Below are 129687 nucleotides of genomic sequence, written 5' to 3' on the forward strand. Positions count from 1 at the left end.
CCTGATAATCTATTATTGTTTAATTGCAGTATCATGATCTCAGTTGCATTGCCGACATTATTTGGGATTGAACCTGTGAAATTGTTCCATCCAAGGTCAAATTCTCTTAAATGTTCAAGCTCAAAGAAGGCCACAGGTATTTCTCCTAACAAACTATTAGAGCTTAAATACAGTACCGTGATCTCAGTTGCATTGCCGACGTTATTTGGGATCGAACCTGTGAAATCATTACTGCTAAGATAAAGATCTCTCGAATGTTTGAGCCCAAACAAAGAATTAGGTATTTCTCCTGATAATCTATTATTGTTTAATTGCAGGATCGTGATCTCAGTTGCATTGCCGACATTATTTGGGATTGAACCTGTAAAATTATTTTGTCCAAGGTCAAATTCTCTCAAATGTTTAAGCTCAAAGAAGGCCATAGGTATTTCTCCTGATAAACTATTAGAGCTTAAATACATCAACGTGATTTCAGTTGCATTGCCAACATTACTTGGGATCGGACCTGTGAAATTATTGTTACTAAGATAAAGATCTCTCAAATGTTTGAGCTCAAACAAGGAACTAGGTATTTCTCCAGATAATTTATTCTCACTAAAACTCACTCTCTCGAGCTCTGTTGCATTGCCAATGTTGTTTGGGATCAAACCTGTGAAATTATTCGATTTGAGATAAACTTCTTTCAAATGTTTGAGCTCAAATACGGCTTTCGGTATTTCACCTGATAAATTATTTTTGCTCAAACTCAGTTTCATGATCTTTGTTGCCTTGCCGATGTTATTAGGGATCAAACCTGTGAACCTATTTGATCTAAGATAAAGTTCTTCCAAATATTTGAGTTCAAACAAAGCTTTAGGTATTGCTCCAGATAATTTGTTTAAGCTCAGACACAATATCGTGAGTTTTGTTGCATTGCCAACGTTATCTGGTATCAAACCTTTGATATTGTTTCCTGTAAGATTAAGTTCTTTCAAATGTTTGAGCTCAAATAACGCTTTCGGTATTTCACCTGACAATTTGTTTTCGCTAAGGCTCAGTATCGTGAGCTTTTTTGCGTTGCCGACATTATTTGAGATCAAACCCGTCAAATTATTTCCAGTAAGATTAAGTAGTTTCAAATGTTTGAGCTCAAATAAAGCTTCAGGTATTTCTCCAGTCACGTTATTATACGAAATGGAGAAATAACTAAGTAGCCGCAAATTCTTTAAGCTATTTGCAGGTAACTCACCGGTTAGATGGTTCCATGAAAGATCAAAGTATCCAAGATGGCTACAATTTCCCAACTCTTGAGGGATTGAACCAGATAATTGATTATTACTTAGATCAATTGTCTCAATGTATCTTAACGATCCAATTTCAGATCCTAATTGACCAGAAATCCCATAATGACTCAGATTCAAAGAAACGACGTTGTGTTTAAGATCACATTTGATACCTACCCAGTGGCATGGAGTTGGATTGGATGAGTTCCAACTCCAAAATAGATCTTCAGGTGAGGAAAATCTGTTGAAAAGAGAGAGAAGAACGTTCCCATCGGAACTCAGAGCAGAGGTTGTAGAGAGAAAAACATTAACAAAACAAGAAAAGAAGAAGGGATAGAGAAGTTGAGATGAAGCCATGAATAATGATCTTGTAAAAGGGATTGTAGTAGTTTGTAATGAATTTGGCATGATTGAAGAATATAATACCATAGTATATATGTCAGTTCATCTCTACTCAATAGTCAAAGTCTGGAGTCAGTCAATAGACTTGACAAACCCGGTACTTACTCTCTCTCTCTCTCTCTCTCTCTCTGTCTCCCTCTCTCTATACAAATATACCGTCTATGTTGAGTCAGAAGAGCAAAGAGCAAAGATCAAAGGTGGGAGATGGGGCAGTGTATGGACTTTACGAATATAGATTTTCTTTGGAAGTTTTTGGACTGTGGGTGCTAAGGGTTGAATTGTCTCTACATAGATTCCGTGTTGTTTGCTCTGTAACTTAGGGGTCGGTAAGGGTACAGATTAAGATGACCGTTGGGGAAGTCGAACATGAATGGCGGGTAAAACGACACAATTTTGGTCAACCAAGTTGAGTATGGGGCACAGTTGGAGCTAGGGACAACAACATGAAAACAGTAATCCTTTTATCAGATAGATTCACGAAACACTTTGAGGGCCCTGGGCAAAATTGTTTTGATATGGTTTCTTTTGCATCATGATTGTCACATACCTATTTACGTATTGTCGGGATTTTTGTACAAAACACTTAGATTCCTATTTCTTAAAAACACCACAAAAAATGAAAAAATGCACCCAAAATAACAAAATTGTTAAGAAAACGTATAAGTGAGCAGAAATAAGGATTCATTTAGCAATTAACATCTCAGTTTTAGAAAAGAAAAAAATGAACAGAAAAATGAGGGGAATGGGATTTGAACCCGAGTCATTAGTTTGGAAGCTCAAAATTTAGACCAAGAAGGCTAACAGGGCTTTAACATTACTTACTATGCTGCAATCTATATGTTACTTAATAACCCTCGGACAAAATGGGCCTCTTGGTGGTGGGGGGCCCAGGGCGGATGCCCTGCCCGCCCCCCCTCAGCCACGGCTCTGTAAGATCGTCAAAAGATAAAGACTACAAGATTTTAATTCCTAACCTCGTGAACAATAGATGATAAAAAAAAGTTATAAGATCATCACTCGACAAGATCTTATGGACATAGCTGCCTAATTAAATAATCCTATTGCTGCCAAAACTTAAATCAACCCCAATAAGGAAGATGTGTTATTGATTTGAACGATAGCCCTTGCGTTAAAAGCTATTTAGCTCACCTAAAAGTTTTGGCCCAAAGACTAGCTCCCATTACACGATCAGAGGACCATCACAGTAATCACACCATAACATGTCCAATGTTGTCTTATCTCTTTATCACTAAGTTTCTAGTGGCACATACGATAAAAGTGTTGTCTATGTGGAAATCACTCATCTGCTTTTCATGAAGATCACAGTATATATTAGCACCATACATCTTGCAATTATGTCATTATCTGATAAAAGAAAAACTTATTTTGGTTGAAGGAAAATAAAAAAAGTTATCATAGTAGGCGTATCGTATAGCACAAATACACCGATGTGGTTTTAAAAATAGTTAATTTCAATTTGGCATTTTGGCCCCAAATTTGTCGCCAATTGCAAATTTGGACCCCAAAACTATTTTCGTTTTTTTCTTTGTAATATTGAATATAATAGTCATTATATGTAACATTGAATATAATAGTCATTATAAAGACATTGATACATCAATGCGATGTGATAAACATGATAACTGTCAAAATCTACTAGTCTAAAGTAGCTTAAAGCCTGACGAAATTAAATGCCCCAAACCTGACAGAAACTAATTTATTTAGTTTAAACCTTTCGAAAATATGTTCGAAAATTGTATAACCCAAAATAGTTTTCGTAAATATAAAAACAACTTAATTTCATGTATATAAACAATTCAAAGAAGTGACTGAATTTGGACAGAGTCTCCTCTATAAATCGAACAAATCAAACCTGAAAAACCTGTCAAACATTCATACATTTTTCATAAACTTCAACATACCAATAGAATCAAATATAAAGTGACAGTGTGCATACTGTTTAGATGTCTACAATCACCAGCAAGTGAGAAAACGATCCTAACTATTCTAGATAGATGATACGTGTATAATATTAACGTGTGATAATATTGTAAGTTAAAAATATAATAGAAATTCTATCAACCTTACATAATGTGAGCCAACGAAGTAAACTATGTCACTCCGGGTCACCAGCATCTGCAACTGAACGAAAACAAATAGGAATGAGATAACCCGAAAGTCAGCTCAGTAGGATACCTAGACATCCTACCCGCACCACATACATCAACAGTTTCATATATCAGTAGTTATAGGCGATATGTATATACACAGAAATATCATTATGCACACGAAGCAAAGCAATATAACAAGATAATTCTTCTAGCTTACCAATATCACGACTGAATATGCCCTCAGTCGGGGTCACCAACTATTCGTTTCTAGTTCACACACCCAGAGATATATCTGGGCCATAGCTGATTCTTTCATCCCTCGTGGATCTTTAATTCTTCTTCTAAAAAGGATGTTAAAAGAATCAAGCTTTATCAATTTCTTCATTCTTCATCTTCCTTTCTCCTCTCTAGCTAAAATGTTATTTTTCATCTTCCCTAATAATCTAAACTTTTTTGCAAGCCTTCATCTTCGTGTTTGGAACAGACATGTTGAACTGTTTTAGTCCAAGTGTGTGCCCTAATTCGATGAGATTGATTTAACGTTTATCAAATAGTTTACTTTTTGAGTTTGATTTTGGTTTCAAATGTTTTTTTGGTTTTAAATGTTTTTTTGAAGTTAATAACATAGTTTTTGTTGTTACAGGCTATGTGGAATATGGAGTTCATAGGGTTAGATAAGCGTACACTGTCGGGATATAAGCTTATATCCTTTCTTCTCTTCATCTACGCTTAATCAGGTATATGGTTCTGCATCTTTCCTACCTTTCAAGTTAGGATTAGCAATACATTTGTAATACTTGATTATTTGACTGGTTCCTCATCTTGAGTCGCAAGGAGGGGTTGGTTTTATCGATTTAGTATTTGAGTAGTGAATTCCTCGTGATGTTAAACTTGGATATGTTTGGCTTTGCTGGTAAGAATGATATCCCTGAAATGGGAGTCTATATGTAACCTGTTAATACATAATCGTGGTTTACAAGCACTAATTAGATGAATTTATATGAATTAAATCCTATTTTAATCACGAGTACGACAGAGTTGTGTTGATAGAATCTGAAAAAAAAAATTAGTAAACAAACCCACCGTAAAGAGAATTGATGAATATCATCCCTCTAACGTCAAAATGTGAATATAAATTATCATTGGATGTATAAAGCTCCTAAAATAGATGAAATTAAACTATTGATTTTTTTAACAATCTATGTCATTTTAGTTTTTTAGTGAGTTGAGCAAATGAGCAAAATGGTCATCTTGATATAGTATATCAGAGCTTTGCTAATCATATTTCTTTTGTATGAAGGTAAATTGAGGAACATTTTGAAGCTTCGTATAAAAGAGATGGTCAATGTTCTAGGGAAACAAAAATTGTTTATTTCCTCCAAACCCCCACTTCTTCTTTTCACGCCGACAAGGGTTGGCGACAGACTTCCATCGTTGGCGATCTAAAAAATAAATTTAGATCTTCTTATTCCCCTCCTCCATTCGTACCACCACCTCCGACGACCCCTATTTATTTCCCTTTCTCTCCTCTTTCCTCTTCCCCGTTTCTTTTGTTCGTCTACGTGGGTTTGCAATAGGCCGTTTTTTGCAATGTACTATTTTAAGTTGTTTGCTAAAAATTTTCTTTTCTTTTGTTCATTGTAAGTTTATGGTACAAAGTACTTTGTAATGTTTCTATTTAACTTTTCCGGAGTACAATATTAGCTGTATAATTCTCGAAGTAGGAAAAGTCAAAGATTTTGGGGGCTATGACACCTATGACCTCATTATGTGAAAAAAATAAGTGGAAGTTCCGTTTCAATTTTTATTGTAATGTAATTAGTGGAAAATTTTAAATATAAATGTCATTATAATCTTTATGGTCTATAATGTGCATTTGGAGAACTTGAGTTTGTTTTAGGTTGCAGAACTTTTTTCTTTGTTGAAAGATAGGTTGTGGAACTTACTTATTTTTCTTTTCATCCTCGCTTGATTTCTCTTATAAAATAGGAACAGTAGATCATGAAGTATTCAATTTCTTATAATTTATTTTAGTTGCTTTTGTCAGTCATAATTTGATTGTTTTATTTTTCATTGGAAAAGATGGTTTTTCTCCAGGTGATTGATCCGAGTTTTTTGTAAAAAATTCCTCGCTTGGCAAAGTTTCTACTTTAAATCGGTTTTATTTTGTTCATTCGTAAATATTGTTCTTCCTGCGAAGGTTTTGCTTCACGTTATAGTTTGATTTCATGATACATGTATGTAGTTAATTTTGTTTTGAGTTAATATTGGTTAATACCCTATAATTAATTTGTTTTCAGTTCATATTGGCTAATTATAGTTAGCGTGTCCAGTTAAATACTTTGTTTTTATTTTTCAGGTTTGTAAGAGTTTCACAAGAATGGAATTAAAAAATTTCGTAGTGCAAAATATACAACTATGTTAAGTGTTCAATGAATTCCGTGTCGGAGGCACGGGCTATACCTAGTATTCTTAAATTTAGAATAAGTCAAATAATTGCTTCACTTTTATAGTAATATTTCTTACTTAATAGAATAGAAAAGATCCAAACACTACTAGGTTTTTAGCCAATTTAGCCAATTAATAATATGCTTATGGTCTAGAGTTTTCACAAGAAATGTCATTCCCCAAATATTGCGAGTTTCGTAATTTATAAATAAGATCTTTATTTTATAAGTAAATCAATGGGGGCGACTAATAAATTAATTAATTTCGTAATAGATCGTGGCTTAAGTTGACATCCTGTTTTTTTTTTTTTAAATATATATTGAAGGTGATAATAAAGGGAAAGAGGGAAAAGGACAGTTTACCAAAAGGACTAATCAAAAGGTCAAAATTGTTTTCCTTCTCTAGCTTTACAAAAATAAAATTTGAGGTTGTCTTTTCCATTTAATACCCATTTCAGACTTAGATCAATCTCCATTAAACAGAGAAAAAAAATTGAATCAACCTCACTTTATCCCAAGGGGTCAGAGTGATTATGTGGTTTCATAAACTAAATTGAAAATCAATAATGAGAATGTGGTATGCATCATTTTTTTGGTTGTAAGTCTTTTTTTTATATGCAGAACGATTCTGATATGTTCTTTACATGCGACATTTTTTTGGTTATACACGTGTTTTTTATTGTAGGCCCATGATGCACATGTGATCATGAGGTTTATCACGTGGCAGCAAACTTCTGTCCGGGGGCATCCCTGGCCCAAAGCATTTGAAGCGGCTGCTTTGGACCCCGACGTACTTGAGGGGCTTCCTGTTTGGAGTTTAATAAATGAATGCCCTATCCACATAGATAAAACGAGAACTAGATTTCACATATATCGACTGTCGACATGCAGCTCATTGGTCAAGGACTTGGTTGGGTAATGATGGGCAAAGGTTCGAATTTGCCCTCAACCAAGGTGATATGATTTATTTGTACTCTCCCTTTGTACCCAAAATGGCCTCTATTTTAACTTGGCTTGGGGCCTTGGAATTGTTTGGGCCGGCTCTGCTTCTGTCACATTATTCAAATGTGAATCCGGCATACTGAAAACCAAACAATGAATAGAGAAAACTAACATATACTAAATTTGGCATTGCAAGACTTCAATTCGTCTATGTAGAACTTAATAATCTTCCACGTAGAACTTATTCACTGCACAAGTCCGATATCTGAGAGTTGAATAACCTCGAGACATTGTTGAAAAGCGGCACAACAAGGGCCAAAGGTTCCATCAGTTTGAATTCTTATGAAAAAACTTGTATTCAATGAAGGGCTAAAGGTTACGCCAATTTGAATTCGTATAAAAAAACTTGTATTCAATGCGTCTCTTTTATTTGAAAATACCACTGTGTCATATATCAAAACCAAAACAGTGAAGTTGTTAATGTATTCACATTTCTTGGATAGTATGGTCCTTGTCTCCTCCCAGTCGCTTCCTTACGGAAAAAGTCCTCTTCTTTTCGGGACAAAAACTCCTGCCACCTTCTACCACTGTAAGGACGAAAACTCCACATCTTGGCTTAAGGTGTCAATTACTTTTATTAATAGAGTTTTTGGTTTACAAATTTAATAATGAGTCACTGTTTCGCTATCTGTAAGTATAGATTACTTGGGGAAATCATGGATTTTTAGGGTGATTTGGCGAAAGAATCAATGGGGGGTATGGGGTTGGGTAGAATTACCACTGTGAGTTTGAAACTTTGAGTTGCAGCGCCCTCAAGAGAGGCGTCTTGGGAAAGGGTGAGGTTCTCTTAAGGACGTCATAATAAGGGAGAGCTAGGCACGGAGGGGTGCCTATCGTAAGTCCATGTGGTGGGTTGTTTAACGCCAATGGCGCCTCCAGTTGTAGGTGGCTCGTCTTCGAGTTTGTGACTGAAATTCGTGTCGAAATATTTTTTTGACAAATTAAACCTTAATTGACTTCCCATGAGGCTTCAATTCCTCTAGGCTTGCTGCTAGGGTTCCGTTTAGTGTTCCATTAACACGAGCCTCATGGTTTGGGTTTTTATTAGGAATATTTTGGTTTTGGGTTGAAATTTTATATATGAAGAGGTTGTCTTGGACAAGTTTACCCTGGGACCTCAGTGTTCAAGAGTGCTACTGTACCATCTTTATTGTAGGATTTGTAGCCATGTCGTGGTTTGTCATCGGACCATGGTCATTCATCATCCACTGGAACTACGCTATCATGAACACAAATTGTTGGGTCTTCTCGTTGATTCATACCAACTTATTATTACTAGTTTCGTAAATGTAACGCGCATTCTAAGATTTAAAATAACTCAAACTAAGAAAACTACTTTAATACGGAAATAAATGACAACAAAATTTATAAGAAAGAAGAGATAAAATAAAACGCCGGGTAGTGAAACTGCTTTATTATTCCAACGTGAATCTTTAACTGGATTCAAATCATCCATCCAATTACTGAAATGGAAACAGTTAGAGAGTCAACCATAATCAAACAACTCTAGAAAAAACAGAACAAATTTGTAACTGAAACAATCGAGTGAATTCGATTATAAAACAAGTAGCATTAACAAGATACTAAACAATTTGGTTGTACAAATAGACTTTCTCTTCCTCAAAACGTAAACCAAACTCTATAGTGGAGACTGGAGAAGAATCATTTGAAGAATCCAATAGACCATTATGCCCTTCCCAAACAAACAAGGCTAGAACTGAAAAGATGGAAAATAGGAATTTTGATTTTAGGGCTATTATGGGAAACCAAAACAAAGGGCCTTTTAAAGAGAAAAGTTGTAAAGTTTTTAGAGGTCTAGCAAAGAGAGAGCATCAGCGATTCAGCACACAGTAGATATACAAGCGAGAGAGAGAGAGAGAGACGAACTCTGATTGTGTAAACCCTAATTTTCTCTCTCTAAAATCTACCCAAAGCTGAAATATTATCTGGGAATCAGTTGTTATCTTCACAAAACTCAAGATGGTTAGTGAGATTACGATAACTTCCTATTACTTATTCATCTAATCAGAATACTAGTTTAAGGGTTTATCGATTTTGAACAAAAATTGAACACTTCTCTTCACTTGAATCTCTTAATTGTTTGATTGTCTTAGTATATTATATTGCTTAATTTGATTTGATTTATGTGTGTTAATGAAGTTTGTAGATCAAGGGTTTTTCGTTCTTGATTGTTTTAATTTGTATGATTTAGTTTAAGGGTTTATACAATTAAAGAAGCTCTTGAATTCTTGATCGTTTACAAGCTAGGGTTTTGATGGTTCTGAAAACTAGATAATTTAGGAATTGGCATTGCTTATGTGGGATACCATAGGCTACTATAATAGATGATCTGACCACAGGGTAATTAGTATAATTGTATAAAACTGAGAACATTTGGACCATTAGGCTCATCTAAGGGGAACAATTGCTAGGCTAGACTGGCTACCAATTGGTTCTGCCCTTTTTTTGACGCGGACTCCACGACTTGTTTCGTTGTTATATCACTATATGACTTCGATACATAATTGGGATATAACATTCGGATACAACACGAGGACTGAATGAACAGATACACCGCCATAACATTGACAGTTGGAACCTTAAAGGGCATAGAAAGACCCATAAAGGCCATCTAACTACTAGATACGGGCCTTTAAAGGCCAACTAGACTACCATTACTTTATCTACACCATAAATTACATGGGATAATTCAAGACGGTAAACTGTATCCCCTAGGAATCGAACCCTTGACTCTTGATTTGTAGATGGGTATCCAAACAATTGAGCTATCAGTGGATTTGTAATGTTTTTCTCTCTTGGAAATGGGGAATTTGTTTTGAATTGGAATTTATTTTCATACAATTCTGTGGTAAGAATTTTTGAAAATTCTGTGGTAAGAATATATTTTTTTGGTCTATATTGATGGTATCACAAGTATCATGATATATTTTTTTTTATTAAAATTAAGCTTGTTGGTTTGCAGCATAAACTAGGAAGAGCGAACCGCGACAAAGTTCAGCAATTCATTGCAATAACTGGGGCGAGGTTTGTATCATATTCAGACAATACACTCTTAATAAATCCGACTTACAATATTATAAGCAATTAAGCATTATTAAGAACTTCACACAAAACAGAATAAAGAAGTAAGTTAAATGTGTAAAGAAATCTTAATTGAGTAACAGAGCTTGTGATATTCGTTTGTTGTGCGGGCAAGTCTCTTCCAATCCAGTCGTCTAGAAATGCTCATATCATGATGTTGATCATGATTGGCTGTTGTGACGGTTGTAACAACTAATGGTTGTGATCGTTTTACTGTATGAGTTCTTGTCAATAGGTGTGTAGATCATGGCATCCAAGAGGCTGATAAGATTCTAGGGCTTAACCATCTCTCTGATTCTGTAATCTTTGAGACATTAGACACTATTTACTTGATCCATACTGATACTACTTTCCTTGCTCCATTTTCACATTATCAAGTTTAAGCCCAATGGGCGTAAGTCATGTGTCCCAAAAAAGCAATTGTGTGTACTTGAGAGTGTTCTCTTTGACACCGTTCTTGCAAACATCCCAAATTATCATCGCGAAACTGAAATTCTTGCTCCATAACATTTTTATTTTGTGGGTTTTAAGTTAAGATTGTGTCCCAAGTTCTTAACTTTTGTATTCTTTCACCTTATTTTTATTTTACTATTTCATTTGAACTAGCTGATGATCTACCACTCTATGTACATACCTTCTCGTCATAAAATATTGTTTTAAACTATGAAGCAAACTGGTAAGGGTTCGATATTTGCACTAATATCCTGCAAAAGTCTCCCTAAAAGTATCTGAGTGTTTGGGTGCACATATCCAAGTACTGGGGTATCCAGTACAGCAAAAACTTCTAAAAAGGAGAATCCATGTTATATAGGTTTATAAAGGTACTGCCATTTTCTGGTTCTCGCTAACTTAGTAGCCAACACCTTTTATTGGGAGTTTATCTTCAGAGAAATTATTGGCTTATTGCAATAAATTTGATGGTAAGAAAATGGAAATGTATAGTATTAGCATATCAAAATTCAAATTTACGAATATTATTCTCGTTTACTGGATTATCGTTTTCAGCTAGCTTGTTGTCTATGCCGCAACCTACTTTTCATCTTAAACTTAAACACAAAGATAGTTTGAGCTTTTGATTTTTTTGCTATGAGCCGACGTGCCTTCGGCTTAGTAGCACTTACTTTTCTGTGAGAGAATTATTTTCGACAATGAATCATTGAGAAGAATTTTGATAGCAGGAACTGGAAAGATATACTATCGGCATATCGTAATGTAACGCAGTAACGGAACTGATATTTTTTCATTCTTCACCACTTGCCTTTCACACTGTTGGATGTTTCAAATTAGCTGTGTATGAAATAACTTCCATAAAGTCTCATAAATATTTACCTATGTAATTTCATAACTATCATTTGTCTTAGTCATCTTTATCTTCTGCCTTAATCATCTTTTTTTTTTATCGTCTGGCTAACTTGATGCTACTAACATATATTCATTCCTTACGTTGCTACTTCATATTCTGGTGCAGCGAAAAGATCGCTCTTCAGGCTCTGAAATCTAGTGACTGGCAACTTGAAGGTGCTTTTGATGTATTCTACAGCCATCCTCAAATGAGAACAGCCACCGATTCTAGAGTTCTTGAGGAGCTTTATAACAGATATAAAGGCATGTTGTATCTATTGAAAGTTTTGGTCATTGTTCGTATTTCTCAGTTAAAGTTTTTAGTTCACAATACGATACCAGTATGACGAGGTCCTACTGCAGTCATATGTCAATAGTATATACATTAATATAGCTTGCTTTATGTCCCAAGTTTGGAATAGTTATAGTTTCAATCTTCAGCTGGCAATACTGCAAATTGTGTAAGAAAAACCTAGAATTTGTAGATGCAGAATACTCAGTAAGCTTGTTATCCTGATTTTAAGGTTTTTATATGTATAATCTATCTTATGGTGCATGACATGAACATTCATAAATAAATTTAGATATGGAATTCTCAGATCTAGTATATAATTCACTTAACAAGGATGTACTTCTATAATGAAATTTATTTAAAATTTCATGCCTTCAGTACATTCTTTTACTCTTTCATAAACTATTTAAGGGTGAATGTAAGACTCCTAGTTTATTCACGAAATCTTGTAATTTTGTAATGAACATATAGAACAAAACTGTAAATCATATCATATTGCAAGGAGATATGATACTTTTTCTGTAATCTATAAGAATCTACTATCTTCATACTGTTTTCCCTCTTTTGTGAAGATGCTTAAATCTCAATCAAAGTCTTTGCATTTCTTAAGCTTATAAGTGCAACTACTACTATGCTTTTAGGCTTAATGCGCTTCTTAATTTGTGCAGATCCGTATCTTGATATGATAATGGCTGATGGGATCAGTCTCTTTTGCACTGACCTTCAGGTAGTATACTTGGTCATTAGTTACACAATACCTCTATTGATAAAATAATTTTTGCTATAATTAAGGCTATTAGGCGATTATAGTGTAAAGTACTTCATTTTACTTTCTTATGGTGCTTTTACTTCATTCTAACAATGGCCGGCATGCTTATGTGTTGCTTTGGCAGGTGGATCCTCAAGATATTGTAATGGTATGTACTTAAACATGTTTGTACTTTTTCTACGGCAACAAGTACATTTCCTGAGTTCAAAGATTGATTGCTCAGCGAACATTTAGTTCGTGATGGTTGCTTGTCTTGGTTCTTTATAGTCGATAGGCTTGATCCTTAAAAATATACTCATTGGCGTATGAATTGCTATCATGTACTGTTGAACGTTGAATGGTTGCTTACTGTCTTCTGCAAATGAGTTGCTTCGTGAGGGAACTATCAAATAGTGTAGCTGCTCTAGCGTACTAATTCTATTGGATGTTGAAGCTAGCTATTAAATATCATCATGGTGAACACAATTTATCATCCAGGATAGATGTTTTCATACACATTGCTACTGCCTGGAAGTATATTAAGTATGACTTTGTAGGTAGGATGAATCGTCAAATAAATTGGATATGCGCTGATTAACTTATTCTGATAGAGGTTGGATTGGGGTTGTAGGGTAGGCAGAAGGAAAGAGCTACTTTTTAAAACTACACAATGGTCTCATAGAGGACCATCATCCTTGACGACCGAGAGTCGGAACCCTGCTCTCCATAGTGGAGAGACAAACATATTACCACCCAACCAAAGTGAGCTGCACCAAAATGAACAATTAAGAGTTCTGAGAATGAAAAAAAAGGCATCATTAGACTTGAGTCTTCGGGAGTTAACATGGTAAAATATCATCTCAATGACGCGAAGTAGGATAAACCATATTTTCGTTTATTATTTACTTCATTGGCAGGAGTAAACACCTTATGTGTATCAAGTTGTGATAAAATTCATTCTATTCAGTATATATCAGTAACATCAGTTAGATGCGTGCACTAAAAATTTGTGGAGCAGTATCCTGTCATCTCTTAATTGGTTTACAACCAGGACTTGTGAAAAACTATCAATAGAAAACCGCATGAATGTCTTACATTTTGCTTTGAGTTGAAACATGAATTCCTTCCAAATTTTGGATACTTGTACTCACCGTTTGCTGTGATTTACCTGCCATTACAAAGTAGGCAGCCATGTTTACTTTACGAGCAATGAATATAGTTTCCTCTACTCTTTATATTGGGGTAGATAGCCATGAAAATTTGAAGCAATAAACAATATGATTCAACTGTTATTATGGCAATACACAATCTGGGCTTGTTTTAAATTTCTTTGAAGTTTTTACTACTAAAAGTAAAATAATATGGTTTGTCTGATGTTTCTCAATTACCTGAAACTTTCTTTCTTGAACACTCTACAGTTGGTTGTGTCCTGGCATATGAAGGCTGCTACAATGTGTGAATTTTCAAAGCAGGAATTTATTGGAGGGTTGCAGTCACTGGGGTAAGATTTGTTATAGTTCAGAAAAATTATCTCTACTAGCCCGTAAATAGGGATTTTACCTCTCGTGCAATTAGAATAAGGAAATCTATTATCTATGTAACACATGTTTTTTTTTTAGATTTTTTCCCTATACTGGATACTGCAAAAGTCGGATGGCGAATTGATTCTTTTCTCGGATACTTCAGTTACTTCACTAGTATCATATGAGACTTCGAATGTATATATATATGTAAAATTGCAAACAATTGTGTTAGGATCATAAAATACAACTCTAGGTTAAAGTCTTTTGTGTATAATGGAACACTTGTTGGTCGAGAAGTAAAATATCGTACTAAAAGAGTAAAAGACCTATGAATACAAGGAAAAGTATGTGTACAAGCTTATCCCCGTACTGGCCTTTCCTCATCATGTCCTTTTAATGGTGTTAGTCTGTTAGATAATGATACCCATGCCAGTGTCGATGTTACATATGGAACAAAATTCAGCCGTGTAGTTTCTCTGTTTCAAGCTTATCTATCCTTAAATTTGAAATTCAACCATTTAATGGCGATGTTCCTATTACTTATTCCTCATAAACCTTGCTGGACCATTTAGAGTGGTTCACTTTGTTTTTCTGCCATTGGACTCTCTTTATCTCTTTCCATTTTTAATTGTTTTTTCTTTTGTCATGCTTCTATTATTTTTATTGCTCTTTCTATGTGAATTATGAATTCCACTTAAAGCTTTATTCGAACGATTCAGGGTGGATTCCCTGGAGAAGTTACGCGAAAGGATACAATATATGCGTTCTGAACTAAAAGACGACCGTAAGTTTCTACTGTTCTTTAGAAGTTAATAATCACTATGTAATGAAAAAAGGGTTCGGATGTTGTCCCATATTTAGTTGGGATACATCTACATATCTTGCGATTTTTGTCAATCTTGGAGTTCCACTATGGAAAAGTGAATCAACAATTCGGGTACGAAATTGGAGCTCGGTCTATTCTTATTTTTATCACTTAATCAATATTATGTGTCATTATGCAGAGAAGTTCCGCGAGATATACAACTTTGCCTTCACCTGGGCTAAAGAAAAGGTATAACTAGATATTATAGACTGTTACTTTAATCTATGATTTTTTTCTGTTTCAATTTTTCTTCTAATTAATTAGCAGAGCTTATATTATCAATGGTTTCTACCTAATTCAAAGTGTAATATTTTGATACCCGTAATAGTTTAACTTGGGGTTGCTTTTCAATAATCTAGAGTACCACGGCGCTAAAATCTGATTGCGTGCAGTTTGGGACCGGAACATTCTACTTCTGGTTGACTGGAATATTTCATCTTATTTGATGCTTGCTGAGGCTAGAGTCCCGAATCCTTTTCAAACTTAAAAAAAAAAAAAAAAATCAATATCCATGAAATGGATCTAAATAATATGGTATTTATGCACAAATTTTACCCAATATTCGCATTTTTTGAAGGAATATGCTGTTCGGGTTTTAAGCTGTGTCATGTTCGTCTTAATTTTCAAGAGAACTCAGTACAAAGTAACCTGTAGATGCTAATGTTATTTTGTTAAATGCAGGGCCAAAAGTCATTAGCATTGGATACAGCTATAGGGATGTGGCAGTTACTATTTGCTGAAAAGCAGTGGCCTTTGGTTGATCACTGGTGCCAATTCTTGCAGGTAACCCACATATCTTTTTAATCTTATTTCCAAACTTTCATGTGAACTGATCAGTTTCCGTTATACTAAATTTAGACAAAGCACAACAAGGCAATATCAAGGGACACATGGGCTCAACTATTGGAATTTGCCCGGGTAAGATTTTAATTTTTAACACCCACATAACTGTTCTATTTATGCAACGTACTGCGTATTTTCGGTGAGCTATGCTCTTGTTCAACTATAGTATGTTCTTCGTTTGCAAAAAATGTACTCACCCGTTTACCAAGAGCTCCAGATTTTTAGGTTTACAACATGACTATTTGGAGACTTAGAATTGTATATAGACTGTCTATGGTGCTAAGTTGTTTTTTGGTTGTCTGAGTCTGACGTGTTTTTGTCAGGGAACAATTGTCCTTTCAGGTTATTTTAGAGATGTTATTTTATGCCCAACTCAAATTGACCAAAGATATTAGCCCTAGTCAGCTATTCATAAGAGTGAGACACATGGGTTGTTAAAAACTAAACACGACCCACTTATAGTACTTATGATTTTTTGTTGTTTGTACTCTGAAAACTAACTCGAGTCAATTCATATCTTGATTCAGGATTTCAAATTTGAAATTGAAAAGATCAAACAAACATGACCAAGTCTCATCTTTTGTGATTTCGACTATTATTGTTCTCTTTCGATGAACCGATGCTAGTTCTAAAACTTTTTCATGTTTGTGGTGTATTGCTTTATTCAGAGTGTCGATCCAACTCTAGCAAACTACGATGCAGAAGGTGCTTGGCCTTACTTGATCGATGAATTTGTTGAATACTTGGCCGAGAACGGTGTTATCCAAAAGAGCAGTTGATAGTAAGGAGCAAAAGAATTGTGCAGACTATCAAAGCTATCATGGACTATGTCTCCTTTATCTACAGTGTGATTTTAAGTTCTGCAACTTCATTGTTACTATCGAAACTCTGTCGAAAATTTGACATAAACTTCATTATGAGGAACAATAGGGTAAAGACTAAACTTTCTAAAATTTCATAATCCCCATTGTTAGAGCAAAAGAGTGATGTTTGATCTATAATATTTTGACTCTTCTCAAATTTGATGTTTTTATACTTCAAAATGAAACTTCGTGACTTTTTTAATTCGTTTGTATACCATATCTTCCTTCATTCTTTGGGATGTATTCTGTACTATCTTTGAGGAATTCGTGACAAGACATGGAGTGCTTTATGGACTAAGTTTTGATTTCATACACGTCGTGACAATGTTGCCAAAATGAAAAGGACTTGGGAGGACATTCAAAACTTGCTCGAAATAAAGGAATGGATAGTGCTAATTCATTTTCTTCACTTGATTTTGATTTTTTGTTTATCTAGGAAGGGAAGTTCTTTTTCTCCTTATATCCATTTCTCTTCGATCCTCTAGGATTGTTCTCTTCCCATTAAGAAAAAAAAGAGGAAAGTCCTACATTCTTCATGGAAAAGTATGTGTGGACATCGAAAACTAGTCTAAATTTTAATATATATTAGACTGAATAAGGCACAAGCAACTCGCATGCAAAATTAAACAAAATCTCTATAGACTGAGTAAGACACAAACAACTCGCATACAAAATTAAACAAACGTAAGAAGAAAATAAGATTAAAAGTCAGAAGAATGCCTCTTAAAGTTCGACATCATTGTAATGCCATTTTCAAACATTTTATTCCAAAATTACACTCTACAATATTCTGAATAATCAAAATTTGAATTGGAAACATATAAAACACTTACCTTTAAAAAATAAGATGGGATAATAGAGAAGGCAAAGAAAATCGGCTTCACCGACTCAGTGAGGTAAGAAAAAAAAATCCCATCTCATTCAAGTCACATTTTCTCTCTCTAACTTTATTTTCTTCTCACCTTATATATCTCTTTCCCTTTCTCGCTCCTCTACCTTCAGATTCTTTAATCCTGAGTCTGATCTCTTCATCCCCTTCGTCGGGGTTAGGGTTTTCTCTTAACACCCTTCATCGATTTTGTTCTAAGTTCCTGATTCTGATTTGGGTCTTTATTAAAGTTTACTTTTTTATTTTTGATGATCACAGGAAGATTTCTGGTGCGGCTTCAATTTTCTAAAGATCTTTACAAGTAACGTGAAGAGAGACCTTTTTTCCATGGCGAATAGGTGAGAGGGTTTTATGTTTTGTTTTAAAGTATGAAGATTTATGTGATTAGGGTTTCAAAATATTTATGTTTGTTTAATAAGTTGATTTGGGTACTAGGGTATTTGGGTTAGGGCTTATTTTAATTGTTTCAAAATTTAATTTTGTATGTACAAACTGGTCATGGGTGGTTATTGGGTAGGATTTTAGGTTAAAATTTTGGGGTTTTGTTAGCTAATTAGGTTTAAGAAGTGTTGATTTGTGTTTGGGGAGAGTTCATCAATTTGCTTTGATGATTTGTTTGAAATTTTTTAATTTTTGTTGGTTTGATTCAATCCTTGGTATGAAAGTTCATGTCTTTTGGTTCCTTGATTGAATTATGGGTATTCATGAAATTTTTGAAGTTTGTTGTTTTCGAACGTTGCGATCTCAGCCTTGGCAGTTTTCGATATTGTCCTTCTTCGAACACCCAGCCCAAGTTCAAAGGTTACAGGGTTTATGTCCCTGGTGAAGGCTCTGTGAGCTCACCCAAGAAGCATCGACACTTAGTAAGCTTGAGCAGACACGTAAAGCCCAAACTTCGGTCACTCTCCCAAGCATTGTAGGACTACTGCAATGTCCAATTGTTATGCTACAGAATTTGAAAGCGTAAAGTTTACTAAAAGTGTTTCATATGCGTAATCTCCTAGCTTAGGTTTTATGTATATTCATGAGAAGCTTTCAGCTCTATATTTAGAGTTCCTTTCGATTTGCAGCAGAAGAGCTGAAAAAATGGAGCAAGAAGAGACTGGATGCCAAGCACCTGAGGGACCTATTCTCTGCGTTAACAACTGCGGTTTCTTCGGAAGTGCAGCTACCATGAATATGTGCTCAAAGTGTCACAGAGAATTGGTTTTGAATGAAGAACAAGCCAAACTTGCAGCTTCATCCATTGGGAACATTGTCAATGGAAAAACTACTAACAATGACAAGGAACCAGTTGTCACTGGACTTGTAGATGTGCAAGTTAGCTCCGTAGAACCGAAGGTCCTTTCGACAGAGGCGGCCCATCCTTCAGCCTCGACTGAATCTAGTGAGCCGAAGGCGAAAGAGGGCCCAACTAGGTGCAACTCTTGCAGGAAACGTGTTGGATTGACAGGCTTCAATTGTCGCTGTGGACATACTTTTTGCGCGGTACATCGTTACTCTGATAAGCACGAATGCGCTTTTGATTATCGGACTGCTGCTCAAGATGCTATAGCGAAAGCCAATCCAGTGGTCAAAGCTGAAAAGCTAGACAAGATATAACAGTCTGTCATGGGTAAAAGGTTAATGTTCTCTGCAGTATGATGCTCTTATTACTATCCTTGTGTCTTCCTTTATGTCCGAGTCATTGTCTGCTTATCTTGGGTAATAGGTGTCCTTTATTGATATAAATCATCGAAAAATCGAGTGTTAGGGCATCTTTGCAGTTTGAATACTTGTTTCCTTGTTGTGGTTGGCGAGGATTTCTTTGTTTGCTCTAAGTCTTAGTTGTGTGCTTGTTTGCTGGACATCTATCTTTGTGGGAATATAATATGGCTAGCTTTCTGATTTAGTTTCTTGTCAAACATCCTTTTATTGTTTCATGTGATGTGCTGATTTCATATATCTTATACCTAATTTCGCCTTGTTTTTGCGCAGTTCAAGTGAGCTTTATTTTGTGATGGATAGTAATGCACATAAAGATTGTGATTCTTATTTTTTACTCTGTTATCAGATAGCGATATAGCGATCGTGATTCATGTTTTCCAATGTAAGTTTAGTTGATTGTGACTTGTTTTATAGTATGTTTTTTTTTATTATCATTATTATGATTTTATAACACTAGTAGAAATATTAAAAGTTCGGTTTTCTTCTTAAGAGCTTGTTTGAGCAAATGTTGTCTTGGAAGTGAGGATCGTTGTGCTTCCCTAGTTGGTTTTTCTGCTATGCCTGTTCGAGTCATCCTTTGGGACGCGACGCTTCAGAGTTTTTTTTTGTGGGATAAATTATAACACTTAAGGGGTTGCTTTTCCAACACTTTTCGTACTATTTATTATGCTTTTCAAGCTGCTTTTGAGTCCACCAGTGGCAACACTGCGGGGTTATTCAAGCGAATACAAATTCTAACCCTTGAAGGAGACTAACGCTTCCGCTTATTATTGCCAACACTTTCACGTGCTGCTCGAGCTAATACAATAGCCTACACGAAGGAACTACTTGAGTGAGACTCAGTAATTAAGGTTATACTTAAAGAGAGGCTTCTGCCAATGCTTATGCCAACATTTTCAGAATCAGTTCTCTCTAGAACTTTTGCAATGCTAGTAGAGTGGCCACGAATCTATTTCCTAGTGGCCAACAACTCTTAGTTGGAGTTGTTGGAGGTTTAGTCTTCTATTTTAGAGGTAAGGGTTTGAGGCACACTGACAATTTTAACTCAGGTAAAAATTTTGTGGGCTACTTTGGGTACACTTTTGAGGCACCCCCTTCCGAAAGGAACACAAAAATACATCACTTTTTTTTATTGCTGAGAGAAAAATACTTCACTTATGATGCACCATTCCATAAGTAGCCCAAAAATATACATTGCGCTTGGTATAATTTTATTGAACTAAGAGTACAAACAAACTAAAAGTCGGAATAATGAGTTATCAAAACGCGTAAGATGACATTAAAGGATTTATGTATGGCCCTTAAGGCCCAAAATGACTTTATGATAGGAAGTAGGAAGACCCAGGACAAGAAAACATACCCGTTTACCCATCTACACCATTTTCATCCAGAACCCATTAGCTTCATCCGAAGGATCAAAGTGTGACAAATTAAAATTAATGCAGTCGAAATATTTCTCAATATCTAAGTTTAATTGTCAATCTCACTTCTTTTTACTCAGTTATCTAGAAACTATAAGTTCAGAGTCAATGATTTTGTCTATTTTTGACTAAAACACCTTGTTTAATAGAAATAAGGGAGCACCGGAAGGCCAACTTCCTCTAGAATTTTTTTTTTTTATGTCAGGTCGACCCCAGATATGTTTATATGGACAAAATTTTGTGTTAAGTCAACTTTTAAGATGTTCAAATTTCCACGATATTATGTTACAAGGAATTGATGTTGACCACTCTGTACAAAAGATATCAAGGATTCAATTTTACCCTTCGAGATATTCGTGGACGGCCACTATAATACAATGTAGTTTTATTTGTTTTAGTAATAAGTATGTAATTGGTATCTTTAAAAGAAATCTTGAATATTAAGTTTCTTTTACGACCTCTTAAAATCAAATGTTGCTCTGCCATTTTAAAACTCAAATTAAATATTGTATTAGAGAGAATTTTTCTGTAAATAACTCAGAAATCCTGAATGACACTTCAAGTTTTTCAGTTTGACTCAATCATATTGGAGATGCTCTAACTACCTTCGTCATCCTCAACTGATAACAAAAACAACTCAATTGTCCATTTCGTACAAAACTAGCTATATGCCATACCATTAAAATAGACCTATCACAACTTTCCCACATTAAAATTCAAAAGTGTTTAGGACTAACGATCGACCGTTGTTCCATAAAATCGAGACATAAATATTACTACCCAACTAAAGTGGGTATTGCCAACACCTTCATATTGTCATTCTCTCATTATGTAAGTTCAAATCTAGAAATGAAGTTTGTAAGTTGAGAAATCAAAAGCATTAATTAGTTGGAGAATACATCAAGTTAACATTAATTAGGTATATCAGCCCTAATCAACTATAATTAAAATAGTTGAAATCAGAATAGACCAAATCCGACATTAAACTAAAACAAAAGCAAAGTTCATAATAAATAGTTCAACAATTACCCACTATAGACCCATAACTCTCCCCTTTCTTGCAGATAATCTTCTCATCAATTATCATTCCACATTGTGAATGAACCAGCATTTGCCCCATTATCATGAACAGATTCCGGTGCCGGCCAGCCATACCCATTGGAGTTCATGTCATAATCAACCTTAACAAGCCCAAGATCCGTCATCGACCCCATTCCACCTGCACTAGTGCTACCCGGCGAATTCACAGCCATGGAGATTCCACTACCAAAGTATGATTCATCGTAACCAGTGCTAGAGCTCCCATTGCTTCCCATTATAGATGAAGATGTTCCCATACTCATTAGTCCATGAAGCATTGTGGGTTGGTTTTGATAAAACCCTTGATGAAACTGGGTAGATCCTTGGTTTAGTATACTGTTAGAGTTCTGGTGAAGGTGAGTGTGCATATAATTTTGATGAATTTGAGGGTCTTGAGTGAAATGATAACTTTGTTGGTTTTGTAAAGCTAGTAATGGTTGAGCTTGCTCAAATGGTGGAACCATTGGATAACCTTGAAACCCACTTGAATTTCCATCGTAGAAGCTCGAACCGATAGCTTTTATCTCCTCTCTCTTTCGCAATGTTTCTGCATCTTGAGTCTCCTTTAATCGCTTCGAAGCTCCCCCAATCGGCAATGTGTTGCTTTCAAGAATGCTTTTAACGTCGTATCGGTTCATATCGAAGTTAGTTACTGCACTCAGTCCTCTGAACTTTATTGCTGCAATATCATAAGCTTCTGCTGCTTCCTCTTCAGTACCTATACATATGATCAAGATATTAACCATAAACTAGTCCAGTCGAAGATTTTTGTTTTTTTCCAGAATGCTTCTTTCACTTTGAGCCATACTTAGAGTTTGACTTGGAAGCTGATGTAACATCACCCGGACCACGTAATTTCATCAACTTATTTTTTTTTAACTCAATAATATAAAATCAGACATACGATGACAGCTTGTTCGCGATTCCTCTTTCTTTTATGTAGATTTCTGACTACCTCACTTATTCAATATAAACTTAGTCGTTTTATTAATCAAAAGGTACAAATTATGTTATATCAATGCATTGAGCGAAACATTGAGTCACACTAGAGTGATCTCTAGCATTCCCTTGTTTTTATGAAATGACAGACTACAATGCTACTTTGCTGACAAACATGGAGCCCGACCAAGCAAAATGTCAGCAAGCCGTCAAAAAGTTTTGCTTGGTCGAACCATTTCTTGTCGGGACAAGTAGCATTTCCCAAAAGCAAATATTGTTCTGGAATAGCTAATGAGAAAGTCAAACGAAAACTATATATAGATTTCAGAATTGAAGCAGCGTTTTTGTGAGATTTCAGAAAAAGCAAATAGTGTTTTTGTGAAGTTAGTCTTCTCATCTAACTTCTGTAAGCTTTTTTTAATCAATGAAACTATTCTATTTCTTCCAAAAAAAGAATTGAAGCAGCGTAAGATTTCAGATCGAAAGTGCTTTAATTATCTATGTATTTCCCCTGCCATAATCTGATCGATATGGCTCGAAAGGAAGAACGTAATTTTGAAGACAAATTATGAGAAAGAACAATCGTTGGAGAATGTCATTATATCAGTTAAAAGTCTCATTTACTACCGGCTTCTTCCCAAAACTGGTTTAGAAACACTCTTTTTAGTCAAATAATTAGAGATCGGGATGCAATATGTAGGCTTTGAGCCATTTGAAAGATATTTGTTTTTGTATTGTTTTTACAGGGTCTGGATGGCGCCATCTTGGGTTTCACAGTTGCACCCTTGCTTTGAGTTTCTTAACGAATGATACTATTTTGCCTCTTAAAAAAAAAGCTATAGATACCTAGAGTTAGAAGCATAATGTGAGAACTTACTGAATGTTCCCAAATATAGGTCTTTGTTTCCAGCTACCCTCCCAATTCTTGCTTGCCATCTACCATGTTGATGGTGCCTGTTCAAATAACTTACATGAGAAAGAGAAAGAGAAAGAGAGACATAGGAACTAGGAAAATGCTATCTGGCTCGACCAAGAAAATGGCCCGAACAAGACAAAAAGTTGACGTCTTGTACAAAATTTGTTTTGTCGGACTAGTTCGAGCCAATTTTGTCAGGCAAAGTAGCATTGTTGTAAGAATTAACCTCGTTACTCCACGATACATAGAAGCACCCCTAGAGAACCCACTGCTTTTCCTGTAATTTATATTTGACAAAAAAATGAGAAGACTCTAAGTCAGCAATATTAAACCCTAAATTTGTTTCAACATAAAACTAATAGTGATAATACAAGTTGAAGCATAGGTTTCAAAGAATAATTAATGGTCATTAAGTGTTCTTCAAAATATTTCACTAAGTACTAGATAAGAATCATTTGTAATTAATATTGTTGTCATGAAGAGAAAAACATCTAAAGATGCAAATATTAACCCTAAATTTCAACATGTAATCAATGTTACTGTCAAAAAGAATCTGTTGATACAAGACAAACACTCTTCCTAATAATTAACAACACAAAAACCTATTAGTTCATATTGTCATGTTTGACCAAATAAATCCTCTTTTAGGTTTTTTTTTTAAGGAGTAATGATAGAGAATAAGAAAAACTAAACGACTCTAGGTAGAAATTTTATGTGGCTTCTCTTGATTCATTGTTTAGTAGATCAGAATCATCGAAAACACGAATCACAGCAAGTCACATAAGATTTTTTCTCAGAGTTTGTCTAGTTTTTATTTTTTTTTCCTAACATTTTTGTTTTCTAAGGCTTCTTCAGTGGTAACATGTGTGTTTCTCTACTATGCTGACCAGAGTTTGAATCTTACTGTAACAATTAAAAAAAAATCGGCTTACCTTCTGAGAGATGCCACAAATTCTTGCCTTGTCATATGCTTCATCTCTTCTAATTCTTTCTCGTAGATAGTTATCTGAAACGAAACATTAGAAAATGAAATGAAACAAGAAACAAACAACAAGAAAGATTGATATAACAAGAAAAAGAAAGTAACATACAGGAAAATTTGTTGTTGTTGAGGTTCCCCAGTACTTAAGAGCAGCTAAATCATAAGCCCTAGCTGCCTTTTCTTCCCTATCATACCCACCTGTTTGAAAACATTTGAAATGAGGATTTTATGAATCTTGACAAGATAAAATCATTTTTTTTTTCTTTACTTAGATCCTCTACCATTATATCTACTTGATTCAAATATAATCTTGTGTTCCTACCCTTCCATCTCATTTTTCGAATTCTAATTCGAAATGAAAAAAAAATCATATCTTGTACATTTTGTGTCAACCCTTTTCGATCTTTAAATAGTAAAGTTCGAACTCTGGTCTCTCCTTCGTTTTCAATATAAATGTAGAATTGCATGCCCAAATTACAGAATCAAAGGGAGCAGATAGAGATTAATAGGTTGCTAATGAAAATTGTGGAATTCATATAAAAGCTTAACTCACCAAGATAGACTGCATGGATGAAAGAAGCAAGCATAAACCATGATCATTAAGAAGCAACACAAAGTTAGTAAGTCATCAAAAGATTTATGATATTAAAAATCATAAAGATAGACTAAAACTAGAATAGTTTTACCTTGTCGACCCTTTCTCGACTGACCTTCCCTCCTACAACTATTATCCCACAGGTGAGCTTCATATCTCCCGGTCCATCTATGCCTGCGGTAAAATATACGAAGAACTTGAATCTAGCTAGAACAATTTGATTGATAGATGAAGATACTTGGGAAACAAGTACTAGTTGATACCTACTTCGTTACACCTCGATATATCGATGTTCGTTGCCCAAATGTATCAATAGCTCTCCTTGGTGCTTCTTCAACTGCATTAGTAGTTCCACCAACACTAGTACTACCTTCACCATTGGAACCCTTACCAGTACCCATAGACAATGTCAAAGATTGCAGATTTCCAACAGTTCCTTGAGATTCATAGTCTTTGTTGCCACAATCGTCGGGAGTGAGCTCAGATACTTGAGAATTATTGCAGTTAGATAAGAGGTAGTCAGGTTGAGCCACTGTCATTTGGTTGAATGGCGAAGGGTCTGTTTGGTTGTCGATTTTCTCAACACCGAGAAAATCCGCAATCTTTGGTACTTCGCTTCCACCGCCATGAGATGAGTTCATCAAATTCCAATCTGTGAAGTCTTAAAAATGATCAAAAACAATAATGTTATATAAGACTAGTTTAAGTACAAGAAGATCACTTTTTTTTTTTTGAGAAGATAAAATAGTATCATTAATGAAAAATCAATGCAATGGCAGAAGCCTAGATGGCTAACCATCCAATACACAGACAAAAGACAAGAAGATCACTAGCTACTAGGAATTAATCGAAAGCAATTAGTACCTGGGTTTTGGAAAGAGTGGTCCATGTTATCATTAACCAAGCCAAGAGAGAACTGATTAGGTTGATGAGATTGAAGATGACCAGACAAAGAAGTATCAACTGGAGAAAGAGGAAAAGATAGCCAGTTGTTGTTCATGGATCCCATAGTTCTTGATAGTTGATTAGGGTTTAGAGAATAGTTAGTATGTATCAGAATTATAGTATTCTACAAAGATGACAAATATCAACAAGTATCAAGCCAGGGTATGAAAAACAAGACTAGTTAGAGATAGAGAACAGAAGAAGAAGGTTCTAGGTGAATTGTGTTTAAGAGAGAGTTACCAACTAAATCATACTTTCTAACATATGTACCTCTCCACACTCAGCTCTCTCTCTCTCTCTCTCTTTCTCTCTCTCTAAATCCACAGTTTGGATTTCTAAAAAGGAAATGTCTCACAGCTCTCACTCTCCTCATATACTAAGTGTAGAGAGAGAGAGAGAGTGAGAGAGAGGTGAAGGTAGGGACAAAGGATAAATGTATACATATTAGAGCAAGAGTGATGCCAGGGAATAAAAAAAGACTCTGAGCAGAATTCCTATGTGGCTAGTCGTGATTCGTAATTCGGTCGATTAAAATCACTGGAAGCACGAATCACAACAAGCCAGATAAAATTTCTGCCTAATTTTTCTGGTTCCCTAGCATCATTCTTGTTTTTTTTTTTTGTTCCCTAACATTTTTCTGAGAGCAATGATACTTTGCACGACCCTTAAGGCCCGGCCCAACTGACTTAGGTGGACGGATAGAATATAAAGAGAGAGAGCAAAGGAGGTTAGTTTTTCTCTCTAAATCTTGTGCGTCTACCTAAGCAGTTTGGTATTATGTCGGCTTTAAAGTTAGGCAAAGTGTCTTATAGAGAAATATTAATATTACAAGTTGGGGAGTTGTATTTAACTTTCTATCTCTCCTAATCTAACTCTCAACTATTTTCCTAAATATTCAAAGAAGTGGGGATATTCTTAGACAGTTTAGTAGGGCCAACATAGCCATCCATGGTATATTCTTAAGTAGTTTAGTGGACTGTGGACATGACCTAGAAAAGAGTCTTTAGCTACCAATCTAGGTTTAGGGTTTTTCAAGGTAGTCCCATTGCCTAATTGTGTGTGTTTTATGTTGGTTACAAAGATAAATACCCTCTTTCCATCTGAAAAACTGTAACCCTAATGTTTTTTTTGGATCTCCACCATGAAGAGAACATACATCTTGTTCTTTAAGGCCTTAGCTATAAACCCTAGCTAGCTAGAAACCCTAGCTACCCACTCAAAAAGAAGTTAGTGTATTTTATGATCACGAAATATTGTAATTCACACGTACTATATTATTATAAATGTAATTCCTTGTGTGATCTGCTGAACTTCTCTTCTCTCAAAACCAAGTACTTGAACCCACTATTCTAGGTATTTTAAAACCCTAAAAGAGATAATTAATATTTTATTTCTTTTAAAAGAAATTGGTTTTGACTTCCATTTTCTCTTTCTTCATCACTGTCATCCTCTAATCACTACACCTCTCTATATCTCTAATATAGAAATGTAAATGGATTTAGATCATTAGTCATCCATATTATTCATCTAGGGTTACATTTAAGATGACTTAGTAGCTTATTTTTGCAAGGATTTTCATTGAAAATATGTAAGCTTAGTAATAATTTTATTTCACTTGTAAACAAACCAATAATTTGTTTGAAGGTAAACAATTCTTTGTTTGAAGGTAATATATGTATTTGGGTCTTAAACTTAAGATGTAGAGAGTGGAAACCAACTTGACAACTACTCCAGCTGGCTAAATAATTTTTAGTGCCACAAAGAAATAATAAAATAATATTTAATAAAAAAAACCTAGTTAAGAACTAGAGAATGATTAGCAAAACTGTACAAGTATTAAAAGTTCTAATCCTAGATACTTATGCACAAACAATATCTCCTAGACCTGTGGACCTATGGTAACACAATCATATAGAGTTATTGGTTGTCAAAGGTGGTAATCAAGAAAGCGGTTGATAGTGTTGACATAAATTCTAAAATTCTGAAAGTTCTAGATTCGATTTCCAAGAGGGGTGGAATTCATGGTTGTTGAATTTAAGATATTAAAAACATAAATAGTAATAAGTTTCTCGGGCCCGAGGCTCTGTGTTGTTGAGTTTTAGGCCCCTTATCATTATGTTAACTACTTATAAGATCAAAAGGGTTTCTTATCTTACATGACAATACAATACCACAATGTTCAAAATATAACTTGGGCAAACAAGTATAAGCTATTTAGTAGGAATTACATACATAGTTAATCAAGTGTAGCAAATAGAAGTGGGTGGAAGGCATGACTATGGAGAATTTAAATGAATGCTTGTATGCTTCTAAATTCTAGCATTTCACAATCGAACTTCTTCAAGTTTTTTGGAAATAAATTTGAATGCTATTTCTTTTTCCTTTCTTTTTTGCAACTAAGTGAACCGTACTTCATATTTATTGTCACAAAACCCAAAATTTTTGGTTCCATAAATGTCTAAATAAATATGTTTTGAGTTTGATTAGGGTTGTGAAATTGATGGTTCTTTGTAAATGTCACTAAGGTATGCTTTGGGAGTACACAATTATGACATTAAGACATAAAGAGATAGATTCATAAGACTCAAGAAGAGAAAATCTAGGATGTACATAGATGGTGATGCTTGGGTGTATCGATAACCTTGTATTAAACTATATTCCTTCATAATAGTGACCTAGATAATACACATTGGCTAATATAATGAAACCCCTAAAATGATTACTAAATTGATTTTACCACTATAAATTCATAAAATTAAGGAACTTCACAGTAATTGAACAAATGTGCGTGTGTGCTTGTGAACAAATATCTTCACAGTAATTGAACAACGAACCGACTTTCGAGTGAGAGACTTTTTTAAGTTTGTGTAAATCATAATCACAAGATCTCAAAAAATTGCGTTTGAAGATAGAAAGTATGCCACCTTAGTTTTAAGTTAAGGGAAATTCCCACTATTTTATTTATGAAATAAATAAACAAAATATTCAAATAATGAAATAAAAAAAAAAAATTCAAGCTCCCACACATTGAAATGGTATCTAATTAAGAGAGTGTGATATGTTTTTAATTACATAATAATCAATAATTAAATGTTAATTACAAAAATATTACTTAATTTTTCTTATTTATATTCAACTATAATAAAAGAAAGCAAAACCCTAGTTACATCCCATTTGGTTTCTTGAAACTCTATAATTTCTTGGTTTGTGGTTCAAATGACTCCCCAAAACCCAGCATTCCCTCTCTCTACATCGTTTCTATACGTAAAGTCACTTAACTTTCTCTCTAATCCCTTTCTCTCTCCTATTTTTATATTAAACCCTAAAAGAGAAAAAAAAAACCCTAACTACAACCAGCACACACAAATACACATGCTTATGTTTTTATTAGGAAAAAGCTTTCTTGAATTGGAGATATATCTCTGACAATGTCTCTGACTTGACTTGGATTTGGAAGGCCTCTGATTTGACTCTGACTTAGTCTGACTTAGATACTTACATGCATATCTAGATTTTGTTCATATTATAAGAAAGATCAAGAGAACATCTAAATCTCTCATTACTTCTTTTAGTAGTTACATACTAGTTTCTTATTGATTACAATTAGATATAAATTATCTAAGCTATTTGATTTCTTTCTAACATTTTTGGGATCTTGCTTTAATTTTTTTCGCCGGTTATCTCCATTTTATAAATGTATAAAATAAATGTAAAGAATTTAGTACTAGATAATTTAATTTACAAATTTTAATATCTCTTATTTTATTTATTTTTTGGAAATTGACTACGATTAACGATAGTCATTACATTGACACTGATACATCAAAGATGTGATAAGCTCGATAACCGCCCATTCAAACTCTAACAAGACCGGGCCTATAGCCCAATTAAACAATGGCCTGAAGCCCAACAACTTTATTAATACCTACATAATCCCAATTCAAATAACCAAAGATTTCACGTTCTCTGGGATTCGAACTCAGGACCTCCAGAGCTTTCTGGAGTTTATGACAATACCTTGGACCACTTGGGTCAAGCTATAACATGATATTTTCACATGAAAATCAATTTCTTTGATTAATAATTAAAAAAAGATTAAATAACAAATCTTACAACAGGATCTAATATATAAATTTATAATAACATTTTATACTGAGTACATAAAGAGTTAAAACCAATTGAAACCAGAAGTAGAACTTTTAACATGTTCGGAATCTGGGCAGTACAAAATATGCTAATCAGAACCAACACGTTGTCACCATTAATTATGATAATCACCAACCACTTTGATAAATCAAAGATATAATCAAATTTGTGGTGCTATATACCTATCAAAGAGTACTAAGTAAAATTTTGAGTGTGACCAATGCTTGCATGTGTTGCTCATGTACGGACAATTAATTCTTAATTAGAATCATACAAAAAAGAAAAATTACCATGATCTGATCGAGGTAATTTAAGAAATTAAGTAAAGAATTCTAAGAGTTTTTTTTTGTTTAGGTTCCCCATATTGAAAGTGGTTGACCACTTAATTGGAAATCGCACTCATTCAAATCTTCTCTTACCCTAATAAGACTGAGAGGAAGTAATAGAAACAAGATTTAATCTTAATTTTAATGACAAATTAACCTAAAATATAATCTAAGTTAAGATATTCTTTTATATCAAATTGCAAGTTAAATTGTGATAGACTATAATTATAAACTTTTTTACTTTGATCTCTTAAAGAACTATAATTATAAAGCAATGAGAGCAGATTCTTTTTAGTATAAGAAGAAATTAATACCCAACCCTGACGGCCCAGCGTTAGTCATTCCTAACTATGTTCATATGTAACAAAATAGGTTAATATGATTGTTTCAAACTATTTTCTAACCCGTGATAAATTATGATTATATAACAATAATACATCAACAACTATGACGATCCAGACTCATGTTCTACTGATATTGTCTTCGTTTTTTACATTCAAACTCAAATTCAACTATGTGAAGTTTTTTTTTTCGAGAGCTCAACAAGCCCTCCCAAATAACCTTGACATCTCAAAATAGTGACAAAATGTCACGAGATTAGACTCTAAACGCTCTCCTAAACTATATGTGACTATAATAAGTACTAGATCTCATGACTAACTAAGCTAAAAATAGAAGGGAAATAATCTAGGGTTGAGTTGTGATTTATTCTTTTAATTAAACACAAACTACAAAATTTTAAAAAATGATCGCTAAAAGGGCGACAAGAGAAAATTGATATTAATTCAATTTTTTCTTGATTAAAGACTAAATTGCAATAAGGTATGTACACTAGGGTCTTCCGGTGTTAAACAAGTTCATGGTAGAGTTAGGAGATACCAACCAATAATATTTCTATAAAAGGGTATTGATACAACTAGCCTAACACACACACACACACATATAGCTTGGATTAGCTTATTATCGGTTTCGGTTCTATAATAATTAAATATTAATTTAACTTAAATATGTTTATAAGATCTAGTTAGACTGAATACAAAATCTTCTAAAACTTATACATTGGATTTTCTGTATGCTAAAATTAGGTTATATACATACTTCCAAACATAATAAGAACTATAAGAAAAAGATAAGAGAAGTTTGTCCACTTTGCTAGTTTAAAGACAAAACCCACATTATCTCAAACACATTAAAAAAAAGAAAACTAGGGTTTTTTTCATGATTGTTTAATGTAATAAGAACTAAGAGAGATGAAATTAGGTTGACTAAATTGTACCATAAAATGGAAGCAAGACCCACGTCCTACGCTCTTTAATTTCTCTCTCTCTATCAAAAACAAAAAAATACTTCACTTTTTCACATTTTTCAACTTATATTATATGTTAGCTAGCTTCCAAATGAAACCCTAATTCTGAAATTAAACAAAAACCCATTTTCATTTTATACACAATTAACAAAGTTTAATTCTCATAAACCCTAATACAAAAGAACAAAAAGAGTGAAAGAGAATGAAACACTTACGAGTAAATAATTCCCCAATTGTTCTTGACGTTCAGACTCTCTTTATCTCTCTAGATTCTGTGTTTGTTTCTCATTTTCTTCATTTGGATGAGAGAGATAGAGAGAAGAGAGAGGGTTCACTAGTGAAGACGAGTATTTAATTAAACTTAATGCTACTAAGCCCGATAACCCATTTCCGAAATTCCCCGAGAAGGCAAAGTTGTAAAATAACGTCATAAACGTGCCTTTTCGGGATATTGGGGTTAGTTGTTGTTGGGTTAAATAGGATTAATTAATTAGTAGGGTTTAAGTTAATTGGATGGTAATTAAAGGGGTTGGTTAGAGTGGGGGTTGACCAGGTTCTGAGCACGACGACCGACATCTGCCAGTTTTTTTCGGATTTGGGGATTGAAATTTTTTACTTCAGTGCATGGGCCGGCACTCGATTCGACCGTTTACTAAGTTACCATCTTACCCTTTACTTCTTCATACCTTAAACCAAACTACATTTATATAAGGGTTAGTTCTATTTTGGTCCCCATTTGGGTCTGATGGTAAATTTTGTCCCCAGTTAGAGTTGGGGGGAAAAGTCTGACAACCCGAACCCTATCATGGACACCTGAGTCCGTTACGATCCATGGACATCAGAAACTGGTATACGGGTTCAACTCGACCGGGCCAATAAAACAAACGGGTCGAGCTAAGAGTTTGGACTGGTAGTTGGCATTTTATTCGACCCCCTTAGTATTTGTCCAATGGTACTCGATTGCAAATTAGAAGAACTCAATTACGCGCTTTTAAGTCAAAAATGAGATTAAGATTTGTTCAACTTAAAATTAAGTCGAAAATGAACAAAAAAAATCCTAAATTGAATTAATTTTCGATTAAAGTAGATTGACCCAAAATTCAGTTGAAATATCCTACAAACAAATGTAGGCTCAAGGCCTCACAATGAAAAAGGAACACGACTTCTTTTACGTGTTTAGTGAGTTGAGCATTCTTTTTTTTTTGTAGAATCATGGCCCTATAACTCATGCTCTGTCATGTGCCTTATTAGGTTTGGTAGCGCCTAGTGAGAGGAATGAGCGGTGCACCACTTGGTTCATCTTTAGTTGTACCCAAGAATCAGATCGCTCGAAACCTGAATAATTCGATGTGGATGTGGGCTTGGGCAAATTCTGGACACCAATTTTTTAGTCGCCCGAGTTCGCCGATGAAGGAGTAAACCTGTAGTCAGCCGACCCAATCCTCATCTCTATTCTCAATGGAAATGTCATATTTCTGTCAAATTACTTATTGATAAATACACTTCCAATTAGTGTTATTTCACAAAATAGGGAAGAGAAATGTATCATGTGATTAATTTAAAGCATGATTTGATATTTCTTTAAGGCAGGAACTGGCATTAACTGTTAATTTATTGACTGTAGACTTCACAATTTTATATCGTCGTTTTCTTTCCACAAGTATACTGATCTTTAGTGTTTAATCGTATTCCAAATTCATCACGGGGAGCAGTCTTAGTCCCTTTTTTTTTTTTTTTTTTCTTTTTTTTTTTTTTTTTTTTTTTTTTTACTTTTTTCTATCTTGTTAATTACTTTTATCCTCCACATTTTGTTTTCTCTCATCCTCTCGATTTCCATACCAACTTCATCATGCAGCAACAACAACAACATTGACATCCTCCTCCCCGATGACCATCAACTTCCACCATCACCATTGGCATCTATCATCACCACGACATCAACCATTTAGCCTTCACTAACGGCTGATTAAGAACATGGACTATTTTGCTAAACCGAACAAAGAAGGGTTGAATATCCAAATAAAGTGAGGGGGAGGGAGGGAGGGAGGGGTAAAAGGGAGACTTGGAATTTGTAGATGTGTGAAAATATCCCGGTGATAGGCATGGGAGATATCACCGGAAACGCTCGTGCCTCCTCGAAATAGATCACGTGATGACATGTACTTATGTTTGCCTCTTCAATTTGAACCAATGTCCAACTTTAGCTTTAGATTTAAGGTTCACTTTGGATTGGGTAATTTAAAGTGTTTTTCTCCCCCATAGTCTCAATTCGATTTGAAGATAAAATAGTAATCTAAGTCGGAACCGATGTTTGTTTACTTATTAGATTGACTTACACTACAGATCGAAACATTCTGTCAAATCAATAAAATGACAGAAAGGAAAGATTGAATTAGACTCCACATAACTTCTACATGTTGGAAAATCAACATAGTCTCCTAGTCAAAGTCGAAAATCCGAAAAACCACTATAATTTACAAGTGAGAACAAATTTGATGAATTAGTGGTTGTATTTGTACTTATAACTGATAATTAAGTCTCACAATGCGATATGACATGAAATGTTAATAATTGTTCGAAATTTAATGAGATAGAAACTTAAACATGTCATACTAGAACACACCTCGTTCAGTATTCATAAATTACATATGATAAATCTTAACGATAGATTACTACACTATCTAAATTTCAGGTTTAAGAACCTTTGATTTCACCATTCGGGTATACTTCAGTGTTACACTAATTTCATCCATTTTTTTTTTCTTATGTGCATATTTAAAGTTGTTGATAAAAATATTTCGGTTTTTGATCATCGAAGTTGATACTGCACGTGTAAACGATCATTACACGATTACGTAGTATAAAATTTAAGATTTTAATTTGATATTACTTACGAATAAGGTTATCTATTAACCATTAAACAATATAATTAAATAAAATTAATTAAGTCATGTGCTTACCACTGTCTTGTTATCATCAATATAATATCATTAATTAAACTAAAAACCTTATAAAAATAAAATAAAATTAGATGATTAATATATAGCAATACAAGTTAGATATGTGACCTAGATTGAAGGGAGGGAAAAATCTCCTGAAAATTTGACCTCTCTTGATGGATACAATAACAGTTGTTGCTAATGTTGGTTCCTAGAAGAACTTATTAGTATTATATAATACTCCTATAATTATTTAAAGATTAAGCTACTTAGTTGATACTTAATTAACTTAATCTTAGTTGATATTAACTGTAATCAACTAACAAGAATTAATTTATATATCATAGACATGATCCATTGGAAGGTTAACTATATCAATTACTTTTTTCATTGGTAATCTAGACTTATGTTTGTATGAAGGTGAATTCTTATGGTTCATTGGTCAATTTGTATGGGACTCAAAGTCTAAATCTTTATCTTTCTTTGGTCTATTATAGATGGCAGACCTCGGATCATTTCTTTCCGGTGGACTATCGAAATACCTTTGTGTCGACCATCTATCAACCTTGGTACAAAAATACTCGCTTTATGGACTTTATTCTTATAGAGATATGCTAGAATCACAAAAGATTTTGACAAAAAAAAGTTCCCAGCTGATGTGGCGTTTGTGATTTTTCATCTCTCAACGGCCTAGATTTGATCAAAGTTTGAAACTACACCCGCCACGTCAGCTGGGTACCTTTTTTTGTCAAAATCTTTTGTAACTTTATCATTTCCCATTCTTATAAGGGTGTTGTTTTAACTAATTGTTGAGTCTTTGATCCCTTGTTGGTCTTGTAAATTTTTGTATATAGGCTCATATATAATGTGAATTTTGTCAATTCAAAAGAAAAATAAAATATAATTGAAAGAATAATTTCATATGGAAAAAATATACTTACGGCCCAGAAATTGATATCTAGCTTCTCTCCAAATATTCACAAGTGCTTTTATGTTGGCAAACTTAATATAATAGTAGAGCTAGCCCCCCATCTTATATACCCCACAGCCACACATAGTCTTCATCACCTGATAGAGAAAATATACATGTCAGACTCAAAGAATGCCACAATGAAGTCGTGCGACAAAGTGAGAATAATCCCATATGTAAAAGAACCCTCCTTTTCGTCGAGGCACCTATATTCTTTGTACTCTCCGTTCCCTTAAATTTGCCTTGACGGAGGCGCTTTTAGCACTATAAAGCCTTCTTAGTTTATGAGACAGGACCAATTGGCCCATTGCCAAGCGATAAAAATATTCATTTTCCTCCATGAGGTCGGACTTAGGTTTCTGTAGGCATCCTTTCATCTTGATATAAAGAAATAAAAAGCAAAAAACATAAAATAATTTAATCGAGAAGGTTAGATAATAAATAAATGAGATTAAAAAGTTTAAGGAAGATAAAAGAAAATCTGAGTCCCTTCATCATCATATATGAATTGATTTTGGGAAATAAGCAAAATTTGGTTATAGAGGGGCCCATAGTAGAGACTTGGGAGGCGCTTTTATAACTTCCCAACACACTCACTCATGTAAGATTTAAGAATTACCCATCTCCTGGTTTTAGTCCCCTCTAAAGGTTGAGGAACAAAATATTGTTTCGACTGTTTTGGGTCTGGACCGCCTTAATCACGTAGGGCTTATACATAATAATTGAGTTACAGAAGAGATCTAGTCTGACAGATAAATAACATGTGTCCCGACATTCAGTGACACAACTACTAGTTGACAAGACTTTTTAAACTTTCCACGCTTTAGAAATCTTTATATTATTAGTACCCCTTCATGCACCTTCCGATCTCTTATTCATTGATTATTTTTTTATGTGTACTTGTCATCTTGTAGAGATCATTAAACTAATATTTCACGAATAAAAGAATACAATATGCACGTCTCACGAATATTGACAGGACTAAATGATCAATACAACAACAATTACTCTGTCTATATTCACTTATTTTCAAAATTATTGCTATAGTAATGAGAGATTCTTAATTTCCTATGTTCCAATTGTTAGTGTATAAGAAGCTAAGAAGTTCCTTAAAATATTAGTTCAGAGTAGACGAAATTAAGAAACTCAAAGTTTATAAGAAATTAAGAACATATCTCTCATATATTAATTTTGGATAGTTAAATCTGCAGGTACATATCAACTCGCCCACCTCTACTTCATGTGAGGAATGTATATGTACAAACACGTATTAAGCACCTCGTTCACAAATATATTACTTGTAAGTATATACAAACAGCAATAAAATAACACAACCATAAACAACAAAACTTATAGAGGCTAACGAAAAAAGAGTTGGTTTGATTAAAAGTTAAATTTACGGAAAAGATAGTGTCTAAAATGGAGCAATTGAGCAAAATTTTGCTACTTTTTCCTTCTAAAATGGATTTTAATCTCTGTATGGGAGCATAGATCAAAATAGTTACTTTTGTTATCAACTTCTCAAGTCTAGAGTCTAAAGTCTAATAACGTACTTCCTTTTCCTTCCTATTCTTCTTTTAAAGCTTGAAGAGAGACAGTACTCGTGTGGCCAATGTGTGCGCCTCTATAGCAGAAATTACGTGTTTTCTTTCAAAACTAACGCGTAAAGTGTTCAAGGAAAACCTATGTGCTAAATACATACAGATATAATATATAATATACTGTAACACACTCGACACTAGTTATTAATGCAGTCAAGCTCACCAAACAAACAAAGTTATTACTAAATGAATTATTTTCGCCTAATAAACTAATGGAGCATGTTCAATTCATTAAAAAGAGTAGTAGGAGCAAACCCACGTTTGGAACCGCGTACCACTGTACCATAATCATTTAAGAACACAGAGTCTCAAATAGGAGCTTGAAATAATAGAATCTCAATTTTCTTTTCTTTTTTTGTAAAATCAAGACTCGTTACATCATTAGATGACATAAATACATCATGTCTATATAACTATCATCGTAAAGATATTTTGGATCTTAAGAGCGATATAAAGACCACTAATGCCATACTATGAGGCTTAAAATTCCATTTACTCCTGAATTTACTCCTGAATTTACGCGATTCATACTCCAATTCAACAAACCATTGGTTTTTTACTTGCATGACAATTGAATCTGGGACTTCAGAAATGCAAAGTGAATGTCCAACCATTGCACCAAGTAATGGTAGACATCTAAATTTCTTTTTGAGACCTCGAAGGACCAAGGAAAGTAGTCGGAACTCGGAAAGATATAATATCTGAAGCATTCAATGATTCATATATATATATATATGAAGTAATTTCTTTTATGACTTCGTTATTTGTGTGGCTCCTAGCCAATATCAAATGTTTTTTTAGGGATTGTAAATAATAGATTCGACCTCAGCCGTGAATAAGAATTGTAACCCTTCAATTTTCCAAACAAAACCACAACAGATTGCCCAAGCGGTTGTTGGAGTAATGCTCAGAGTTAATACTCAAGACAAGATTTCCTGCCCTAAATGGCTTACTAATTTTGTCTTGTGTGAAAGCTACCTTAGAGCCTCGCCATTGATTGTCTACCAACCGATTTGTTTTCAGTATTTATGTCACGGGTACTATTTTCCTTCCGGTAAACATTTTCAACTAATAAAAATACAAAAGAAAACTGAAAATCATTTTTGAATTTCCAACCGCCACTATAATAACAATAATAATAATGGTACTAATAATAATAATAATAGTCTTAGTAGTAATAATAATAACAATAATAATAATAATAATTCGTGTAAGGTTCATTGTGTTGGTATGAAAATGAATTTCAAATAAATCTACACCAAAAAAAGCAAGTGATTTTGAAATCCACCCGTGACTATAATTAGCTAATTTTGTTAATAGAGGTTATTAATAATGCTGGATTCCAAACTATACAGATCAAGAGAGTTGAACGCCTCTCGCCATCACATTTTGGTTAAGGTAGGATATTAATAATTAAGACTATTATACCTAACACAATGTCTAATTAATAAATCCCTAATTATTGCAATCTAAATAAGTATATTTAAAGATTAGTAGTATTATTTTGACATAATTAACTTTTTCTTGGATACTTATCAAATAATTTCATCATAATATCAATATGTACATGATTTGTAAACCTTTGTCATCTAGTTCTGTCAACCAAATTAATTAACGCGATTTGCTGTAATTAGCCACCAAATATGTACATTTCCATAGAACTAATGACCCATGAACACCATGATTAGCCGTTAATCAACCATTACAACACATCGTCCCACAATTCCTATTCATTCACTAATTTTTTAATTAATCAACTTTTCCTGATCTTAATTTAAAATGTAAAAAATTATTAGTATTATAACATTACTTTTCTTTGGTCGTGTAATGTTGGATAGTAATGTTTATAATAATCTTAGATTAGGAGAATACAAAATTGTTGGTTGTTCGAAAGTGATGACGGACCTCAGCCCGAAAACTAATGTGGTCAGCCCCACCCATTAGTTTGAGCATGTAGAGGTGATACGTCCGGACCAATGAGAGAGGGCCACAACAGTTTTCGGGGTTTGGTTGGTTGATTTTGATGTCAAATAACGTTTCTTAATTAGAAAAGGGATTAGTAATTTAATTAAGGAAATTTCCTAACAAGTACCTTAATTTTCAGGGCGTGTAGCCCCACGTGTGGACAGATGCCCTTTGTCTTACTTTCTTTCTATCCTTTCTCTCTCTAACTTACCTGTCTTGTAACTGAAAACCTTGACAGGACACACGTGTGTATATATCATCCTTTGCTTTTTTAACTTTCCACTCGTGAGATTTAAGCTGTTCGACTTGCTGACATTTATATGTTGAGTTATTTTCTTTTTGGTCCTCCACTTTGTGACCAACTTCTTTCTTGGTTCCCTATTTATCATAAATTCAAATGTGGCTCATTTTTTAATGAAAATGTCATAACTACCCTTTCTATAAATATTTTTTCGAAATAAAATTAATTATAAAACATGAATTTCCACCTCAGTTCCACCTCACCTCTCTCTCCACATCACATCTATCTCCACCTCACCTCTCTCTCTCTTCAACTCACCTCTCTCTCTCTCTCTCTCTCTTCAACTCACCTCTCTCTCCAACTCACCTCTCTCTCTTATCTGACGAAGGTCGCCGGTCAGAAAATTTTCCGGCCGACGACCTTTAAACATAAAAAAAAATCCTCTCATCTCTCTCTCTAAACACTCCGGCGAAGGAAAGAGAGGTGAGTTGAAGAGAGACAGAGGTGAGTTGAAGAGAGACATGTGAGTTGAAGAGAGAGAGATAGGTGAGGTGGAAATTCATGTTTTATAATTAATTTTATTTTTAAAAAGTATTTATAGGAGGGGTAGTTATGACATTTTCATTAAAAAATGGGGTCATATTTGGATTTATGAAAAATAGGGAGTAAGAAGAAAGTTGGTCACAAAGTAGGGGGTCAAAAAAGAAATAACTCTTACATGTTTGACTTTATAATGAAGTGGTTTGATGATCACGACCGTTGATTGATCCTGATCTAGATCACAGTCGTTATGAGATTTAGACAGTTGATTGAGTTATTTTCTTCTTAGACATGGGTCCGTTGTGGTGTGGCGTTTAAGATAAGTTAAAGAACTTCCATGATTGGTCATTGATGTCGTTAGAACAGTAAACGATAGTTTATCGGATCGGATTTTCATATGTCTGATACCATAAGCTATCATCTTCACCCTTAGCTTCATGATCTCATTTAAAAAGACAATGGCACTTACTAAATTTGAGTTCTATAGCCGAGTGTCACCAACTTTAGGTCGACTCGGCAAAATACTTCTACCTATATAGGCTAAAGTTGGGGAAATTGAAATCTTAATGACCATGCAGCGCGACGAATTCCCTCCTACTACATAACAAGTTTTCTCAAATATCTTTTCTCTATATGTGGCCTTCAATTCATTATGGTCTCGGCTATAATGCAGTATGATCATCAGAGTCCATACATACAAGTAACGCTCGTGTTGTGATATACGAAACTTCCTTGAGTCATTGACTCAGACCCATCATAAAAGAGCACCGTACCATAATATCAAGCTTACCAAATTACTATCTACGTGCGGTTTTGCTATATGGTCTGAAACTTATGTCATATAAACGTCTCGACTACCATCTGGTCTCAGACATTATCAGTAGGTTTAATGTATCCCTCGTAGGGGGATTAACTCTCAAGACTCTAGAGCCTAATGTGTGAGGCATTCATATTCGAGAGATATTGAGAGTCTGCAAATATAAGGCCATTTAACAAGATATTGATGACTTTCTGATGTTAATTAGTGTTAATTTGCATTCCTGATTTAGTTAACGATAGCAATTATAATTAATACTTCCGGCCAGTTTAATAACAAAAATAAATAAATTTAATTTCTCAACTGAATAATAGTACAATAACATTAGTATTTTTTAGACAAGTGCCAGCCATTGAAAAAGTCAATCTAAGGTCCTTGTTTGATTTATTAAACCACGTGTCAACATCAAAATGACTAGATTTGGGGTGTTATAATACTCCCCCAAATGCATTATCTCTACAAATATCAAATAAAAGGCTCCTCTAACCCATTAACATAGTTCAATTCTCTCTCTCTCTCTCTCTCCATCTTTCTCTATCTTTCTCTCTCTAAAGTCTAAACCAAAGAAGATGATGGAGAAGACAAAACCAGAAGAACTTGACCTAGAAACTCTATCCGTTCTCAAGGTACTAGGAAAAGGGGCAATGGGAACTGTCTTACTAGTCAACGATCAAGTCAACGACCCATCTGCCCGTTGCCCCTTCGCTCTCAAAGTAGTCGAAAAATCTTCATTCCAAACAAAACACGAAGCTGACCGACGTGCCCGTTGGGAGGTGACCGTACTTTCTCATCTTTCCCATCCCTTTCTCCCAAATCTATTGGGCACTTCAGAATCTAACGATTTCTTAGCTTGGGCAATTCCTTACTGCCCGGGTGGCGATTTAAACGTTCTCCGTCAACGTCAAACTGACCGTACTTTCTCAACTTCCGTTATCCGTTTCTACGTATCTCAAATCGTATGTGCTCTTGAGTATCTACACCGTATAAATATCGTATACCGTGATCTCAAACCGGAAAATATACTCATCCAAAGTTCCGGTCACGTGACCCTCACCGATTTCGATCTTTCACGGAATCTGAAACCCAAATCGTCAAAACCCACAATAAACTCACCTGAACCTAACACCAATTCGCCGGAATCTCGCCGGGGTCATCGCCGGAGTTTGACAAACTTCGTGAGCAAAGGTTGGCCGGTTTTAAGGAAATCAAAATCGGCACGTGTCTCACCGGTGAATCGGAAAAGACCGAGTTTGTACTACTCGAACGGCGAACGGTCCAACTCGTTTGTCGGTACAGCTGAGTACGTTTCACCTGAGGTTGTACGTGGTGATGGACATGAATTCGCCGTCGATTGGTGGGCCCTTGGGATACTAATTTACGAGATGATGTATGGTAAAACACCGTTTCGTGGAAAAAATCGGAAAGAAACGTTTCGTAATGTTATTATGAAACAACCGGAATTTATCGGAAAACGTTCTTCTTTGACTGATTTGATCGAACGGCTATTAGAGAAGGATCCGACGAAACGATTGGGGTATGATAAAGGTGCGGTTGAGATTAAAGATCATGAGTTTTTTCAAGGGTTAAGATGGGATTTATTAACGGAAGTTTCACGGCCACCGTTTCTTACTCTAACGGAAGAGGAGGAAAACATAACGAAGGTAACGTCAAGTCATATGAATGTCAGAGAGTATTTTAATAACCTAAAGCTACAACAATCGATCTCCCAAACACCCATATATTCACCGTTAAACTCGCCGTTACAGGACGGTCGTGTAGATGTTTCATTCACGGAGTTCTAAATTTGAGTTGTTTTAATTTATTTTTGTAACTCTAGATTGTACATATTTTAAATAATGTTTTCAGTTTAGAACGAAGACGAGATGAGAGAGATAGTTGTAACGATAAATGTAGTTGTAATTATAGTTTTTCCATTATGTATTTTTACGCCACATTTTGATGTAATAAGAGAGTATGTATATTTCGGGAAATGTCTTGGCTGTTTAGGTTGTAAAGTTATATGAGTTATTATTGTTACTGAATTTTATACAAGTGATATGTGTATCGATATATGAATATAATTTTAAGTAAGCAAGATATGTGTGTTGCTCGTAACTTTACAAGTGAATGTCTCCCAACAAGAATATTCTTTCATAAGATGAAGGTGAGGCGATGACTGATTGTCAACCGATGTTGATTAAATGGCTCGAGCTTGCAAGGATCTTCTATCTAGATGTCGATAATGCATTGATCTATTGAGGGAAGTTTTAAAACGCCCGAGTTATTGTTATAGACTATCCTTTTATACGAGTCCTTTAAAAAAAAATTGGATGTAGAAAGGGGTCTGGAGCAGTAACGTGGGGCGCCTTTAAAACCACCATTTAAATCTGAGTCGTGGAAATATTTAAGCTTTCTCTCTACAAGGGAACTAGAATCATTTAGTCCATGAAGGGTAAAGTCTCTAGACACCACTAACCCCAATCTATGAAAATTCTATAGACATCCCCAAATTGGTTATAGGCAACCCCATTCCGCATGCACCCTCTGGCAAAATGGCTAATTACAAGGCATGTCTACCGCCAATGTGAAGGGTACGCATTACTTTTTCAACCCCGAAAGATTTTTTTTTCCCTAAATGAGATATGAAATCTGACTTGAAATCTGAACCAAATGTAACGAGATAAAAATTACTCAAGGTTGCAATCAATCTCCTTCAGTATTGAATGGAGTAGAAGAAATAACCAAACAATGACATCTTTGAGTATGAAATTGATGTGTACAAAGATGGTGGGTTCTGTTAGAGAGGAACAATTATATATTTTGTCTTATTTAAATATATAAATATGAAATGGACCCACACTAATACATACATACCTCACACTTCACTCCACCACCCCCACAACCACCCCATTCATCACCATCACCACCATTATCACAACCACATCATCATCCCATGCTATATTACTTACTTGCCTTGTATATTCTGTTTAGTTCTTATGTCACTCTCTCTATTTTAGTTCTCTATCACTTTCCCTCAAACACAATTTCCCAAGATATCTTATTTTGTGTATTTCGAGTAGATGAGGAAATATGCATTTGAATGAGGCAAAATGTTGAGATAACTCAAATCGGGTACGTAAGAAACATGTGGTTAGTTTACAAGTATAAGGAATGAGTTTCATTTCTCGAGCTAGATATCCAATGAGGAAGGCCCAAAACCAAGTGATCAACCAACACTGATATCAATGCTTAAAGTACAACGAATGTCCGTTGAATAGTGCACCAAGTTTTGAATAGAATGTCCGTTGTGGGCAACTCGCCTTAATGAGATTTACCTTTTACATGAACATCTTGGTGCTGGCTAGGAGATCAAAATTCTTTAAACTATCACTGCATTCCTCGTAACCATATCAGAGGGGTTTCTTAGCTGAAAAGCTCATTGGTTTCATTCCATGAAACATTGAAACCTAGCAAAACAATGAAACCGTGTCTAACTATCTCAATTCATTATAAAGTCAGAATAATCTATTTTTCTTTTTTCTATAAATTTGTTGATTAAAAAAGTAAAAGCAAAGGCGAGTTACCCACAACTCCAATATATCTTTGAAGCATCAAAACTTCTTAATCAGGTTGTCTGAGTTAAACTCAAATTAGCCAAAACAGATGAGTCAGATATCAACGTATTGCCTAAGAAGGTAAAATCATAGGCGGGGAATGCCACCCACGGGTCCAACATATCTTTTGAAGTATATTTCTTAATCTGTCTGACTCAAAATTCTAATCAACCCAAATTAGCCAAACTAACGAGTCAGATACCAGAAGTCAATTCAGACTTCGAGTCAGATTTCGACTTAGGAAAAAGACAACCACTACCTTCCATCTTGGTCAGCCATCCACTAACTGACTTGACTCTAAAGTAACAGTTTCCTTTTCACTCCAATGGAATCTGAGGTGAGTACTTATCAGTTAACTGACTTTCCTTCCAATTTTAACACACTTGTATAAATTCAACAATTATTTTTCATTATCATCATCATCAATGTTGTTTATGATTCAGGTTCTTAATCTTCATTTCATCCTACCCATCTCGAAATTCAACCCTCTTCTTTGTTATTATCAAAATTTACAGTCAGTCCAACTCAAACCCTAGAAAAATACACCAAACCCGTGATTTTATTTCTGTCTTTTACCTCACAAACGTTTCTTATTACTTGTTCTGTTTCTCTCTGTCTCTCTCTCTCTCTGTCAAAAACTTCCCACTAACTCTTCACATGTTACTTTTTAGTTTGTCTATAAATATAACCTAATTCTGTCTTTCATTGTCTTCAACCCATTACTCAAAACTTATACAAGTTTGTGACTTTGGGTTTTGTTTATGATTGTGGGTTTTGTTTTAATTTGAAAAAAAATGAGGGTTTTGATTATCTTGAAGTTGTTTATGATTATGGGTTTAGGGTTTTTCTTTGATGTTGTTGTAGGAAAAGAATGCACTAATGTTCCTACTGAACTTTCATCACATACACTTAGATATGAATTACTATCTTCAAAGAATGATTCATGGAGAGAAGAAATGTTTTCTCATTATCATCATTTGATACCTACTGATGATTCTGCTTGGTCTAATTTATTTCCTAGGAAAATTCTTAAAGAAGAAGAACAATTTAATTGGGAAATGATGTATAAGAGTATGAAAAGTCATAAGAAAAATCTTCATGGGACTAATTTTCTTAAAGAAGTTTCATTACATGATGTGAGATTGGATTCAAATTCGTTTCACGGAAGGGCTCAACAAACTAATTTCGATTATTTGTTGCTGTTAGATGTTGATAATCTTGTTTGGAGTTTTAGGAAAACGGCGGGGTTGCCGACTCCCGGAAAACCATACGGAGGATGGGAAGACCCGACTGTCGAGCTTCGTGGTCATTTTGTTGGTTTGTTTCTAAGCTCTTTCTTTTATTCTCTTCTAATAATCATTAGTTTATTTGTAGTGTTGGGTTCTTAATAGTTTATGGTATTTGATTGAATTCTATTCGTACTATTTGTGAATATTTTATTGCAATTAATCTAAGCCATTACTAAGTGAAGAAAATTTGGCGAGGAAATTTTGATTGAACGTGTGTTTGTTATGCCTATGAAGAAAATTTCAGACATGTGTAAATTGAGAAAAGGGATACTTCAAATAAGTAAGTTTTGTGATAGTCCCACATCTCTTGCTAGAGAGTCTGAAACGTGGGTTATAGGTGTATGCTCAGGCTTAGTAACTGTCAAGGTCTTTTGGGTGGGTTAGTAGAGCCTTTGTCAAGAACAAAACTCTGTACTTGTTGGGCTTAGGCCTGGGTGTCTAAAAGGCGGAAAATAATGGTAACTGCTAAGGCTTCGGCTGTTACAGTTTTCCGCTTAATTCGCCTTTGCTCGGACCCCTCTGTCATTGTCCTTTTTTTGGGAAAAAAATATATGTTTCTACTTTCACTTGCTGATTTTTCTGTTTAGTTATGGATTGTGAGGTAAACTTTTCTTGTAGAATTTCAACAACTTGATATTTTAATTGTTGAGTACTTTGTAGTAGTCCTCGCCTTCCAGTAAGAGGTTATCACCCATAAATTAAGCTTGTCGTTCTAACTTCAAACCTTATCGTGGCATTTTGAAGGGCATTACCTGAGTGCTTCTGCACATATGTGGGCTAGTACTCACAGTGAATCACTTAAAGAGAAAATGGCAGCTGTGGTTTCTGCACTTGACGAGTGTCAGAAGAAAATGGGTAGTGGGTATCTCTCTGCTTTCCCGTCGGAGCAGTTTGACCGATTCGAAGATATAAAACCAGTGTGGGCACCATATTATACCATTCACAAGGTAGTGTCTATACCAAATTTTCATATTTACGGAGCCAATCTTATTTCTTTCTTCAATTTAAACTAAGTTTATGTTGTTTTTACAGATCATGGATGGGTTGTTGGATCAATACTCGTTCGGCAACAACAACGATGCCCTAAAAATGGTTATCAAGATGGCTGACTATTTCAGTAATAGAGTTAAGGATGTTATATCAAAATACAGTATCGAAAGACACTGGAGGTCACTTAATGAGGAAACTGGAGGGATGAATGATGTCCTATATAAGCTCTACGTCGTTACTGTAAGTCTTCTCTTTCTAGTTCCATAAGACACTGAACTGATATTTTAACCTATTTCGGAACACAAATTAGAAATCGTGGAGTTTTGTATGAATCATGACTTTGTATTTTACAGGGAGATCAGAAGCATTTAGTATTGGGTCATCTATTCGACAAACCTTGCTTTCTAGGTTTGCTTGCAGTTCAGGTAATAAGAGATTTTCCTAATTCTTTCAATTATGGTGTTATTCTTCATTTTTTCGTTGGTGGCAGATATCTACTATTTACGTTCAGCTATGCTACGATTTTACCAAACAAGATAGCTCAATTTGTTTTCCCTCTTCTCTTTTTCCTCTTACATGTGTTTTAAAAAGACAATTTGAACCTTCATGGAGTTTTTGTTTGATACATAAGACCATGCGAAAATTTAGTCGAAACTAAGTACAATCAATAGGCATTAGATAGTTTTTCTTCACTTCTATCATTTTGTTAATATCATCGGAAAAAATTCTTCTTAATTGGTTGCAGGCGGACAGTCTTTCGGGTTTTCACAGCAATACACATATTCCAGTTGTTATTGGAGCTCAAATGCGATATGAGGTCACCGGAGATTCACTTTATAAGGTAAATTGCTATAGAATAGGTCTCATAATCGATTAAAGTTGATGTTTCCTTCATTCTAATATTTATTCATAGTTTCATATTTTCATAAATGTCTTCACTCTTCACGTTGGGTTACTTATTCATGGTCTATGTTTTAAATTCGTTTTTGCCGTCAACGTTTTACCTATTATATAGAATTTAATCTTGCGTCCAATAGTTTTACATCTTCATTAATATACCCCCAGCTTCGATGGCAAGAGTGGGGCATTTATAATGTCATTCAAAAGATTTAATGTGTGAATTTTGTGTGGTTCGATTGGCAGGCAATCGGGACGTTCTTTATGGACGTTGTTAATTCTTCTCACACATATGCAACAGGAGGAACGTCAGTCGGCGAATTCTGGTAATGAATAAGCAGAAACTTCATATAGATTTCATATTGTTATATAACCTTCGTTGTTCAATACTTCAATCTACGCACAGGTCTGACCCTAAACGTTTGGCGAGCACTTTGAAAACAGAGAATGAAGAATCTTGTACCACTTACAACATGCTAAAGGTTTGCTCACTTGCATTCGGTTTTACATAGTTTGAGTAAGAAAAGAAAAAATCTTTACGAACATGTGACATGGGAAGTTTGTAAATTGCGCGGAAACGATTTTAATTTCTGATGAAGGTGGATCGAAATCGTAAAACCTATGTGAGATGCTACCCATGAATCATTTTACTATATGTAGGTTTCTCGACACCTGTTCAGATGGACGAAAGAAATGTCATATGCAGATTATTACGAGCGTGCCCTCACAAATGGGGTGCTTAGTATCCAAAGAGGAACAGATCCTGGTATTATGATCTATATGCTTCCTCTTGGCCGTGGATACTCCAAGGCCGGAGGCTATCATGGGTGGGGAACAAAGTTCGACTCTTTCTGGTGTTGTTATGGAACAGGTCCATGCTAAGTCCCTACTTATAACCTTCCGTTTTATCTTTCAGTATTGGTTTTCGGCAATTTTTCTTCCAGTACTAGTTAGTTCTGAAAGGGTTTTACGTATTTCGTTAGAAAATCTAGTGGGTCAAAAGCTAATTGAAGTCAGCATTTTGGTGCTCATATTATCATTTGTTTAGATAAGTTGATACATTTCTTAATGCTTAGGTTATATTTTGCTTGTCCAGGAATTGAATCCTTCTCAAAGTTAGGAGATTCGATATACTTCGAAGAGGAAGGAAGTGTTCCCGGGCTTTATATTATACAGTTCATATCTAGTACACTCAAATGGAAATCTGGAGGGGTTGTTCTTAATCAAAAAGTAGAACCAGTTGCTTCATGGGATCCTTACCTTAAAGTTACCTTTACATTTTCCGCAACTGAGGTTTGTTGACTTTGTTCTCTGTTCTATCCTGTAAAAGAATAAACGAACCCGACATCCAAGTTTTCAGTTCACAAGCAACAGCGGAAAAGTGATTTCCTTTTGGTTTATGACGATGATGATCGGTTATGATCCTAATTTTTGCAGGGAGTAGGTAAGTCATCAAATTTGAACGTGCGAATACCATTTTGGACAAACTCAAACGGTATAAAAGCAACATTAAATGACGATGATTTGTCTCTACCAACTCCAGGTTTTTACTTGCATTGTTCTGTTATCTTCCTCTTATTTCTTAGAATATTTCATACTAGATGACGGCATGACGCAGCGGAAAACTAATAAAAGAGCCTTAGATCTTCGTCTAAAGACTATAGAACCAAAACTAAGAAGATTAAATACTAAATACTGAACTTTATTGATAAACTTGAATGAATAAAACAGCTACTAGTCCCCCCTTTATATAGCTCTAGGGTTTCAGGGTTTCCTAATCCTAATCAAATTCAAACCGCAACTCCTAAGAAAATAAAACACTAGAATAAAAGAAAACCTAAACTGAAAACAATTACTAAAAATAGAAAAACTACTAAAAGTCTGTTTTGAGGACCTAAACGATGGAATTTGACCCTCAAAGTGGGCCGGTTGTGGCGAAGCGACAATGAATGAGCAGAAGGCTATTTCGCACCATCCCTCAATCGTTCAAATCTGACACCCGTAGCTTCGGTTTTGGCCGTTTTAGTCTGTCACATTTATACTTGGCCGCATCTATTTCTTCCATGTATTTTTCGGCCAATTCCTCTACATCACTAGACCTAATGTACTTTTCGTTTGATCATTTCATATTTCAACATACTGACATAGCTATGGGTTCACTGTTCACCCATGACAACAAATTTTCCGTGCGACGATTCTTGTCATGTTAATAACTAGTAACCTAATGATTCAATCTTCTGATGAACAGGTAATTTTCTGTCAATTAGTAGAAAATGGGGCACTAATGATAAGTTGATTCTTCAATTGCCGATGAGTCCAAGGACAGAAGCAATACAAGGTATTTTTTCCGTATAAATACGTAATCATGCTAAATATGTAAATTGCGTATTTGCATTTATATTTTCAAGACTACTAACCCAATGATCAACTTAAACGAATTCACAGATGATCGACCCGAGTTTGCTTCCGTTCAAGCAATTCTTTATGGCCCATACCTTCTTGCCGGTCTAACAAATGGTGACTGGGAAATCACAAAAGGAGGAACAAAATCCACCTCAGACATCATAACTTCGATCCCAAGCACTTACAATTCTCACCTCGTTTCCATTACCCAATCACCCGAAAAAGAAGAATTTGTGTTAGCGAATTCAAATAGCTCGCTGACAATGGAGAAAAAACCAGAACCCGGAACTGATTCAGCTCTTCATTCTACTTTTCGAATCATCTCCAAAGACATAAATCTCTCTGAAACTTCATCAGAAACTGATTTCATTAACAAAACAGTTATGTTAGAACCATTCGATCTTCCAGGAACATTAGTTGTTCATAAAGGACCAAACGAAAATCTGGCATTAAAAAATGCAGAAGAAGAATCAGAACAAGATAAAGAAGAATCATCTATGTTTCGTGTAGTTGCAGGATTGGATGGAAAAGATGAGAAAATTTCTTTAGAATCGAAACGTCACAAGGGTTGTTTTATATATAGTGGAATGAGTTTAAGTGCAGGTATGGATGTGAAGCTTAGATGCATGTCAAATTCTACTACTAATGGAGAAGATGATAGTGGTTTTGAAAACGCGACGAGTTTTACATTTAGTAAAGGAGTAAGTGAATATCATCCGATAAGTTTCGTTGCGAAGGGGGAGAAAAGGAATTTCTTGCTTATGCCATTGTTGAGCTTGAGGGATGAATCTTATTCTGTGTATTTTGATTTTGGTGCTTAAGATTATTGGTTGGGTTAATTAAGGATTATCATTCACCATATGCATAAATAGAAATAATTGTTGGATTTCTCCAATTTTCCATCTCTTTCGGTTGGTTAAAATATAAGACATAAAATGCCTCCATATATACGTACGAGGGTATGACCCTTACTCCATGTCTTGTGGGCACAAATAGTTCTATAATCTCAACTTTTAGAAATAAATGTGGGATACATAATCATATCCATTAATGATAAATTTGAGAGGTATAATCTCAACGTTAGATATAAGTTTGAGAAGTGTAATCTTAGTCTTTGAAGATGAGAGTAATAGTTGAAAAAAATATACCCTCCTTCGGTCCTTCCTATTCAACGGCTGATATTACACCTCCCAAACTTATCTCCACCGGTTGAGATTACATCTCCCAGACTTATCTTACATGACTAAGATTATATCTCTCAAACTTATCGCCAATGGTTGAGATTATAGAACTGTCTGAGCGTAGTTTAAAACCATGCACATATATATACATATAAAGTTTAAGTGATTATCTAGTATTTTCATTGACAAAATTATATACTTAAAATTAGAAAGTTATATTTTCGTGGCAACACGATGATGACTAATTGAGAATAGCATCACCTGTTTGTTAAACCTTAGTCGGCACATTGGTATCTGAACCGAGGAGGACTCAACTCCGAGGGTGGTGGAATATGATAGTCTAACATCAATTTAGAGTGTTTCAGAGTCTGAACCATATAGAACTACCTAAAGACCATTACTTATATCCTAATAACACAAAATTAATCAATAATGTTCCACTGATTACCGAGTTCGATCCTGTGACCTCCTGATTTTAGAAGCGGATGTAGTTATTTGTACATTTCCATTCCTAGTCACTCTAAATAACAATTATTTTTTTGAGAATTCGTCTACGATCTACGTAATAAACACGATAATCGGTTGGTTTAAACCACGAACGAGAGAGGCCTAAAGCCCAAAAACAAAGAGACCTAAAGTCCGGCAAAGTATTATATTATTTTATTTTATTTATCGTCTAAATTACATGGGATAAATCTGGATGACAAACTGCTTCCATCGAGACTTGATCTCACGACCCACTGGGCTTAAGAGGGGTATCCAACTGTTGCACGAAAGGCTGATGGACCTGAACAACTTAATTACCAATACATACCCCAAAAGGCCAAAACCCAATAGAGAACCTTTTCCCGGGTTGCCTTATAAAGCCAGCTCTCTCTAGGGTTTCTTTAGCTCCCCAGATTAGGGTTTTCAAAGTAGAGAGAGTGAGAGAGAGAGAGAGCTGCAAAAATGGTGGAGAAGACGAACAAAGGGAGAAAGGAAGAAGTCGTGACCAGGGAATACACGATTAATCTCCACAAACGCTTACATGGATGGTAATATAGATCCCCTCATTTACCTAAATTCTATATTTTTCTTCCCATCTGTGTTCGTAAATGAATTAGGTTATTTCTGTATCCGACTCAGTAAAATAGTAGTCTCTGTTTGAATTCATGGATCAAAACCACTAGATCTACTAAATAATAACTTTGTAAATTAGGGTTTGTAATGTGACTAGGAACTATTCATCAAAGGCATATGGTTTGCTTTATGAAAGTTTTTTGGAACTTGTAAATTAGGGTTTGTAATGTGATTAGGAAATATCCATAGTTGAAGCTTCATTCCAATCCATTTTGTTGATCTAGGGTTTATCTTTGTTTATACAAGATTGATCCATTCTGATGGGTGCATTCTGTGGATGTGTCTGTAACTTTGTAATTGATTGATCCAACCCCTGATAATCCAAAAGCTTCATTAGAATGAAGCATAACATAGTAAGAGAAAGCTGTATTTGCATTTTGGATCTCTGACTTCCCAATCTAGTGTCTTTTACGTTTCGCCACGGTTAACCTCGGTGCTTCATATTATGATATATATATTATCAGTAAGCCGTTTTCTGAAGTATGAGATTTAACATATGTATCGATATAATTTGGTTGCCTCATGCCACCAAAGTAATTTTAGACTCCTTCGCACCATCAGACTTTTTCATCCCTAACAATTTCCACTCAAGCATAACATAGTAAGAGAAAGGGGATTATTATATATGTAGTCATTATTTTGTACTTTCACATCTCATTTCGATCAGACATGCCTGTTTTGACTGGGTAAAATTTTGTCATTTCCATTTGTTGGCGTTAATATTGTTGTTTTGACTTGAATAGAAACGGCATTTAACCGATTACAGTATGAACGAGAAACTGACATGAATGTTAACATTGTTAGCTCAAACCTTTATGGTACATCTCCAGTTTCCTCCTCAGCTAGTACTGGGTTTTTGACTTTATCGACATGTGAAATTAATGGTTTATTTGTGTTTCTGTAGCACATTCAAGAAGATGGCTCCTAAGGCCATTAAGGAAATCAGGAAGTTTGCACAAAAGTCAATGGGAACTACTGACGTCAGAGTTGACGTGAAGCTAAACAAGCACATATGGAGCCGTGGGATCAGGGGTGTACCAAGGCGAGTTCGTGTACGAATTGCAAGGAAAAGGAATGACGATGAAGACGCTAAAGAGGAACTCTATTCGCTGGTTACTGTTGCAGAGGTACCCGCAGAGGGATTGAAAGGATTAGGAACTAAAGTCGTCGAGGAAGACGAATGAGCTAGATATATCTCTTAATGTTTTTCGGTAACTATATTCATATCTCATCTTCATTAACTAGCATCTCGATTTTGTTTTCAGATTATGTTTCACAGATGTTTAATCAACAACTTGGTGAATGTGTTTGGAGTAATTTACAGTTTAGTTTTTAGACGATATTTGTATTGTGCCTGTTGATTCTTGATTGAATACTCAGTATGCCTCTAAATGAAATGAAGGCCATTTCCCTCTAGTTTGTGGATTATATCAACCTAAAACCTATAAGAGAATGAAAATGCTAGGGCCACGGAAAGTCAAAGCCGACTCAAGGAGAGAATCGGAAATCATTGGCTTTGATTTGAGGGGCAGCTCTCTCTAAATTTGTGTGCTAGGTCCTGAGAAAATCTTAGCCCTTGATTCTATTCTCTGCCAAATCTGTCTACATTTTCGGCAGTATCATCGCTCGTAAGAGAAAAAAAGGGCCTTCTCTTTTGTTTTAGTGGTTGAACCAAGTCAAATGAGGGGAGATGGATAACAAGCAAAGCATTATGAAATCTGACTCAGAACCAAAACAGGCTTTGAGTTCAAATACGCATTTGAAGAAAAGAGAATACGATCCTTCTGAATTCCCACTAAGATCTAAGAAAAAGTAGAAGCAACTTCATTCAAGGAGATCTTAAACAAAGAAATATGCATTAGGTAGTACTGAGTTTAAGAGACTTCAAACATCAGTATAATTAATTTTTATACAAGAAGTTCAAAGCAAAGAGGAGGAAGAAGAAGATAGTAGAGATTTGGTTACAGAGTTGAAATCAAATCCTAGAAGGAATCATGGGAGTTGTGTCCTGAAGATAAGCACAAGCTGCTGCTACTCCACTTCCCAATTTCACCGGGTACCCGACATCTTTCAGTATCATCTCCACTCCGGCCAAACAACCGAGCAGTTGGACCTGCAAAAACCGACCATGTAGAAGAATTCAAGCTTGAAGCTCATTAAACAAACTGTGTTTTGTTACATGGTCTCAATACGAGCTCATCGTGATAGTCTCATATTGCGCTTGGGGGAGTCTCCAGAGTTTGGGCTATACGTTTTTGCTTAAGCTTAGTAAGAGTCAAGGTATTTTCGGTGGGCTCGTGGAGCCTTTGCCATGAACAAAGCCCCGTACCCACCACTATCCATGGACTTGGGTGTTAAAAGCGGGGACAATACCGATAACTGCTAAGCATTAGGGTGTTACAAAATTTTTTGTTGATCCAAATCCCTAACTGTCTAAACTGGAAAGGATGCCGTTTTGTTTTGGCCTACATCCCTAACCGTCTAAACTAGAAACGAGTTCTGTCAGCTAAATTTGACTAAAAGTGATACGGACTAAGATGAGAGAAAAGCCCAAGAGTAACATTATCCCGAGTCCCCGACCATGCCACCTAAGGCCCTCAAGGGCCTGTGGACGCATAAAACCTAAAGCGGACAATACCTACTCCGTCTTGGAGCTCTTAACGGTTCCAAAGCTCTCTAGACGCCTAGCTGGAGTACCCAATTAGAACCTCTTTGGTTAAAGGTTCCTCAAAAGTTCAGAATGAATTCAGATATTCACACTAAAACTATCGAAGAGTATAGATAAATATTCCACGACAAAGGGAAAGCGAAAGTCTAACACGTACCTCGTTCAGGTTCCCTAGATGGCCTATTCTGAAGACCTTTCCAGCTATTTTGTTCAAACCAAGACCCAAGCTGAGATTGTATCTTTTCCATCCCCTTCTTACAATTTCAGAACTGTCGATGTAACTCGGAACAATGACTGCAGTGACAGTGTCACTAAACCACTCTTCTTTTTGTGTACAATTTTTCAAACCCCAGGCCTCAACAGCAAGCCTGCACATTGAAATGTATGAACGTCAGTTCCGGTTCCTTTAAATGGTAACAAAGTATCCAAAAGGATTACCTAGTTGCTGTGCCGAGACGGGTGTGCCGAGCGATAACATTATCGAGACCTTCCTGGAACAAGAGATCGAGAGCAGCTCTAAGTCCATATAAAAGCTGGATTGAAGGGGTGTATGGCCAGTAAGTTCCTAGTTTATAGAACTTCAAGTAGTCATTCCAATCAAAGAACACTCTAACTGATTTCGCGGTCTTGGCGGCTTCTAGTGCTTTAGGGCTTGCACATACTATACCCATTCCAGTCGGAAGAGACAGAGCTTTCTGTGATCCTGTTAAAGCTACATCTATTCCCCATTCATCCATACGGAAGTCGAGTGCACATATTGAGGACACTCCATCGACGAGAAATAATGCAGGATGGTTGTAGTGATCTGTGATACCAAATATTGCAACATAAGAAGTTAGCATACAGATGTAGATATCGAAATAACAACCATTTAATACACTCTGTTTACTCGAGTCAGATCTGTAATCTGACTCGAATTCTGAGTTAACTCTAGTCAACTACGACTCGTCTAAATTACCGCTTTATGTTGATTTTGGATCCATTCAGCGTCAGACGAGTCAGAATTCAGATTCCGACATTGAGAAAAAACAAGCACAACTTAAGAATTCTATAGTCATCATAAGAAACTAGAATGATTTTTTATCAGAAATTCTCACAATATGGCGTTAGATTGATAAGATTTCATATTACCGAGTATTTTCCTGACAGTAGCCAAGTTATTGGTAACTCCAGTTGCAGTCTCATTGTGAACTATGCAAACAGCTTTAATAGTATGAGCTTTGTCTTCTGCCAACTTTGAAGCTAAAACTTCAAGATTAGCACCTTGTCCCCACTCACTTTCTACGACATCGACGTTGAATTTGAGGCGTTGCTGTTGATCAATCCATAGCAGACTGAATTGTCCGATGAGGAACGAAACAGTCCTATCTCCGGGAGATAATGTGTTTGTAAGTGCACTTTCCCATGCACCAGTGCCTGTAACAAAACATATTCCATCATCGATGAATTTTCAACATTGATAATGCACGAAAAAACCTTATAGCCTTGTAGATGAGAACTTAGTAACTTAAAAGCATGGAACATAATAAGCAAATCTCAAGAGTTGGATTTCCACTAGTTCAATGCCTTGGGCCTAGGGGAAAGTAGAGTGTCATTTCGAATTTGTATGTTGAACTACATTTAAGGAATTAAATAAGTAACCTAGTTTTTTCTAGGTTTCGATTTTTGGTATTGCGCGTGAGCCTTTAGCTCAACAATAGTGTATACCCTCTAAAATCCAAGAGGTTGTGGGTTCAATACACAGGTTTAGTCCGATATCCGGTTCGGAATACATACATCAAGGGAAATGGGCTAACTGAAGACCGAGATGGACTAAACTGCCTAACGCGCCAATTTAGATGGGCTACCCATGGGCCACAAACAAAATTAACTTACCCACACATATAGCCCGTCTAATAGGCCCCGTTAATTAGAGTCATTAGATAAGGTCCTTACTATATTAGACGTTCGATACAAAACCCCAACCTACTAAAACCTCTATCGAGATTGAATTGTTTTAGGTTGTTCTCTTCACAAACAGATTGCGACCAAAATAAGAAAATTTTCAGGGAGCAAGAAAAACTAGAGAGACTTTAGACGGAAATCTTATGTGGCTTGTAGTGATTCGTGCTTTTGATGATTCTGATCCACTGAACTGCGAATCACCACATATGACTTCTGTCCAGATTCTGTCTAGTTTTTCTTGTTCTCTATCATCACTCATACTAATAAATGCTACAAACTCCAGTTGATAATAAGAAGAGAAAAGGGTACCTGTAGTGGGGAACAAGAAAGGGGTTCCAGAGGTAGTCTTGAAAATCTTCTTAACATCCTCAATTAGGGTTTTGGTCAAAGCTGGTATAGCAGGGGATCTATAATCCTCATTATTTCTATTCATAGCACGAAGAACTGGTTCTGGGATATTGACAGGTCCTGGAACAAACAATTGGTTCCTCCCTGGTGCATATGTGTAATCCATTTTTTTTTTGCTAAAACCTTCACAAATCCAATAACAAAGAAAGAATTAATACTAATTAAGATTATATTTAAATCACAACCCATTAAGCAAATATTACATATTAGTTATGTCAAATTCACTATTTAGATTGTGTTTTAGTATCATTTTTTAGGTCTGTTCGACTTTGAGTGAAAAAATCGCTAGAGAATCCGAAGTGGACGATCAGTTTCAACCTCTTATTTAAGAACAAAAAGGATAGGATGACCGAAAAATTGAAGGAGAGATCCGATGTGCACGGTTCGGGCCTTGTCTAAAACAATCTGGTGCGTCCCAAATGTGGTCCAGTTTGAGGTTAAGCTAGTGAGACTCACTTTCTTAGCCAACAACTTCTAGTTGGAGTGGTAAGAAGTTTTAGTCTTCCCCTAGCTTTAGAGGTCATGAGTTCGAGACACACTGACAATTCTAAAAAAAAAGACTCACTTTCTTGCTACAAGCGGAAGGGGTCATATCCAGTGGTCCATGTAGGATTTTGGCCAAAGATGAGTCCATAAAAGGGGCCAAATGAGGCTATCCACCTTTAATTTTGGCACCCATTTCGCCTAGTTTGTCATGGATGAGCTTAGTTACTTGATTAGCTAAAGATAAGCTACTTAGTACTACTTGATTAGCTAAAGATTGTAAAAAGATGACTAGATATGAGATTGTATATGTGGATAAGTCTTATCTTATTGACTTAATACCATTTTAAACACAAAATTGTGGACCAAAATCAGTGGGGAGGTTAATAAATACATATTGTTTGAGGTCTCTCACTAACAGAGAGAGTAAGAGCTATAGAGAGAGAGAGAGAGAGAGAGAGAGAGAGAGAGAGAGGAGAGAGAGGGAGAGGGTTGTTACCTTAAGCTTGAGAGTTGTTTGTTATGCAAGAGAAGATAGAATACTTTATTTATTCTCTCTTCTCTTACTCCAAGTTCTAAGGGTGTTCAATTTTTATACATGAAAGAGAGTTAGAGTTAAGAGAAAGAGAGAGAGAGAGATGAGATGAGAAAGGTGACATTTGTGAATATCCACGTGGCAGATTAGAATGCACATAGTTGAGATTGAAATATGATTTGAGGGGAGGAGAGAGAGAGTAAGAAATCTAGAGAAAGAGAAAGAAGATAAAGTGATAATGGGGTTTGTGTGAACCACATTGTTAACAATTTTCAGTTGCTCAAAACCACACACGTAATTATATTGTTATATTCATTATTTTCCATCTCATCAAAAAGAAAATATTCATTATTTTCCTAGAAATGGGATGTAATTTATATTTTCATATTTGATAGATCGAGTTGGCATTTATCATCGAACGACAATTTTTATGAGTTGTAGCGGCCTCCCCTATCTTACATCTGTTGTTTGGTATACAAGTGAGAGAAGTAAAAGAAATGAAATTTACAAAGGTACTCGTCCAAAAGACCTAAGTATCATTCTCTGGAAGATTTTTATTCGAAGTCTGACTTATAAGATAATGTAATATTTCTATAAGTGTATATTTTTGTATTGACTATCTATTTAGGAGATGTCAATTATTTAAAATAAATATTATTATGTTGTCAATGCATTGACTGTATTGAGTAAGATTCTGAACGACGAACTCTCGTTTTGTACATTAAAGTGACTAAGTCTTTTTTAATAGTTAGGAAATGTCAATTATTTAAAATAAATATGTATATTTTGTTGTCAATGCATTGATCGTATTGAGTAGGTTCTGAACGAAGAACTCTACATTTGTACATTAAAGTGACTAATATGTTTTCTTCACTGTTAAAATATGATTCTATCGAATGTAAATCAGATAGACCAGAAAAAAAACCCAAAGCAGACATTAAGGTGAGTCTGAGTCAAACATTACAAATTATTCTCTACTGAGTCGAATAAATTTAAAAAGAACAAACAAACACCATTACACCATATGTTGTGTTCTATGCCATTACTCAACACTTAGTTTTTGTAGCAACCTGTTGTGAAATATTTTTTAAAAAAAAGTGGTCCGAAAATATGCCAGATGATATAGATAGATGGTAAACTTTGTGGATAGGCTTGGTATTTTAAGTGGTTGCATCAGTTTTAAGTATTTAATCCACTTGCCTTTCTAAAAAAAAAGGTCTTCGGTATAGAAAGAGCGATGAAACCTGGTATAACCAGTGCTTTAGAAAGGTCATTTTATGTATTTGCTCTTCTTTTATCAGATTAGTTTAAGGAGACCGTTATAAAGATTATTTAATAAATAATGCTAAAATATAATGACCTGAATAAATATCAACAGAATAAATCTAATGTTCTAACCGCTTGTAGTTTTGTCTCACATAAGTAACCTAACTCTAATATCGATTATGTTGGAATCGGAGCCAATTTTGGCTCGACCCGACTCGTCAAACTCAGAAACAGAACGCACCATTGCGTTCGTCTCGTCGAGCTCTTCAACTTAGAGCCAAGAATCACTCTAATCCGATTCCAGATGAATGAGAAATTTAAGTTTAAAGTTTGGTCGAAGATCGGTTGAAATATGGACTAACTTGTCAAAGAGGACAAGTCAAGTTGGGGGGCATTTGCGCGAAGAGAACGTGCTCAGATCTGGACGGTGGGTGTTCCTTCCGCGGGATTGCGCAAGATCTGACCGTCCCGCTCATCTCCGCGTCGGGCACCGAGTGGGACAAGTTAGATGTTCTAATCAAGCCGTTCCTTTCTCCATCCAACGGTCATATTAACTCACTGTTGGGACGAGATTCGGGATAACCATATCCATCTAATGGATGGCGTTATATCCGCGGGTTTAAGTCAGATCCAACGTCCTAGGATGCCCCGCCTCTTCATTTTCAGTTAAGTCCGTGATTTTGAAGGGTTATGTCTTTTGAACCCAAAAGACAAATGCATCCATTCAATTCCTATATAAACCAACCAAACCCACTTCATTTTTCATCAATTCAATTCATTCTCTTCTTCTCTTCCCTTCTAACAATTAGAGGTTCTGGTTTGTCTAGAATATCTAATTAGGAAGTATTTCTAGAGGTTCTGGTTAGACTGCAATATCTAGAAAAAGGAAGAAAGAAGTTTCGAGTGAAATTTGAATTTCCGAAGCATCTAGAAGATCATCCGCATTAGTCCAAGAGCTCATAATACTTACAAAGGTTCGTCCGCTTTCAGAATAAAGAAGTACCATCTTAAAACTCTGAAAGGAAAGTCATTGTATCCCGAAGGCATACACCCTAACGTTTGGTACTGTTACGGGGGTGTAAAATGTCTTAAGGAAAGAGAATTTATTCTTGCCTCGACTACATTAACACCTATCTCGGTTAGTCCGAAAGAAAGAATATTGATAAATCATTATTCTTTAATAGTTTATCTCTATAAGTTAGAGAAAGGAAACTCTGTCTAAATCAAGCCAAGACAGAGAGAAATCGACTTATCGATTGATAACCAGAGAAACAACATATTACTACTATCAACTCATCGACGATGGATTATGACTTTAACAAGGCCTGGTTTTATGATCAGTTTCACAAAGTTTCTGTATTAATTCCATGTAATTGCAGTTTGTTGCTTTGTTTTCTTTTAACTTCAGTTTATGTACTCCTTAAGCTTTTGGCTATCAATGAAGTCAATGGTTATCAAAAAAAAAAAATCCTAAAGATCAAAAGATGAAAGGACCCTAAAGGTCAACAAAATAACTGATAATACAAATAAATAAAGAAAATACTAATTTACATTTCTCCCGACTGCCATTGTTGTAGTAGATTGAACATCCTTGGTAAAGCCACATATCATAATATTGTTCATGTACGAATCAGAACCAAATTTCATCTTCTCTCCACGAATCACAACAGTGAATAATTCGACTATGAACAACTAATCCATACCCATCCATTGTAGATTGTTTCTTATAATTCTTCATATATTCCGATGAAATTATTTAGTCGATACCTTTCAAACATCAAGAGGCTGAATGTAGGCGTTTAAACCCTTCCTCATCATAATCCTTTTAAGAACAATTTTTTTCACAATTAAGAGCCTGAATGAATGTTTACTTACTTAGGGGTTCGTCTTCAAGAAGTAGTAACTGTTTGAGAGAAAATTGTTGTTTGTACACATTCCAATTTTTAGAGTTTACCAAACCCTAGAAAAAATCGGTGAAGGGTGGACAATGGTAAAGCAATATTTTCTAGATTTCCTTATTATAGATCTAATAAGATAATGAGGGTTCTCCTCCGAAAAACAACAAGATCTAAATTTCTCTCCCTCAGAAAACAAATTATCGTGGGCCCCACTATTTAACTGTAAAAGTTGAAACACCATTCTTCCTAACAGTTAGAGCATCTCCAATGGGACACTCTAATAAACACTCTAAAAATCTAGTTGTCAAGTGTCAAATAAAGATTCTCTTTCCTAGTGTCAATATAGAGACACTCTACATTTGTTTGGTCTCCAATGGAGATCTCTAAAATCTCTTACTTAATACACATGTCCCTCTTCAATTCAATAGATAAAAAGTAGTTGAAAAGCAAAGTTTTCTATTGGTTGAAATAATAAAGTAACACTTAGAGAGTCTCAAGTAGACACTCTCATTTTAGAGATTCTCTCTCTAGACACTCTATAATAAATGGGTCCAACTCATAATAGAGTGTGTAACAAAGTGTTCCATTGGAGATGATTTTTTAACAAAAACTCCAAAGAGTCATATGTGGCACTCTAAGTGTTAGAGATTGAGTGTCCCATTGGAGATGCTCTTAGGGTGGAAACTGGCTTTTTATTTTCTTTTGTTGTTTGTACCTGCCAATAGTTAACCCGGATTTGGGGCCTTCCACAAAGTAAGGCCCAAAGCTGGCAGTTGCTTTGGCCTTGTGCCACCACGGGTACACCGTACACTCAGGTTTTTTTTCTTATACTTTGAAGTCTAATATAGTTGGCCAGAAGTCTTACTTCCCAAAGGTTACCCCATTTTACTCGATTACAGATGAACATAAAAAAAGTTGCCAACCATTTTGGGTGGGCTAAATCCAAACCAGTTATTGATTTGACTGCTTCAGTTCAATCTAGTATGGTTTGGCTCACATTTGTTGGTTTGTCCAACTGATTTAAAATACTAATCATTTTGAAACATTAAGTTGGTTCGAAAAATCGCATGACAACGCATAAATTTCCTCGTTTTGCCCGGTTTAGCTACTACATGTCATTCTCTTCATTGGATTTAGTTTCTACCTCACGATGCATCGTGTGAATATTATAATTAACATCAAGTCATGAAAACCAAATATAGCAAAGAAAAAGGATGAAAGCACTACAAGAAAGCTGGCAGATGGAGGGCCCAACACAGGCGGTTAATGAACTCGTGTGAAGAGTAGATAAGCATCCGAGAATATGGAGTTGATCGAGATTATAAGGAGGGGTACCCTCCTAAATCTACCTAGAATTTCATTTCCTATATCAATTTTTTTATCAGACGTAAATTCTAACTCTAACATGTTTTTCCTCGACCTCAAGTTTTTCTAGGAACGTACTCAAAAAGATTATTTTTTCATTTCCAATCATCAAAATTCAACAATTAAGGTAAGAACCAACGGTGGATTCATGTAGGGTCTAGGGGATTCTGAGACCCCCCTCGACTTGTATGATTTACTATACTATACGATATTTAATAAAATTCTATTATATTAAAACAGATCATTCGGTTATTCGGGGGATAAGTCTGACCGTCCATTTTATTTTAGAGATTTAGTTGGGAACACATCCGACGGATAATATAAAATTTCTTTATGTAAATACACTAAAAAAGAAGGGTATCTATGTAAATCAGTCGGGTTAGAATAACTACCCACGTATTTCTCTCCCTATTTTTCCTTCTCTCCTCTTTAAACACAGGGTTATCTCTCCTCTATTGATTTTGGAATATAATTTACAAATTAAGGGAAGTAGTTAATGTGATTTATGTTGTAATTTAAATTTATTTTTCTCTTCCTCAAAGGCGTTAGCCAAGAAGGATCTTCCCCGCCCCTAGGACGGGGAGGAAACCTAGTATATATATATATCTTAACAGTCTAAGGAGATTTAGGTTGCTACTAATAACAACAATTGTTATTGGTTCAATGGTTGAAGGGTTGTGTCACCACTCTCGTAGTCGTGGGTTCGAGTTTTCAAACCTTCAATTAATCTTCAAATCTCATGATTTATTTTTTTAACAATTTTTTTTTTATAAATATATAGATTATAAAAGTATAAAACTTATCTAAAATAATAAGTTATTGAATCCCTTCGTATAAATTATTTATAGTTATTAACTTTAAATAAATATATACTTTAAGACATTAGTGTTTAAAATTACCTAATCAAATTTCCATATTTAAAATTCGATAATCAAATTTTCAATTAATCTTAATTAATCTTCAAATCTCATTATTTATTTGTTCTTTAAGCTATCAAATAAAAATTAAACTAATAAGAAATCTAAAAGAAATTAGTTTTTTTTAAATAGTTTTAAAAATAAACACCTATTAGTAATAATAGCACTCGTATCATCTTACTACATGTAGCCGTTAGGCTTCTTGTGTATGACAACGATTCGAGGGATTAACCTATCGAATCCTCCAATTATGAATGTACCAACTCCGTTACCGTTATAGATCATATAAAGATAACGAAAACAATGTCTCACAAACCTACTTTTAGACGAAGCAAATCCGTCGTATCCTTATTTGCATATTACATTATATAGTCTCACAAATGTAAGATTATACGTACTTGCCCTATTAAATATTAAAAGTGAAACAATAATCATTAAATATTAAAATATTATAAATATTAAAATAATATAAAGATTAAATTAATATAAAGATTAAAATAATATAAATATTAAATATTAAATATTAAATATTAAATTATTAATATTTTAGACATTAAATTAAGTAATTAATGTTTTAAACATTAAATATTAAATTATTAATATTTTAAACATTTAGTATTTAACTATAAAATATTTTATATAAAATATACAATATTTAATATTTAATATTTAAATATACAATATTTAATATTTAAATATAAAACATTTAAGCTTTAGGGTTTAGCTACTAATCCACAGTTACTTTCTCTAACAAATAATGTTTATCAAACAAAAGTAACAATGAATTCTTCAAGTTAAATTCTACTTACAATGAGAGGAGGAATCACTTCAAATGGTGACGAGGAGTGAGGGTCATCAAACTTTTTTTCCGACAAATGTTAAACAAAGCTGTATAATTACTTTACAAAGCTATTTGCTAGACACAATCATTTCTTATTTATTAAATTGTTAAACAACACCAAAATTAATTTAATATTTTTATTTAGCAAAATATTATTTAGAATTTTAAATTGCTAAATGCAACTATGTTTTAACTCCCCAAAATTAATTACTAGACACAACTTTTTTTTAATTAAATTATTAAACAAAAATAGAATGTATTTATTAGTGTTATTTAGCAAATATTGTATTGAGAATCTAAAAAAACAAACATTGCTACAATTTAGACCCGATACATGATAAATATAAAATAGTAATACTTTTCTAAAGAATTACTAATTTGACAATAACACAATATTTTTTTTCTTTATAACCTTAACATAACACGAAAACCTTAACATTATGTATGATTTTATGTATAAACCAAACTTTTATTGTATAAATACCCATTTGATATAATGAAATATACACTTTTGGTTTAAACCAATCTTAACTAAGTCATAGTACTCTCTTCAACAAAAAAAAAAAAGTCATATAGCCGTTTGATTTAATGAAATATACACTATTAAGGTTTAAATCAAGCTTGACTAAGTCATAGTAGTTAGGATTATTTTCTCAAAAAAAAAGTAGTGCGGTTATATTTGATTTTTTTTTCTTGTAGTGTTGGGTTTAACACTTTAAGACAATGCTCAATTAATTTTATTTAGTTATTATGTGTAATAATTTTTTTTGGAGTTTTGTATAGAATAGAGGAGAGATTCAATTATACTTGATTTTTGGTGTTGGAGTTGGTTAGCAATTTAGGACACTATTTTAATTAGTTTTATTTAGTTATTTTTGTCTAATAGTTGTCATTGGCAAAACTGAAGTTTTATATAATAGCATCTTTTTTCCATATGAACAAGTACTTGCGCAATGCAAACCTGTAAATAATATCGAATGGAATCAAAAGAATAAGGAAAAGTGAGAACCATCTGCAGACTAATCTCAAAAGAGAGGCGAGTGATCGAATATCATACGCAGAAGAGCAGGCTAGCTTCATTGTAATAATAGCTTGACAGATTGCGAAGCTTGCCAGCTATACGAACATTGTTGGTGTCGACACCTATCAAACCCAAGGAGATAGTAGCTGCCTGAAGTAACCGTTAAAGAATGTTAGACTATTTATGCCGATTTTTATAGATAGGAAATCTTTACGTGCATTTTGTAGCTTAAACTTAATATTAGAATGTCCTTATCTAGAATTTTTTTTTTTTTTGAAATCATTGAAACCCTTTTCATTCACAAGTGATTAAATCACTGGTTTACATGGCAAAATAATTCCTCTCTGTTCAGCGGCTTGAGAGTTACATAAGTAAATTATAAGAACTTCGAATGTAAAGTACCTCATGAGGTGAGAGAACTTGGACTAGACTCTGACGAAAAAGATAGAAAAAGATGAAAGGATCCTAAAGATCACGAATAAAAGGACCCTAAAGGTCAACAAAATATTAAATAATACAGAATAAAGAAAAAACTAATTTAAATCCCCGTCGCTTTCGCCGGAAAACCGCCGTCATCACCGGAAAACTGCCACCACCATAGAAAAAACTGTCGTCATCATCGAAAGACATAATTAACTCAGCAAGTCTCAACGAGTCAATTCCTTCTTCTTTGTTACTGATGAAAGCGATTTCTTGTTCTTTCAACGCAGATCTGATGAGCATAATATATTGAAGATAAGCAGGATGTGATCGAATTTGATCCTCAGACAATGGAAGTGATCTAGTCGACGAACTAACATTCCTCGATAAAATCGAAGGATAAACATCCAAATTCTTACTATACAAACTTCCAATAGCAGTAAGAGATCCATCAATAGTTGGAGGAGCACTTCCACTTCTTAAAATATTCAGATCTCTCTCCCGATCCATGTGGAACTTATTTAATTAAATTTTAATTAAACCGTGCAAAGGGACACAATATAGATGAAAGATTTGAAGGGGTACAAACTACTAAAGAATGAATAGATCGATAAGCTGCCCAGGCAAAGAGAAATGCATTCAAGAAAATGATTGGTGGGAGAGGAATTATAATTAATGGAGGGTAATAAAGGAGAAGAGGAGGTCAAGCACATATTGGTGGTGAAGTTCAAGGCTGAGACATCTGAGTAGAGGATTGATGAACTCATCAAAGAGTTTGCTAAGCTCTTGGATATCATCAAAACCATTAAGGATTTTCATTGGTACTCCTATATATCCTTTCTACGAGTTTTTTTTTTTCAAATGAACTGTTTTTATATAGTGTGATAGTGTCTATGTCCCATTCGATTAATATAGGTATACCGGCCGGGGCAACAAAAAAGTTTGAAGTTCACATAGTAAAAAGTAAAACGAAACTTAAAATATTTCATCTGTTAGTACGTAAAAGTATACGGTTAGACCAGTTAAGAGTAGTGGTCGTGGTCACTTCTCCCAAGATAGAGAAGTGTAAACTAGAAGTATATTGATTAACAGTCATAGTTAAAGAGTTCAATTACACCAACTCTCTTATATAGAGTGAGAGTAAACCCCACTGAGAGAAAGTAAGAGTTAGTACTTATAATTAACCAACTACTTTTAACAACTGAATTATCACTTAACTAACTAACAAAATTATACATGTGTGGCTCATATGTGTGCTGAGAGTGCCCATAACATTTTCTTATACTTCCATCTTCATACTTCAGTCTTGACTCTTTGCTGATATCTAACTCTCTCTTACAAGAAGAACAAGGCCAAGGGGGAACAACTTAGTGAGAGGTTCACCTAGTTCTGCTTCACTACGTTCCATCAATGCATAAATAATTGATGAGATCGCAGTAAATGCAATTACATCAAGTGTGGTGCTTTTCAATCCCCCAGAATTGTCGTTAACTTCCTTCGAATCTGCAATACCATCTATCAATCAGCCTAAAAACACGTACAAAATTTGCAAATAACAAAATATCGTTATTATACTAAAGTTTGACACTATTGACATCACACAAAAAAATATGTGCTGCAATTGCATAATTATTGAGACCCGTTGGATAAGATAACTACTTACTATTGTAACCCACTTTTACATTCTAGGTTTCTCAAAACAAGGACTTACGAGGTGATCAGCATCCCTGCATACGAGAAACCCAATCCCATGATTGCTCCTATACGGACAGTTGAATCATTCTTGTTCAAATAATCAGATAGAAGTGCGAAAGCCTAAGATGAATATACACATTAGATATGAACTTTTAATAGACAGTTCATATAATTACTTACAGGATGACAATCGTCAGAGGTGGAACCAAGATTTTTAGCTAGCCGGGACAGGTTTAAATATGACATATTAAAGAAATAAGATTAAAAAAACTATTTTAGAGTCTATTGTAGAAGTTGATAAAATTTGAACCTAAAGTTTGGTCATCGGTTAACCGGAGGGAGATGAAAACCACCAACAATTGTTGAGCTCTAAGCTTGTCCTTTAAAGATGCACATCCAATAACCAAGAGATGCATAAAAATCGACATGTATGTGGAAGTCATATTACAGACAGATCTAATGATCACAAAAATTAACAGAACCAGGAGGAAGCTGGAAGATAAGTCTGAAAAAACAGTAAGTGATTCTAATCACTCAACACTTTTGATTTTGAAGCTTGATTTTGATCTTTGTTATCTAATTTTGATCTTTGTTATCTTGAGTATTGATCCATTTTATCTGAATTTTGATCATATCTTGTTCTGATTTTGCGAGATTTGGAATGATTGTTCTTGAGTTGGAAAGCAGAAAAACCCTAGCTAAGGATCACAAACCGCTCTAATACCATGTAAGAAACTCTCTAACCCTTTGTTATTTCAATAATTCTCTTTAGATTTACAAGTTTCTTATATAGGAGAGATGATAAGAGAGTTACAATTCAGTTACAACTAAAAACAGAAAAACTAAAACAGAAAAACAGAAAACAACAAAGTATAACTAACTTTCTTGTTTTCATGCAGGTGCCTTTAGACACAATAGAAGTTGGTCAATTCTTGTTGACTTGGTCTGGAGCTTGGTCTTGGTCCATACTTGTTGACTTGACTGAGAAGACTAGAAAAGGTCATGGTTTGACCATATAAAAAACCAATTCCTAATCTGTTTGTCCTAATCTTTTTCTTCTCTTCTTCAGCCGAAACCCTAGCTTCCACACTAGAATCAGGGTGACAAGTATATGCATTTCAACACTAGAATATGACGAAGGAACAGTTACAAACATAAAGACACAAACCAGACTTGCTGCAACACTAGCCTTCACATGCTCTTTATTCTTGAAAAACCAGCTTTCTGTAGGACCACCACTTGAAGATTTTGGCGGGAGGGTTATCAACTTATCATGTACTAGAAAATGCAAGTTTTGATTAAGTTATATAACACAGAACAGAACCCAAATGAAGAACATCTTACCTGAGCAAAACCCGTCTGTATTCACAAATGCATTAATAAATGTAGCTAGATTTTGCCGGGTTGAATCAACACTTTCACCAGTACTATATATGTTGGGTTTTCGTCCTAGTGGTAAACCTAGTTGAGTTTGGTGTAGGGTTAATAATATTTTAATATCAAACTATTACAGAATTAATATGTTTGATACTCAAATAGATTATTAAGGAAAATTTTTGGTTAAAGATTTATAATGAGGATAAGACTTTTTAACATGCAAAATTAATTTGTTTCTTTAACTTATTCAGTTTATTTTTTGATTAACTTCTATTTACATCAAGTTTCAATCAACTTATTTCAGTTTCTTTTTTATATGTTTATTTATATCTATAATCGTAAAATAAATCAATCCGCCTCATAAAATTTTATTGTACTAAAATATAAATAGAAACAATCGAAAACTCTTCTTCCTTGCACTTGCAATCGGTTAGATCATGGACGACTCGTGGTGCCATACTATACATGGAGAACTACCAAATCTTCGATCTTCATCAATGAAAGAAACATCAATCTTCGTCAATGGACAAAATCTCCTTAAGAATCCAGCACTTTTATCCACTTCCTCCTCCCTCAATGACAATTGATAATGGTTAGTCAGATGATGAATTGTCGATATTGGTGGATCTGATCTTGTTCCCATACCAATATTTGCGTCTATACTCCAAAAATTCTACTGGGATGATTATAATAGTTAAAATTAGGGCAAGAAACGAAGAACTATACGGAGATTTCGACGAAGGGACAACCCTTCGCCGGAGCAAAAAGAAGAACTATACGGTTTCTCTCTCTAGAAGAGAGTCATTATCAGAGAAAGGGAGGGGAGAGAAGACTCTCTATATCTATCTCTCTCCATCTCTTTACATTTAACTAATACTATAAAAGAATTATTTTAAATAGGTAAAATGGTTTAAATGGCTAGCGAGTTGTGAAATTACTAATGACGATCCAAAAGTGACATAAAAAAGATCAATCCTTATTCTATTAGACTACTTATTTCTTACTTTTTCCTATCATATGTAACATCTGTATGATACTTTGAATACATTTTGATACATTAAATAAAAAAAGTCTCATGTTATTTCTTTTATTTGTGTTTCATGATTTTTATGACTTTGATATTCTTAGGTGGTAATTTTGCATAGATTTATTATATAAATTTTTCGATTATGACTAGAGAAGTTCGGCCCCCCTCTAACAAAACTTCTGGTTCCGTCCCTGCCTGTCTGTATTCACAAATGCATTAATAAATGTAGCTGTGAGATTTTGCCGGGTTGAATCAACACTTTCACCAGTACTATATATGTTGGGTTTTCGTCCTAGTGGTAAACCTAGTTGAGTTTGGTGTAGAGTTAATAATATTTTAATATCAAACTATTAAAGATTTAATATGTTTGATACTCAAATAGATTATTAAGGAAAATTTTTGGTTAAAGATTTATAATGAGGATAAGACTTTTTAACATGCAGAATAGGCCAAACTTGAGTATTTATAAGTTGATACTCAAAATTGAGAGTTAATAAATTTGATATTAGAATTTCAATTTTCTTATTTATTCATATATCCAACTAGTATGAAATCTTTTTCAACAAAACAAAAAAAGAGTTAAAAAAAATAGTATTTATAAGGGTCTGTAAAGAACAATCTATATCCTATAGAAGTACAAAGTCATATGCTAGAACACAGAACATTAGCCGCTCATGCAGGGATGGCTCTAGCCCAAAGCAAGACTTTTTTCGCTTTGGGCCACCAATTTAAAGGCCTCCCAAAGAATGAATTCAATAAGTAATTAGTTTCTTGAATGAATTTAGGCATGTTTTTGTTAATTTTTGTGATCATTAGATCTGTCGGTAATATGACTTTCACATACATGTCGATTTTTATACATCTCTTGGTTCTTGGATGTGCATCTTTAGAGGACAAGCTTAGAGCTCAACAATTGTTGGTGGTTTTCATCTCCCTCCGGTTAACCGATGACCAAACTTTAGGTTCAAAATTCTTTTTTATCTTAACTGAACTTTACTTTAACCTTGGACCTTCTTCTACCATATTACATTACATCACCAAGAAAGGTTTTAATATATGGGATCAATTCATGTTTATTTGGATCCATCGATTAACCTTATGGCTCATGAGTTCGTATCGCCTGTCTTATAAGAGATTTAACAAAAACATTAACTTACCTTTTGACCCAGGACGACACTACGATTCACATAGTTGTGTCCATCTATGTTGCCCACCTTTTGTTTCTCATTCTTCAGCTCAGTCTCTGTCAATTACTATTGTGTTTGATTTTCGAATAGATTTAACTACTTATCCAAGTTCCTTAACATATTCACTTCCACCCCTTTTCGCAATTCATTTGCGATTTTTTGTCGGATTAGCTGAGTATTAATACTCAGGCTATAACAGCGATCCCATTTACCAGGTGTCTGATCAGATTCTACTTTGTGGAACTCGAGCGGATATGATCTTTGCATATGGAGAATACTGGCGGGGTAACTCGGAATCATCATTTGGTTCCATCTTACAGACACCCTCGTTTCGTTCTGGAACTTTGGGTGTCCGTTTAATCCATCTCAAATGTTATATGAAGTCAGGTACTAATTTAATCTTTCAATCAATCGGAATGACTCTCAAGACCAATGTTCATATCATCCTCTTGAAGAGTTGTCGGGCTTATGAGCTACAAAATGAAGGAAGCTACACTGATCGAAGCTATACAGTGCAATTCCTCATTTCTGTATTTGTTGTTTTATTTTGTTTTCGGTTATGTTTGTTTTCTAATTTGGATGTTGTAATAGACTCTTTAAGTTTAATGTATTCAGGGGCGGAGCTACATGTAGACTAACCCAGGCTATAGCCTGGGTTAGCTACTAATACTTGCGGACGAAGAGGCTTTCACTTGTGTGATTTAGCCCTGTTGGTTGAAACTTGTTCCATACGCACATGAGATCTTGTGCTCGAAACCACCCACAGTTTGGTTTTTTTAATGTTTTTTTCAGCTCAGGTCTTGGAAAGGAATAATTCTGTTTTAGGCCCCAATTGATAACAGAGTTTCGATTTGGCCCTTGACTCGTATGTAACTCTCATTTTGACACTCAATTTCGTCGAAAAATTCTTTTTTGGCCCTCATATCTTTTTGTGTTTATTCTTTGGTATTTAACTTTTTTTCTTCTTTTATTTTTATTTTCTTTTATCTTTCTTTCACTTCATTTTTATCTCTAGTATACTATATTTCTCTCTCGTATACTTTGTCTTTATCTCTTCTTCTTCGACTTCCTTCGCTTTTCTTTTTTCTCTTAATTGCTACGATGAAATGGAGAGTCTCTTTTTTCGGACTTTTCCTCTTTGTATACGAGTAGCTTAGTATGTTTACCATATTTTGTTTCATTTACTTGGTAAGACAAAATATTTTATGTCCTACTTTTATGTTTATCTCAAATCTAACTTGCAAAAAGAAAATTCTACTTCTAAAATTTTAAGTATGTCTACTAGTAGAAAAACCAGAAAATATTATCATAAAATGAATAAACGTATAAAGCAATTGTAATTGAATAATAAACGTCGTATCTTTTGCAAGCACTAATACCTTCGAATACAAATTCAATAAGCAATTGTAATTGAAAATATTAAGTTAGCCCTACCTAGAGCTAAATCCTGGCTCCGCCCCTGAATGTATTTGCTTTCAACAAAAAAGAAAACATACTTAAATTTCAAATGAGGTTTAAAAAAATGAACCCACAAAGAAAACCACATAAACTAATTTGGGTAATCTTAAGATAGAGATAACAAGCATAAACTTTTTGTTTTTGAGTAATAACTACAATACAAAGGTATTGATACATCGATACGATGTGATAAGCACAATAACTGTCGAATTACTACTGACTTAAAGCCCGACTAAATTAAATGACTTAAAGCCTACAAAAACTATATCATTTATAACCAAGTTCAACATTTCTTCATTTACACTTTCTTAGGATCAAGCCCACAACCTCCGCATTCCACGCTAGACACACCTACCAACTGGGTACCAGTAGTGGGCAACAAGCATAAATATTTTTTGCTTTAGGAAGGAACTATTTTTAGCAGCACAAACAAACCATAGAAAGTAACCCTCAATAACTAGCCAATAATGAATTGAAACTTCCATATAAAGGGTAAACTTTACACTATAAATTAGTAAATTAAGGTAATTGAAAGTGTTAAATCCAGTTCATCATGATCACAACTTGAATCTACAAAAAAAAAAAGGAATTTTAATCTTTGTTGAAATATAAGATCTAGGGCAAAGTGTGGCAAAAGTAAGATGAGAGAAATTAGAGTGAGAAAGAGAAAGATGAAACCTTTTCAACGTTTGGATTGATAAATATCCACGGTGGATTTTGAGTAAACTATTTTGAATTTTATCTGGCGTGAGGTCCGACTCAAGTAGTTCGGAGGGCTAAAACAAAAAAAAAATGGAATTGAGGATTTTTACACTAGTTATAAAAATGTTAAATTTTTTGCAGTAACAAAATTAATATAACAAACATAACCATAAATAATAAACATGAACTATATATTATAAGATGTAGTCCGTGCATGTAGGGCACAAAAAATTCTATACACATATCTCGCGGTTATCGACAAATACTTTGGTCATTTACAGATATTCAACTAGTAAAAATGTATTGTCAACAGTTGGTAGCCTAAGTGGTTCCAAGGTGTTGACATAAACTCCAGAAAACCCTGGAGGTCCTAGGTTCTGAAGAGAGAAAATGGATAAAGAAATTATTGAGAAGTTATATGAAGTGGGTAGTTATATTGACTTTTAATTATCTATCTTTTAAAGACTCTTTAAAAAGAATGGATAAGATTCGTAAATAAGAAACGAACGCCCGAGATTTATAGATGGAAGTTATGAAATAACAAAAAAAACCTATGTCATTCATTATTAAGATAAGTAGATCCAATTTACATATGGAGATTAACTAAATAAATTCTGACAGTACTCTCGTAATCTTTTGAGGTAACCGTTTTCTGAATCTCAATTCCAGAACGAATTTCGGAGAGAGAGACTCCCCATAACCGTTTTCTGAAAACCCTCCAAGATTTCCGTTGCTTCTCCGGCAAAGGGTCCTCCCTTTGCCGGATCCCTTCTACGTTCGACCACATTACCGCTATTATTTTTCTCTCTTCCTTCCTCTCCCTCTCTTTCTCTTCTCCTCCCTCTTTCTCTCCCATCTTCTTCTCTCTCTAGCCGTTGCGGCGAAGGAGACTAAGTGACGTTTCTGTTTCTGTTTCTTTGTCCTGATCGTGCATTACAAAGAAAGACAATGAAAGATAACATGAGTTCCATAAATTTTTCTTTTTAAGTGTCTCGTTCAAATGAGTACTCACAAGTCACATGAGACCGTAAGGTTGTCACCTCATGTTTGAGAATAAGTATATCTTTACACTTCTTGTAATGCCACATCATGTTTGAGCCACAAAAGTATCTTTACACTTAGTGTAACATTAATTTTCAACAAGCAGTGGTGACCGGTGGTCAAAAGAGTGGCGATTTGTAATGGTGGTGGTGGGAAATTGTAGTGGTGAAGGTAATTGAGAAGATGAAGTCAATTACGTGAATTTTCGTACTAAACAATAAATATGCCCCCTAAATCAATCTTGATCTAGTTTTTGTTCCATAGATATTTTCTTTATGCCCCAATTATCACTTCATGTAGCTCGATAGGCAAGGAGGGGGTTGCCATAGCAGAGGTGAAGAACCCACATTGCCATAGTTGACAGTCGGTAAATCAAATACATAGTTGACAAATCGCGTGGAAGAAGAAGACCTTAATTACAATCAAATTTTCCCGAAAAGAAATGCTTGATTCCTACAAAACTTCGAGGAAGTATTTACCTTTTACACAATCGCCCAGAACTTTTTACGACAAATTAGTACAGGTTCTAACTTCATTTGTTCATCTTCTAACATGTGTAATTCAACATCCCAGAGAAATTTAGAGGCAAGATCTTTGATTCTTGAAACTATTGACTCCTCGTCTCGAATAATAATAAAACCCTGCATTTAATCATTTTTCAGATCTGGATCATTCGGAATTTACAAACAAACAAATATTACAAATGCGAAATGGTCCGAGTAAAGATGGTGAAAACGGCAAAAAAGGTGTCTGAAAAAGGATCGTGTAGATGGGTGCTGGTGGGTATGGGACGGTTGAACCCAAACATGACATATATACATCCTAATAATAAGACACGAGTGGCTTTTCTATTGGACTTTTCCTAGGTTAATTTTCTAGTGATGTCCAATCAAGAACATTCCCGACTTTAGAGAGAAGTCGTTACCTGAGGGCGGATAATTCGGTCCATTTCCAGCATGAGATCTTCTAGTAAGCAACCTTCTTTGTCTTTGTAATGTGAAAAGAGATGAGAGGCATGCAGGAAATCGTATGTCCGAGGGTATGTCGAGAATGGCTCACACCTAATGAAGACGATGAAGATCTTTTAATAACTAGAGGAGAAAGATTTGAATTACAATATTGTTTAGTGATATAAAAGAGATTGAGAATCTTACCAATCATGAAAAGCACCAACTAGACCTCGACTATATATAGCAGATAAAGTATTGTTCATGGTGTTAGGAACGATGTTCATAACCCACATAGGTAAGCTACTGATAGAGACAGCAAATCCACCATAGTATGCGTTCATGTCCATAACATTTCTAATCTCGTTCGTATTGATATTCATCAGTCTCCAATAATGGCTGGTTTGCTCTTGCCAATATTTGGCACTGGAGGTGAATTTTTCACGGTCGATTCCTGTTAACGAAAATTAGAACATCAATAATACATCTCTGACATGTAATCGCAATTTTATACTTCTACCCACGGACAAAAATAGTCTCGCGACTTCAAAGTTCATGGTTTACAGTGGGAGACAACAAAATTAATCTCGACAGGAAATTAGTCCGAAGACCAAATTTCTTGTTGGTTTTGGTTGAATAGACAATTAGACATGCCAAAAATTTTAAGCTTGGACTCTATGTTCAATAAGTTTTCAGGCCTTCGGCTCCCTGCAAACTTATGCAAACCAAGAGAAGAATACATGTGAATTGTGCAATCTTTACTCGTGCAAATCTGCAAACCCGTGCAACCTCACTAGGGAACTGAAGCCTAAAAATATGTTAATCCTTTTATACAAAAGAAAACTTGGCCTAGGGAGGACCAATTTTCTCATTGATAATTGCATAACCATAAAATCAACAGTTAACTAATAACTTCGGAACTACAACTCAGTTAACTAATAACTTCGGAACTACAACTCGTAAAGATATTGAAGTAGATTCATTCAAAATTTCAAAAAAAAAAAAAAAAGATATTGAAGCAGATTAATGTAACATAGGCAATTGTATCAGAATAGACATGGTCCAAGGTGAAGAAGAGTTAAATAAATCAATCGAACGACTAGATCAGCTAGGTGACTTACCTATATCACTGAGGCTAGCTGGATATACTGAAAGTCGTTCTGGTTTGGGCGGAAGTGTCTGAATATTTTCTTCCTCACCACTTACTGTTATGCAATTTTTCATTGGTGTTTTCCAGGAAATTCCGGTGTCTTCCGCTGTCTCGCATATATACACTAATTTCTTCTCTGCATTTTGCAGTCGGCACGATCTATCATCCAGTTTAATCCAGATTGCTGTTTGAACCTGTCGAGCAATGAGTTTCCAACACATAGCTGAAGTCAAATTGACTAACTTATCCCAGATGATCGGAAAATCTTTATCTTTTCTGTAAGCAGGTGGAGCCGAATACACAAAATATCCGTTGGGTCGTATAAGACGATCTGCCTCCTTTATCAAGATACCGTCTAAAATAGACAAAAAAAAACGTTATTAGAAATGACAAGCTTGCCAGAAAACAAGGGACCCCAACAAATGCAAAAATTCACAATTTAATAGAAGTATTATACTATTGCGACTACCATAACAGTTTATTAGTGTGATTTTACAATTTTGAGATAGGATTGAAGTGAACCCCTTCAAACCCCTAGCTTAACTAGCCAAATTAAGGAATTGGAGAGTTTACCGTTTTCATGCCAATCAACACGACATCTTGAACAATGAATCATATCAAATGAGTTGGCAGGATAAGGCAGTTGTTTTGTGGATAATGCAGAAATCATTGCACCAATTCCTCGCTCCAAAGCAAATTGAATCTGATTTTCGTGACCATCTTTTGGAGCAAAAGACATTGTCTGAATATCTAATGGAAGTAAATATGCTGAGAAGCTGGCTACTCCACAACCAACATCAAGAACTTGAAATACTCCTGCCGTACGCAGATCACCTGTCTCATTAGTTGTCATGTTCCCTAATCTGCATTCACCGCATCCACAGAAAGGTTTCCTATTAAACTTAAGACAACTTCAATCTGGATTCTATGAACCAAATGTAGTTATTCGTACTAATAATAAATGGAAACACCTTTAATCCACAAAATGCGAATCTTTTTAAGTTACTCATTAATCCGTGCGTCATGCTTGAGGATAATCAATAAATCCACCCCATACAATAATTTACACATGGTATGAAGAAGATAATATGATAAGTTTAAAATAACTTGACTAGATGCCAAACTTAGCAGTCCTGTACTGGGTGCAGCAATTCAAATGGTAAGTGACGAACATCAAAAATCCTAATTTCAATGTCCATCAAGGAACAAAAGAAAAGGTCCCCGCAAATGCGTTGCTGTGGTGGATTGGGACCATTTCGGCTTGTTTTAACGTTTAAGCTCTATGGACTAGTAGATGGGCCTCAAGGTGTATCTATTGATGCTAACTGGGATAACTAGTGCACAACATGCGGCCAGGCCAGACTCGACCACCGAACCCAAGCTAGTCGAGGCGCCATATGTCCACGTGTGCAGTTGATGGCATAGAGGGCTTTACTTGCTGGCTAACATAAGCAGACACTGGCATTTAACGTCTTTTGTGGGTGTGTGTGTGTGTTTTCAGTTGGATAGCGTGAGAGTCTAGATGCATGTTAAGCTACTGGGTGTAATTGGTTATTTGTTTTCTATCAATCATGTCTTATTCTTACAGACATATACAAGTAGTGTGTGGGTAGTTATAGGTGGTCATGTTGCTTTTTGCTATATATGTGCTTTTAATATTCTCGAAATACAGAAATGAACAAATGGATGGGTGTTGGAGTTATTCCAGTTCGCCTCAAGCATGAAACTTTTACTTTGGTTTCAAGCCGAGAATGTTGGTTACATGACTTGAGCCCACAAGAAAGTACATTTTATGGGGAAACATCTTAACAGGTACAAATTACAGTGTGCAGAATCGAAGATTGGAAAACGAGGAATTTTAGAACTATTAAGCAAGTCAATGAGAGGTACCTCTGAATATATTCAGGAGCTCCGTGCTTGAAATGTGTACCACCACCAGGAAAATACCAGAGTTTGTCTTTTTCGTGCACCCAATTTTGACCTCCTTTGACTTCTGCGAGATGGGTATGATTCACATTGCTCCGCCAAACATAATCCCTACTAGTTGGCCATCTTATTGGTATTTTATAATCTTCAGGCGGTGGCACCAAACAAAATAGTCGTTTTTCAAGTGGAGGGCAATGCCTTTCTAGCTCTTCTCGTCTAGAAAGATCTAGTTTAGGAAGCAAATCCTTAATATACGATGGGTCGTGGCAAGGGATATACTCATTTTTTGTCAATGGACATATATTGATTCCCGTTTCAGGTATCGAAAGTGGTATTGATCTAAACGTAAGAACAACTTTGTTGGAAAAACTCAAATTACCTGCAAAAAATTCATAACCAAGAAAGGTAAAATATTAGAAAGATCAACAAACTCGCGCGATATCAATCGAATAATACTTGTAACTAGTTAAACAAAGAAAAAGGAGAATTTATCATGTATTAGTAGGGTAAATCACACTTTCGGACATATTTCATGAACTATTACATCAAGTAAAAATGTTATCTTGGTTCAAATATAGATCTTATCAACCCTTGCCAAATTCTGATAATCGGATTCTTCTTCAACCCATTACAATTGAATGTCTAAGATAAAAACTACGCCCCAAATTGTATGATTAGGTATTAAAGCATTGAGCATTGGAAAGAAAAAAATTTAAGGGTTTAAATTTAAAACTTATAACTATGCCACAAATTGTATCATTAGTTTCCAAATCTGCTCTAAGAGCTGAGAAAAGCTAAACCTTAATAAGCAAATCTAGCTTTTTTAAAGAAGTAATAGATAAATCAATGAAATTCCAAAATACCCATGTACTTAAGAATTACAGATCCAAGTTAATAAGTTCACAAATCAAAATACCCAAAAACAATGAGAACCCAAGGATGTAACAATGAAGTGTGAAATTTAGATCTCAAGATATCATGCAATTGTACATTGAGAGAGTTAGATTACCTGAAGGGGAAGAAGATGGAGATGAAGAAGAAGATTGAGAGACAACAATGAAGGGTTTGGAGGTAAATAAAGTTCCAGTATAGAAGGAAGCTACCATTAAAAGAAGGGCAAGTAAGATAAGTTGTCCTGATTTGGAATCAAAAGCAGATGATAACCCATACCCACTCATTATTTTGAAGTTTTCTTTTAATTAATCATACAAAACTAGTAATTAAATCCAACATTAGGTTTGTTTGAAGAAGATCTAAAACTGAGTGAGAGAATCCACAAACACTCTTCAAGAAGAAGAAGAAATAAAGAAGCAACACAGGGGAGTGAGTGCCTGAGGTGGAATGCCTTGAAGCCTTAAAAGACATTTGTCTTCCTGTCCATGTGAATGTAAGTAGTATAGCAATTAAGTTTTTTATTACCTTTTTCTTTTTTTTTGTTGAAATTTTTTCACCTTTTTTTAAAAAGAGTTTATTATTACTTTTTTTTGGAATTTTGTAGCAAAAAAGTAAGTTTTTTATTACCTGCCCTTCCCACATAAATCCATTCCATTTTGAACATTACAAAATTTAAAATCTGTCAACTACTAAGTGTACTGGTTCTTGTAACAAAAAAAAAAAAAAAAAAAGGTGTATTGGTTGGATGCTCCAAAGTGTTGAAAAATTCCAAGTTCCATTCTCATTTGTAACAAAAAAAAAGAAAATTCGCTCTCCTAAGGAATTTAGTAGGATTAGAGTCATCTCCTAAGGAATTGTTCTCAAAAAAATTATAGTTTGATAAGAGAGAAGTTGATTTTGACTGTGTGTTTGCGTCTCTCTCTTGTAACTGAATTTTTTCTTATCTTTGTCTCTTTACTTAACAAAATCTCTTTATTTTTCTCACTCTCGTTGTTCCGACGAACGAGCGAATCCCTTTAAACATAGTTCTCTTCGTCTTCAATGAAGGGGATAGGACTGCACGTGTGCGTGATCGAGTTCAACGAAATTGAGCATGGCTTACTTCGTAGAAATTGACCACTAGTTGTTTCATGGCCACTTCATAATCTATCCTGTGATCAGCCGATCACAAAGTATCTCGTGGTTAGCCAAGCAAACCTTCCTCGACAATTCTGATCAAAGAAGAATGGGCTTTCCCGTTGCGGACAGTAAGAGGAGATGGTGAGGAAATATAAAGAGAGAAAGAGAGAGAGAAAAATGGTGGTAGTGAAGATGAATTGCAGTTAATTTTTTTAGGTGAAAAAAGAGTAGCCTTCGCCATCTGAATTGGCTAACTTCCGTTGATAAAGTCTTTACGCCCCGATGGAAAATGGATTCCCAAATCACCCACCATTTGCTAAAGGAGTCAAATCCATTACACATCATTTTGAGGGGGTAAACTAAAAACATAAATTAGACACAAGGGGTAAAGTAAAGTCTTTATGCCCCGATCAAAATTGGATTCCCTAAATCATCTACCATTAGTTAAAGGGGTGAACTTTATTACACATCATTTTGAGGGGGTAAACTAAAAATAGAAATTAGACACAAGGGGTATAAGTAAAATCCTCCCTCTCACTCTCATTCTCCCTCTTTTTTTTTGGCCAGCGCTTTGGGGAAAGCTAAATAGTTTCCGGGGTGTGAAGACTTGGTCAAAAAGTGGTCAATTTTGTTTGACAATTTTATTTAGGGGGAAAGCAAAATAGCTTCTCCACCTCAGCTCTTTCTCTCTCCACCTCACTTCTCTCCCTCCACCTCATCTTCTCTCTCCACCTCATCTTCTCTCTCTCTTCTCCGATTAGGTCGCCGGCCGGAAAATTTTCCGGCCGGCGACCATGAACAAAAAAAAAAATAAAAAATTTTACTCACTCTCTCTCTCTCTCTCTAGAAACTCCGGCGAAGGGGTTTCCCTTCGCCGGAGTTCCGGTCTGTTGAAGAACAGACCAGTCCGGTCTGTTCTTCAACAGATCCGGTCTGTTGAAGTTTCAACAAACCGGAACTGGTCTGTTGAAGAACAGACCGATCTGGTCTGTTGAAGAACAGAACTGGTCTGTTCTTCAACAGACCGGAACTCCGGCGAAGGGAAACCCCTTCGCCGGATTTTCTAGAGAGAGAGAGAGAGAGAGTGAGAAATTTTTTTTTTTTCATGGTCGCCGGCCGGAAAATTTTCCGGTCGGCGACCTAACGGAGAAGAGAGAGAGAGAAGATGAGGTGGAGAGAGAAGGTGAGGTGGAGGGAGTTGAGAGGGAGAGTTTTTTATTTTGAACCATATTCCCCATAAAATATGTTTCCCCGGAAACTTTTCAAAATTTTGCATATTCCCTTTAAAATTTCACACCCCGGAAACTATTTAGCTTTCCCCAAAGCGCCGGCCTTTTTTTTGAACTCCCCCTCTCCCTCTCTTGAATAGCTCGCAGGTTCGTTCTCTTTCCTCTCTTTTTCGAGGCAATTACTGAAACCCCCACCTTTTCAATATGCAGATTACTGAAACCCCCACCTTTCAATTATAATTACAAAAACCCCCACCTTTTTGAATTTTTCCGTCACATTTAACGGGGTAGGGCCGTTAGTGAGGTGGAATGACGAAAATGTCCATTGGTTAAACAAGCTCCCACGATTCTGAAATAAAAAACTGAGCGCCTTCGAGCAAAAAATGGGGGGTGCTAATAACCGACTCTATCTTCCCTCTCAGCAAAACGAAACCCCATTCTTTACCACCGAGCAAATTGGGGATTTTTGGGAGCAAAAACGGAGCAGCAAATTGGAGATTTTTTTGAGCAAAAACCGAGCAGCAAATTGGGGATTTTGGTGGCTCGAAGTATGAATCTCGTTGGCTAACCCACTGTATGTTCTCCATCCTAACAAAAAACGAGTTAATCTCAAACGAGTTAATCCATTCTAACCGAGTTAATCTCAAACGATCAGGTGCTCTCTCTCTCTCTCTCCCTCTGTCTTGTAATCTATTCAAAACTACTGAAACCCCCCTGAATTGATGTGTATTATGAGCTAGGGTAAGGTAATTAGTTTGATATTGATGTGTTTTTGAAGTTAGGGTTTAATGTATGAAATTAGGGTTGGGACAATTACTGAAATTAGGGTTTAATTTATGAAATTAGGGTTTAATATATGAAAATTAAAATTAAGGTAGTTTTAATGAAGTTAGATTAGTTGTAGTTGTGTCATTGTGTGGTTTCCCTCCTGTAAGGGAGGTTTTTGGGTTCGACCCCATGTAATCAATTAAGGTAGTTTTAGTTGGTAGTCTTGTAGTCTTGTAGATTTAGCAGGCTTAGCTCGTATTAGGTTTTGTAATCTGTTATTTAGACTTAATGGTGTGATCAGTTTAAGTGATTTTGTAGCTTCAATGGTGCGATCAGTTTAAGTGATTTTGTAGCTTAATGGTGTGATCAGTTTAAGTGATTTTGTAGCTTCAATGGTGTGATCACTTAATGGTGTGATCACTTAATGGTGTGATCACAAATTTTAAATTTATACTATCAGTTTAAGTGATTTTGTAGCTTCAGTTTTGTGGAAACAGTCCAGTTAGTTTGTTCTGGTCTCACATTTTAATTTTATACTATCACATAATTTATAGCCGTACTAGAACTCCATACGGATGTACTGTTAGAGTATTTGAATTCGTATGATTCCTGTTGATATATAAGATTCATGTGTTCTGAATTTTTTTTTTGTTAAGATCGTGTGTTCTGAATTAGGTACCATGATTGTGTAAACTGCATATTGTAAGTTTAATCTTTGGTTATGATGCTAATGTTACCTATCTATACCCTTTATAGCTAGTATCCTCATGCAAATTTGACAAATAACCTAAACATAGTGAATATTGAAAAATCAGTAATTATATAAATCAATCAAAAGAACTAAAGTAAAAAAACTACCTCTTGTTGTGATCTTGCATTTTGATACACATTTGATGAACTTGAAGAAGCCATTAAATAACTAAAGTAAAACTTGTTGATGGAAGGGGTGAAGTTTATATGGTGGTCTCAAACTTGGGTTTAAATAGAAAAAAAATTGCATAAAAAGGAGCAAAAAGCAGTCAAAAAGTGGTTAAAAGGTGGGGGTTTCAGTAAGTGTATTAGAAAAGGTGGGGGTTTCAGTAAGAGTCCAAGTTTGTTTAGAAAAGGTGGGGGTTTCAGTAAGTGTATTAGAAAGGTGGGGTTTTTAGTAAGTTTATTATGAAAAGGTGGGGGTTTTAGTAAGAGGGGTAACAAAGTAATATTTAAAAGTATAAAGTTAAATTTAACAGAATTTTCAAAAAGGTGGGGGTTTTTGTAATTATAAATGAAAGGTGGGGGTTTCAGTAATCTGCATTATGAAAAGGTGGGGGTTTCAGTAATTGCCCCTTCTGCTTTTCTCTTATCCATTAGGGTTAGGGCTTCAAATTCGTTAAGCTTAGGGCTCAAACACTTTCACAAATCACAGACACAACACCATCTTTTAGCCCTAGGGTTAACATCTCTCTCACTCTTGAAACCCTAATCAGTTATTCAGTTTCATTTTTAGGGTTCCCGTGTCGGATACGCTCATTCTGCAAAATTCTGATATAAAATGGAAGTACTCTACTCCAAACTATACGAGAAGTACACTAAATTGAAGGTATTTTACAAATTTACTCTATTACTACTTTTTAGCTTAATTTCTAACTAATTTTTGTTTTTGAGTTTAGACAAGAAAGAATACAGAGTCAGATGGATTCAATCATGATCAAGAAGAGAAATTTATTAATTACGTCTCAAGTACGTTCTTTTGATATTTTTTTTCTATTAGGGTTATGAATTTTTTTTATTACACTAGCACTAAATGTCGTACCGGATGCATCATTGCAGCTGCGGAAGAGTTGATTAAACATTTGAAAAGTGAAAATGATGAGCTTCACGGGAAGATACATGATTTAACAGACGAAGTGGCTTCAATTAGGCATGTTGTTACTTCATCTTCATTTTCCATTAATTAGGGTTCTTAAGATTTTAAAGTACTAATTATTAACTAATTTTTATCATATTTTATCTGGTTGTAGATCTGAGAAGGAGGGATTATTGACTCAGTACGAAAAACTTTTGAATGAAGAGACTGAAAAGAGTAAGCAATTATTGCATTTTCTGTAAGACTGTGAATATGGTAGGCGTAGTATCGAAATTTCTTTTACCCAATTGTCAATTACGACATTAGATTACACTTCATGTAATATTATGTAGTTTATGATGGCATATAGCTTTTACTATGCCTAGGAGGAACGAAATTGTATTGTCGTTTATGATTTATGAATGTAAGAATTGATACTCGAGCCGTTGCAACTCGCCATCACCATAAGAAAATATATACAATGCACACATTCAATATGAAGAGCACTAGAGAAGACTTTTTTTTGAGGGGTCAAAGCCTTCGGGACTGAATTCCATTTCCACACGTTTTCTTACATCTGTTGAGGCGTAAATCTCCAACTTTACTAAATCTTGGCAATTAAATATGTTGGATCTCTAGTATGTTAGTAATATGTATTTATGCAAACAAGGTGCTCTTAATAAACCTATTTGCCTTTCTGAATTCTGATTTTATGAATGAGTTGGTTCTCTTTTGTTGTATTAATATATAAGAGTATTACTACTTATGGGAGTATTCTTCTAGTTTACACTAGCATCTGCAATGACTTCTGTTTGTGCCTTAAATTTAACATATCATGTGAACTTACTTAGTTGAGGAATGTGGGAGAACTTTAAGAGTTAGATGTCTGAGAAAATATTGCCTTCTATATTACACATGGAGGTAACATAGATACTCGTTCTAAGAGAGATGTATTAGTTGTGGAGAAGAAAGGAGAAATAGATAGGATGAGGATATATTGTAGTTACGGGGTCTTGCATTTTGCCACGCCACATGTTGATGGGACTTGAGAGAATAGAAAATGGTTACACCTTGTCACCTTGTGATATAGATACGATAGTATCAAGTTGATGAATTTGGTGAGTATTGATACCATAGACTATTCGATTGCCTGCTTCAAGCTTGTAATTCTGGGTCCACCCGTAGTAATTTATAATTAGGAGAAGGAGCGAGGTTAGGCGGTGGAGTGGAGCGAGCCATTGAGTAATTGTCATTTCTTTTGAAGCTAATGCTTCATGCAGCACATGCTGGATTCTAGAAGGCTAAAATCTACTATTTTTTTTTCATTTAACTAATTTCTTCTTCTATTTCTAATGTGGCTCAAATATTTTGCAGCAAAAGAGCTTACCGAAGAAGTTGAGAGGCTTCGTAAACTTCAAGAAGAAAATATTTCTTACAACAGCGCAGGTGGAAGTAATGAGAATGCACAACTAAACTCCAGAAGAAAACGGCGGATTAGTCAAGCTGAAGCTCAAATAGATGAAGAAAGACCTACTTCATCTGCAAGTGTTCCGGTGGAGCATTCTAAAGTACCAGAAACCGAAAGAGATTTGTGCAGATCTTCATTGACTAACATTGATCAAAACATTCAGAAGGTACATTCAATAAGATCTAATCTGGTTATCGATTCTAGCACAGTTTCATTTGTTATTACTATCTATTTAAACCTTAGAGATGTAATTTTTCAGGGAAACTGTTGTGCCAGAAACATCCCCAGTTCAGGTAATATATTAGATTTAGGAATATCAAATTGCTATCATCCTAAACAACACCAACTCTTTTAACATGTTTGTCTGATCACATTTTCTAGGAAACTCGACGAATCCAAACTGTGTGTTTCAAACTCTAGTGGAGTTTCTAGTTGGCATGAAATTCGGCGTAGTTACTAAAACTGAAGGATTATGTCTTTCAGTGTTTCATCAATCAAGTGGTAATTGCAGAACCCTACTTTCGTCTTATTTTGAATTATGACATTTTTTCTTAAGAGGACCAATATCTTGGTCCTCACAAATGGTGAGAACTACTGGTATTACCTTAATGTAACCAATCAACAACAGGTTCTGTAGTTTGTACAACAAGCACCAACCGAGTACACATTTTTTATTCGGTTTGTACAACAAGCACCAACCAGTTTAAATGTTGCAGCTATTGTATCCCGAAAACCATGGAAACTTCGGCTAAAATATTTGTGAAGTTCCTAAGCTGTGAGAGGGATTGGTTAATATTCCCTGCTTCTTTCAAACGTTCTCCTGCAGCACCTGAAAACTTCTGTCTTTCCGATCCCGCAAGATCAACGAGATTCGTTCTGCTGGTCTTGAAACTGCTTAAACTGTCTGCCGTATTCTTACACCGCGACTCTCTTTGAATTTTTGCCACAATCTCAATTTTACTTGAGCAATTCGACCTTATATAAATCCAATTTTTACAACTTTGGTGTACTTTTCTTGAAACTTTTGTGTTCTAAAGAACTAAGATCTAAATCTACCATATGGGTAAATGCAGGTTATTCATTCAGTCTAACATGGCTTAGTAAAGCAGACAAGGAACCAACAGAGCTACTTTACCATGTACTAACCCTAGGGACTTTTGAAAGAATTGCTCCAAATTGGATGAGGGAAGATCTGGTTTTCAGCACTAGTATGTGCCCTATCTTCTTCAAGAGGTTATCCTTAGTTATCGGATTGCATTTCTAATGCTTTTATGTCTGTGTATTGGTTTCCTTCTATTATTTTTTTATGTAGCTAGAAGATTCGGAAAAAAGAAAAACATAGTGTTTTGTGTGTTGATTAGTTCTACCTAAGAACTCAAATGCTGAATTCTTCATTTGGGTGTTCGAATGTAATACTCGTTAGCGTCTGAAACATGTGTTCGTTGGGCACGTAATAACGTAACTACCTAAGTTACCCTTCGGAAGATTTAAATCATTTCATGTATTTACACTTTCAGTTTTGATCAATTAATCGAATAGCCCTCAAAACTAGCGGCCCAGTGTGTTTGACGCTAAGGTAATGGATATCTCTCTCACGAAAGTATGGAGATATAACGTTTTAATGACTGCCATTCAGAGAAGGGATGAGTAAAGATGAAGTACACGAAGAGAGAGGGTCGACTTCCATGTCTGCACATGAATTCCAACAAGGGGTCGATCGATCTCTGCCGATGATCACATCACATCACATCTCGGTGGTGCTTCAAAATTGAGGAATGAGTGACGGAAAGGGTAAAAGTAGAGGAAAAACTAACATGAAGTCACTGACGGGATTATTAGTTGGGTTTTCTGACTTCACCGATTACCCCTCTTCATAATTAATAATTGAGCCATAATGAGTTTTACCACTTTCATTACTATATTTGGCAAATTTGTAAGGTCACGTCTACCGTAAAAAGAAATTAAAATCACAAATTATTAATATGCGGAAAAAATAAGTTTGTACGAGTAATATTTTTTTTACTAAACCCAACACTAAGTAAGGTATTACAACTACTAAAATCACATTGTTCGATAAATATTCTTGGTAGTCATTTTTTTTCTACACATCAAACATTGTTTTAGTGTTCTTAACCAATTTAGTATGCCCAACTTTCCAAGGGAGTAAAATCAATCAACAATTAGAACTGAGGGGGTAAACTAAAAAAACCTTTGTTAGTTTTGAGGGTGTAATTCTCTATTGGACAAATCTGGGGGTAAAAAGAGTCAACTTGGTCAGTTGTTGGGGCTATTTGAGACCTCAAAAAATCGAATAACCGGAACCGAATTAACTGACATTGAGACTCAATCAGAACCAATTTGGTTGGTTCTAGTTAAAGGTGCATCAAGAACATTTGAATTTTAGAGAGAGAGAGAGAGAGAGAGAGAGAGAGAGAGAGAGAGTCTAGGGTTTTACTTGAGGTAGCTGAAGAAGAAGAGAATTCAGTACTTGGGTTGCTTTCAATTTGATGGCAAACCTAACAACTGAGTCACCTTCTTTGATGGGTAGAGTTTCATCTTCTTCTTCTTGTTGTTCTTCAGATACATTTTGGACGAAATTGGGTGGTGAATTAAGAAGAAAAAGAACCCAATTTCATTTCCAATCTAACCTTATCTCTTTTACAATTCGAGCTTCTCAGTCAATGGAAGACAAGAACAAAGTCTACAAAGAACTGGGTATCTTCTCTCTCTAACTTTCTCTTCATATATGTGAAGACATCAAATGGGTTCTAACAACAACTATAACTGAACAGGAAATTTTGATTCTAGTGGAAAAGTAATCACCTTTCTTTTTTGTTAAATTCCAATGGGTGTTCTAAGTAGGTGAAGAACTTGAAGCTTGTTAGGTTTTTGAAGAAATGCTTATAAGAATTTAGGGTTGTTTTGCTGATTGCTGAGTGTTATAGTATTATGCCAATTTATGATGTTGAATTCGATAGAAACACTGAGATGTTGTGGGTTCCAGTCTTGGGTGCACGACTTGCCTCGAGATTTTTCCCGTGGAATTTAAGCTCCTAAGAATGGAATGCGGATCTCGTTGTATAGTGGTGTTTAGGGCATATCTAAAATACTGAGATGTTGTGAGTTCGAGTCTTGGGGAGCACAACTAAACTCAATATTTTCCCCATGAAATGCGAATGTCATTGTATGATGGTGTTTGGTGCACGGGAGTGTATCAAGAATCACATTCAAATGGATTGATATTCCTAGTAATTACGTTCCTTCCCGTGTGCCGAACATGAACTTGTAGGAGCTAATTAATGTATAGGTTCACGACCCATTTTATAGTTCTTTCCAATGACCCATAATGGGTTCTCTCTGATGGCCGTTGTGGAAGTTTCATGGCGCTGATGAACTTATTACATCCTTATGATGTATCAAACTATCAATGCCCTATGATGTAATCATGATTCTACGGTGGCATGATCCTTGATTAAACATACAAATTAATACGTACTCTGCTATTGTCTTGCTACATCTAAATGGTGTAACTGTTTCCCTGGTTCGTTTGAAATCTCTTAAGAGCGCTTGTATGTATCACATAACCTCTTTCCTTAGTCGCAAACCTGTTTTTGACCCATGGAAGTTACGGGTTTTTTGGTTATTTTAAGGGACAGAGTTCATTTTTGTTGATTTATCTATGAATCCAAGTAGTAAAATCTTATTTAATGATGGATGTTAAAGAAAAGTATTATTGAAGACGATGATGATGATAATAAGGGAATAAATATTAATTAAATAGTGTTCATATCCCTCCTTATAGGAGAAACTGTTTTATGGTTGTTTCATGTTTGAACTATAATAACCTTGTTTGACTATTCACCACTGCTCTTATTATTTGGGATTATAAATATACAGCATATACGTTGACTTCTCTGCATTTTTTTCATTTGTACTAGGTCTATTTTCATTAAAAAAGAAGATTGATGACGCGGTTGTCCGTGCAGAGATGTTGGCACCTGCACTAGCAGTGGAAGAAGCAAGACAGATCAAACAAGAAGATTCACTCCGTGAATATAATCTGTGGGATGATCTGTCTAAGTCAAATGAATTTCTTATTGAGTTAGCAGATACAACTAAAGCAGTTGATGCTCTTAAAGATCTACGATATAAGGTGCTTTACTAACACAATTATGTCGATTTTGCTGGTAGATATCCTTGATTATCTTTAGATAAAGTTCACCAGTCTTACAACTTGAATTCTTTTGTTTCTCATTTGGTGTTAGATCGAATGTTGTACATAATAGCTTTGGGATAAAACAATCTTCCCAGTGAGGAGGTTTAAGATATTTACAAGCCTGTGATAATCTTAGTTTTGCCGATTCCAACTCTTATTGTTTCTTTTTGAGATAAATTTTAGGATGAGATATCATAATAATCTCCTTGAATATATCTGCAGGCTGAAGAAGCTAAACTGATTACCCAATTAGCAGAGGTAGATGCTATAAACTACAGGCTTTTCAAGCAGGCATATAGAGCGTCTGTAGATGTAAGCAAGTTCTTGGATCAATATGAGATGACTAAGCTTCTTAACGGGCCATACGATATGGAGGGTGCTTGTGTGATTATAGGAGCTCGATCTGAAGGTGTTCATTCTGAGGTTTGAAAATCTTAGCTGCCTTTCAACTTTAATTTTTCCAGAGAAGATTTGAATTGAACAAATCTTGCAAGAAATCACATGGGCATCTGTTGTTACTCCAATCTGACATCCTCTCTTAGTTCAACTGTTCACTATAGTTCATATCGCCCATCTCTTTCCTGTCACCAGTGAAGGAACCAAAACTAGTGTAGCCTGAGCTATAGCACGAACTAGATTCTTTAAATATGTTTATATCAGATCTTTGTTAGTAAGTTTACCTGATTTGGAAGTTTTCAAAGAATTTCCTTAGGTCTATGTCAGTGTGTGGCGTGAACCTATCCTCCTGTCCCTTGAATTGATCCATGTAACAACAGACAGAAAGTAAGTGTTTCATTCTCTTTAGGTTTGATCTTACAACCAATATCAAATACAGCTAAATGCACTACACACAACCATCAGAGCTTGGGAGGAAGTGTCAATGTTCAAATAACAGATAAATAATTTTGTATTATATCTCCCGCTATTTGAAATCGATAATGTTAGTTTCTTCTTTTTCATCTTTCTGTGCAATGCGTAAATATGTATACCTTTTGTTTCATTTTGAAGTTTATGGATTTTTTAGGATATTATTTTTGTGTGAGCAAGGTCTTGAAAACGTAAATATGTATACCTTTTTCAGGCTAAATTTATTTTGGCCTCCTTTTTGGTCAAGTGCGAATATTTCTTGAGTTAATACAAAGCCTTCAAATTAAGCTCCGACAACTAAAGTTTCAAACAAACTACTAAGTTGGGGTTTTGGCCTAGGGTTTACTCGGGCTACTTGCGATCCTGATCAGATCACCGAAGTATTCAGATGGATCGACAGATTACTTAGAGTCAGGAACTAGGTAGTCGTTGTAAGTTAAGCGTACGTTGTTTGTGACCAATACGGTATATTTATGTTGGGTTTTGTTACGGTCAATTTCGTTGAGTGACACACGCTAAGAGTAAAAGAAAATTTATTTACGTAAGACCTATATTTAGTATTTACTTTTGATCAATGTGTTTCTCTATCTCCGTTCATCCAACTACCCATTTGTTTTTTCTCTCTGTTGATATTATTCTTTCTAATGTACTTTCTATTACAGGTATGGGTAGAACAGATTTTGAACATGTATCTGAAATGGGGGACAAAGCAAGGTTATAAAGGGCGGATAGTCGATAAATATCGTTCTGAGAATGGTGTGTTCAAGTCGGTAACTCTTGAGTTTGAATCTAAATATGCGTTTGGTTATCTTTCTGGAGAAAGAGGTGTACATAGCATGATTAGAAGTTCGCATGATGAATCGATTCTCCGTGAGGTTTGTAGTAGTTCCTCATTCTTTAACCATTGATTTTCTGAATATCTCTTTTCTCCAGCTGCAAACCCAAGAGCACAATTATAGTCTCTCTATTAATCGTGAAAAAGCAGTCTCATTTTCAAATTGCTTGTACCCGTTTTGACTGATCGACTATCAATTTCAAAACGAAAAAACTCCTTTCAAAGATGTTAAGTTTATAGGGACTCCATATTTTATATAAACGAAAAACTCACGCTATTCAGTAAGTACTAAGAATTTAGGATTGTAATCTTCAATTATATTAGCTTTGCTTGTAAAGAAAATTATATTTCACATTCTGTGGTTTATATTTGCTACATATTATATAAACACAGAATTTAGGATTGTAATCTTCAATTGTCCAGCCTCCGAGATTAAAGCCTTAAACATGTTAGCCCTAGTTTCTGTTTTTCTCGTTTCTTTCGGTTTTAAGTTTATTTAACGGACTTCCTTCAGTTATCTCCTTATAATAGGTTCAATTTTTGTGTCAGGTTGTTTCATAATAATTGATTGGGCGGGTCATTTGGCTTATTGTGAATCATTCAATAACTTTTAAGAATCGAAATATTTGAAGTAGAGAATTTAAGAAATCTCTAGTGTATTCCCATTCTTGCTAACACTACAATCTTGCAGATTAGCTTGGCAACCGTGGACGTTATTCCTCTATTCCTTGAAACAACTACAGATGTACAGATAGACGAAAAAGATATTGTGTGTTCATCATTATCACCAGAGGGAGAAGATCAACCACTTTGCCGAACTAAACCTGCAGTTAGCATCCGACATATTCCTACTGGCATCAGAGTCTTGTCATCAGGTATTCTTTGTACCCAATTTTTTTATTTATTTATAAACAATCGAACAATTACTTTAGGGAAGTTTAGACTACAGGACATCCAATACTTAAAATACCTATCAAAACCTTTTGGTAGAAGATGCTTCCATGGCCGATAAATTTTGAAAAAATACTACTCCATGAGATGAAAGAAGAAATTCAAGTGCTCTGTCTAATAGGGTCTCCATGAGCAAAAAGTGGCCACTGTGACCCTCTCAGATCAAGCCCGAAGAGAATAATTTCCGCACACGTTAAGAAATAGAATTTTGGGGGATTTATTCGAGTCTTTTACGGAACACCAACTTGGGGTAGCTCCCAAACTCACAACCATGTCAAGACTTGACCCTCTTTACTCTGTGTGGCTTCGGTTTGGACCAAGACGTTCATATATGATATATGCACATATTATATATATATATATATATATATATATATATATATATATGTATGTATGTATATATGTATCTACACGACTACACAGACACCAAACACTCAAACTCACACTCAGACATGTATCTTTGAAATTTCGGTAACGAAGAATAGGAAAAGAGCCAAGTGGAGAAACAACAAAACTAAGATAGAACGACTAGAATAGGCTGTCAATAGACTCCGAATTGAGAGTCTTGATGCTCTCACCCTTCTCGACACCGACTCTCAAAAGTAGAAGGATTTAATTTGAACACATACTTTTTTCTTTTCCCTTTTCTCGTTTCCTTTTAAATTGTTCCTTAATTCATACTTTTCGTCCATTCCATACTCTTAATATACCAAACTATAAAATGTAAATAACAAATATTCTTATGTGCAGATGAAAGAAGTCATTTTGCGAATAAGATCAAAGCACTTAATCGTCTGAAAGCGAAGCTTCTCGTCATTGTAGCAGAGCGAGGTCTTGACAACGTCAAAGATATCAAGAAAAGCGATACGAGTAATATATGGAAGCAAGAAACAAGAAGGTATTTTTTCCACCCATACAAACTAATACAAGATCTAAAAACTGGGATTCAATTGACTGATTTAATTTCTATTTTAGATGGTAATATTGAACCTCTTATTGGTGCCAATATTAGTCTTAGACAGACAAACGATACTATCTAATTCACATTCCTTGCTTTTTTTTGTACTTGTAATTGAATGAAATATTTCTTTAACTTATATATATTAAAACCGAAATCATTCTTTCACTTATATATTAAAATCGAAAACATTCTGGTTTGATGCTTACATTATTCGCGTGGGGGCATTTTTATGGGCTCCAAACAATTTCAAAACTCAAAGAATTTCCCATACCATCTCTATACATGTCTCAGTTTTGCTACCTCTAATCGTGTGAATCCTGTGCGCTCAATCGACCTTCTGAAAATAAAATTGTAGATCTCAAACCATTAGACTAAATGGCAAGAAATTAAGCAGTATATTGGTTCCAAATTATATGGCTAACCTGCACCCAGTGATCCACAGGCTTGTTCCGGATACTATGTCTTTGAGATGTATGTGAAAGGAAAAGAAAAGAACTGTCTGATTGTAAGCCACATATTATTTCAGCCTATTTCGTACATGAAGCTCGGCGTAATTGTTGCTGCATGTGTAAATGAGAAAGAAAATAAAAATATGTTCTCGTTGTAAAGGGTGAGAGGGGTGTGATGCCTAAAAACGTCCTTACCCTAGTTACCTAGTATCACATTTTAAGCCACTAGATTCTAAAATGCTAATACATACGATATTGTTAGCAGTCAAGAAGGCCGACCCTCGGTAAAGAGTGGTCTTAAAAGGATGTGTTGTGAGTCAAATATTACATCGATTTGGAGAATAGATACAAATGAATAAACACCCTTTCCTCATGATCTTCGAAGCATGAAATTTTGAACAACTTCTAGGTTGTCTATGCACAAGAACTTTTGGTCGTACTGGTAAGAAGTTTGGTCTTCCAGTTAAGTAATGGAGGATGACAATTCAAAAAAGTAAAAAAACTAGGTTGAGTTTCCATAGTGAAATCACCGGCCTTGCAACCCTAGCGTGAAAGGCACGTGACTTTATCGTTCTGCCCCAGACTTTGCAGTCTAGGCAGCACATAATTTGGCCTCTTCAAGTTTGATATGTTAAAAATAGCTTTTGCTATTTTGATCCCTTTACGGCTACTATTGTTACGATTTAGTCCTCGGTTTGTAACTTCGTTATATACCTGTCATGACGTATGAACAATGTAATTCTTATAGTTAATGTTAGGCTGTTTCTCGAAAAAAAAACAAGAAGGGAGAGATAGATTTGAGGGCGTGACACTGCAGTCATTTCATATTTTTGTATGTTTTGTTTATTACGTACGATCAAGTAGGAAATCAAGTAGACAAAAAATCTAGTATTTTGAATCCATAAATTCCTAAACAAGAATCCTTGGTTACTTGCCTCCTACTTCCTTAACCCCCTCTGTGTTAATAGGACAAAATATAACATATGAATTCAGGGTCGAGTAGTAACATTATATTTTTTTAGTTTCGAATTCTGAAATACCAAAACAATCATATATTTTCAATTTCGAGTCGTGAAATGTCAAAATAAGCAATCTATCTTTTAGTTTTGATTCCGGAAATGCCAAAACAAACCATTTATCTTTTAGTTTTGAATCCTAAAATGCCAAAACTACAATCTATCTTTTAGATTCGAAATTAAGTGCCAAAATAGTCAATTATTTTTTACTTTACTTTTGAATCCTCCAATGCCAAAACAGACAATATCCCAATCCTATGGGCTTATATCTTGGAGTACATTGATGTCTCTTTTACCCAATCAACCCAAAATGAGTTAATAGCTTAATTCAACACAGTAATGGCACCTTATATATAACTGAAAAGTGAAAACCTCTCTCTCTAACTCTTTCTCTCTCTAGACCTTCTTAACATTCATTCTTCACTTTTTAAGTTTCCTTTTTGATTTTTCAACAACATCCGTTTTTCAAATCCAATAGATTTTGGTTTTACCCTTATTAACTTCTACCCATTTGTCTCTCAATCCAACATTCTCCCTCTCTCTCTACTTTCTCTCTCTATCTACCATGGCTACTGTTTTTAGACCTTCTTCTCATTCATCATCTAATCAAACTTTTGCTTCTCGTATTCTTCTCATTCTAACACTTCTTCCATTAACCCTAGCTATATTTGCTTTCATTCTTCAATGGAGAGGTGGTTTAAATGATCCTACTACTCGTTGGTCTACAGATGATGATGATGATCATACCCATGAATTTCCTGGTATGATTACTAAATCAAAAAATCATCTTTCTCACTCTTCTTCTGATTGCTCTGATCTTCTTGGTCAAAGTTCTTCTTCCGTCAGATTTCCTTATTATCGCGATTGGAAGTTCGATTATGAATCCGATCTGAAACCCAAGGTCAGAAATTTACTTCTTTTTTTTATTCATTTTGGATCCGTTTTTCTTTGATTCTTTGGTTGATTGAGTTTGGGTAATTATTTGTTTCTTCTCAAATTGTTCTGGGTACTCTTGGATTTTGTCTAATTATAATGTTTCAAGTTATTAGATTGGCATGTGTTAGGGTTTATTCTATTAGTAATTTTATCTTTTGTTAGTTTTTTTTTTTATTTTTCAGTTCAATTTCCTCAAATTTGTTATAATGCAAGTACAAGTTCAATAGACACAAAAATGGAATATGGGTTTCTCTTAGAAATTTGTTTAGGAATGGAATGTCATCTAAATCTTCATCAAATTATATATCTTTCTTTACGCAAGAGATGCCTTGTAATGTGGGGGAGCGAGGGGCGTTCCGATCAGAGTACTAACTACCCGAGTACCGCGTATTGGATTCACCATGCCCTTTCTCCGTGGATCTAGTACCCCAAATTTGGCATACCGGAATCTACAATCTTAATTAACCCAATTTTTTTGTTTCTTCCAACAAAAAAAAACTAAAAGATTGTTTGGTTAACTAGTTAAGGTTTTAAGTTTAACGAAGATAAAATGTCTAAGAGGTGGTGTATCTATCCTATATACATCATAGGTAGTATTTATTGTCTAATGAAAATAATCCAAACCGTACCGGACCCTAGAATAGCATACCCAATAGGTATACCCCTATCTTACCACATACTAAATGGGAGTATATCACGTAATGGTACCCTTACCACGTAACCTATGTAGTACGACTCGGCCGAGTCAGTCGGGAGTATATCCAGGTAACATTGGTGATTGGTCTGGATCAGGCATTATCGGTTTAAGAAACTGTATAGGTCAATCAATATCTAGTATATGGAAGCAGATTTTTCTTCATAGAACCACCATTAATAATAGAATCAGTGAAGTTCTTTAAGCAGATTTTGCTTGGAATTGGCGATATGATTAGAATCAGTATAGTGCTTTTATCTTTGGTCTGTTTAGATTTAATCCAGCTGCTTTCTTTCAACCTTATGATGTGGTTTTGATTTTGTCCATTTGAGCTGCAACTGAATTTGGAATAATGTGTATAGATCAATCAATAGTATGTATGGACTTGTCCATTGACCATATTAATCGGGTTTTTATATATGCCAGATTTGTATTACCACAAGCACTTCAGCTGGCCTAGAACAGATTTTGCCATGGATTTTTTATCATAAACATCTTGGAGTTACAACCTTCTTCCTTTTTGTGGAAGGGAAAGCTGCATCTTCGACAGTCTCTACCATCCTAGAATCCATTTCGGTGAGTACGTAAATTATAACGCTCCTGTTCTCGTGCTGAGATTACATGCGAGTTTCTGTTAACTTACGTATTCTTTCATTTCAGTTAGTTTTCTAAATTTCTAAATCCTAGTTGTTGGTCTTATGGGTGTGAAATACTCTATGCCAGGGAGTCAAAGTCATATACAGAACAAGGGAGCTAGAGGAGCAACAGGCTAGAAGGTTGGTTAACTTTATTACTTGAAATGATATCTTAATGTTATAAGTTAAGTTGAAAGCGTTTCTTTCATTACAAGCTTACTCAACTAGCATGAATTGTAATATTGAATAGAGGATCTAGTAGAATATCTTTTTGAAGGTTAACACGTAGTCTTTTTCCTCATTCTGTTAGAGACATTTCGTAGTAGGACTAAAAAATCGGATGGTCTCTTAATAACATAAAAGATTCTTATTATGTTCATGCCTTTTTAAAGAAGGATAACACCATTAACGAGGGATCTTCTTCGGTTCTTAAGGGGAGCCTAGCCATCTAACATGTTTTCGATTAGTAATTAGAGTTTATACCGATACATTCATCATCTTCACCTTCGGTTGAGAAGTTGACCGCTCGCCTGTTCTTGGTTGACCATCATGGATTTACTGGTTGGTGACTGATAAAAAGTAAAAAACTAGGTGTATGTCATGTGACTCTTTTGAACTCGTTTTTTATATCCTGAACGCGCATGGAAATTCCAAAGATGCATGGCTTTTAACTATATTCCTTTTTGGACATTTAGCCGGATCTGGAATGAGACTTGGCTGGCGAGCTTCTTTTACAAACCATGCAATTATGAGCTGTTCGTAAAGCAATCTCTTAACATGGAGATGGCCATTGTCATGGCAAGGGTAAGAAATTCCTCGCTCATTTTACTATACATAAAATTGATCCAATATTTGGCTGAACACAAAATAATGGTTTTACCCTTTTTTGCTATTTGTTTTAATCTTAGGAAGGTGGAATGGAGTGGATCATCCATCTCGACACCGATGAGTTAATACATCCAGCAGGTGCCCAGGAGTACTCTTTGAGGCAATTGCTGTTAGATGTGCCTGGGAATGTAGATACAGTTGTTTTTCCAAATTATGTGAGTGAAACAACTCGACTTTTGTCGTTACTTCGATGAATTTCATTTATGATTGACCCTTTATATTTTTTTCTCTTTTTAGCTCGTGCGAGAGTATATATTCTAATGATCTCTTTGTCTTTTCAGGAAAGTAGTGTTGAACGAGGTGATATCAGGGAACCTTTCAGTGAAGTAAATTTTCTCACTTGGTTTTCTCTTTAACATGCTTTTTTCTGAAGTTGTTAATCAGCTGTTTTAGAGCTCAGTATATATATATATATATATATATATATATATATATATATATATATATGACATATTGAAATCAAGTTAATTATACTTTATATCACCACTTATTAACGAAACGAAGAAACTGTTTGAAAATTCCCTTGTAACATGGAGTTGATCTAGTAAACCTAGAGCAACAGGAGTCTTGAGCCTTCCAACTATTTGATGAACTGATGCAGATTAATATGAGAAGCGTCCAAGTCTTTAAGATTGCCTGTTCCTTTTGTTCTTGAGGCTTATGACCCACTACAATAAAAGTTAAAATAAAGTGAAAGCTTTTGTTGTAGTAAGGTCTAAGGCGGTATCCTGGTCGGCTGAAGTCGTACCTCAAAAGTCTTAGCTCCTCCAGTCTGTAACAGTTCATACTGTAAATTGAATTATATTTCAAAAAATGCCAATGGTAGGTACTCCTTTCCTGAGAAACTAAAATATCACCTAGGTGAATAAGTCCTAGAAAATAAAAGAAATCTGGTAGGGATTTCGAGTTCAACTGCTTTAAAAACTAACCCACGTCTTAGTAAACATAGCTGGGTCTTCCACTACTTGCTTGATGAGAATGGTAATATATCGTTATGTGGCTTGTCCTCTTTTCAGTAATAGAGAACTGCTATAGAACTATTTTTTGCTTGACTCGTGGTTATACATTTCTGTTTGGTAACAGGTTTCTATGTTCAAGAAAAATTATGACCATCTTCCAAAAGACACATACTTTGGCATGTATAGAGAAGCAACACGTGGTAATCCAAACTACTTTCTTACTTATGGAAATGGAAAGTCAGCTGCTCGAGTTCAAGATCATCTCCGCCCTAATGGCGCACACAGGTGGCACAACTATATGAAGTCCCCAAAGTAAGATCATTTGGTCTCTTAGACTATTATGCTTATATGTTGGAATACATGTCACTTGTGTATTTTTAGCATATCCTTTTCACCATTTTTATGTGTATATACATATTACTGTATTAGTACATCTGCTGCCTGTTCATGATCTGGATATTCCTAAATTACAAAAATCTTGGCAGTGAGATCAAATTCGACGAGGCTGCGGTTCTGCACTATACATATACGAAATTCTCGGACTTGACTTCTAGACGTGATCGGTGTGGCTGCAAGCCTACAAAGGAGGATGTCAAAAGATGTTTTATGCTGGAATTTGACAGAGCTGTAAGATTTATTTGTTTTATTCATGAGCAGAATCACATCAGTTATATTTTGTTAGAAGAAAGTGCTTATGGTATTTAGTGATTCATATAATCATGGTGCTAGGGTCATGGCCTTCATTGATGGCCAAGCCACAAGTTAGGTCGCCTCGTGAACATTCCCTCTAGACGAATCCCTATCGGATTAGGATTTAATAGCTAGTTTCTATTGTTATTAGGATTTCTGATACTGAGAATCTGAGATGCAGTCGGACTAGGAGGTTCGCCCATCCCGGCTTTCCTTGATATCTGTCTTTCTTTCTTCATTTGCTTGTACGTTTTGTATAGCACGTCCGGGTCCGTTCTAAAATTCTTTTAGTATATATATATATATGATTTAATAACACTTCTTTAGGGGTAAGGGTGTCTAGGTTGCTGTACTGAATATTTTATTTTCTAAACAGTAATATTTCTTTTGCAGGCTTTCATTATAGCTTCGACTGCGACAGAGGAGGAAATGCGACACTGGTATGATTTTGGGCTACATATTTATATTGGCGGCTTTCATTGCTCTAAACAATTTGTATCATCTAGCATTCTAGCTTACATATTGTCTTCATAATTTATCATCTTACTTGATTTAAGCCTTCCAAACTTTCTTTCCTTTTTGCATTATATACCATTATAAACTTGGAAGTTACAGTTATGCTGAACTTTACTACAAGTCGATAAATCTCTAAAAGTACACATAGTAGTTACAAAGCTCTTAATGTAAACATAGCATCCTAAACCCATTTGGGAAAATTGGCCAAAAGTTTCGACTTAAGTTTAGACACAAACTGCTACCATTGCTTTGGAAAAGATTCTAATAAATGTTACTAAAGTTTTAATTCAATCGTAAAATGTTGATTTGTATTAAAAGTTTAAAACAGAAGTTGTATATTCGCTTACAGATTGTATTCATTTTTTAAGGTACCGTGAGCACATTGTATGGTCTGATAAGGCATTGAACTTGAAGCTTCTCAGAAAGGGCATTTTGACCCGCATATATGCTCCCATGGTAAGCTTATCCTTGATGATTCCTTCACAAAAGATTTTAATTTTTCTCTATTGAATTCTCCCGCAACGAATCTATATCTGTATATTATTGATGATATTTATGTACTAAAATCACTAGAGTTACATAGCATCCTGAACCCATTTGGGAAAATTGGCCAAAAGTTTGTAGGACCATTTTGTCAAAACCATCAATTTCTTAGGCATCGGCTCTCAAAGTAAGGTTTGCACGGAGTAGTTTGTATATATTGTATAGGATTTGCACATAATTTGCACGGGGAGCTGCAAGCCTAAAAAATATTGGCACGTCTTATAAACCAAGACCAATAGGAAAATGGGTCTTTGGCACAATTTCCCGAATCGATATCCATTTTCCATTTCATAAACTTATTTTCTTCCTTCGGACAGAATATAATTCAAGGATTGAGGGAGTCCGGTGTGTTCAATTCCGTGATAGCTTCTGCGCAGAAATCTCTCACAAAGGATAAGTTGTTATCTTCGAACAGTAGCACCAACTCTTCTAGAGATCACCTTGGATCATCTGAAACTACATTTGGAACAAGGAAGATGGGCAAAATCAAAGTATCTACCGGAACACAAAGAAGAGTTTTAGAAGTTGCAGATGATACTGCTGCTGCTTCATCTTATGCGGAAGCAATACCACCGTTATCTCCTCCTACCATGGACGACAATGTTGATTTGGAGAGAGAAAAAGCTTGATGATATAGGTCTTCTAACATTTTTTTTTAGATTGACAGTCTGGGTCTGAAAAATGGGTATAAGCTTCGCCGATTATGATGGTAGGCCTCATTTGTGATCATTATCCAAATTCTGGTGGGTCTGTTGGTGTACATTTTCAGGATTGCTAGGTACAAAACATAGAGAGAGAGGCGTCACTGCGGCAACACATACAATAGGAAGGTTTGGTACATTTATTGATCGAGATTGAGTCGATAGCTTGTAGGACTCACATTCTATGTATAGAAACCCTATATATTGTTACTTGTATTTGTTGATGATTCATTTCTCAAGACATCGATGTGTTTTTAACTCATCATTCTAATAGAACTCTAAACTCAACCATTCCTTTTAGACTTGTTTAATCTTTTTCCCTTTTCACCATTGGTTTCTTTCTTAATCAATAAGGGCAAGTTGTCATAACCTTCCATTATTTTTGAAAGGTTTAGTTGGACACTAGTTTTTTTATCAATAAAGCCCAAGGTACGAGTATTCAGCAGGATACTACTCTACAAGTGTTTTTGTTTTACATGGACTGCAAGAGTCATTACAACATTACTAAAAAAAAAAGTATAATACACGTAGATAAATCATAACAGATATAAAGATCCTTAAGGTCATTCCATAGGACTTAAATTCTATTTCAGTTGTATCCTAATCTATAAAATAAGGGAAGAAGGTGTTTTTTAGAATATACCCTTCCCTTCAATGACCAAAATTACTCCCTCTTAAATTTATCTCAAAGGGTTGACATTACATCTCACAAACTTATCTCGTTAAAATTTTACTTCCCAAACATATCTTTAATGATTAAGATCACATCTCTCAAATTTATTTCGAAGGTTGAGTTTATACTTTCCAAACTCATACTCATTAACTAACATTACACTTCTCAAATTTAACTCTAGCGGTTGAGATTATAGAACTGATATCTGTGCCTACCACATATATGGTTTGAAATTTGAAAACATCTGCATAGTCTAGTTTCTGGTTAGTTTATTTATGGTGACTTCCTATAATAAATTTTGGAAGTCACCATAAATAAAACTAGACCCAGTGCATACATAACTAGGGTGCATCTATGGTGACTTCCAAAAATTATTATAGGGGCCTGCATCTATAAGTGCACCGAAGTTGAGTGTACTCTTTTCCTCACGTGCCCCAACACCCCCTTGAATCTTCTATGTTTCTCCTCCTCCTCCTCCTACTCCTTTCTACAACAAAAGAGTCAAAGACTTTGTTGAGAGAACTTGAAGATCGGAGTTTGAAGATCTATAATCTAGGGTGTCAAACGAAGAAGAGAAAATTAGAAGATTCGATCGGCAACCCTAGATTTTGAGCTAGAAGAATTCGAGACCTTAAGGAAGGTCTTGGATTGACCAAAAATTGATCCAACTGGATAGTCCAACTTCTCTCGCACTGGTCCAGTCTACGACAATGCTTTGGGCCTTGGACTGGTCAGCCGAATGAGAGGGCCCTAACAAGTGTCTATCTCGGAAGGCCCTTACCATTAAACCACCCCCCAAAAGGGATAAAGTTTATTGTTTGCGTTGCCTAGACGAACAAAACCAACAAACGGGGCAACGACCGACCTTAATTACCCCCACCATTCTCATTCCCCCTCTCTCTTTTTCTAGAGAGAGAGAAAATTGAAAATCGAAGGAATCAGATAGAGAAAGGCTTTCATTGGTTCAGAGAGAGAGAAAGAGAATAACGAAGAAAAGGAACGAGACCTAATTAATAGATCTGATTTTTTCAGGTTAGTTCTTCTTTCTTGTTTTTTGATGAAAATTAATTTTCAGGTTAGTTTATTTCTCTCTTTCTTCAATCCATCTTCTTCTTCCTATACATTTTGGAAACCCCCAATTTCTTCAATTTTATGTGTTCCATGTAAATAGGGAAAAAAGGTTTCTTTTTGTTGTTGTAATTGTGTTAATTTTTCTTTTAAATATCAGGGTTTTGATCAGATTATTTTGTTATGATATGATCTAATTGCTTCGTTTTTGGGGTTACTTTGCAATTGATGTTAGGTTAAAAATTTGATTTTGATCCTCTTTGATTAAGCCTAATAGCTCAATCAATAATTTGCCTTCAAAATTAGTATCAATTTTCCTGTGTTATTAGTCTGTCATCGGGTTGTTTAGTGGCAGACTAGCAGTTATGATCATGAGTTCTTACCAGTAGGAGATGAGGGGGTTCACTGTTGTAGTTATGTTAATTTTATACAGTTCGTTTTAATTGTCTGGGTTTTTATTATATTGGTTTGTTTTGATACGATCTAATTCGTTTGTTCTAAGTCAATCACTTAGTTTTTTGGTCTCTGGGTTGACTATGGAATCGAATGATCTCCTTCTGTTACTTTGAAATTGATTCTAGGTTAAAAATTTGATCTTGCACCTCCTCGGTTAAGTCTTAGCCCAATTAATAATTTTCCCTCAAAATTAGTACCACGTTAACGTGTTAGCAGACTAGCAGTAATGATCATGAGGACATACGAATAGTTACAGAAAATTTAAACCTCAATGGACAATTTCAATTCTTTGGGTTAGTGGGTTGCCATTTTGTCAGTATATGTGTTTTATGTCATGGAATTAGCATCTGAGGAATTATAATCGTTGTTGTTTAGGGATATCTTGTTTTGTGGAGTATCTTTTATTATTTTTCTTCTTGAGATGTCACTTATTTTTGCCTTTCTGTTGTTTTCTTTAAAGATGCTCGTTGCACTTATTTGATGGATGATGACTATTCCTATGGATAACGTATCCATTCCCTCATCGAGGGAGCTTGTGCAAAATCTTTTCAACAAGGTATGTATTTGTGTTTTGCATATCAAGATGGATGAGTGGTTGAGTCTATGCACTTGGATTTCTTCATATTGCAGTTTATGGCTAATTTGCATTCTATTTTTAAATTAAGTATTTATTTGCATGCCTATTAGTTAATAAAAATTATCTTCAATAAGTCCCCTTTTGATGTTTCTTACTTCTTTTGTGATTAAGCTTATAATGTTTTGTCCATGTGTAGTTGAATTTATAGTATGCATTAAGCAAGTTGACGCCTTATAAGATTTCTATCTACTGTGGTGTCCATTGGTAGTTCTTATGCTAAAAGAAGATTCCTGCGATGTTCTTAATTTCTAGGAAGGCGAGATACCTCTCAATCGCCTTAGTGCATTCAAGTTAGGGTCAGCTAAGTGGATGCTTGAACATAGCTCCCCTCTCCACCCTCCGAGAAAAGGAAATTCAATTGCTACCCCATTAAGTTGTTTTAAATTCAATATATTGTAGTAGATTTGTAAGATATTTGATTTTCTTATGTGCCTGTTGGATGCGATCACCGTTGCAACTAGTGAAAGTACGCAAGCAATCAAGAGTAACATTAAAAAAAAGCATGAAAAAAACATCAAATGTCCAAAAAGAAATATTTTAGACTTTTAGTCGTCCATGGAGAAAGAGGTGAGGAGATATATATATCCCGTTTTGTCACTGGGTCACACCCAACCTCTCATCTTTTTGGGTAAAATTGAGGAACCTAATCCCTAACCTAAGCCATGCAGGTGTTGCTATTTGCAATTAAAATAATGCTTAATATCATTTTCACATACATACATAGTACCTCTCTTAACCATCGAAATGCTCGCTGTAGCACCTTAAACAACGGAAGATTTTATAAAAAATAATGTTACTTATGTATGTAATCACTTATAAGTTATCCCTTCTTAACCCAAAATTTGAACTTCAGCAGAATGAACCTATTAGAAAGAGTGCATGTTTTAGAAGCACCTGTCCTTGGAAATTGTCTCAAGTGCCACACATGTGTTGATACTCGATACTGTAGCTTTGAATTGCATGGAAGTATACTTTTTAGTTTCTTTAATAGTGTTTTAACTCCGATTCTTCAGATCTGGACATATATTTTGTAGACATAATGATGGATGTCATTACATTTCTACGTATTTTTGTGTTGTACTGAGTTAGTTGAAATTCTTCTCTGGGCAGTCAAATTTGATTTTTATGTCAGTTTGGATTGCAGTAATTAGTATGAAGTTCTATCTGCAACAACGAAGTATACGTTTGGATAGTTATATGTGCTCTATGGACAATTCTTATAATTAGCAATAAACTGATCATTGGTTTATTTCTTTCAATGCGACAGCATTTGGAGTAGATAATTTTTTTTTAGATTTTTATTTCCTGTGTCTATTTTAGCTATTTAATGGTTGCACTTTGTTCTTTTAACAGAATGTCGAGTTGGAGAATCGACGTCGCAAGTCAGCCCAAGCAAGAACTCCTTCTGATCCTAGTGCATGGCAACAAATGCGTGAGAACTATGAAGCTATCATCCTTGAGGATTATGTATTCTCTGAACAGCATGAAGTACCGTATCTTTTGTGGCAGTTACACTACAGACGAATTGAGGAGTTGAGGGCACATCTCAATGCTGCCATAGCATCTAGTGGATCAACAACATCCCAAGGAGGGGCAAGTCCCACTCGTCCTGACCGGATTAAGAAAATACGTTCTCATTTGAAAACGATTCTTTCTGAAGCAACTGGATTTTATCACGATATGATTTTGAAAATACGAGCGAAATATGGGCTGCCTCTGGGACATTTCTCCGAGGACCCAGGTAATCACATCGTGCTGGCAAAGGATGGGAAGAGATCTATCCAGATGAGAAAAGGAATGCTGTCCTGCCACCGTTGTTTGATTTACTTGGGTGACCTTGCACGTTACAAGGGACTTTATGGTGAGGGTGACTCCAAGACTCGTGATCTTGCAGCAGCTGAAAGTTACTATTTGCAAGCTGCTTCGCTATGGCCTTCAAGTGGCAACCCTCACCATCAGGTTTCTCTTCTTTTAAGTTATTTGTAGTTTCCAATTCTCAGTATTAGGCTGCAGTGTTTTTTTTTGGGGTAATCCTTGTTCTAAAGGAGAAATTTCTCTTCCTGCAGCTTGCAATATTGGCCTCGTATTCGGAAGATGATTTTTTGGCAGTTTATCGGTATTTCAGGAGTTTGGCAGTGAGCAGCCCGTTCTCAACTGCAAGGGATAACCTAATTATTGCATTTGAAAAGGTATTTTTGGATGCGTACATGTGTTTTGAGGCATTTAGAATGGTAACATGTTTTGTTCAGAGTCGCTGATTCGTTCATAAAACTATGTCCTGTAACTTGTTGTCTCGATTCTCAGTTGCTGAATTGTTCCGAGAAGTTGGATTAAAGGACCATATAATCTAGGCAGCATATCTTTCTACTGTAAATTTGTGATATTTTGAATCCGAGAATGTTTGACAGGGTGTGGCCATTCCGCAGCCGAGAATTTCTATTGTATGTTTGAACATTTTCTAAATATACTTAAACATCCAGGAACCTTTTTTGTTAGCCGGATGTGTACAAATAGCTGTTTAATAGGGTATATATAAATAGTAGAAATTTATGTGCGAAAGATTATGTTAGCGCTCAGCTGAACCATCAACAACTGTGTAAATTAGTACAGAAATGAAAATCGTAAAGACACAAACTAGTTAAAAGGTAACTTCAATAAATATCAAATCCATCCCAGGGGATTTTGTTTTTTAAGCCACTGAATAGTGATGGGCTATTGACCCGTCAACTTGTTAATGGTTTCGCAACATAGTGGCTAAATAAGTGTCAGCATTTTTGTGGCTCAGTCATAAATTAGAGGCCTAAAAAGGTAACCCAGAGTGAAAATTTGCGTTGAGCCTTGTCAAAAACATAATTACGTATTCTTATTAATTTTCAATCTTTAATGACCGAACTAGAGAAATCTTCTTCACACAAGACCAATAAGTCGTAGCCAGTTAAATTTATTGACAATGTAGGTGATAACATGGCTCAAAAGTTGTATCAGTCCGTCAAACTTACCACAGGGTCTCCTTGACATCTACTTTGTCTAGCATAGATTGCAAAGGGTGTGCTAAATGGCTTACTCAGCGTTTTTAAACTGTCAAAAGTGCTTTTGTGGTTACCAGAAGATGAATCGGATCTATGTGACTATGTCATTTAATATCTTGTATTCTTGTGTTGACTATAATTTTATTCTTGTTGGCGAGAATCATAATATCGATATAGATTTTCAAAAGTAAAAGTAACATTGACAGAAATTGTGCAATATATTCTGTTAAGTGTTATCTCCTGAAGTGGAGTCCGGAAAAATTGGATACTTCCTTTGCGTTTTTTCTCAACAAGTTGGTGTTGATGTGGACCTTCATTTTTGCAGAACCGCAATAGTTACTTGCTGCTACATGAGGATGCCAAAGCCTCTCCTGGGAAGTCATCACCTCTGAGGAAGACCAGGAAAGGAAGACGGAAAGGTGAATCAGTGAATCAGCTGGGAGATAGTAAAGTTGAACCCCCTTCCGTACAGGAAAAGAGATGCAGTATGATGGAGACATTCAAAACCTTTTGCATCAGATTTGTACGATTAAATGGCATTCTTTTCACACGCACAAGGTATTTCATGTTGAGCATTACTTCGGTCCAGTTCTATTACATTTTTTTAGTAACATTTTATTCTATCACTGTCCAGCTTGGAGACATTCAAGGAGGTGTTTTCAGTGCTCGACAATGATCTTCATGAGCTTCTTTCAACTGGGAAGGAAGAGGAACTAAATTTTGGTTCGGATGCTTCCGACAATGGTTTGTTCATTGTTAGACTAATAGCCATTCTCATTTTCACAATTCATAATGTGAACAAGGAGAGCGAGGGACAAACATATGCTGAGATCTTACAGCGTTCAGTCATTCTTCAGAATGCAATTGGGGCTGCCTTTGAATTTGTGGCCCGCCTTCTTGGGAGATGTACACAGTTACAGGATCCTTCATCTAGCTTTCTTCTCCCTGGGATCCTGGTATTTGTGGAATGGTTAGCTTGTCGTTTGGATATTGCTGTTGGCAGTGAGTTGGAGGATAAAGAAGATCCAGCTAGGTCATTATTTTGGAAACAGTGTATAAGCTTTTTCAACAAGCTAATATCTAGTGGGTCTGTGGTTACTGATGATGATGGTGATGAGAGCTGTTTTTTCAATATGAGTAGGTATGATGAAGGTGAAACTGGCAACCGTCTTGCTTTATGGGAGGATTTTGAGTTGAGAGGATTCTTACCACTTGTTCCAGCTCATCGCATTTTGGATTTTTCGAGAAAGCATTCTGCTGGTTGTGATGGTAGCAAGGAAAAGAGAGCCCGTGTCCAGAGGATTCTTGCTGCAGGGAAGGCGCTTGTGAATGTAATCAAGATTGATAATCAAGGAGTGTATTTTGATCAGAGATTGAAAAAATTTGGTATCGGTATTGAGCCTCAGAGATCTGATGATTTCATGCTGGCTAGCTCTTCTCACGTTTCTACTACGGTAAATGGTACTGCACAAGAAAATCAGGTGGAAAAGATAATGAATTTAGGACTAGAGCAACCAAAAGCACAAGTATATGCTGAAGTAGAAGAAGATGACGAAGTGATTGTTTTCAAGCCTGCTGTAGTTGAGAAACTCATCGATGTGATCTCTCCAAAACTATCAAACTATCAGGTCCTTGGACCCAGCGGCAACTCTGCAAAATCTGAATGGCCAGATAATGTTGGATCTATTTCTGCCCATTTGAGTAATGTTCTCCTGCAGAATTCTAAGGGTGCCAGTAACCAGACACTTTCCAGTTGTGCTAATATTTCTCAGGAATCCTTGCCAATTAGTTCAGGTGCTGTAAATTGGCATGAGAATGGTCATACTTATCTCGTTAATGGAGTGAAGAATTTGGAAGTTTCTGGAAATGGGCTAGTTATGAGAGATGAGCTACAAGGATTTGATTCTTATCGTCCTCCTGTTTCAAGTACTTATCCCCGATCTGCAACCCTCGCAAGTGGTACCTTTTCTAATGGTCATTCCAGAGCCCCAGGAGCTGTAATTCCATCCAAGTTTGATTCGTTTGTGTCAGCCGGAACAGAGCCTGAGAATGTAACAGTGAATCAAATGCCAGCATTTCCAACCAGTGTGAAAAAGAATCCAGTGAGCCGACCTGTCAGACACATCGGTCCGCCACCAGGGTTCAGTACTGTTCGTCCTAAACCAATTGCAGATGGTTTTATGAGTGCATCTGAGTTGAAGTTTGAGATTCCACCAGTAGATAATTACAGTTGGCTTGATGGATATCAACTGTCTTCATCAACAAACGGCACAGTTCCTAACTCAACCAATGGCTTGTCTGATGTCTACCTCCATGCTGTAAGTAACAACAATGCCTTCAGTGATGCAACGAGTTTCCCTTTTCCTGGAAAACAAGATCCAACTATGCAGATTCAAAATGCAAATTGGAAAAACATGCAGAACTATCAGCTTCTAGGGCAACTCAGAAGACATGAGCAACAGCAGCTGCAGCTTCAACAAGTGAATCAGCTTTCTGCTCCACAGCAGGAGCGTAAGGGACAGTCCTTGTGGTCAAACAATTTCTTCGTGTGAGAACCCATATGATTGGTAAGTTTACTATCTTTTCCTGAATTTATATCAGCTTTCGTAAGATTTTGTATCTGGTGCCTTAAAATGCATAGTTTCAGACCATTACCAACAAATGCATCCACAGCCAATTCTGCTATAGCAGTTTAATCTTTGCTTGCATATGTTTACTATTACATTATCAATGCTTCTCTTCTTTTGACCCGGGTCCTTTGTTGGTTTCCTGTTCTGAATTAGTTTGTTGTTCTAAGCCCCTGACAGAAATTTCTTCTAATTAAGTGATTCTGATTTGGATATCTTTTCTACTGAAGAAGTTGGAAAACCTCTTTGAAGATCAGAACTTCAGCCTGGTGCATAGTGGGTTCGCCATCTAGCAGACTATTCAGTGTCAGTAATTTTCTGATCAAGCACGGACGATGATGAAGTATGATGCACTTTGTTGGGAACAGGTAACTTGTTTTTCCTCTTTTTCCGAGCTATGTACTTCTGTTAGTGCATTTCAAAGTTTAAAAAGAACGGTTGAGGCTTACACCATGAGGTGTGCGCGAGGTGAAACAGTACTTTCTTGCACTTAAGGCATACATATCTTTTGCGTATTCGATGATACAAATGGAACGGACAATGCTATGTTCTAAAACCTTGAAGGGGAGCTGGACCACTTGATTTTTGTGTGTTAGATACTTGCAATTTATAATCATGTAATGGAATACCAAATTATGATCAGTTGTTTGTTTGTGGTCAAAGGTCCACTCGAGAAAGCGTTCATATTTTGACCCATGTTTATCACAGATTTAGAATAAAATGTTCCTTTATGCTTCCCGTGTAGATTGACTCATAAGTGTGTCTTCTAATTGCACAAAAAGTTTCGTTTTTTCCCTGGTACTCTCTTTGCTGCCATTTTGGATCATATGATTCATACCTAGACCTAGACTTCAGGCCTTCCCTCCGCATGCTGAATACAGATGTCGAATTTAATAGATAATGTTGCATTGCTTGATATGTAGACCCGTTCTTTTTTGCGATCCTCATTATTTTAACATGGTCAATTTTATTAAAAACCTTAAGTAAAATAACTTGGAAAAATTCTTGTTCACAAAATTAAAATATTAGTAACTCTTACATTGTTGTTTTACCGATAGTCTTTTCTTTATACTTCTCTTTCGTGAATGGTTCTTATTTTGCCTGAATTGTTCTTTTTTTGCAGAGCTTTTTTGACTGAGAATTGGAATTTATCTGACGGATTGGAAGTTCTATAAGTAATGCCTTTGAGAGGTTTCAGGGTGATTGTAGTGTTGAAGTGGGTCAATTGAAGCTAGTCGATCCCCGGGAACATTGAACTGAGGAGAGGAGAATACTTTATATTACACTGTCATCTTTGTCAGTCTTTGTCGTCCGGAAGTAGGGAAATATGCCTCGTGTGCTCTCTAAGTTTTCAGAGCATTGTGGTGTTGGGATGATGATTCAGAATAAATGGTTGGGAGCAACCGAATGAAGTTTGACGTTAAGAACACGGTAAGACAATCGTGATAATGGAGTGAGAAACTATTAGTATTTATGAATTCAAACCAAGTAGACATGAAATATCTCGGTCTTTAAATTTTTATTAGCATTTGATGATAACAATACTTGAAAATTCTCTCGTTATATGAATTATGATTTTATATGTTCTTGTGATACATTTAATATATGTTCTTGAAAATTCTCTCGTTATAGAAGATTGTTTGGCACCTTGAGTCCCATCTTGCCCGGAGACATGGGTAGGTGGTTCCAAGCCTAAGTTTACCCAGCCTGATCCCTGACCTGAGATAAGGTCTGGAGTAGAGACTGGTAGCCAACTGAGAAGGGAAAGTTCCCTAAGATCTGAAGAAGAACCTTCGGAGGAATGAATCCAAACCCTTGCTTGCTTGGACACATCAAGATAGAAGAGGTCGTCCCACCTCTGAGAATAATTTTTTTTTTGTTAAAAGAACCTCTGAGAATAAGTTGAACTGAGCTAAGTGACGTGGAAGACGAAGGCACGCTAAAAACCCACTTGCTATGCATGAAGCGATGGCTGTCCAAGGATTTGTCATTGGTAGAAGTGACGCGGCACGAAGAACAAGCTTAGCAACGTGAGCTTGAAGATAAAGAAACTTACCAGCGTAAGTTTCGAATTGATAGAATTCTGGAGTCCACCAGAGAATATAGAGTAGAAACTCAAATGATAATTGATAAAATGATAGATTGATCATAACAACTTACTAGGACTGCTTATATAGCATCAAAGACACCTAGGAACTACTAGAAAACAATAAATAACCTAGGGAACTAACAAACAAAACAGAAAACATGAAAACATAAATTCAGACTTTGGATTTGGACAACTGAAACAGCAACTTTCCAACTTCTATTACTGTCCTACATTAGTTCTATTGCTGTCCTACATCAGTTATGGGGCATTATTATCCGAACGACCATCAACACGTGGCTGTTAAATGCAAAAATAGCCTACAAACTTGAGCGTTAAAGTGGTTTCTGAATTTTTTGCAAGCTTTGTTTCTTTAAATTAAGAAAGGAAACATTTGTTGATCTTTTATCATCTGAGTTATACCCGAAGACCCTTTTGGACATCATCAACCCCTCAATCAAAATGGACATTAAATTTGATTTATCTCAGTTATTATTAGCCTTTGCTGATGGCAACAATTTATGAATTATGGTTTTTTTATCCAGTTCCTTTTTTTTGTTGAAAAGTTAGGAATACCATTAATGAAAGAAAGTCTTATTACAATACAAATGAGAAATTAAAAGTCGAACATCGCTCCAAATTCTATCTTCTTCACGTGTTTTTGTCCATTTTGTTAACTTGTTTGCTGGAGTGTTTTGCAATCGATTGATGTGAGAGAAAATAGTTATGAAATCGGTGAGGCAAATTCCTTATCTTTTGGATATGATAGAGGGATTGTCACTGAACTTTCTTTGTTGTATCTCTAAGGTCATAGATGAACTTCTGGTTGTCACTTCAATATTGATATTCTTGTATTGATTGTCTGTCGTCCATCCAATGGCCATCGAATGTCCATCAGAATAGCAAAGGTCGTCACTTTCTTTACGTGTAGTTGGTACTTGTATACCAATCTCTCTCAATCTTTTTCTCTTTTTGTTTGTGAAAATTCTCTTAATTTATGAATTACAATCACAATAATATATTTTTTCGGTTTTTTGTTTTATTAGTCATATTTCATCTTTTTTTTTGTTGTTGAAAGTCATATTTCATCTTGAGTGACCGATAATATGATTTATTCCCCATCAATATGCATCTTATTAAAATAATAAAACATGAATATTTTATTAATAAAGCAAAAAAAAGCTAATAACGGAGTAAGGAAACATAAAATTTCAATGTTACTTGCATACAATGATTGTGATTTCTAATTTTTTGCTTGAAAGACCTGTATTTTGATTTGAATGTTTAAAGTTGTGATATAGAATAATGTAGGACTAGATAGAAAGGGATGGATGTTTGAAGAACTATCTTGAAATTGTTTAGCGTGTTGGTGATGTGCTTTTATAAGTTTACTTTTGTCATTCTTTTGCTTTTGGTAGTTCATATAGATAAGGGAGAACATATGTGCATTTATTAATATCGTATTTGAGACAAGTTTTGAGATGTTGGAGGATACTAAATAAAGAAAATAGTTGTTTTAATTTACAAGTTCTGATTTCTTGAAGTTCCGATTTCATCAAAATTTACAAGTTCCTCAATCTGGCCGAAAATGTGTCTTGAAGTTTTAGTTTCTTTGATCCTTGATTTTCATTGTTGAATTTTGTCCACAGAATTTATTGTTTTGTGTGTAATTCTCTGTTAGTTCTCGTGAATTTAAAGTAACCTGAACTATGTTACGTGACAATATGTAAATCGTGGTCGATGACATGTCAATAATACATGTAGATGTAGTTGTGCCCATGCCCAAACATACAATTATTTTATTATGCATTTCTACGCCAGCTTGTTAAGTTTGTGGCCATCCAACTCAAAACCAATTGGTAATGAGTGGAGAGGACCTATACTTTATATTCTTGGTTGCTAGTTACTCATTCTCCCATTTGGACTATTCTCACACGCCCCCTCACGTGGGGTTCTTTGAGCCTAACACGTGTTTTTTTTTCTTTACGTGTGACGTGGAGCACGTGTGGGCACGTGTGGCTTTTAAGCCTATCACGTGTGGGCCTAGCTTTGATACCATGTTAAGTTTGTGGCCATCCAACTCAAAAACAATTGACAATGAGTGGAGATGACCTATACTTTATATTCTTGGTTGCTAGTTACCCATTCTCCAATTTGGGACTATTCTCACACAGCTAACATTATACAGAGACTTGTCATTCACATTTTCTATGCGAATCACATGCCACTGTGTGATCCTAAATGGTCTAGAAATAAATAACGTAATACGTCTCAATACAGCTAGTAAAATTAATCTCAATAACTTTAGCACAGTCTCTCTTACTATACGTATAATGGTATAAAGTAAAAAATTTCTCTGTTATTATAATGACCAGGTTCCATCGTGCTGTTAACAGGGAGAACCGACCGGTTAAGGATAATTAATTTTCTTCGTCAGTTAATGTGAATAACATTAAAACTTTTACTTTAACATTTACAATAACAGAAGTACACAAATATTTTCCCATAGATGCTTAAGGAATTTATGGTATAGAGTAACATAGAACCATGTGGAACCAATAGGGAAGCCGGAAGGGTAAATATTTTTGTTGAGAAGGTTTGAAGAACTATCTTTATTTGTTTATATTTAGCATTTATACTTATTTTTATAGTAGTTTTGATGCTTTTTTAATATTGACAACGTGGTCATTACAAAGGCATTGATACATCGGTACGATGTGATAAACACGATAATCGCTGAATTACTACTGGCCTAAAGTCAGTTCAGTATTTATGGATTTGCACTTCTATGCGATCAAACCTGGAATCTCTGCATTGCGAAGTAGATGCACAGACCAACTAGGTTACCTGACGTTGGCTACTATTTGATGTTGCGAGCTAATAACTAGAAAATCGTTGTTTGCCTATCTTACTTGGGACAAACTTCAAGATGTTGGAGAATACAAATTAAGAAAAAGTTATCAACCATGGAGCAATATCCAAGTGATTAGAACTTTTAGTCAAACAGTTTTACTAGTTTGTTTTAGTGGAGTTTTTTTTTTTCCAATGTTAATAGCAATGGTCGTTGCAAAGTATTGATACATCGAGACGGTGTGATAAGCACGATAGTTGCTGACATACTACTGGCCTAGAGCCCGACAAATACTACTGGCCTAAAGCCCGACGGACTATATGGTCCCCTTGTCTCTTCTGACACGGTCACCCGTGCGGTACTTTTGGACGGTAACTCTATCCGCTTTGATACGTATATTCTCTTGCTGACTTTGACTTATATGATTATGAACAGATTCGAGGTGTTACTGGAAAGATATGTGCTCTTGTTGGCGACGGTTTTACGAGAGCTGGCATTACAGAACAACTGTCACTCCCTGATGATGATCTCTTTGATAAAATGTATGGGAAACAAGAAATCCTCAAGGAAGAACGGGGCACTGAAAAGCGAGGTAGTTTCAGTTTTTGTTAGTTCGGAAACATGTTTTTGATGTTTGATAGTGTACTGTTATTATTGTTTTTCCAATTGTAGGAGCTGATAAAAAAGATAACCGAAACTGTCCGGGGACTTATATTGGACCGACATTGCCAATGACTTAGAATGCCTCTCTCGCTCTTCAGGGACAATTGCAAGGGAATTGAAATGTATATCGGAAAAGAATAAGTTAAATTTGTAGCACAGCAACATCAGTAGTAGCTGGTTTGATTGCAAGCAAAATTACTACAAATGTGTCTGGAACCAAGGGCGATATTTATCGATATGAAAGCTTTCCTATTCATGCCATGTTAAACTGAAATTCAGGCACCCAATGGTTTGAATTATGGATTGTGTTAAGACTGTGCAACTAGATTTCAAATGTCCAACTTTGTTTAAACTTGGTAAACTTGGTTATGAAGAAGATATATGGTTTATAGTTTGAATCAAGTGGGTATGGGCATCCGTATGCACTTGAAGCATTGGTTGGGTAGGCCGGGCACCAAAATTCGATGACCATTAGGGTAAGCAGGCAATTTCGAACTTCTATCACGCCATTACTCGCCCAAACCAACCAAATTACTCGGGTAATTCGGGATCGGGTAATGGATTTCACTAGTAAATATATATTAATTTTAAATACGTGTTTGGACAATCTCACAATCATATACATCAGTTTAAGCGACACCTGTTAGATTTTAGTGTTTTACAAAAACAAAAGTGTAACAAAAACATAGTTCAAAACGACGGTAACGTGGCATCATTGAAAGAGATGCAGTGTAAGTCGTTAAAGCTCACTCAACCATTAGTGCAGATTTTCCCTAAAAATTCGCCATATTAAATTTTGTGGCCGCAATTGCAACATTGCAATCGAGTTGCACATTTACTTGCTCGAAATGCTTTCTTAGTTGAAAGGGATAGCATATGGGAGAGTCCCATCAGATTCAAAGCTTCATTGTAAGCCAGTTGGAGGCAGATAAATCCAACGCTCTTTCAGGTATTTGTTTTGAATAAATTATACTGACCATATTTGTTCGGTTGAAGATCAAATGCCATTCACATATTATAGGGTGTAGATAATCTATTGACAGACGACAGACCTCAGTAGCGTATAATCCTATCACGAATTTAAGGTCAGACCTCAGTATCAGCTCATGATCCTCTGTATCACTGCAGAATAGGTTGACATTGATGATATGTATTACCGTATTAGATCTAAATTCTTCATTCAGGTATAATTTGACTGAGCTTCAGCTGGTCTCTAGCGACGGGACCAGGGATGAGCAAATCGAGTACTCCTGGTGTATAATTGGCGTTCGCTGAATGAATATTTGCTTCTAATAGCATCTCTATTGGCCAATTAAGAGGAAAGTGCCAACAACTCCACTGATATTGAGGTGATTTTCATGTATGCAAGTATATATGTTGGTAAGTTTCTCAGTTCAAAGTAGTCGTAGCCGTAGAGTGCAATTATCGTATAACTTGAGTTCTCGCTCTCTTTGCTAAAGCTAAACAAGTGATTTCATGAAGTGGTAAAAAATGTAAACCTTGTTCTTTATCTTAACTAACCATTTCTAACTATTATGTTTGAGACTTTGGAGGAACACTCAACCCCAAATCAAACCTTTAAAACTTGATTTCGATAATGTCCAAGTCAAATTTCATATAAGAAACAAAACACTAATAATAAGTATTTTAGTCGATTAACCTACGCCCATAAGCGTAAAAACTACGAGTCTATAAATAATAGTAATATTATGTACCAAAAGTTATCACTTTCATCTATCAGAGTCTAATATGAAAATTTAAAACAGTAGCCGCCTAAGGATTTACCAATCATACAGTAATATTTATGCATAAAAGACGTGAACCTTCATAATTGTATTACCAATCAACTCGAAAATAAGGACATTGCCTCTTACCCGACCAATTAGTTTTTCGAAGAATTTACTCCACCCAGCGTTTAGTCGAAATGAAGAATCGGTTTCTCGGCAACCAACTTGGTAGTTCTTTTTGAGTCCTTGAGCTTGAAGTATGACCATCTTCACATCCCTATTCATTAAATATTCCTTTGCAAATTCGAAAGGAACATGCTGCCCAAAAAAGAAACACATGAGATTTTAGTGAACCAAAAAAATGTTTTTTATTATGTTTAACAAGGGAGACTTTTTTATTAAGAATTCTTACCACATAATTAGAATGTGATTGCCGAATATATATCGCGAAGAAAGGATGTTCGGAATTGAACTCATTAGCTACTTTTTGTGCTTTCACATTTCCTTCCCTTCTAGCCTTGCCCGCTCTTCCGTCCTCAACTTCTTCTCTTCCTCCTCCCCCTCCGACTTCTTCTTCGTCTTTTTCTTCTTCCTCTTCCTCTTCTTCTTCCTCTTCTTCTTCTTCTTCTTCTTCTTCTTCTTCTTCTTCTTCTTTTAATCCTTCATCACCATCATCATCATCATCATCATCATCATCATCATCTATAATGATGATGGGTTCTTGTTCGGGAAATTTTAACTTAGGTCCATTTCTACTGTACATGCCGACTTCAAATAATGCACTATCTAGGTGATAAAATATTAAAATATCGCCGATTTGAAGTGAATGAAATCTGACAAATGAAGACCAACCTTTCGCGAAAAATAAGTCTTTGTCTTTCTTTTTTATTTCTACGTTCCACTTCGTTCCTAATGGAAGTTTAAGAGTCACTTTACAAGGAAAAGTTTCTTCCAACTCCATAACAAACTCATAAGGTATCTTCTGCATGAAGAAAAAAAAATGTTTCAAAGTTTAATAGATAAAAGAGTAAAGAGTGATGGAGAGCTAAATTTCGAAGTGTTCTGTTCACCATATTTTCTGAGAGAGCAACCAAGTGGCTGATTTTCTTTCTAAGATGAGACTGGGACCAGGAGAGACTTTTTTAGAACTCCAAAATCTTCCTTCGGTGCTAGTCAACATGATTTGCATGGATACCCGTAGAACTGTTCGATTACGAAAGGGATGGGGCTAAGTTTGGTTCTTTATGTACTCTTGTTTTTATTTTATCTTGGCTTTTTCTGATTTATATTCGTCATATCGGGTCGGGCGCTTAATCCGCTTATCAGTACAAAAAGAAAAAGGAAACAACAGATAGAGAGGGATAGAGAATTAACCATTTCATCCATGGTATCATAGGACATCATTTGAGAAAAGGAAGGAACTTGGTTAAGTAGCATTCCCATTTTTCACCAAAACCTGAAAAATAGTTTGCAGAGAAAAATGAGTCCAATTTGGTCTGTACTTAATGGAATTCCACAATTGAGTGTTCAACAAAGGGTTTTGTGTGATGGAAGTAAAAAAAAAAAGCAAAATAACCAGATAGTTGATGGTGGACAATCGGTCGAATTTCATATCAAAGTGCATGTCACTCGAAACCCTACACGGTTCCTCAGGACAGGGAAGAAGCAGAACATTCTTCAGTCAAAGAAAGCTGACTAAAGTCTATGTGAGATCAAGGCTCACTCATCGCAGCCTACAGAGAACTCTAGAGAGAGAGCGATCGGCGATGGTCCAAAACTAAAACAAGAAAGGTCCAGGGGCGCATTTTCAATTTCAGACCTAGTTTAGGGTCTTCAAAAAAAATCCAAAATAAAAATTAATGGAGAACTAACATTTGTTGAAGAAGAAGTCTTTGGTGGTTTTTTGATGTAAAAAAGTAGAAATCCAAGAAAATAATATATCTTCAAGAACTCTTTAAGAACTAAAACCCTAGACAATGAACTAAAAACCTTAGACAATGAACTGAAAACTTAGACAATGGTCTTCAAGAACACTTACATAAGAATGTGGTTCAAATAAGTCTAAACAGGAAAAAAAATTACTCCAAAAAACATGAATCAAAGAAAGAAAAATGGGTTACCTTTCTCTCTGTTCTTCAACACAAAACAGCAAGAACAAGCCAACAACAAGGTGAGAAAGAACTTTGGAGAGTGAGAAAGAAGAGAAAGAAATGTGTCTAAACTTTTTGGTACGGGAGCTAAACTTTTTGGTACGGAACCTAAGGGTCCGTTTGTTACGTTTCTTATGTGAATTCAAATTTGTGTTTGAGTGGTGGTGGGAAAATTTGTGGGCGCCTTTAAAGAAATTCTATTTCTTCCCTCCTATGACCTATCTCCCTTTTCATACCAAATTGCACAAACAAGAAGAATGAAGAAGATATTTAACTGAGTTGAATTTGGTTACGTAAGTTGAGTTGATGAAAAATAAACTACAAAGACTTGTCTATTTATAGACCCAAATTGATATACCCACTAACTATGACCACTACTAACATAATTCTATTAACTTATCCATTAACCTACTAATTTAATTATCCATTAATCAACTATAGAAAATAACTTCTCATCAAGAATGTAATGATATTTTATATCGATGTGTTCACTTCTTCCATGAAATATTGGATTTCTTGTCAAGGCAATAGTTGATTGTTGTTACAAAATATAGTTGTAGGAGATTCTTGTTCCTGATTTTTTGGTAAGTAAATGGTATTTGAGAGACGAAACCTATCTTTTCTTTGAGCAACTGCCTTCTTCGATTTATAACGAAGTTTCGGAATTTTGAGGAGATTTTAAGGTGAAATCAGGTGATTTCTGGCCTTCTTCTTAATTACAGCTGGTTTTGGTGAGTAAATGGTATTTGGGAGATGGAACGGTTCTTGAGAATTTACAAAAGGAAACTGACTTTGCAAGTAGACATGGGAGAGAAATTAATGGGAGACAGGACATGACAGCTGTAATGGCCACTTCCTCTCTTTCCATGACGTCAGAAAACACCCAAAATTTTCAGATTTTCCCGCCTTTTTCAATGGCACGAAATGTAAGTTTTTAAATTCCGAATGTTATTTCCGTCATTTTTCTCCCACTCTGACGTTGTGGACTTGCCGCTAATATTCTGGCTTCCGCGTACTGGGCTCTCATTTCACAACCCATTTTAGATTGTTGGCCCAATCCCCCATTATGAAATGAAAAACAAAGTAGACAGATAACTACTGCATTTCTCTTAAGTTTTTATTATCTTTGATAATTGTAGAACAATTTCTCTCCTGTTAAAACAGTTGAAAATTCTCTCTTATTATATGAATTATGATCCATAGTTGAACATTCATCTCTTTATAATTAATGATCACATCACAATCCACAATGTACTTTGATTTCTTATATATTTGTCTTTGTTTGTAAACGATAGTATTATTAAATAAGTGAATCTCGAAAGAAGATGATAAAAGATCAAGAGGGTAAAATTAAGAAAGATATTAAGGTATGCAATTTTAAGGAAGTTGTGGTATAGAATAATATAGAATTATGTGGAACTAGCTAGAAAATGATAGAACAAACATATCTTATAAATAAGTTGGATGAACTATCTTTAAGTTATTTAGAGGCCACACAAAAAAAAGTTTTCTTTATGCTAGATGTGATGTTGTGCGATCTTATGTTAAGTTATAATTTGTTTGGATGAATTTATATCATATTTTGAATAAATTTTGAGATGGTGGAGAATACTAAAAAACAGTTAAAACCAAGGGAGAGAATTTTCAATTTCTTTAACAATGACAGATTTGATAATTAGCTTCTACAAACATACAACTACAGTTATATACATATGGCTAACGGGAACAGATGTCGACAATAATCCTTTTTTCGTAATGATTTTGATGATGACAAGATTTTAAAAATTTTCTCTTATTCTGTAATTTATTATTTTATAAGTAAGGTGTGATACCTATATCTTTTTTTTTTCTTTTTGTTAACACAATTCAAAATTCTCTCTTTTTATAATCACTCTCATCACAATATTAACGCATTGATTTGTCTACATATTTGTGCATACTACGGAAACTCTAGATAAGTAAAATTAATAATATTTAAAATAATTGAACATGAATATTTTAATACTAAAGGAAAGTAAATAATAACAGAGTAAGCATGAAATTTCTAACCGTTCACTTTCATATATAACAATCCGTTGGATACCCGACCAATTCATGTGGCAGGGTACACAATATGGTTTTGGTTTCTTAAATAACTCTATATTTATATGAAGTAACATTTAATTATGAAAGGAAATGGTGAAAGAAAGATGTTTTACCAGAGATCGTAAAAGAAGCTAGTGGCATAGAATAGCATGGAATAATGCCCAACTTGATAGAAAAGTGTAGAACAAGTTAGGATATTCTTATTGAGAAGTTTGAAGAACTATCTCAAGTAGTTTCAAGTGTGCTAGTAATGTATTATATAAGCTTATATTTATCACACCTTGAGATGTTGTATCTTCTAGCTAAACAAATGGTAGATGCTTATATTTATTTGTATCAATTATGGATGAACTCTTAAGATGTTGGAGAATACTAAAAATAAGTTGTCATGGAACCATTTTCTTTTCATCTACCTCATCTCAAAGGCAAAGTGAAAACCTAGGGCATTATAAGCACATCACCACAAACTTTGAATTCTTACGTGACACTTCGACGGTGTTAGTTGTTTTCGCGTGGAAAGTGAATACTATTAGGAGGAATAACAATTATTAGATGTACACCCGAACATCTAATGTTGGCCAATACTACAAAAAAATGAATGTTTAGGTCACAATAATCAACTAAATTGTGAACTACTTTTTAGTTTGACTTACTTCAATTCTCTTACTCCTTCTCCTTCATCCTCTGTCCTATTTCTCTCCTTCTTCCTCGACTAAGATGAGGATCAATGGATTCCAAGACAAAGACGAAGATCATTTGAAATCTATCAACTCATTACCTTAAATCGAACTATATAGATGAAGATAAAATTGTTAGAATTGGAGAAAATCTCAAAAGATTGACGTACTTGAACGGAAGTTGATGAAAATCTAGAAAAAAAATTAATGTTGGATACTTTTTGTTTTTAAATATATTCGTTTTAATCCATTTTTATTATATCGAATTAATCTTGTTAACTTCTTCGTCTTTTGAGAACACAAACTTCTCTCATCTCTTTCCTCACCATGGGCGCTACATGGAGACTAACCCTGGTTGCATCAAGGGTTAGTTTTCCAATATCTATACTGGAGGTAGTGTTTGTTAATGAAACAACCAAGGTTAGTTTTAGAATATCTATATTAGAAGACAATATTTGTCAAATAAATCGTATTGGCTCAGTTGGTCCTGGCTTTAGATGGGCGCGTCCAAAAAACCACAATTGATGAAGAGCTTTTCTGATCCCTATCTCTTACATAGCAAAATTAGTATCACATTCTCGAGTAAAACGAAACCCGACGAGAGACCAAAATATTTAATGAGAAATGTTAAGGAAGTTGTAATATAAAAAATATCAGAACTAGATAAAAGGGATGAAAGTTTGAAGAACTATATAAAATTTTGAGCATTTAATTATATCATATTTTGGACATATGTTCAGTGAGACAGAAGAAAACCTACTACAACATATAGGCAATTTTTCGATGTTGATATTTCATGGTCTCCTTAATCAATCTACAATTTCTTGACTCCAGTTCTAGCTCAACTATATATTTTTGTATCAAATTTCTACAAAAAATCAGGTAACCAAAATTTAATAAAATTAAGGAACCATTTTTGAAACTTAAAAGTTGAGGATTTTAGTAATCAAAGGGACGTTGTAGTATAATGATTTTGGAGTTGATTTTGGAGTTTGAAATATATTTCAGGGTTCTTATCATCATTTTGTCACCTTATAATTAAATCTCATCAAAACTTTAGTTTTATAACTTTTATTTTATTAAATTAAATACGGTTTCCATTTAAGGTAGACAGGGCTTATAGCTTTTGATTTTAAGAAAGAAGAAGAGTAACTTTTTGAAGGAATTTTTACTGTATAATTTGCATACCAAATTTGTGTTTTTTAGGATTAATTCATAATTTTATCCCAAGTAATGCAAGAAGAAAATTTTCAAACACAAATAGTTTTTGCAGGCCGTAAATACTTACAGATCGATTAAATAAATTATAAGTTTATTTAGAAACTTTGTTTGTTTTTTCATACTATAAGAAAATTTAGTTCTTTAATTTTCGTATTAACGACCCCAATGCTCATGTGCGCTCCCTGATTTTTTAGAGCAACGTGGTGTCACCGTGTCAGGGTGATGATAGCTAGTAAATGATTTTGAGTACCGGATGAATTTCAAGGTATAAAATTGGTATAGAATTTTACGGAAGTTCTGGTATAGAATTTTACGAAAGTTCTGGTATAGAATTTTACGGAAGTTCTGGTATAGAATAATAAAGAATTATGTGGAACTAGCTAGAAAATGATAGAACAATGATATCTTATCAAGAAGTTTGAATGAACTATCTCAAGTTTTTGAGGGGCAACATAAAAGAAAGTTCTCTTTATACTAGTTGTGATTAGGGGCGGCAATGGGTACCCATTTACCCGGAATCGAACCGAAACCGGAACTGTTTACGCCGGTTCTGGATCCTCATTTTCATACCCGATAAGAATTTAATACCCGACGGGTATTACCCGATAAGAACCGATAAGATCACAGTACTTATTGGGTATATCCGACGGGTACCTGATGGGTACCCGATACCCGAATTTAATGCGTAATTAGTCGATTCTTTCACAAATTTTAAGGTCTTAATCACTTATTTTATGTTAATTATGTTATAGTCATGTCATATTGATTTTTTTCACTTAACATAACATTCTTAATCAACAATCACACTATATTTAATACTCCCTCCGTCCCAAATTAAGAGTCTACTATTCCTTTTTTAGATGTCCCAAATTAAGAGTCCCATTCCTAATATATCATATAAAATCCTTTACTTTTCCATGAATACCCTTACTTAATTATTGTAATATGTAGTGTATTAATTAAGCTAATTAAGACATTTGACACTTTCCAATACAAAAATTGGGTTTTCCAATAAACAAATCCATTCTTTTTTATTAATCTAGTTACTTTTAATTATTATGGTCAAATTTGATTGACTCACCAACTAAAAATAAATAAGGGTAAATCTGGAAAAAGAAAAAGTATGAAAATAAGTTGGATTACCAATATGGGACTCTTAATTTGGGACGGAGGGAGTAACAAATTTTATAGCAACTTAAATTATAAATTAATCAGATTTGTCAAAAAATTTAATAACTCATTCATGTATCTTTTATTTAATAGTTTTACAAAAAATATTTCAGTTTTTGGATGAAGTATACCTTACTAATTAGTGTTAAAAACGATTAAATAAGAAGTCCTAAAAAGAACCGATAAGTATCCGATACCCGATGGGTACCCGCATTTTTTATAGGTTCCGGTTCTGGATCCTTAAATTATGGAACCGGACCCGGAACCGTTAAGAACCGGAACTGTAACTTTTAATAGGTTCCGGTTCTGGGTAGTGAGATACCCGAACCGGAACCGACCCGTTGTCACCCCTAGTTGTGATGTTGTGAACTATCTTATAATAAGTTATTTGTTTGCATGAATTTATATCATATTTTGAATAAATTTTGAAATGTTGGAGAATACTAAAACATCGAAATCAAAGTGAGAATTTTCAAAATCTTTAAAAAATTATAGATTTAATAATTAAGGTTCTACAAACATAAAACTACAATGCTGCATTCTCTCTCAAAAATCTAGATCACAAAATTGACACATTTTCCTTATGTTGTATAAGAAATAGATGGTTAGTTATAGATAAGATGATCTGAGATAGATAAAGGTTATATTTTCATATAGAGTGAAGTGCAAGAGAGTTGTAAGAATAAATAGAGGTGTCTTTATAATATCTTGTATGCTAAATGACTAGAGACACCGCCCGTCAACAGAGTCAATGGCAAAAGTTTGTTATGATTCATAACATATTTTCTCTCTCAAATAGAACTTTATTTTCTCTTTGGAACTAGATTGTAATCTCTATAAATAGAGGTCGTGATGAATAAAATAATAAAAATTTCTCACTTCTTTGATTTCTATTGATCTCTCTCTCTCCCTCAATCTCACTGTTGTTGGAGATCCTAATACAATAAAATTCATTATCCTGCCTTCGAGAGGTTTAAAGTTGATTACACTATTGAAGTGGGTAATTTGGAGCTCGTCCATCTCTAAAAACACCTGGTTCAGGAAAGTAGAACGGTATATCACATAGTCATCTTTGTGGTCTTGTGCCCTTTCTGAGTTTTCAGAGCATCTTTGTTGACTTGGGGATGATAATGGCGTGGGAAACTATAATAAGTATTACTGAATTGAAACCAATTAGATAAAAAAAATTCTCTCTTATTATATAAACTATGATTTTATAATGACTCTCATCTTTTCTTTTTGTTACCACAGTTTGAAATTCTCTCTTTTATTATATCTATAATGTCAAAAAGTTGAAAATATTCTCTTTTATTATAATCAAATCTGATCGCGATATATACGCTCCAAGGTGATTGTTTCTTCCCAATAAATGTGTCATGTCTAAATTAACTTTTGCTTAAGTAAGATTGTCAATCTTTAAAATAATTAAACATGAAAGCAGATTATAATATAGTAAGCCTAAAATTTCAATATTTGACTTTCATTTTGTAATCAACTATATAGTTGCTCGATTTCTTACTTTTCATGTGGCACGTACATAATGTAGTTTTAATTTCATATATAAGTCTGTATTGGTACGAAGTTTATGTGAAACTTGAAAGAAACGGGTAAAAGAAATATGTTTTATTAAAGAATGTAAAAGAAGTTGTGTGGTATAGAATAGCATAGAATTAGGTGGAACTAAATAGAAAAGGGTAGAACAATGAAATTTTAATTGAGAAGTTTAGAGAACTAGCTTAAGTAGTTAAGAGTGTGTTATTTCAACAACAAAAAAAAGTCAAGAGTGTGTTAGTAATGTATATTATATAACCTATATTTGTTATAGCTTAGAAGTTGTGTCTTCTACCAAGACAACTATGGATGCTTGGTTTTGTTTATATCATATTAAGGATGAACTTTGAGATGTTGGAGAATACTAAAAAGAAATTACGAGCTAATCATTTTCTTTGGAGTGGTTCATGAAATTTAAATGGAAAATTAGAAAAATATAACAATCTACTCCCTCTGATCTTCTATTACTTATATTCAATATGTTGCTTTTTAGGTTTACAAGATTAATGTCTCACTCCAAAAACTTAATTTGTCTCTTGACTCTCATGATGTTTCACCCTTGTTGCCAAAAAGAATTGGAGCTTTTTAGGTAGGTTGAAGGAAATCTTTTAATTAATTTCAGAATATTGATAACAAGATATTGATGTATAATTATTACAAGAGCAAGAAAGAAAATATTAATTCTTGAATCCATCTTTAGTAAGGATGGTGATAATTAAGTAGTGTTAATGCTTTTTCTACCTAAGATCTTCTAAAGTTTCATGATATGTGATATATTATGGAACTAGGTGCTTGATGATTCAAATTCTAGGACTTGGAAGTGTTGTGGCCCAAACAAATACAAAATATATTTCATGTTTCTGATCGTCATTTTGTCATATATATCTTTTTCATGTGGTTGTGCGGTCTTTACCCCTTCATAGTCCTTGTAGATTATCTTTGATAAAAAAACAAATTGAAAAATTTTATTTGAAAATTTTTGACCCAACAGTTGTAGTGCCAGTTAATTTGGTCATATAAGATATTTTCAACAACGAATGCTGTCTAAGCTTAATATTATGCTTGTAGCTATAAAAAGTTCAAGCTACTTAGGCATAGAATGAAGGATACTAACTTCTTACGTCATTAAGTCAATATCATATATCAGTAACGTATATGTAGTATAGTATAACACGTGTGCATATTTGTTTGCCTTCATTATTATTGTCCATATTTGCCATCTATGGTAGAATCAGTAGGGGAGCCTTGAAAGGCGGTGGCTTACACTGTGGCGGATGTCAGCAGTTCGAGTCTGCTTATCTCCAGCTTGTGAACTTAACTGAGACAAACATATATGATTGCACCCAAATTTTCTGACCCAATTGTCGAATATGATTCATCACTCATGGATAGTTAGACCGTCTAGTCTTATGTTTCTAATTACTATGTCGACGTTGAGATTATTATGATTTTGTAGAATGACAACTAAAGCGTAGAATGTCTGATTTTTACAACGTGAATTAAGATTTTAATGATAATCAGAAAGACCTCAAAGATACAATTATAATGTTATACACTTCTTCAAAAAATCTGGACTATAATTCTATATTTAAAAATGGAGTTTAAGTTGTTACAAGTAGTCGTTTGTCAAACTGTCTACTTCAAATACGTACGTAATCCCTTGAAATATAACCAAATATTTATAAAATATTCATAAAACTAGTGATATACTGATATCATTCAATAGTCTAAACTAATCCAATAGTCTAAATTTCAAATCCATTGGTTTTTTTTTTATGGTATAAGATTTGGATGGTGTATGGTTGGTTGAGGTCCACAAACCAGACTTATCATTGGTGAGCATGTGGACAAGGGATTCCTTGAGCCAAACTTCAAAGGCAAAAATATATATCTTATTTGTGCCCTTATTGTTTGTCTTTCCAATATTGGCAAAGGTCATACACTTTTTCCCCTTGTATACTACAAACAAAATATACGTTTTTTAATGTCATTTAATTTGATTTATTTAGCGTTTATTTTGTCTTTTTATTGCATTCATTTATAGGATAACATAATGGTTCTCTTTTATTTTTATTCTTGTATTGATTTCCCCATCACATAAAATAAACAAGATAAAATAAAAAGTGTAACTAAAGTGTAAGAATGCTCCATATAGGAAGTGAAATAATATTTCTATTCTTGAATGAACATCTGAAAAAGAAAATAAAAATGAAATGCATATCATGGGATAACTTCCTTATTAGTGCGGACGCGAGAATCATATAATGAAAATATGTGTGAAAGTGGTATTTGTGGATTAGGTGACTGAAAAGGTCTATTCTTCAATACATAAAACTACTAAACTAAAAATTTGTACAATCTTTAGTTCAAAGGTTCTTTCAAATTTTCTTCGTAGTAATATATATATATGTTCTAAAGAAACATGTTGGTTTTCAATATTTAGTTGTAATTTCATTTCTACATAAGTACGTGTTTATAAGCTCAAATCCATAACAAAAATTGTGGTATTTAAACCAATCTTACAACATATACTTATTTCACTCTCTTGCAAATATTACTTCCATCTTTCGTAAAACTCATGGAAATGATTACACGTCCATAATATGTATTTTCTTTATGTTCAAGCATAGCCTTACAAAAAACATTTGTTTCTAAGATATGATTGTGTAGGCCAACTACAAAACTGCTAGCAATATTCAGATATCTCCCTAGAGTATGCTACGAATTTGTTAGCAAAGTTCATTGACTACGATCTTCGTCAAGACAAATTATTATATTATTTATTATATATTTTGCCAAAATTACATGAGATAAATGTTGATATCAAACTATTTTCACGGAGACTCGATCTCACGATCTCATAACTTGAGAGGAGTGTCCAACCGGTGCACTAAATGGGCAGTGGACATGCTCATTGCTCATTCTTATATTGATTGCTTTACATTTTACAACATTCCAACA

General features: G+C 34.9%; 14 protein-coding genes and 1 long non-coding RNA gene across 28 annotated transcripts in view; 10 read left to right on the plus strand and 5 right to left on the minus strand.

Annotated features, from left to right (window-relative positions):
• LOC147540375 (uncharacterized) overlaps positions 1–1664 on the minus strand; it is a 3219-nt gene extending 1555 nt beyond the window's left edge. The window contains exon 1 of the mRNA XM_086642394.1: positions 1–1664. This exon is cut by the window's left edge and continues 1555 nt beyond it. Coding sequence (XP_086498520.1) covers positions 1–1619 — 1619 coding nt within the window. The 5' untranslated portion in view covers positions 1620–1664.
• A 2472-nt stretch (positions 1665–4136) lies between these two features.
• Positions 4137–5419, plus strand: LOC147540376 (uncharacterized). Its single transcript, XR_015224882.1, has 3 exons — positions 4137–4283; positions 4419–4512; positions 5076–5419. It is a non-coding gene; the product is annotated as an uncharacterized LOC147540376 (long non-coding RNA).
• A 3548-nt stretch (positions 5420–8967) lies between these two features.
• On the plus strand, positions 8968–16981 carry LOC147540377 (defective in cullin neddylation protein). Its single transcript, XM_086641413.1, has 11 exons — positions 8968–9207; positions 10208–10269; positions 11795–11931; positions 12628–12686; positions 12853–12876; positions 14126–14208; positions 14950–15014; positions 15235–15284; positions 15777–15878; positions 15954–16013; positions 16607–16981. The coding sequence occupies exons 1-11, from the start codon at positions 9205–9207 to the stop codon at positions 16715–16717; spliced, it is 756 nt and encodes a 251-aa protein (XP_086497539.1). The 5' UTR covers positions 8968–9204; the 3' UTR covers positions 16718–16981.
• Positions 16982–17683: 702 nt separating this feature from the next.
• LOC147540378 (zinc finger A20 and AN1 domain-containing stress-associated protein 8-like) lies at positions 17684–19581 on the plus strand. 2 transcript variants are annotated; one of them, XM_086640772.1, is made up of 3 exons: positions 17684–17846; positions 17949–18028; positions 18761–19581. In XM_086640772.1, exons 2-3 carry the CDS (start codon positions 18018–18020, stop codon positions 19290–19292), a joined length of 543 nt encoding a protein of 180 aa, XP_086496898.1. In that variant the 5' UTR covers positions 17684–17846; positions 17949–18017; the 3' UTR covers positions 19293–19581. The 2 variants fall into 2 exon arrangements, with proteins under 2 accessions (XP_086496898.1, XP_086496899.1); XM_086640773.1 differs by having other exon boundaries at positions 17687–17846; positions 18764–19581.
• A 2100-nt stretch (positions 19582–21681) lies between these two features.
• LOC147540379 (AP2-like ethylene-responsive transcription factor PLT2) lies at positions 21682–26716 on the minus strand. Of its 2 annotated transcripts, none has more exons than XM_086641383.1 (8): positions 26195–26716; positions 25598–25982; positions 25422–25504; positions 24845–24933; positions 24686–24759; positions 23980–24030; positions 23715–23791; positions 21682–22616 (listed from the first exon to the last, which is right to left on the minus strand). In XM_086641383.1, exons 1-8 carry the CDS (start codon positions 26337–26339, stop codon positions 21895–21897), a joined length of 1626 nt encoding a protein of 541 aa, XP_086497509.1. In that variant the 5' UTR covers positions 26340–26716; the 3' UTR covers positions 21682–21894. The 2 variants fall into 2 exon arrangements, with proteins under 2 accessions (XP_086497509.1, XP_086497508.1); XM_086641382.1 differs by having other exon boundaries at positions 25598–25991; positions 26195–26687.
• Positions 26717–41614: 14898 nt separating this feature from the next.
• On the plus strand, positions 41615–43238 carry LOC147540380 (serine/threonine-protein kinase UCN-like). The gene has a single exon (XM_086641736.1). It carries the CDS (start codon positions 41696–41698, stop codon positions 42926–42928), a length of 1233 nt encoding a protein of 410 aa, XP_086497862.1. The 5' UTR covers positions 41615–41695; the 3' UTR covers positions 42929–43238.
• A 970-nt stretch (positions 43239–44208) lies between these two features.
• Positions 44209–51214, plus strand: LOC147540381 (uncharacterized). Its single transcript, XM_086639024.1, has 12 exons — positions 44209–46057; positions 46774–46976; positions 47062–47259; positions 47373–47444; positions 47765–47860; positions 48163–48242; positions 48323–48398; positions 48577–48787; positions 49013–49209; positions 49354–49459; positions 50165–50254; positions 50362–51214. Exons 1-12 carry the CDS (start codon positions 45535–45537, stop codon positions 51138–51140), a joined length of 2631 nt encoding a protein of 876 aa, XP_086495150.1. The 5' UTR covers positions 44209–45534; the 3' UTR covers positions 51141–51214.
• A 1114-nt stretch (positions 51215–52328) lies between these two features.
• Positions 52329–54035, plus strand: LOC147540382 (large ribosomal subunit protein eL31). Its single transcript, XM_086639027.1, has 2 exons — positions 52329–52534; positions 53524–54035. The coding sequence occupies exons 1-2, from the start codon at positions 52449–52451 to the stop codon at positions 53801–53803; spliced, it is 366 nt and encodes a 121-aa protein (XP_086495153.1). The 5' UTR covers positions 52329–52448; the 3' UTR covers positions 53804–54035.
• Positions 54036–54458: 423 nt separating this feature from the next.
• LOC147540383 (serine--glyoxylate aminotransferase-like) lies at positions 54459–58687 on the minus strand. 2 transcript variants are annotated; one of them, XM_086639025.1, is made up of 6 exons: positions 58622–58687; positions 57541–57762; positions 56419–56703; positions 55726–56092; positions 55445–55655; positions 54459–54732 (listed from the first exon to the last, which is right to left on the minus strand). In XM_086639025.1, exons 2-6 carry the CDS (start codon positions 57743–57745, stop codon positions 54595–54597), a joined length of 1206 nt encoding a protein of 401 aa, XP_086495151.1. In that variant the 5' UTR covers positions 57746–57762; positions 58622–58687; the 3' UTR covers positions 54459–54594. The 2 variants fall into 2 exon arrangements, with proteins under 2 accessions (XP_086495151.1, XP_086495152.1); XM_086639026.1 differs by having other exon boundaries at positions 57541–58186; positions 58352–58687.
• Positions 58688–75299: 16612 nt separating this feature from the next.
• LOC147540384 (putative methyltransferase PMT7) lies at positions 75300–80330 on the minus strand. The gene is made up of 7 exons (XM_086639028.1): positions 79905–80330; positions 78860–79274; positions 77543–77832; positions 76941–77324; positions 76027–76273; positions 75798–75933; positions 75300–75513 (listed from the first exon to the last, which is right to left on the minus strand). Exons 1-7 carry the CDS (start codon positions 80071–80073, stop codon positions 75355–75357), a joined length of 1800 nt encoding a protein of 599 aa, XP_086495154.1. The 5' UTR covers positions 80074–80330; the 3' UTR covers positions 75300–75354.
• A 2190-nt stretch (positions 80331–82520) lies between these two features.
• On the plus strand, positions 82521–87693 carry LOC147540385 (uncharacterized). 2 transcript variants are annotated; one of them, XM_086643767.1, is made up of 9 exons: positions 82521–82792; positions 84392–84484; positions 84555–84624; positions 84715–84805; positions 84906–84967; positions 86105–86364; positions 86458–86491; positions 86580–86699; positions 87272–87693. In XM_086643767.1, exons 2-9 carry the CDS (start codon positions 84437–84439, stop codon positions 87460–87462), a joined length of 876 nt encoding a protein of 291 aa, XP_086499893.1. In that variant the 5' UTR covers positions 82521–82792; positions 84392–84436; the 3' UTR covers positions 87463–87693. The 2 variants fall into 2 exon arrangements, with proteins under 2 accessions (XP_086499893.1, XP_086499894.1); XM_086643768.1 differs by having other exon boundaries at positions 82581–82792; positions 84380–84484.
• Positions 87694–88553: 860 nt separating this feature from the next.
• Positions 88554–94197, plus strand: PRFB3 (peptide chain release factor). 2 transcript variants are annotated; one of them, XM_086639030.1, is made up of 6 exons: positions 88554–88913; positions 90137–90351; positions 90637–90837; positions 91944–92156; positions 92808–92991; positions 93818–94197. In XM_086639030.1, the coding sequence occupies exons 1-6, from the start codon at positions 88706–88708 to the stop codon at positions 94105–94107; spliced, it is 1311 nt and encodes a 436-aa protein (XP_086495156.1). In that variant the 5' UTR covers positions 88554–88705; the 3' UTR covers positions 94108–94197. The 2 variants fall into 2 exon arrangements, with proteins under 2 accessions (XP_086495156.1, XP_086495157.1); XM_086639031.1 differs by having other exon boundaries at positions 88579–88913; positions 90185–90351.
• Positions 94198–95690: 1493 nt separating this feature from the next.
• LOC147540387 (glycosyltransferase-like At2g41451) lies at positions 95691–102355 on the plus strand. The gene is made up of 11 exons (XM_086639029.1): positions 95691–96394; positions 97550–97699; positions 97847–97899; positions 98454–98562; positions 98667–98801; positions 98928–98972; positions 99730–99917; positions 100091–100232; positions 100689–100735; positions 101180–101267; positions 101672–102355. Exons 1-11 carry the CDS (start codon positions 96059–96061, stop codon positions 101981–101983), a joined length of 1605 nt encoding a protein of 534 aa, XP_086495155.1. The 5' UTR covers positions 95691–96058; the 3' UTR covers positions 101984–102355.
• A 1159-nt stretch (positions 102356–103514) lies between these two features.
• LOC147540388 (nonsense-mediated mRNA decay factor SMG7-like) lies at positions 103515–112127 on the plus strand. 8 transcript variants are annotated; one of them, XM_086639037.1, is made up of 9 exons: positions 103543–103760; positions 104713–104808; positions 106243–106848; positions 106956–107078; positions 108244–108476; positions 108553–110236; positions 110339–110485; positions 110776–110913; positions 111669–112127. In XM_086639037.1, exons 2-7 carry the CDS (start codon positions 104737–104739, stop codon positions 110468–110470), a joined length of 2850 nt encoding a protein of 949 aa, XP_086495163.1. In that variant the 5' UTR covers positions 103543–103760; positions 104713–104736; the 3' UTR covers positions 110471–110485; positions 110776–110913; positions 111669–112127. The 8 variants fall into 8 exon arrangements, with proteins under 8 accessions (XP_086495158.1, XP_086495160.1, XP_086495163.1 ...); XM_086639039.1 differs by having other exon boundaries at positions 103549–103760; positions 110779–110913; XM_086639038.1 differs by having other exon boundaries at positions 103630–103803.
• Positions 112128–117778: 5651 nt separating this feature from the next.
• LOC147540389 (uncharacterized) lies at positions 117779–120125 on the minus strand. Of its 2 annotated transcripts, XM_086639041.1 has the most exons (4): positions 119993–120125; positions 119247–119328; positions 118285–118854; positions 117779–118190 (listed from the first exon to the last, which is right to left on the minus strand). In XM_086639041.1, the coding sequence occupies exons 2-4, from the start codon at positions 119313–119315 to the stop codon at positions 117948–117950; spliced, it is 882 nt and encodes a 293-aa protein (XP_086495167.1). In that variant the 5' UTR covers positions 119316–119328; positions 119993–120125; the 3' UTR covers positions 117779–117947. The 2 variants fall into 2 exon arrangements, with proteins under 2 accessions (XP_086495167.1, XP_086495168.1); XM_086639042.1 differs by lacking the exon at positions 119993–120125 and having other exon boundaries at positions 119247–119390.
• Between the last annotated feature and the right edge of the window lie 9562 nt (positions 120126–129687).

This window comes from Eschscholzia californica, unplaced genomic scaffold (genome assembly GCF_041429995.1).
Source record: "Eschscholzia californica isolate CP2 unplaced genomic scaffold, dmEscCali1.0.p SCAF_5, whole genome shotgun sequence".
NCBI lineage: Eukaryota > Viridiplantae > Streptophyta > Magnoliopsida > Ranunculales > Papaveraceae > Eschscholzia > Eschscholzia californica.

Bases quoted from the DNA above. Each gene is read 5' to 3' on its own strand.
- LOC147540377 (XM_086641413.1), top strand. The intron at 12,687-12,852 runs GTAGTATACTTG...TTGCTTTGGCAG, and splicing joins TCTTTTGCACTGACCTTCAG to GTGGATCCTCAAGATATTGT. The intron at 15,015-15,234 runs GTAAGTTTCTAC...GTCATTATGCAG, and splicing joins TTCTGAACTAAAAGACGACC to AGAAGTTCCGCGAGATATAC.
- LOC147540379 (XM_086641382.1), bottom strand. From the start codon at position 26,339: ATGGGATCCATGAACAACAACTGGCTATCTTTTCCTCTTTCTCCAGTT. The intron at 25,992-26,194 runs GTACTAATTGCT...ATCATTTTTAAG, and splicing joins CCACTCTTTCCAAAACCCAG to ACTTCACAGATTGGAATTTG. The intron at 24,934-25,421 runs GTAAAACTATTC...GTTTTCAAACAG, and splicing joins GTCGAGAAAGGGTCGACAAG to GTGGGTATGATAGGGAAGAA.
- LOC147540380 (XM_086641736.1), top strand. From the start codon at position 41,696: ATGATGGAGAAGACAAAACCAGAAGAACTTGACCTAGAAACTCTATCC.
- LOC147540381 (XM_086639024.1), top strand. From the start codon at position 45,535: ATGAGGGTTTTGATTATCTTGAAGTTGTTTATGATTATGGGTTTAGGG. The intron at 46,058-46,773 runs GTTTGTTTCTAA...GGCATTTTGAAG, and splicing joins GCTTCGTGGTCATTTTGTTG to GGCATTACCTGAGTGCTTCT. The intron at 47,861-48,162 runs GTAAATTGCTAT...TTCGATTGGCAG, and splicing joins CCGGAGATTCACTTTATAAG to GCAATCGGGACGTTCTTTAT.
- LOC147540382 (XM_086639027.1), top strand. From the start codon at position 52,449: ATGGTGGAGAAGACGAACAAAGGGAGAAAGGAAGAAGTCGTGACCAGG. The intron at 52,535-53,523 runs GTAATATAGATC...GTGTTTCTGTAG, and splicing joins CACAAACGCTTACATGGATG to CACATTCAAGAAGATGGCTC.
- LOC147540383 (XM_086639025.1), bottom strand. From the start codon at position 57,745: ATGGATTACACATATGCACCAGGGAGGAACCAATTGTTTGTTCCAGGA. The intron at 56,704-57,540 runs GTACCCTTTTCT...GTTTTGTTACAG, and splicing joins TTTCTTGTTCCCCACTACAG to GCACTGGTGCATGGGAAAGT. The intron at 55,656-55,725 runs GTAATCCTTTTG...TTCAATGTGCAG, and splicing joins CGTCTCGGCACAGCAACTAG to GCTTGCTGTTGAGGCCTGGG.
- LOC147540384 (XM_086639028.1), bottom strand. From the start codon at position 80,073: ATGAGTGGGTATGGGTTATCATCTGCTTTTGATTCCAAATCAGGACAA. The intron at 76,274-76,940 runs GTAAGTCACCTA...TTTCGTTAACAG, and splicing joins AGCTAGCCTCAGTGATATAG to GAATCGACCGTGAAAAATTC. The intron at 75,934-76,026 runs GTAAGATTCTCA...CGTCTTCATTAG, and splicing joins GTTGGTGCTTTTCATGATTG to GTGTGAGCCATTCTCGACAT.
- LOC147540385 (XM_086643767.1), top strand. From the start codon at position 84,437: ATGGAAGTACTCTACTCCAAACTATACGAGAAGTACACTAAATTGAAG. The intron at 84,806-84,905 runs GCATGTTGTTAC...ATCTGGTTGTAG, and splicing joins GACGAAGTGGCTTCAATTAG to ATCTGAGAAGGAGGGATTAT. The intron at 84,968-86,104 runs GTAAGCAATTAT...AATATTTTGCAG, and splicing joins GAATGAAGAGACTGAAAAGA to CAAAAGAGCTTACCGAAGAA.
- PRFB3 (XM_086639030.1), top strand. From the start codon at position 88,706: ATGGCAAACCTAACAACTGAGTCACCTTCTTTGATGGGTAGAGTTTCA. The intron at 90,352-90,636 runs GTGCTTTACTAA...ATATATCTGCAG, and splicing joins TTAAAGATCTACGATATAAG to GCTGAAGAAGCTAAACTGAT. The intron at 90,838-91,943 runs GTTTGAAAATCT...TTTCTATTACAG, and splicing joins CTGAAGGTGTTCATTCTGAG to GTATGGGTAGAACAGATTTT.
- LOC147540387 (XM_086639029.1), top strand. From the start codon at position 96,059: ATGGCTACTGTTTTTAGACCTTCTTCTCATTCATCATCTAATCAAACT. The intron at 96,395-97,549 runs GTCAGAAATTTA...TATATATGCCAG, and splicing joins AATCCGATCTGAAACCCAAG to ATTTGTATTACCACAAGCAC. The intron at 98,563-98,666 runs GTAAGAAATTCC...TTTTAATCTTAG, and splicing joins TGGCCATTGTCATGGCAAGG to GAAGGTGGAATGGAGTGGAT.
- LOC147540388 (XM_086639032.1), top strand. From the start codon at position 104,737: ATGATGACTATTCCTATGGATAACGTATCCATTCCCTCATCGAGGGAG. The intron at 106,849-106,955 runs GTTTCTCTTCTT...CTCTTCCTGCAG, and splicing joins GTGGCAACCCTCACCATCAG to CTTGCAATATTGGCCTCGTA. The intron at 107,079-108,243 runs GTATTTTTGGAT...TCATTTTTGCAG, and splicing joins TAATTATTGCATTTGAAAAG to AACCGCAATAGTTACTTGCT.
- LOC147540389 (XM_086639041.1), bottom strand. From the start codon at position 119,315: ATGGGAATGCTACTTAACCAAGTTCCTTCCTTTTCTCAAATGATGTCC. The intron at 118,855-119,246 runs GTTAATTCTCTA...TTCTTCATGCAG, and splicing joins ATGATACCATGGATGAAATG to AAGATACCTTATGAGTTTGT. The intron at 118,191-118,284 runs GTAAGAATTCTT...TTTTTTGGGCAG, and splicing joins AATCACATTCTAATTATGTG to CATGTTCCTTTCGAATTTGC.